The 143580-nt window shown below is 40.4% G+C and overlaps 1 protein-coding gene across 5 annotated transcripts; it reads left to right on the top strand.

The window, feature by feature from the left end:
• The first annotated feature begins 58022 nt into the window (after positions 1–58022).
• Positions 58023–118404, top strand: NTF3 (neurotrophin 3). Of its 5 annotated transcripts, none has more exons than XM_075210221.1 (2): positions 58023–58058; positions 116790–118404. In XM_075210221.1, the coding sequence occupies exon 2, from the start codon at positions 116811–116813 to the stop codon at positions 117588–117590; it is 780 nt and encodes a 259-aa protein (XP_075066322.1). In that variant the 5' UTR covers positions 58023–58058; positions 116790–116810; the 3' UTR covers positions 117591–118404. The 5 variants fall into 5 exon arrangements, with proteins under 5 accessions (XP_075066322.1, XP_075066323.1, XP_075066321.1 ...); XM_075210222.1 differs by having other exon boundaries at positions 58032–58053; XM_075210220.1 differs by lacking the exon at positions 58023–58058 and adding an exon at positions 60821–61561.
• The last annotated feature ends 25176 nt before the right edge of the window (positions 118405–143580 follow it).

Consider the following 143580-nt stretch of genomic DNA (forward strand, 5'->3'; position numbering starts at 1 on the left):
GCAGATTACCCCCCCCCCCCCATAGGCAAACCAAGGGGGAGTTTCCTAGTGTCTTTGAACCCGCCTGGGGCACTGTATAATTGAGGTGGCTGAACCCTGCCCCCGCTCTGCTCGAAAAGAGAGAGCTGCGTGCACCTAACAGTAGTGCATGTAGAATTGCCCATGTATATTATGGGGATAGGAAGAGTTGGAGAGCAGCCAAGCACTCTCAAAAATTATAGCTACGCCCCCATGCATGCTGGTCACGCCCACTGGCGGTGTGGTCTGGAAACCCCCCTCTACAAATCCTGCGTTTGCCCCTGCCCCCACCTTGTCCGAACTCAGGACATTCCGCAAACCGCGTTCACAGCGTAGGGATACATATACAGCTCAATAAAAGGACTTTCATTGATATCTATGTGTCACGGCGGTTACCTGTGTCAGCGCCGATCCTCCGCTTCGTACTGCCGCACTTCCGGGTAGGTCCCGGCGGCAGGTCAGCTGATCTGGGCGGGGAATTCAAACCTCTACTTCAGGCCCGCTCTGACACACTGTAGGTGTCAGAGCAATGTGTTACCTGGATCTGGCTGCACTTCCTGTGCTTTGGCTTCCCTGGTGTTCTCCCTTGTTACTTCTGATCTCTGTGTACCGAACCGGCTATTCTCCAGACCATTCTACTGCCTAATCCCTGGTACTGCATAACGGACAGATCTCTGTGTACCGAACCGGCTATTCTCCAGACCATTCTACTGCCTAATCCCTGGTACTGCATAACGGACAGATCTCTGTGTACCGAACCGGCTATTCTCCAGACCATTCTACTGCCTAATCCCTGGTACTGCATAACGGACAGATCTCTGTGTACCGAACCGGCTATTCTGGACTACGCTTCTGCTCCTGAGGCTGTACTGCGGACTGACTCCTGCATTCCACCAGTCTCTACTCCAGACTACTACCTTCTGAATATACGGTTAGTGATTTCAGTTATCTTTTCCTCTGTGGATCTGACCGTGCCTTTACAAGTCCATCTCATAGAACTCTTTCCTTACGTCAGTAGGCTAACCTGGGGGCCGCGACCTGCGGTTCTCCGGCAGCAAAACCCACCCTGCCTTGCGGCGGTTCTTGGAGAAGACGGGAGGGCCGTTAGACTCCGCGCCCTAGGAAGGCCGGCGTAAATACTGACTAAGGTAATTCTGAAACCTAACAGTTTGCTCTGAACTAATATATCTATCTGATTGACGGATCCAGGAACCCCTCAACCAGGGAGTTATTGGAACACTTAGCTACCCGGGTAGAGGAACAGGACAAGAATCAGGCACAGTTACTTCAGTTTCTTCAGAGCATGTCTGCTCACCTGTACACACTTCAGGGTGCGGTCTCAGCTCAGGCAATCCAGGCAGCGTTACCTGATCCGCTACCTATTACCCCTCAACCTGCTCCTGCCCAGGGGGGTGGTGCCGCTCCTCTCCCGGTGAATTCCCAACTTCGCATTCCTAATCCTCCGAAATTCGATGGGGATCCCAAGGCCTGCCGTGGATTTTTAAATCAGTGTGATATCCAGTTCGAACTCCAGCCAGGGAACTTCCCTACAGAAAAAGTAGCGTATATTATTTCTTTACTTACCGGTCAAGCTCTCGCCTGGGCATCTCCCCTGTGGGAACACAATGATCCTTCACTACATAACTGCTCCACCTTCCTGGAGGCCTTCAGACATGTCTTCGATGAACCAGGAAGAGTTTCCAGCGCTGCTTCTGGCATCCTTCGTCTGCGCCAAGGCTCTATGACCATAGGCCAGTATGCTCTCCAATTTCGTACTATGGCGGCTGAGTTACGTTGGAATAATGAGGCTTTGGTAGCAACCTTCTGGCAGGGTTTGACTGACCGTAATAAAGACGAATTGGCAGGTCGTGAACTCCCAACTTCTCTGGATGCCTTGGTCTCTTTATGTAACCAAATTGACATTAGATTCCGTGAGCGCTCTCAGGAGAAAGAAAGTTCCCGTCGTTCTCCTTTTCGTCTGGTCCCACGTTTTCAGAGTCCGGTGATGCCTGAGGAAGAGCCCATGCAATTGGGAAGAGCTAGGCTTTCTCAAGAAGAGAGGGAGAGGTGATTCAAAAATCGTTTATGTCTTTATTGCGGAGAACCTGGTCATTTGTTAAACAATTGTCTTAAACGTCCGGGAAACGACCGAACCTAACTGACGGTGGAGAGGCCAAGTTAGGTGTACGTATTCCCTCTCCTGTTGATTCTAGTTTTTCTATTCAGGTTCTGTTACAATCCTTTGACAAACAGCTTTCTCTTCCAGCACTCATTGATTCCGGAGCAGCGGGGAATTTTATAAGAGTGGACATAGTGGAGAAATTGTCTTTACCTACCCTTCCCTTGGATCCCCCGATTGCTATCACAGCCATTGATGGAAACCACATTAGTGGAGGATCACTCAAGAAACGTACCATCAAACTCTCTCTTTGCATAGGAGCCTTGCATACTGAATCCATTTCCTTGTTGGTCATTCCAGAGGCCATTAATCCTCTCATTCTTGGTCTTCCGTGGCTCCAACTTCACTCCCCTACATTAGATTGGCATAAGCCAGAAGTTCTTGCCTGGGGTCCGGCCTGTCATTCTCGCTGCCTTCCCAGAATCAATAAGTTCACCAATAATGAAGCAAAATCACCACTTACGTCCACTGGTATTCCTCTCCAATACCGTTCATTCTCGGATGTGTTTTGTGAAAAGGAGGCCTCCAAGTTACCTCCCCATAAACCTTGGGATTGTTCTCTTGAGCTCTTACCCGACAAAATACCACCCAGAGGACGTGTTTTTTCGCTATCACTACCAGAATCCAACTCCATGTCTAAATACATAGAAGAGAGCCTAGAAAGAAGCTTTATTCGGAAATCATCCTCCCCTGCAGGGGCCGGCTTTTTCTTTGTTAAAAAGAAAGACGGGGGTTTACGTCCATGTATAGATTATCGTGGGCTAAATGCCATTACTGTGAAAAACAAATACCCATTACCATTAATTTCTGAGTTATTTGATAGAATAAAAGGCGCAGTTATTTTTTCCAAATTAGACTTGAAGGGTGCCTACAATTTGATCCGTATTAAGCAAGGGGATGAATGGAAAACTGCGTTCAATACCCATGATGGACACTTTGAATATTTAGTCATGCCCTTTGGCTTATGTAATGCCCCTGCAGTATTTCAAAACTTCATCAACGAAATTTTTCAAGATTTTCTCTACCAGTTCGTAGTGATTTACCTGGATGATATCCTGATATTCTCTCCTGACATCGTGTTGCATCGCCATCATGTTTCCTTGGTACTTGAACGCCTTCGTGTACATCAACTGTTTTGTAATTTGGATAAATGTATTTTTGAAAAAAGTCATATTCCCTTTCTTGGACACGTGATCTCTGGATCTGGGCTATACATGGATTCCGAGAAAGTAAAGGCAGTTTCCGAATGGCCTCAGCCGATAGGTTTTAAAGCAATCCAACGTTTCATAGGCTTTGCCAATTATTATCGGCATTTCATCAAAGGCTTTTCTTCAGTGATCGCACCCATTACTGCACTAACTAAGAAAGCTATCAATACTAAACTTTGGCCTCATGAGGCAGAAAATGCCTTCTCTTCCCTAAAGAAAGCATTTACGACAGCTCCTATCCTTCATCAACCGGATCCTACCTTTCCTTTCTTTCTTGAGGTCGATGCATCTTCTGTGGGAGTGGGGGCTATCTTGTCACAGAAGGACTCCGGTGGAAGATTATCTCCTTGTGGTTTCTTTTCCCGTAAACTTTCTGTGGCCGAGAAGAATTATGGCATCGGAGATAGGGAACTCCTGGCCATCAAATTAGCCTTTGAAGCATGGAGACATCATTTGGAAGGTGCTAGGTTTCCTATCACGATTTTTACAGATCACAAGAACCTTCTATATTTACAAACAGCTTCTTGTTTAAACCCCCGACAAGCCAGATGGTCCCTGTTTTTCTCCCGGTTTGATATGATCATCACCTTTAGACCAGGAGCTAAGAACAAGAAAGCGGATGCTCTTTCGCGATCCTTTGATGCCACGGATGCTATACAGGATACTCCCAGACCCATCCTGGGTCCGAAATGTATACTGGCCACCACCCCTGCTCATCTAGTGATTCCTCCCGGGAAGACCTTTGTTTCTCCTCGTCTTCGATCCAGACTCCTCAAATGGGCTCACGCCTCTCGGTTCTCTGGTCATGCTGGGATCAAGAAGACTCTGGATTTTGTCTCCCGTAATTACTGGTGGCCATCTATTCACTCTGATGTTCGGGAGTTCGTTATGGCTTGTTCCACCTGTGCTCAAAACAAGGTGCCTCGGCAAGCCTCCTATGGGTTGTTACAGCCTTTACCCATTCCGGATCGTCCATGGAGTCCATGGACTTTATCACTGATTTACCCCCTTCAAGAGGCTTTTCCGTGGTTTGGGTAGTCACAGACCGTTTCTCTCGGGCTGCTTATTTCGTACCTCTAAAAGGCCTTCCATCTGCTCCGCTATTGGCACAACTTTTTATAAAGGAAATATTCCGTCTCCATGGTTGCCCAGAGGTCATCGTTTCAGACCGTGGAACACAATTTGTTGCAAGATTTTGGAGAGCCTTTTCTCGTGTTTGTGGAATCAAACTGAATTTTTCCTCTGCATACCACCCCCAAAGCAATGGTCTCACGGAGAGGACTAATCAAGAGCTCGAAAAATTCCTCAGATGCTTCATTTCAGCTAAACATGATGACTGGGTTGATTTGTTACCTTGGGCAGAATTTGCTCACAATAATAATTCTCATGACTCTACATTGGTTTCCCCCTTTTTTGCTCTCCAAGGCTTTCATCCTAAAGTTCCTCCTTTTAATGATTTGCCTACATCCGGAATTCTTGCTGTAGATTCCATGTGGTCAGACTTCTCGTCCAGGTGGGGCATAATCAAACGTAATCTACTTCACGCCACTGCCACCAGCAAAAAGGCGTTTGATAAGAAAAGAAGACCTTCCCCATTACTTTCTCCTGGCGATAAGGTATGGCTATCTACGTGGAACCTTCGTCTGTTGGTTCCTTCTAGGAAATTCGCTCCCCGTTTCATTGGACCCTTCAAGATCTTGGAAGTTATTAATCCAGTAGCCTTCAGATTAAAGTTGCCTCCTACTTTAAGGATTCCCAACGTGTTTCAGATTTCCCTCCTCAAGCCACTTGTCATTAATAAATTCTCCTCTTCCAAGAGACCTCCTGCCGCTGTCTCTACGCAAGATCATGAATTCGAGGTCAAGGAAATTCTAAATTCTCGCATTTCCATAGGTTCTCTACAATTCCTGGTTGATTGGAAAGGTTACGGACCAGAGGAGCGTTCATGGATTCCGGCACGTGATCTGCATGCTCCAGTACTGTTAAGGAGGTTCCATGCCAAATTCCCTCAGAAACCTTATAGGCTGTCCGGTGGCCATCCTTAATGGGGGGGGTACTGTCACGGCGGTTACCTGTGTCAGCGCCGATCCTCCGCTTCGTACTGCCGCACTTCCGGGTAGGTCCCGACGGCAGGTCAGCTGATCTGGGCGGGGAATTCAAACCTCTACTTCAGGCCCGCTCTGACACACTGTATGTGTCAGAGCAACGTGTTACCTGGATCTGGCTGCACTTCCTGTGCTTTGGCTTCCCTGGTGTTCTCCCTTGTTACTTCTGATCTCTGTGTACCGAACCGGCTATTCTCCAGACCATTCTACTGCCTAATCCCTGGTACTGCATAACGGACAGATCTCTGTGTACCGAACCGGCTATTCTCCAGACCATTCTACTGCCTAATCCCTGGTACTGCATAACGGACAGATCTCTGTGTACCGAACCGGCTATTCTCCAGACCATTCTACTGCCTAATCCCTGGTACTGCATAGCGGACAGATCTCTGTGTACCGAACCGGCTATTCTCCAGACCATTCTACTGCCTAATCCCTGGTACTGCATAACGGACAGATCTCTGTGTACCGAACCGGCTATTCTCCAGACCATTCTACTGCCTAATCCCTGGTACTGCATAACGGACAGATCTCTGTGTACCGAACCGGCTATTCTGGACTACGCTTCTGCTCCGGAGGCTGTACTGCGGACTGACTCCTGCATTCCACCAGTCTCTACTCCAGACTACTACCTTCTGAATATACGGTTAGTGATTTCAGTTATCTTTTCCTCTGTGGATCTGACCGTGCCTTTACAAGTCCATCTCATAGAACTCTTTCCTTACGTCAGTAGGCTAACCTGGGGGCCGCGACCTGCGGTTCTCCGGCAGCAAAACCCACCCTGCCTTGCGGCGGTTCTTGGAGAAGACCGGGAGGGCCGTTAGACTCCGCGCCCTAGGAAGGCCGGCGTAAATACTGACTAAGGTAATTCTGAAACCTAACACTATGGCAGAGGGATGACTTCTAAGTGCACAGCGTGATTGACTTGAGTGGCTTCTGGCTTCTCAAAGGGACCTCCATTTTGGCTTCTTGGGGAAACTATAAAAAAAAAGTTCGAATTTTCCCTTTAAGTAAATATATGTTCATGGTCTATGTGGAGTGTGATGACAGAGATATAGAAAGTTACACTAAATGCTGCAGCTCCCGGAGGATAACACTGGGATACCTGTTGTCAGTCATTTTTCCCACATAAAACTGGTGCCATACACCCAGCTGCTCCTTGACGAGTTTGTCCTGTTCCTTTGAAATACGATCACAGTCAATGAAAGAGTAATAGAGTGGTCCTCAAGGATTATCCCTAAATCAGTGACAGCATTCCATTATGTTACAGAGCGAGCTTGTCACATGACCCCTTGCTCAGAATCAGAGAAAAGACCGATATTTATAGGCTTTGCTGTAAACTTATCAGAGGTACATTCTTGTCTTCTATGTAGAATCCGAGCACTGTACAAGTTGGCTATTATAGCTGAATGGAAGCAAAGCTACAGTACATACTGGTAATATATTTATTAGCTATCAAGTGCAACCTCAGTGGGTAAGTTTATGGTTTTCCAGTAAGGAATGGTCCTTACTGAGCCAATTTTCAGGAATCCGATTCACAAATGTTTTATTAATGGTTCAAACAAAAAGTTGATCAAAAGCAAAATTTTAATAAATAATCACTATTCATCTACATCGAAAATAACCTCTATTCATATACACAACAAATAACCACCATTCATTTACACAGCAAATAACCATCATTCATCTACACAGCAAATAACCACCATTCATCTTCACAGCAAATAACCATCATTCATCTTCACAGCAAATAACCATCATTCATCTACACAGCAAATAACCACCATTCATCTACACAGCAAATAACCATCATTCATCTACACAGCAAATAACCACCATTCATTTACACAGCAAATAATCATCATTCATCTACACAGCAAATAACCACCATTCATTTACACAGCAAATAACCACCATTCATCTACACATCAAATAACCATCATTCATCTACACAGCAAATAGCCACCATTCACCTACACAGCAAATAACCATCATTCATCTACACAGCAAATAGCCACCATTCATCTAGACAGCAAATAACCATCATTCATCTACACAGCAAATAACAATCATTCACCTACACAGCAAATAACCATCATTCATCTACACAGCAAATAACCATCATTCATCTACACAACAAATAACCACCATTTATCTACACAGCAAATAACAACCATCCATCTATACAGTAAATAACCACTATTCATCTACATTAAAAATAACCACCATCATCTACACAGCAAATAACCATCATTCATCTTCACAGCAAATAAACATCATTCATCTTCACAGCAAATAACCACCATTCATCTACACAGCAAATAACCACCATTCATCTACACAGCAAATAACCCCCATTCATCTACACAGCAAATAACCACCATTCATCTACACATCAAATAACCATCATTCATCTACACAACAAATAACCATCATTCATCTACACAACAAATAACCACCATTCATCTACACAGCAAATAACCCCCATTCATCTACACAGCAAATAACCACCATTCATCTACACATCAAATAACCATCATTCACCTACACAACAAATAACCACCATTCATCTAAACAGCAAATAACCCCCATTCACCTACACAACAAATAGCCACCATTCATCTACACATCAAATAACCATCATTCATCTACACAGCAAATAACCCCCATTCATCTACACAGCAAATAACCACCATTCACCTACACAACAAATAGCCACCATTCATCTACACAGCAAATAACCACCATTCATCTACACAACAAATTCGTCTACACAGCAAATAACCATCATTCATATACACATCAAATAACCACCTTTCATCTACACAGCAAATAACCACCATCAGGGGCGAACGCAGGATTTAGAAGGGGGGGATTCCGCCTCCCGAAAAAAAAAAAATATTGTGATTGGGAGCTGCTGCACATGCGCAGCAGCTCCATTTCGGCGAGTCTGAATTCTACAGCAGCCACGGCGCTGTCAAGCAACATCCGCGGCAGTGCTGTATTATACTACAATACACCACTGCCGCGGACGCTTCTTTGACAGCGCTGCGGCTGCTGTACAGTACCGTTGGTTCCCGGAGGGGAGGGGTTTCTGGAGAACCAAAAACCCCCTCTGCGTGCGCCACTGACCATTCATCTTCACAGCAAATATCCACCATTCATCGACACAGCAAATAACCATCATTCATCGACACAGCAAATAACCACCATTCATCGACACAGCAAATAACCACCATTCATCGACACAGCAAATAACCATCATTCATCGACACAGCAAATAGCCACCATTCATCGACACAGCAAATAACCCCCATTCATCGACACAGCAAATAACCCCCCCTGCGTGCGCCACTGACCATTCATCTTCACAGCAAATATCCACCATTCATCGACACAGCAAATATTCACCATTCATCGACACAGCAAATAACCATCATTCATCGACACAGCAAATAGCCACCATTCATCGACACAGCAAATAACCCCCATTCATCTACACGCCGCGGGGGGGTGGAGGGCTCGACGATCAAAAGCATTGGTGATCAATGGTTAGCAACACACAGCCAATCGCCAGGCTGCCTGTTGCTGTGCAGCAGACAGGAAGCAGGACGTCTTCACTTCCTATCTGCTGATCTGAGGAGAGGAGCGACGCTGGCACAACTACAGGTAAGTGAAGGTGGGAACTGCCCTGAATATCTATAGGGAGGGAGGGAGGGGAACTGCCCTGCATATCTATAGGGAGGGGGGGGGACTGCCCTGCATATCTATAGGGAGGGAGGGAGGGGAACTGCCCTGCATATCTATAGGGAGGGGGGGAACTGCCCTGCATATCTATAGGGAGGGGGGGAACTGCCCTGCATATCTATAGGGAGGGGGGGGAACTGCCCTGCATATCTATAGGGAGGGGGGGGGAACTGCCCTGCATATCTATAGGGAGGGGGGGGAACTGCCCTGCATATCTATAGGGAGGGGGGGAACTGCCCTGCATATCTATAGGGAGGGGGGGGGGAACTGCCCTGCATATCTATAGGGGGGGGGGGAACTGCCCTGCATATCTATAGGGGGGGGAACTGCCCTGCATATCTATAGGGAGGGGGGGGGAACTGCCCTGCATATCTATAGGGAGGGGGGGAACTGCCCTGCATATCTATAGGAAGGGGGGGGACTGCCCTGCATATCTATAGGGGGGGGGAACTGCCCTGCATATCTATAGGGAAGGGGGGGAATTGCCCTGCATATCTATAGGGAGGGAGGGGAACTGCCCTGCATATCTATAGGGAGGGGGGGAAACTTATTTAAAAAATAGAGCAGCTTTGGGGGGCAGAATCTCATGATTGTGTGGTGGTCACATGGGTGGTCTCAGCAATCACTAGAATACTAAATATTAGTGAGATGGGGCTGGTAGAGGTTTGTATTTGATTGACAACAAATATTCAGATATTGCTTATATATGCCTGTCCAATGGGTACTTTTAGCTGGCCATAATGGAGTGTTTTGTTTTAACTAAAGGGCCTAATCATTCAGGGTTTGCATTATAATACATTTTTGCATTTTCAAAACAGGACGCCAACTTTCCAGAAGCCAGCGAGAGGATAACAAAGTTGCAAAAGAGAAGAGCAAGAACAGGTAAGAGACAATGGCACAATCTGTCTAAATTTGAATGCTTGAGAATACACCTGAACATTCATATTCAGGAGTGTTCCTATACACCTATATATTCGGAGGAGGGGGGGGCGCTGCGGCCGTATTAGCCTAGGGCGGCCAGAACCCTTAATCAGGCCCTGCTAATACAATACGTTTGGGTGACCATTCAGTTAAGGTTTGCAGCTATATTTTTTAGTTCTGCTTGTTTCACATTAGATGCACTGAAGTCTGTAACATCCATTACTGCAGTTGTTTGAGCACCTCTAGTTTAACTTGAAGACAAGTTCAGAATATAATTGCGAAATGTTCCCTTGCTTCTTCCTGTCAGTCCAGGTGTCAGCTCATTGGCCTGCTGCCTTACATTTCCCCACAAGATACGGACACAGACTCCATACATTAAGACATCCCCATCAGGAACATATTTTAAACATGTTGACGTAGGTAAATTCTTGTTGGCTTCAGTCAATTCTCTGGTGATGCTTTTTATAGACAGAGAATTTGCATCTTAAGCTATCCCCTGTGTATATCAACACATCAAGTTTGAACTACAAAGCTTCTGCATAAGCTGGGTGATGTCTTCTAAATACTCAGGACAAAAATAAGAATAGGGATGGAATGTTGATGAATCCAACCTGGACCTCAGCCAGACGTCTCTCTTTCTTTCACTATCTGACACCCCCTTGAACACTCCACCATTTTTATTGGCATGCTAACGTTCAACAAGAGCTCTGCATTATTCAGAAGTAAAATAATAAAAGAAAAGAAAACCCATCTGATCTTCTATTCTTCGTAGTCTCCATCCACGTTTATAGTTTGTGTTTATTTTAAACTTTGATGATTGACAGCATGCGAGATACAAAAGAAAACACAAAGGGGAGACTGTAAAGCTGTACAAACAAGCCAGCCCGTTGTATTATAAGGAAAATACATGTCCCTAGAGCTCTGTTCATGCTAAATCAGCAAGGCTTTATTGTGGAGAATTGGAAGTCAACAAATATCTATATTTGAGTTCTGGCGCAGTCATTTAAGTCTCTAGTTGCATATCGTTTTCAAACTGCTCACCCCACATTTTTTATATCCCCTCAAATTAATAGGATGATCTGTAAATAACTGTTTCATTTTCCATTGCGTTCTATTGGTCAAATAAGCATATATTAAGGTTGACTATCTACATATGTGCTGGAATACTGACGTGTAATAAATGAGTTTTAAAGATAGCAATCTGGGCTCTCACATCTACCATATAACTTACCAGGCTCTTTATTATTATTATTATTATTATTATTATTATTATTATTATTATTATTGTAGATTTGTAAGGCGCCACAGTGCTCCGCAGCGCCGTACAGTAGGGAAGACAGGACATACATAAAATACAGACATACAAGGTAGATAAAATATTTGCAGACATGAAAACAAATGGTATGGAGGACCCTGCTCATTAGAAGGGGAAGAGGGCACAGCTGAAACAAGAGGAGCGAGTGTGGCTTAGAATGGAGATTGGGATAGTTGTGAGGGTGTATTAGTGTGAGTAGTGTTATCGGGAATAAGGTAAGCTTTAAAAATTAGATGGGTTTTCAAAGAGTGTCTAAATCTTTGAAGGCTGCAGGAAAGCCTGATTGGGCGTGGTAGGGAATTCCATAAGTGGGGAGCAGCACGGGAGAAGTCTTGTAGGCGCCAGTGGGAGGTGGTTATCAGAGACGAGACAAGGAGCATTTTGATATGAGATTTGAGATGTATGGAGGGGTAGTGTTGCTAAGGGCTTTGTAGGTAAGGGTGAGTAATTTGAATTTCATTCTGGAGTACACAGGGAGCCAGTCTAGGGATCTGCTAAGTGGTGCAGCAGATGTGGTGCAGTGAGAGTGGAAGATCAGTCTTGCAGCAGCATTTAGGATGGATTGAAGTGTGGATATATGGATGTCAAGAATGTCAGATAGCAGGAGGTTGTAGTAGTCAAGATGGGAGATGATGAGAGAAAGGATAAGAGTTTTGGTAGCGTGTTGAGTAAGAGAAGGGCATATTCTGGCAATGAGCCTCTTCTTTTTATTTCATTAGGGCCAGAGTGCTGTAAAAAATATTCAGTCTGCATGTCCGTGTGTCTACAGTTTTAATGTGGGAGTGGTTAAAGAAACCTGTAGCCAATCAGATAATCAGAATGCTAACAGTAGTCTTGAGCAGGGATGGACTGCCCTATCAGGGAACAGAGCATGTCCCGATAGGTGAACACTAAAGCAGCGTTTTCCTGAGCTGCAGTGTTCCAGCACCCTGCGTATTCAAATATGTTTATATATCTGCCACAGGGAAATATTTTATTATAGAAATCTGCAAGAAGTTTATGCAGTCTTGGCAGCCCGAGTGCGCTTCTTCTTCACCACATCTTTCAGTTTCTGTCTCCTCAAGATAGCACTAGCACGACGCAGTGCCGCCTTACAGAGGTCCCTCCTGTAATTATTCTTGCGGATAATGTTGTTGATGGTTATTTTTTCATATGATGTAGCAGTGGGTCTATAAGAAGCCTCCTGCCAGCTTCCTATTGGTTCATGGCTTTACACCACCCTACTGCAGTGTGCACAGCTCTCCCCGCCCTATCCACCTGGCCAATAATCTGCCCCTGACAGAGTATTATAGTAGATAGGAGGTGTTGATCTTGTTGAGGCAGTGACCTGTCCACTTATGTGATGTGAGAAGAGAGTTGCATGTGATATGGACAGTGTCATAATGAACATAGGCAAACCGAGGGGGGGGGGGGGGTTCCTAGTGCTTGGAAACCCCCCTCCAATCCTGGGGCACTCTATAATTGAGGAAGCTGCACCCTGCCCCCACTTCACACGGCTCTGCTCGAAGAGAGAGAGCTGCATGCACTTAACAGTAGTGTACGCAGCATTGTCCATGTATATTATGGGGATAGGGAGAGTTGGAGAGCAGCCAAGCACTGTCTAATATTATAGCCACGCCCCCCATGTATGCTGGTCACGCCCACTGGCGGCGTGGTGTGGAAACCCCCCTCTGCAAATCCTGTGTTTGCCCATGATGAAGGGAAGCTGGAAGATACAGATTGAGAGTTAGACAGCTCAGAATAGTGAAACACCTTTCATACTGATGTGGAAAGTGTTTTGCAGTGCTAAAATTGTTATGAAACCCACTAGGATATATATAGTACTCAAATTAAGAAAAAAATATACAGTTATATAAAATCCATGTGAGATTACTGTTTTTTCCTGTAGCACACAAATACTTGATAGCTTATTTGTACACTGAAATTTAAAGTTGATATTTGTGTGCTACATGAAAAAACAGTTAGTATTTAACTTATGTGCAAAACAGAATACTAGTTTGCACCCCTTGCATGGTAACATGGTTTTGTTCAGGAGACTGAAATAAGAAGTTTCTCAAGTTAAGATCCTTAATGAATCAGGCCCTAAGTGACAGCTGTTTGCAGCTGTTCATTTTATTGGGGAGTTTCCACGTGGGTTCTAGTCACAAATAGCCAATCAGAGCTGCTTTCTCACACTCTCACCAATCAGAGTGAAGCCACTCCGCAATGAGCAAATCAGCATTGTGCATATATTTTTGTTGTCTCTTCCCTGTGGATTAAAAGCCTAAAGAAAAAAGTGGATCCCTGTGGATTTACGTGAATAATAAATTGGTAAATGAGGGATTGGGGGAGTTTTGTCAAAAAGTATTTTTTTTTGTCTTTTACAAAAAAAATTATGTGGCCCTAGATGCCAAATAATAAAGTTATTCCTAATAAACCAACATATCTAAAAATACAAAAAAAAAATGTAGGAGTCACTTGAGGTGCAAAGTTTGGCAGCCAAAAGGTTAAAGTATAGTGGGAGACTTGAAATCTTTAAAACACATTCTTCTCTCATGCTCAACACGAGCTCCAATCAACATTGGCAGATGAGTTGTTAAATATTATCTATACAGTATGCGATGCCTGTTATCTCCTATGTTCTCATCCACAGCTCCAACTTCAAAGATATTGGTTCTCCTTCCAGGCCGAAGAGTGAATCATTCTGTGCGTTCTCACAATGTAAAACTTCTTTTATAGCTAAAAACGCAGTGTAGTGTGTCCAAAATCCAACTTAAATTGGTTGCTCCATTTAATAATACCAACATAACTCATATCTGTTGACAAGACACACCCTATACTGCAAAATAAGTTTTACCCAAGTGTTCCATAGCTTTGCCGCTGTGGTTTGTGATATAGAAGATAATGATGCTGTACAAATATATTGCCTTGTGTCTGTTCAATGTTTAGCATTTCATTTGCTTTTGTCATGCACTGAATGGATTGGCAGAGAGATCAATTTTCACGCTCATCATATTCTGTTTTGTAATGCCACATTGAGGCTGATTCTTCAAAGGCAATTACTGACAGAATACAACCGCGACTAAACTGAAAGCAGCCCTACCGTAGCATTTCATTTGAAATTGTATGGCTCTGTTTAGATCGATTCTGTCCACAGATGTTTAAATCTTTAAACTATCAGTAAACCATTTTTTTTTTTTGCTAGCATTCATAAAACATATTTAAAGGGAAAATGATCATTTCATTACATGATATGTTAATTAAAATCATATTGGGTAAAAACTAACCATAACATGTCTCTTGATTAAAAGGTTAAGGGCTAGATTTACTAAGCTGCGGGTTTGAAAAAGTGGGGATGTTGCCTATAGCAACCAATCAGATTCTAGCTTTCATGTATTTAGTACCTTCTACAAAATGATAGCTAAAATCTGATTGGTTGCTATAGGCAACATCCCCACTTTTTCAAACCCGCAGCTTAGTAAATCTAGCCCTAAGTGTCTTTGTATAATCTACTACGGTCTTGTCGTAGGCAATAATGAAGATATTTTTTGGCTGACAAAATAACATGCTTCCTTAATGTTGTTAAGTAATTGACATCTTTTATCAGAACATCTTCCTCTTATAAAATACCATAAATTTAGACTGTTAGTGACATAAACATGAGGGTGAAAGTAGAAGGGGAATAATTTATGGTAACTCCTTGGCTTACATAAGTGTGCAGGTAGGTGATGATTTTAATATGGATCTGGCCTTTCCATATCTTTATGGAGAGAGAATGTTTGTGGAAAGCCCTTCTGTCAACGAGTAAAATAGTTGAGGTCTAGTTTTTAACCTCTGACATCCTCCTCAGCCAATGAGATTATGGTGATGGGAAAAAGTAGAGAGAGGTGCAAGAAAATGGAGACCCCAAACTTTAATTAGATGGAGGACTAGTGAATTAAAAACATCCCAGCACCAGCCCTGTCGAGTGTCGCACTATCACTGTGGAACGCAGGTCAGGCTATTTGATCTGGGCTTGTGATCGAACACAAATACACACTGATTGACACCTTAGAAAAAATTTAATTTCAGATGGACTTAAAAATAAACAGATATTACAATGGGATGATGGTTAACAAAATCGCAAATAGCACTTTTCTATGGCGCACTGTATTGCAATGTAAAATGTGTTATAAAAGATTAATAACGTCAATTTAATTATATTTGTGAAATATAAACTCATGTTCAGGGGACGGTTATGAAAACTGTTGCAGAGGCAAAAAAAAAATAATGATGTCGCCATAGCAACCAATAAGATTCAAAAAAGTTTCCAGTAGAGAAACTAATACACAATGGCCTATTGGATTACTAGTGGGTACAAGACCTTTTTGCAGTTACTTGTGCATAACATTTCATAAATATTTTATTTTTATGTTTACAGAGTAATTTAAAGTAATATAAGGTATTGTGGAAGCTACAGTGGTAATGTTATAAAAGGTAGAGGAGTGCCATAAAATAAAAAGTAGTTGCAACATTTTAACTATTTTCCATTTGATACACTTTTTAATTTCACTCTAAAGAAATTCTTGTCAAACATTCAGAACAAAATATACATCCCTTGTGATGAGGGACTGCTCCTGATTAGCTGCTCGTCTATTAAGAAGGCAGGTTTTCTGGACAGCAACTAAACTTAATTTCGCAACGAGAGCTCCTTGGGAGTAGTCCATTCCTTCTCATTGGGGTTTATTTTCTCCCTATGGATTACGTTGTATAAAGAAAAGAAGATGATGGTCGGTAAGTATTTTTTTCTTACACTGCACTACAGAAAAAAAGATTTAAAAAAACACAATGGAAAAAATTAATTATACCTTATTAAATCCAAAAAGTCACATTTTTATTATATACTAAACAAGGGGCACAATTATTTATTATATACTACAAAAGGGGGCACAATTATTTATTGCATGCTACAAAGGGGGCACTGTTATTTATTACATAGTCCAAAGGGGGCACAATTATTTATTATATACTTCAAAGGGGGCACAGTTACTTATTTTATACTGCAATTATTTATTATATACTACAAAAAGGGCACAATTACTTATTATATACTACTAAAGGGGCACAATTATTTATTATATACTACTAAAGAGGCACACTTATTAATTGCATACTCCAAATGGGGCAGAATTATTTATTTTATGCTACAAAATGGGCAGAATTATTTATTATATACTATTAAAGGGGCAGAATTATTTCTTATATACTCCAAAGGGGCACAGTTACTTATTTTATACTAAAAAAAAGGGCACAATTATTTATTTGCATAGTCCAAAGGGGGCAAAATGATTTATTAGATGCTACATAAGGGGAACAATTTTTTACTATATACTACAAAGTGGGCACAATTATTTAACATATACTACTAAAGGGGTACAATTAGTTATTATTTAATGGGTTTTGAAACCACTGCACATCGTTGCACTTTGCTGATGACTTGACTTTTAACCCTCCAAACTGCCAGTGGTTTGGGAGGCAAAGTCAACATCAATGTGCATCAGTTTCATAATAAAAAAAAATATGAAGCAGTAAATGCTGCCTTTGGAATTTACAGAAATATTTCACTCATCTGTAATTATATTATTATTATTATTATTATTATTATTATTATTATTATTATATTATATATTAAATATAATATATATATATATTATTATATATATTATATATATTATTATTATTCATAGAAGCTTTCTGTTTACCCTTAAATGAACATAGGTTCACTCTATATAATGACCTTATATCACACTGAAAGGTTTTCAATGTATTCAGATCTTTTAATTTTTTGATCATCAAAGGTATTGTAAGTTATCCTGATACTGTGTATTTAGCAGTCACAAATACATTTGAATGATTAACTTTTTACCTTTCTTTCAATTACTTACTTAGCTTTTGGAAAAATGATTGCAGCTTTATAAACATGGCTGTTTTCCCCCCCAAAACAGGCACCATTGTCCATGTCTTCTATGGATGAGGCTAACAGAAAAAACTATCAAAGATGGAATGTTGGGGACTGGTAAATTTGTGACTATAAGTAACAAATGGGTGTAAATAGAGATTAAATGAGTGGATCTAGACGCATGTGACTCCCACGCATAATTAATTCTCCACTTATAGCTTATTTATACACCAACGTTCTAGCTTGTTTTATTAAACCTCTATTCTGGCCAGGCCTAATAAAACAGAACACTTATTTATCAAAGATAAAAGTACACGTTACGATAATTCATCACATCAGATCTCATGGAAGCCATTTGACAGTCTGGGGTGAAGTTAGTCTCCATGAAGCCAACAGCCCTGTTAGGATGTCAGAAAATCTGTTTTATATGGAAAAAAAAAGGAAAAAGTGATTTGCTTTTGCGATGGCAGGAAGTGTTGGTTTGATTAGTCAGAGATGGATGACTTGGCTGGAGTTTAGAACTTCTCAGCATTACATCGGTGTTGAGATAAAGTATTGTGTGATTTAAGTGTTTGGGGAGAATATTGGCAATGTGTTTGTTCTAGATCCATGTTATGTATTATCCTTGTAAACTGTCCTCAATGGGAAGAACATATTTGACATTGATTGGGGTCACTTTGGGTTCATGGTATAGTTGTCATGTGTAAGTAGGTGCACTGGCATTCAGTAAAGCGTTTGTCATTCAATAAAATAATGATAAATACGACACCCTACTGACGCTACTAAAATTCACATGACGTGAACATGGCCAGTTTATTTTAGTTTATGACCCCATTATTTGCAATGTTCAGTACAGTTTTTCCTCCAGATATTACATTTTAGAATGACATTAACGTTGTGTAAGTAAACATATTTTGTCTGTCAGTAATTTTTTCTAACATTAGATTTATTTATGAACCCCAAAAATCCATGCCACGCCACCAGAGAGTATGCAAAGGTCATGGATATCATAACAGTACTAGGCTGCTCTCCAACTCTTCCCATTGCCTTCAAATACACAGACAATGGAAGCCAACTGTGCCGGTAGGACAGTTACAATGTCATGTGACTGTCCCGCTCAGTCAGGACTTTGTTCCGACTGCAAGCATAGGTGGGATGTGTGTCACACACTGTGCTGCTTATTAAGGGCGAGCTGCTTGCATCTAACTGCAGTGCATGTTGCTTGCCAGTGAAAGTGGTACATACATTGCAACTATCGTTGCAGTCAGGACGAAGTCCTAGCTGAGTGGATCAGTCGCGCAAAATCAGAACTGTCCCACCAGAATCAGGACACTTACCAGAGGGTGCTGCTCTCCCCTACCTGTTCTTGCGGCGTTCACTACCTGCGGCTGCTGATTTCTTAAGCTCAGTTGCTGCTTGTCTAGAACCTGGAAAAAAAAGGGATAGGTGCACAAAATATGTAAAGTCTAGTAGTCAGTGAACCAATAAGGCCTACCTCCCCCAACCAGCCCCCCACAATCAATAGCACCCATGCTTAATAATTAGGCTATCCTACATGAAACCAGTCAAGACACTAAATTATTTTCCCCAATTAGCCCTAATATTAAAATAATAGCATTCAGAATTAATAGAAAGACCTACCCAACCCCTTCCTCGCCATGCCCTGATATTAAATTAATGATACTCACATTTAATAAATACATCTATTTCCCCCCAAACAGTCCCACTATTAAATAATTACTATTCCCATTGAATAATTAAACATATTTCCCCCAAATTGCCCCAATATTAAATAATTGGTATTCACAATTAATAAAGTCCTCCTTCTTCCTAAACTAAAAGCCCCAAATTAAATTAAATATTCCCAAACCACCCTAACATTAATTAAACAATGCCATCACACCACCTTAAATTAATACTTGCTACTATGATCCCACTATTAAAATAAATTGTCCCACTACCAATATTTTAATATTTCCCACCCACTATCAAATGATTACCACTCACTCTCACCATTAAATTAACAGCAACCAACCACCCTATTACAGTAAAAGCCCACAGCTACCTTCTACCATCCAGCTCTGTAGGATTCCGAGGCAGACGCTTCTGTCTGCCTCACTAATTTCCTGCACACGTGGCACTGCCCATGCCAGGAAAGGGGGAGACGTATAGTGAAACAGGGAGGGGCAGAATGGATGGGAGGAACCATCCTTCAATTACTCCTGGACAGATGGGGGGGTTCTGGGCAACTGGAAACCTTCATAATTGCGCGACTCACCTTGCACATTGGAAGATACACACTTTTCCCGATCCTTGGAAATGCACCCAGAAAATCAGTTTGCACCTAGTGTTGGGGATCCACCTGACAATATTAGGTAGGTGTAAAAACATAACCTCAAATGCAACCTGCTAACACTTTAGGATGACCTCCTTCATTCATTTAAACTTTATTCTCCAAAAATGCTACTAGGCTTAGCCTCATTTATGTCTTACTTTAATCATGAGAGACAGGGGACATTGTGACTGTCTTTATTACATCATGTTTGATTTATTAGATGTTGTTATTACATTGGTCGAAGTATAAATGTGCTTTCCATATAAAGTGTGCCTGGGAGGTTCACAAGGTATTCCAATGATGTCAGATTTGGTGGAAAAATCAATTAATTTTGTGTAGGCTGTAAACCCTCCCACAAAGCAATCAACCCCCCTCTAAATATTTCTTCTCTACTCCTTTGTCCAGGGCCGGTGCTAGCCTCCATGGCGCCCTAGGCATTTATACAAAATCAGCGCCCCAGCCCCCCCCCCCCCGCAACAATTGGCGCCCTCCTCCCTCCTCACCCCGTCTTTCCTTACCTCACCACCGCCGCCTCTCTGCTCCATCTCCTCCCCTCCACTCACTGACACTAGTGAGTGGAGGGGAGGAGACGGAGCAGAGAGGCGGCGGTGGTGAGCAATAGCCTCTTACCCCCTCCCCGTGCATCTGAATGCTGTGCGGCGACCGTGACAGGTATGGTCAGCGGTCGCCGCACAGTTTTAAAGTAATTTTCATTCTGGAGGGCGCCCTCCAGGCGCACTCCGGAGCCCGGCGCCCTAGGCAAGTGCCTAACCTTGCCTAATGGGAGCGCCGGGCAAGCCTTTGTCTCTTTTAAATATTCTTGGGCCTGATTCATTAAGGATCTTAACTTGAGAAACTTCTTATTTCAGTCTCCTGGACAAAATAGTTTTCTTTTTTGCACATAAGTTAAATACTGAGTGTTTTTTCATGTAGCACACAAATACTTGATAGCCTTATTTGTACACTGAAATGTAAAGTTGATATTTGTGTGCTACATGAAAAAACAGGCAGTATTTAACTTATGTGCAAAACAGAACACTCATTTGCACCCCTTGCATTGTAACATGGTTTTTGTCCAGAAGATTGAAATAAGAAGTTTCTCAAGTTAAGATCCTTAATGAATCAGGCCCCTTGTCCCACCAAGTAAAACCTCATTACTGAATATGAACAAGATGTAATTGTGACTGTTGCTTTGTCTACTGTCTTTATTGTATTGTCTGGTAAATGTGATATAAAAGATGAACCACAAAATACATATAGTATAAAACAGCCTGGCATTATTTTCACAAGTAGTGTTTGGGTTCCTCTGTGCTGTGCTCTTTCTGAATATGGCTGGGTCGTTCAAGTGTATTATTATTTTTATTTTATTTTTGTCTATTTTAGAATATCAAGATCCTGTTCTTATTTTATTGTGTTGTTTGTGTAATGTCTATAAATAGTCAATAAAGTTTGTTAAAAAAAAATGTAAAAACAAAAGAAACGTCCCTCTGATACATTACATTCTGATGCATCTTGTTGTTAAAATTACCAGTTTTTTTGGGCAGGACTAATTTTTTTAGGACACCCTTATAACCTTTGTCGTTACTGTAACTGGATTTCGATTAATGAGTATATATTCTGAAAATGATATATATTTAGTGAATGTGGATATAACCTATACTGTAACACAGAATGCAGCGTTCCAAATTGTGTTTTTTTTTACTAGTTTAGAAGCATTCAAGGGTTAATGTCCCTTCCCGAGTTGCCTTCTTGCACCAGTAGAGCTTGCCAAATTACCTCAGCAATATTATTTGCAAAAAAAAAAAAAACGAACAAGAGGAGATGGATCACAACCTCTTCCTCCTTTTAGATAAAAAATTCAGATGACACATTTTTCGGATCAATACTGTATAAATTAAAACATCTGTGAAACATCCAGCACGGTTTGTGAGATCACTACTGGCACATCTCGTGTTTTGTTTCCATAGTTGCTGCTATACATTAATATCAGATCTGTGAGCTGCAAGTAACATATATATGTATAAATCAGGAGTTACAAAAAGGGGGAAATAAAGGAAAAATATTCTAGCTGCTCCCATCAAATGCATCGGTTTGAGAGTGCTAAAGATGAACAATCGGAACAAGTAATTATATTTTGCAATTTAAAATGATGCCCTTCACATTTAAAAGTTTGCAAAATTTAAAAGAATAGCCTGAAAAAAATAATTGATTTAGGTTTTTAAGGTGTTTTTGATGTTTAATGTGTCAGCGCCTTTCTGTTATCATTCATCTCCTGTCAGTTCATGTCTTCAATTCAACAATCGTGTCTTCAAAATATTCCCAGCACCAAAGAGGTTTCCAGGAGATCAGCGTGCCGACCTTGTGGGGGGGCAGTGACCTATCCACTCAGGGTAGACGCGACCATTAGACGAACCTAGGAAGTTGACTTGGGCGTCAATGTTAAGGGGACATCTAAAACACTGTATAAAATACATAATGTCGCTCATCCAGTGTTTTTAATGTAGCTGCGGTGCCCACACATGGAGTACCAGCCACTGGCATGAGGAAGAAACATCCGTCAGTTCCTTACATGTTAAGTAGCTGGTTAATGAACCTTCATGTCAGTGTTACACTGGGAGTGTGGTCCCTGGCTATGATGCCACAGTAAAGCACCACACTCCAGTCTGAATAACCGAGGACTCCGCTTCCACATCTGTAAGGTATGAACCAGTGGTGGAGAGGGTGGAACTTCTCAGGGGGGGGGGGTGGGGGTGTTACTGCTTCGAGTGGTGAGAGGGGGCCACCTAGGTTGTATGTCAGTCCTTTGTCCACTTGAGTGATTATATTAGTGAGGACAGGGCTGCATGTGGCAGGAGCAGTGTCATGATGTGACAATGGGAATGGAGGTAATCAGGAAACCACACAGAGCCCTCCTCAATGCAGTTATGTGAAGCTCCAATCAATATGCCTTGGGAAGACTGTAATGTCAAACATGCATTTATATGAAAAGTAGATCAGATATCAACTTGTTTTATTGTAGTCAGTAAAGATGAATAAAACAATTTATTTCAGTATACTGTGTATTTTCAGAAATCAGCTTGCAATTCCCTCCTTAATGGTCTTTCCCGAATCAGACTCTCACACTTACAATCTATTTTGCACACAGAGGCTAGATGGATTTTCCATGCAAATTGTTCTTTCTCTGCTGAGCCATTCTGTCAGTCACTACATTGGTTGCCTGTTTTTTACTGAACCCAATGTAAAATAGATCTACTAACCTACAAGGCCATCAACAGAACTGCACCGGCATACATCTCCTCACTAGTCTCAAAATATCTCCCAACTCGACATCTCCGTTCTGCCCAAGACTTGCGTCTCTCTTCCACTCTCATCACATCCTCCCATTCCCGGTTATAGAATTTTTTTTTGGGCTGCACCCACTTTGGGAAATTCCCTCACTCGCACAATAAGACTTACCTCTGGTCAACAAACCTTCAAGCATTCTCTGAAAGCCCACCTCTTCAGGCAAGCTTATAATATTCCTCAACCACCCTCTTAACCTCACTAGGTTACCCTACTACTACTCTTTACATAATTCACACAAGACAACAACCCTCTAACCCCCTGACCAACATTGCTTTGTGACTGGATCTCATAGTATACGAATCACTTTTTACCTTTGCACTCTGGCTGATCCGAAAATAGACTTAACATCATGTATCTATCTTCTGTTGTCCCATAGAGTGTAAGTTTGCTACCTCTGAAAAGCCCGTATGTATTATCGGAAATAAAGATTCTCTGATGCGATCCTTGTGGTTCCAAAGCACAAAGGTATTATTTACAAAATAGATTACAGGACAAAGTATTGCATGCATACACCTGCGCACTTGGCACCAACACAAGCTTCTATCAGAACGCTCAGGTTTCCATAGCCTGAGGTGAACAATTTATACACTGTACAGTCATTAAAAAAAAGCAGTGGCATCACAAAAATACACAGTTACAGTATTAAGGTCCACATTCATAGGTTGATGGGTCATGACCTCCCAAGAACTTGACGCCCTATTGGTTGATTCCTCCGGTCATTGTACCTGGAGGTGGCTAGGTGTCCTTCTTCAGGCTCACACCTCTAGATCTTTATAAACTGGTTCTTTTATGACATCTCTGGAGTTGCTAGATGTTATATGAAAAGTAATATTAATTATAACTAGCGTTCGCAATGTGCAAATGCTAAATACTACCAGAAATGTTCTTAGAATGAGACAAAACTCGATGTAATTAATATATTGGAATCATTAATTAGCTTCTTCCCCGCATTATATTTTACATCAATTGAAATATGTAGACTAAACTTATTTGCATGCTGTTATTTGCTAAGATTATTGTTCGGTTGCGTATTAATAACATTGCAACCGATATTAGTGTACAGACATTATCGATTGCCACCTTCATCCAATTATTTAACCTCAATATCACTCTGTCTGTCTGTATCACCCATATTGTTTGATTACTGTGTTTGAACCTAACTGTAAAGCGCTACAGAATCTGCTGGCGCTATATAAATAAATGTTGATGATGATGATTGATGAATTATGGAAGTTCTCTCAACAAAAAATATTTGTTATCGGTTTGAAATATCCTTTATTAACTACAAATTCTATTTAAAATATTTTTAAATATGTATGCTGTAATGTGTTTTTTTACACTCAAAGAAGTTTTATTTCCTCTTTGAACCACAAATAAAAGGTGCAGGATACTTGCTGCTTGCTCTTTGTATTAAATTATATATCAAAATATTTTTACTTATGTTTTGGCAATTTTGAAAGCAGAGGAAACACCTTCATATAATATCATATATATATATATATATATAGTACATGTTATAATACAACGGCTTTGTTGTTCATCATTACAGCGACTTGACTAGTCTAAAATCCATCATACCGCCCCGTAATTCACCTTAATGATTTCTGACAATGTCACGATTGGAAATGAACCAGAAAATAGGTGTAGTTTAACCTGTCCTGTCCGTACATTAACATTATGGGCAGCATTTTGGTTTAGGGGTTAGCGCCTCTGCCTCACAGCACTGGGGTCATGAGTTCAATTCCTGTGTGGAGTTTGTATGCTCAGTTTCCTCCCACACTCCAAAAACATAAAGGTTGGTTAATTGGCTGCTATTAAATTGACCTTAGTCTCTCTCTCAGTGTGTGAATTTAGACTGTAAGATCCAATGGCCCAGGGACTGATGTGAGTGAGTCCTCTGTACAGCACTGCGGAATTAGTGGAACTATATAAATAGATTATTATAGCGACTGGCCTTTACAGTCAGGCTATGGTTGGCTGGCTATGGTGAATCAGTGCTGCAATGCATAGCCCCTGAAGAGAAAACTTCCTTTGTTTCTAGGCCATATGCCTACATCATACTTCAAAGAAAGTTCATAAATGTATTATTCCTATACTGGCCAATTAATTATTGGGGTAACTCACCGGATTTCCCTAATCTGGTCAAAGTAACTATAGGAAGAGTTATGTCATTTTTGTTTTGCTTTCCTTAGTCTGTATATTGCTTTTGAAATTAAATGTTATTGACTTTATTATCCTACTAAATGAAAGCTTGAACTTTCCTAAAAAACCCTACCTTGTCCCAAAAAATGAACACAGTATCAAATTATCTGTATATAAGTAATACATTACATGAAGATGCTCCTGTATTTATTTATAGTTTTTTTTTATACAAAATAGAATTAATCTTTAAACAATAATCTTTAAACATTCACCTTAGTATGAAATTACCATTATTTTCTCTTTTTGTCTCTGCAAACAATAGAATTTATTTACTTAAGCTCCAAAATAACCCCCTCTTTTGTTAGTTTAAATGTTTTAATGTTTGCAATGCTTAATGTATCCTAGTTGTCATAACTGTACCGTGTGCATTTATTTTTTCTTAAGAAGATGACAGATATGTGGCAAAAACATCCAGACAATGACTATATATGTATTATCCTATATAAAAAAAAACCCCTTCATAATTATTGTTTACCTTATGGAGGGTGCAACCCGTCTTTGATGGAAACAAAACAGAGGTAACTAAACATTAACAGATGCCTTTTTATCTACTGTACAACCAATCACACGAGAGCTTTGCTGATGTGTAAATATTACTGTGATTCTTCTTTTGTAGTTGAAGTTGGCTCACATTCAATACTTCTATATTTTTCAGTACCAGAAACCATTTAAGAGATTAGTCCTAACTACTGAGTTACTGTGTATGTGGAAGACGTGGACCGCATTGTACCACTACACTCATGGCCAAAAGTTTTGAGAATGACACAACATTAGTTTGCTGCTTCAGTGTTTTTAGACCTTTTTGTCAGATGTTGCTATGGTATACTGAAGTAAAGTTACAAGCATTTCATAAGTGTCAAAGCCTTTTATTGACAATTACATTAAGTTTATGCAAAGAGTCAATATTTGCAGTGTTGACCCTTCATTTTGAAGACCTCTGCAATTCACCCTGGCATGTTGTCAATCAACTTCTGGGCCACACACTGACTGAGGCCGCCCATTCTTGCCTAATCAATGCTTGGAGTTTGTCAGAATTTGTAGGTTTTTGTTTGTCCACCCGCCTCTTGAGGATTGACTACAAGTTCTCAATGGGATTAAGGTTTGGGGAGTTTCCTGGCCACGGACCCAAAATTTTGATGTTTTGATCCCCGAGCCTCTTAGTTATCAATTTTGCCTTATGGCAAGGTGCTCCATCATGCTGGAAAGGCATTGTCTGTCACCAAACTTTTCTTGGATGGTTGGGAAAAGTTGCTTTTGTGGATGTTTTGGTACCATTCTTTATTCATGGCTCTGTTCTTAGGCAAAATTGTGAGTGAGCCCACACCCTTGGCTGAGAAGCAACCCCACACATGAATGGTCTCAGGATGCTTTAATGTTGGCATGACACAGGACTGATGGTAATGCTCACCTTTCCTTCAGCCACAGTTTCTTTACCCAGTCCTCAGCAGTCCAAATTCTGTACAGTTTACAGAATATCAGTCTGTCCCTGATGTTTTTCTGGAGAGAAGTGGCTTCTTTGTTGGCACCAGGCTATCCTTCAAAAGTCTTCACCTCACTGTGCACGCAGATGCACTCACACCTGCCTGCTGCCATTCCTGAGCAAGCTCTGCACTGGTGGTGCATTCATTCCGCAGCTGAATCAACTTTAGGAGATGGCCCTGGCGCTTGCTGGACGTTCTTGGGCGCCCTGAAGCCTTCTTCACAACTATTGAACGTCTCTCCTTGAAGTTCTTGATGATCTGATAAATGGCTGATTTAGGTGCAATCTAACTAGCAGCAATATCCTTGCCTTTGATGACTGCACGTGTTTCCTTGCAGATAACCATGGTTAACAGAGGAAGATCAATGATTTCAAGCACCACCCTCCTTTTAAAGCTTTCAGTCTGTTATTCTAACTCAATCAGCATTACAGAGTGATCTCCAGCCTTGTTCTCGTCAACACTCTAACCTGTGTTAACGAGAGAATCACTGACTTGATGTCAGCTGGTCTTTTTGTGGCAGGGCTGAAATGCAGTGGAGTTTTTGGAATAAAGTAAATTGTCATGGCAAAGAGGGACTTTAAATTAATTGCAATACATCTGATCACTCTTCATGACATTCTGAAGTTTATGCAAATTGCCATCATAAAAACTGAGGCAGCAGACTTTGTGAAAAATAATATTTGTGTCATTCTCCAAACTTTTGGCCATGACTGTACAAACAACAGATCTATTAATTATCATGCCAATCACACGATACACAACTGTTAGGTCCGATATCGTATTAGTGTGTACTCTCCCACATCATGTTTCATCGTACCAAAGCACATCGTATCGTTTCATTTGATTTTATAAACTGACTAAAAATCACTATCAACAATGGAATGATGTTGGGAAAATTCTGAAGTATGCATGCACTCACGAACAGCAGTGTAGGCAGATCTCCATAGAGTGTGCAGAGTCCCAATCTTTTCAGTCGATGGTTATGACTGATAAAGACCATAGATGTGAAGGTAAATTGTGTAAGTGTGTACACATGAATCAGCATGCCCATTGGGACTAAAATAGTTGGTAAACCCGTTATAGATATCTCACGGTGAGACATTTTCTGTAGTGTGTACCCAGCCTTACCCTTAAAACAAAACGGCTCATATGGCCCTCCAGTGGGGTGCAGGTCGCTTGAAGGTGCCAGCAGAATATAGGTTAGTCATCTCGCACCCGCAGCCCTAAATCTTGCCTCACATGCTGCAATTTGGTTCTTTGGCACTAATGTCGAAAGTACCAAGTCCGTGAAAAGGCCACATATGTAAAAACAAAACTGTCACAGATACAGATACAGGTATTTGTTCGTCAACTGTCTATAATGCAATGCGGAAAACATTTAATGTCTGCAAATGTCTACATGTACTGGGTGATTTAGTTCTACATTGGCCTCTGCCAACTACACTCAGAGCCATCCAACGCTTTTTAGGGTTTGCTAACTATTATCGACGTTTTTTTCAGGGATTTTCTTCCATTGTCTCTCCTATAGTTGCTCTTACTCGTAAGAGTCCTAATACCAAGCAATGGCCTCCTGAGGCTCTCCAAGCATTTCAGTTCCTCAAGAAGGCTTTCTTTACTGCTCCTATTCTTCAACAACCTGATGTGACTCTCCCATTCTTCCTCGAAGTTGATGCCTCTAATGCTGGACTAAGGGCCATTCTGTCTCAGAGGTCGGTACAAAAGAAATTTCATCCTTGTGCTTTTTATTCTCGAAGTCTATTGCCTGCAGAGAAAAATTATACTATCGGGGATAAGGAGCTATTGGCCATTAAATAGCCTTAGAGGAATGGAGATACTTGCTGGAGGGTGCTCGTCATCCGTTAACTATATTTACTGACCACAAAAATCTTCTCTATCTTCAGTCAGCTCAATGTATGAACCCCCGACAAGCAAGATGGTCACTCTTTTTCTATCGCTTTGATTTAATTATCACCTTCAAATCAGCTTCCAAGAATAAAAAAGCGGATGCATTATCTCGGGCGGTTGCCACTTCCTCTGACCTTGAAGATTATTTGGATCGTCCTATACTTGATCCTAAATGTGTGAGTCTAGCTGCTTCTTCTACCAATGTTCTACCTTTTGGGAAAACCTTTGTGCCACCACTTCTTCGAAAAAAGATCCTTTCATGGTATCATTCCTCTCGTTTTGCCGGCTATTCGGGAGTACGGAAAACATTAGAGATTCTCTCTCAAAGTTATTGGTGGCCCTCCATTAGAAGAGATGTCAAGGAATTTGTGGCCGCTTGTGATGTTTGTTCCCAATTCAAGTCTTCCCGTAGAGCACCGGCGGGGTTACTTCGACCACTACCCATGCCTTCTAAACCATGGACCCATATAAGTATGGATTTCGTCACTGACCTTCCTCTCAGCAAGAAATGTAATACCATTTGGGTGATCGTTGATAGGTTCTCTAAGATGGCTCATTTTGTCCCTTTGATAGGCTTACCTTCTTCCTCTACACTGGCTGATCATTTTGTCAAGGAAATATTTCGAATTCATGGATGTCCGTCTGAAATTGTTTCGGATAGGGGAGTACAGTTTGTCTCCAGATTTTGGCGAGCCCTTTGTAAGACCTTGGGTATCCGATTGTCATTATCGTCCTCATACGATCCTCAATCAAATGGACAGACCGAGAGAGTCAACCAGGATCTAGAGACTTTCGTAAGAATTTTTTTTTCAGCCAATTAGGACAATTGGGTAGACTTACTCCCATGGGCTGAATTTGCCCATAATAACATGTATCATGAATCATCTTCCAAAACACCATTCTTTGTGGTATACGGTCACCATCCGTCTCTCCCAGAATTTCCTTCCCTCCCTCCCACCCAAGTTCCTGCTGTTAATGTATTATGTCGAAAATTTAATTTCATTTGGGGTCAGGTTAAATCCTCTTTGAAGAAGGCATCCTCGAGATATAAATTCTTTGCTGAAAAAAAGAGGCAAGCAATCCCGGCACTTAAAGTTGGAGATCGTGTATGGCTTTCTACCAAGAATATTCGCCTGAAGGTTCCTTCTATGAAGTTTGCTCCACGTTTTATTGGTCCATATAAAATCACTCAGGTGATAAATCCTGTCTGTTTCAAACTGTTATTGCCTAAGAACCTTCGTATCTCCAACTCTTTCAACGCTTCATTACTCAAGCCTCTCATCATCAACCGATTTTCAGTTCCTTCTTCAACACCTCGTCCAGTCCAAATTTAACAGGAGGAGGAGTTTGAGATTACTCATATACTTGATTCTAAAATTTCTAGAGGAGTCCTTCGTTTTTTGGTTCATTGGAAAGGCTTTGGTCCAGAGGAGCGCTCTTGGATCCGTGCGGATGATCTCAATGCTCCAGCACTTCTGAAAAAGTTTTATACTAAATATCCGGGCAAACCCGGTTCCAAGTGTTCTGTGCCCACCTTTAAAAGGGGCGGTACTGTCACTCACCGGACTGTTAGTTGCTCTCGTTCAAGACATGGGTCTCTCTCTGTCTTGCCGGCGCCTGTCTTGCGCCGCAGCCGCCCACCATCTTGACCAGAGGTCTGCGCATGTTAAAACCTTGTTCCTCTCTTCATTGGATAATTAATCACTCCTCACTATTTAAGACACTTGTTGCCTTATTACCTTTGCCTGTTCTTGGTCCTCATTCTGCTGAGTTACCAAGGAGTTTCTTGTTCCTGTTTATGGTACTGTTTGCTGTGGACGCTACCTGCACCTGGACAAGTCTCTACTCCACGCCAGTGGTAATACCTGCCAGCCACAGACCGCTCCATGCTACCTTGTATCTTACCTGCACCTGGACAAGTCTCTACTCCACGCCAGTGGTAATACCTGCCAGCCACAGACCGCTCCATGCTACCTTGTATTCTACCTGCTCCTGAACATGTCTTCACTTCACGTCAGTGGTAATACCTGCCAGCCACAGACCGCTCCATTCTACCTCGTATCTTACAAGCACCTGGACAAGTCTCTACTCCACGCCAGTGGTAATACCTGCCAGCCGCAGACCGCTCCATGCTACCTTGTATTCTACCTGCTCCTGCACAAGTCTCTACTCCACGTCAGTGGTAATACCTGCCAGCCGCAGACCGCTCCATGCTACCTTGTATTCTACCTGCCCCTGGACAAGTCTTCACTTCATGCCAGTGGTAATACCGGCCAGTCGCAGCCTACTCTATCTACATTGTATATTATCTATTTTCGGGACTAAGTTCTATTGTACCTCTGTAGTGATAGCTGCGAGTCGCTGACTCTTCTACTACACTGTATTATTGGCTGCTTGTATAGACTTTTCTTCAGTTGTCAAGCATCTGCCTGTTTCAAGTTACCTGCGTGCTAGGCACTTTGGAACTCTCTCCTCCTATTATTACAGCTCATCATACTGCCGGGTTACCATTGTTTCTACTGCTTAGAGACTATATATATATATATATATATCGTTGACATTCCTTCTTCCATTCAGCTTAAGCAGATCCATGTACTTATTGTGTGTAGCTGTATCCGCATATTCACCATACTCCCCAGAAGGCCGCGACCTGCACAGTGGAAGCCGCTAAAACCCATACTTCCTTGCGGGAGTTCCTGGAGAAGACCAGCCACTGTGTTAGACTCCGAACCTCTGGTGAGTAAAGTTACATCTGGTGAATTCTGGGTCAAAACTCCTAGTGCCCGTGACAGTGGCCATAACATTGGGGGCGTGGCTTGCATCATTGGGGGCGTACCTAACGTGAAGAGAGCTGGGCCCTCTTCCTACAGAAAAATACACCCCTAAATAATTACCGAGCAGTCCCGTTTTTTAAGTAGTTGGGTCAAAACAACTTAATAAGTATTTAAGTCAGTGCAGAAATACTTACTTAAGTTGTTTGCAAAAATAATACGCATAGATCCAAGTATGTGCTCTTGTCACTTTTGTCCATCTATCATCACACTGTGCCCTTTCATTGTCACTTTTGCCCCTTCACAATATCACATGTGCCCCTTCACCATCACCTCTGTGCCCCTTCACCATCACCACCTCTGTGCCCATCACCTTCACCTCTGTGCCCATCACCATTACCACCTCTGTGTCCATCACCACCTCTGTGTCCCTTCACAATCACCAACTCTGTGCCCCTTCACCATCACCACCTCTGTGTCCCTTCACCATCACCAACTCTGTGCCCATTACCTTCACCATCACCTCTGTGCCCATCACTATTACCACCTCTGTGACCATCACCACCTCTGTGCCTTTTCACCATCACCATCTCTGTGCCTCTTGACCATCACCAAATCTGTGCCCCTTCACCATCACCACCTCTGTGCTCCTTCACCATCACCACCTCTGTGCCCCTTCACCATCACCGCCTCTGTGCCCCTTCACCATCACCCCCTCTGTGCGCAGCACCATCACCACCTCTGTGCCTCGGTTGTTTTACTTACCTTTTTATCTTTCGTATTCCTCTTTTCTGTTCTTCTTGTCTTCCTGTCTTCTTTCTTCTCCGGCGCGCTGCTCCTCGGTTAGTCCCCACTGTGGCCGGAAACAGTTAAAAAAAAAAAAAAGTCACGTGATCGTGCGGCGGCTCCCGGCAGTCTCTCCTCCTCTCTCTATCACTGAGACACTGAGAGGAGGAGAGACTGCCGGGACCCGTTGAGCAGTCAGCTAATTTTTTTTTGTTTTCTTAAATGCATTTTCAACCGGTTCTTGTGTACTATGCCGGCGGCCAGAGGGGGATGGCAGGCGGAGGGGAGCGCCCCTCTGCCTTGCCTACCCCGCTCACCGTCGGCTCTGGCAGGGCCCTCTGGGTACCGCTGGGCCCTAGGCAGTTGCCTAGGTTACCTAGCGGTAAATCCAGCCCTGTACAGAGGTTGACCCGACAGTCTGCCAACAACAGTTCAGCAGGATCCGCGCATCACTTCACTGTGCTGTTTTTAACCATTAGATGGTCATATAACATACAGGTTGACCTTGCCCTCCCTTCATAAAACTTACAGACACATGGAAAATGAGACACAATTAGGACCTGTCCACGAAAAAGAGGGACAATATAAGACCTAACCATGTGTCTTCAGTTAGGACTCTAATATTTTTGGTATGAAAATCTGAAAATATCAGTGAGGTTTCTCTAAGTGTTTCTGAATGCTGGTCCATCTGGTGACACTCCTGCCAAACTGAATTTTTTTACAGTTCTTTACCTCCAGGATAATTGTACAGGTACCAAACTTACCAAATGCAACCTCTGAATAAAGCAGTTAAAGAGCATCTTCTGGGACCTAGGGATATATTGTGCAAATGTCTTAATTGGGCTTTGCCCCATCTATTAGTGGGGTAACCGTAGGCGGGGTAATTACCTAGCCTGCTGTAAGCTTTGCCATATCCTGCTGGCGAGAACCTATTTATCATGTATTGCTGTGATATCAGTTCTGCTTATACCAGCTTAGACGACATTTGCACACAAAAATAGACTGAAATGGACTCTGCCCCCTAAACAATTGTCACCATTTTGGCCAAGGTGACGCGATATTTGCGTCATTAAGCACCACCCCATCACTTATCTATTGCGGGTGTGAGAACCGTGAGGTTGCCCTGCTCTCCCGGGGGCCTGGGAGGTCTCCCAGAAATGAGGGAGTCTCCTGGACATTCCGGGAGAGTAGACAACTATGCGTTAAAGAAAAGCAGCTAATGAATCTCTAGAGACTGAAGTGTCTTTTACATTTCTGTCTCCATTACTGAAGTCATGTTGTCTTACCTGTCAGTCTTTGATTAAATCTTGGTCTCCATGAAAATGGCCACCTCCATAGGCATCAATACATGGACATAGGACACAATTTCTGAACTGTGTCATCATGCCACAGATGGCGAAGCCAACCACGTCTTATACTGGCTCAGCATCAGGGAGAATGCCAGACTCTTCAGGGAGTGAGGGAGATCACCCCTATTTCAGGGAGTCTCCCTGACATTCAGGGAGAGTTGGCAAGTATGAAGTACACTTGTTTTCAGCTGTATCTTTACCCCCGTAACAGGGCAGGTGTAAATGCCAGACGATAACTATGAACAACACGGCACTCGTATGTGTGCCAATAGCGATCAAAGAACAACTATATGCAATTAAGATATACTATCTAAAACGCATTGTATGTACTATACATTGAAGTCATCTTTAGTTATGTAAATAATGTAAAATAACAATCAAATAAATAAGTAAATGTGAATAATTATTTTTAAATGATTATATTGTTAACAGTTGTTATTTTAACTTTTGATAAAATCAAAGTTTTATGCTATCTGATGTGAACTATCATTGAACTTACGCATGTGCGTATACTAAGGGGTAAATGTATGAAGCTCTGGGTTCTTCAACACCCGCGAGTTCGGCGTCTTCAGCGCTTAAATTTAAAGCGGCGCTGCCTTTGAAGAACCCAGAGCTTCATACATTTACCTCTAAGTCTGTTATGTGTGTCTACATATGACAAGTACTGTTAGACAGAACATATTTCAACCTATATACAAATCGTAACCTATCTTGACATATGCTTGGATTTGAGTACGGGTGGAACTACGCACAAGTTGCATGTCTCTTTTTAAATACAGAACTTATGTCCAAGTTGCGTTCGGACATGATTCAGGACTCATGTGTCTAAATGAAAAAGAGAGTGTGCCGTACAGTCCTGTGGTGGCTTTTAGCGGTTTTCTCCAACTTAGAAAAGGACAAAGGTAAACCGACTGCTGGAGTCACTACCAATTCTATTACCAGGACCAAGACAATGCTACTGTGCCATGGCATTTGATGGCTTGCAATGTGCCGTATTATCCAACATTACGGTTTGGATGTTTAGCTAACGCCAGTGGTACATCTACCTCCACTGCTGGGAATGCGTCCATTATTTTTTCAGGAGGTCAGGGGGGGTAGGGGGGGGGGGGGCTGGCAATGCCAGTCCACTCTCCTGAGGTCCCAGCTATGTTCTTCTGACCATGTGTGGGGGTCGCCACATTGACCATAAGGCCACCCGGGAGTGTGGTCTACTCTTCCAGGAGTCCAAGAGAATTCCATGAAATTCCGAGATCTCCCAAACATTCCACAAATTTTCTTTTGGGTGCCAGATTAAGTCTGTTACAGGAACATACAGCCCCCCTGGTAATATGAGTGCATCAAGAGTATATATAATAGTAAAATACAAATTTAGCATTTTCTAGTAGAATAAAAGGGGAATTAAACACTTGCGAACCAAACATATATAATTACAATTATCACTTCCAAGGACATAATTAGATGTCTCTTACATTAAATATATCTGTTTTATTATTTTGCTTGCATTTCCATTTGCCACTAAAACCTACACAAGCAAAGTGTCCAGATATAGCATATTTAAGAATAATTATATTTATGCAGGATTTGCATCACATTATTCCTAAAATTCACCATTGAGCGTGTTTTTGCAGGTAGATTATTTACACACTGAATATAAATAGAACGGAAGGAAAGGTGTGCCTGGAACGCTGATATGTGTTGCATTATTAATGTGGATGGATTTAATTATTGGCCGGAAGGGTGAAGTTTTGTTGGGCAGCAAATGGAAGAGCTGGGAACATTCCCAATAATCTCACGTTACCACTGGCCAAGCAACGTTCATCTTTTCCTGTCTGCGGCTCATTCACCAAAATACCTAACAAAAGCATAACACACTAAATATAGGACAATGGCAGACTAGCATGTTATTTCATAGTTAATGGTTAAAGGGACATGGAACGTGTAAAGGACGTTATGGGTGCTAACATCCAGCGATTAGAGTGCGTCAACCTGTTAAACACTCTCCGATGCTGGAGGTCCAAAATATAATATAAGCAAATTAATCTGTACATGCACTTTCTGACAAGCGCTCAAAATAAAGCAATACTTTGGGAGCGCTCATTAAGAACATAGTATACTAGGCAGGTAACGATCTGTGAATGGCTAATTGGTTAGTTTTGGAGTGTGTGTTTATTGTTGTACGTATGTAGGAATATGTGATATACAGCAGTATTTACCATGTATATTTACCAAAAAGGGTCAGTTCAGATGAATGTAGATCTGCTCTACTAATCATGCATAGGACCCGGCAGAATGTGCATGGATTTAGTTCCGCTGTTAATACAAATAATTAAAAAAGTAATTGAAAACTTTATTTAACATATATATATATATATATATATAGATAAAAAATTTGTGTGAGGTGACATGAAAGAACTTAGTTAATAGCCTGTTTCTCGGAGCTTCACCAGTGGGGAGCACCACAGGAAGCCTGTAAGAGGTCTATTTCTTCCAGGACAATAAAACATAGTGGTAGATAAATTGGCAACAGACAAAGCGAATGGGTCTGTGTGAGCAGGACTGGCGGACACGGTAAGCGTGGTAGGAGGGTGAAGGAGACAGTTGTATTAGTCCCCTAATTCCTCAGGACTGTCTATGATAGAAAAGTCCCTTAAGACGACTCCTGGATAGCTACTTATGAAATGTATGTCAGGAAATAGGCCATAAAGTGCTTGGGGCACATTTTCTCTGAGTTTATCTTTCAGGGCAGGTTACATGGTCAACACAAAGGAACACACCCTGAAGAAGTACAAAAAGATGTCCTCATGCACGTGGCATTATAGGCAATGTCTGTGTCTGCACAGAAATGAAAGTATGAAAGTCCTGAGATGCAGGCTCCTTAGGATACCCATCCACACCATGTCTTTATTCCTGCTGGAAACCACATTTTGCCAAACTGTCCTTAGTATGGCAGAAGGGAGAACTTGGCAAGAGACCATTATGTCTTTGGCCACAATGAGCCTGAGTTTCTTGAAGGCAGATTCTCTCCAGCTGTTGTCTCCTGCCATGTGAGCAGGTTGGATGGTCTGAGTCAATTGTGTAGAATCATGCCCTCATTGAGCTTACCTGAGTTCCGAGATACATGCTCTGAAACAGAGAGGTGGAGGCTGTTGATTACCCAATAGCGAGAGAGAAGTCATGAGGAGATGAATTGCGGCGTGAGGTCAGAGCTGAAACTGGTTACTCAGACCTGCAAGTGTGAAAATGTGGATGCTCGATCAAAGAGGCACCAAGAGATTAATCCCTGAGCTGCATTTACCTGTCCTCTAAATGCTGCTGTGGCAGAGACCAAGGAGAGTCATAGACTAGAGATTCATAAACTTCAAGCCTGAGGCTAAATACAATGAAGCAAGGTATGAAAGGCCCCCTGAGAGAGACTTAGCTTCTGAGTGGGATGAACAGGTAATTAATGTAGTTGTGAGTCCTCAGACAACCTGTACTGCAGTGGTACATGATTCAGCTACATAGTAGAACTTAACATGCTGCAACAAAGTACTATGCATAGGCAAACTGAGGTTTTTTATTTCTAGTGCCTGGAAACCCCCCTCCCATCTTGGGTACTGTATGCTTGAGGTGGCTGGACCCTGTCCTGGGACCAGCCACTTTGCAGCTTGTGTGCAGATCCTTTCTGTCTGTACTGATCACAGCCATCTCTCCTCAACAAGTATTGAAAGCAGCAAGAACAGGTAGGAGAGAGCAGGACAGTCTGTCAACTGTTCTGACACACTCAGTCAGGACTTTGTCCTGATTGTAGGGACAGTGGGAGGTATGTCCAGCTTCACACGGCTCTGCTCGAAAAGGAAGAGCTGTGTGCCCCTAACAGTAGTGCAGGCAGCATCGCCCGTGTATACGATGGGAATAGGAAGAGTTGGAGAGCAGCCAAGCACTGTCTAAAATTATAACCACGTCCTGAAGCATGCTGGCCACGCCCACTGGCGGTGTAGCATGGAAACCCCTCTCTACAAATCCTGTGTTTGCCCCTGCTATGTGTTAGAGAAGAACAAGGCAAAAGACTGTATTTGCATAAAACATCCTCATTGATGTTCAATCTTAAAATAACCAGGCGGCCATTCATTTCATCCCTTGTATCTGTACACCACTACACTTGCTGCATCTATAATACATCTGCCTCACTGCTGTTAAGCCTGCATGTGCAGGGAAGCAACAGAAATTCAATATTATGAATGTGTGTCAATACAATAATATCCCCAAAGTAAAATTTTGCTAACAGCATTTGATTAGAAGATTCGGAGCTCCTAAGGTAACTCTGTTCCTATCGGAAGTTTACCAAGCTGTAAGTGGAAAATAGATTTGACTAAAGCTGGAATGTTTAATACCCAATGTGGAATTGAGTAGAATCTGCCAACTGCGCAACATTTAGGTAACGATGCAAAATATATTAAGAAATAAAAGGAAAGGTTTGGGAACAAACAGACTATGCCAACAAAAGCAATCTCTAAGCTTAATAACAAATCTAATATAAATGATGGATAGTAGTATTTTACGTAGACATTCAAATGGTGAACTGTGCGGGGATATTTAATCTACATCTTGAATTAACATTTGGGGTTTTTTCAAAGATAAACTATTGAGATTTTTTTCCTGCCAACGGAATTATAGCTAAAACCCGTATAAATACTACAGAAGATATTTCGGGCAGTCATCTGAGAACATTTAACAATGCTAAAAAAGCCGAGATAAACTCTTTTATGGGGACTGAAGGAAATGCCATCTAGATGGTGGTCCCTGTGAGAACCACATATGGTAAAACGAATTCACAGGAATCTTAATTATCAATAAAACATTTTGATCATCTGTCAAATTTGGAGAAATACATATTATTATTTTAAGAATCTGTGAATCAACACATAGATAGATAGATAGATAGATAGATAGATAGATAGATAGATAGATGATACTGGCAAGACAAGACCGACCAAGGAATGTGTGACATGTGAGCGTTAAAGGGTTGATAAAAACAAAACTACCTGGTCTGTCTAAAAAATGCTAAAATCCCCAAAATATATATCTCACTCACACTCACTATTAACAAATCCCTGCCACCACTAAGATTTAGTTCATGAACTGACACCCTTAGGAAGACTTCTGTTACTCCCTGACTGATACAAAAAGGCAAAACAAACCAAAACAAATCATTTACTGTAAACCAAAACATTCCCTGCATAAAAGTAGCATCAAAACCAAGCGTACAAGACACTTAAGTTCTTTAAAAACACAAAGACAGAATGTTATTTAATGAGATTTATTATAACAGAATCTCACAATGCTTATTGAGTAAAGTAGGTATAACAAATTAGCATACAGAAAAAATAATGAAAAAGGCTCTTAAAATAAAACAGAAAATAAAACACAGATACAGAAGAACAATACTCACAGACTCTTTCATGCAATTTGAGGCCTGAGGGAAGTTTAGAAGGTTTGGAAATTTTCTCAGTAGAAGACTACTGCTCGAAAAGTAACATTTTGCAATATTTTTGGCTGCTTTTTTAACAATTTTTTCCTACTTGACCCAAAACAACTCTCCCCCTTCGTGTGACACTACTTTAAGAGATATTTCGGTATATTAATCCATTTGACTACTGACCTTTTTTCACGCAATTCTATTAATGTATCCCAAAAATTGCCTTAATTCCACTAACCATGATTTTCTGCACATATACATAAGAAACAGGATTATGGTATATGGATTCTGAGATGCATACCCCCAAATAGGTTCCTTAGTTGGCATGTATATATTATTGACACGTTATTTGTACTACTTTCAGAGATTACAAATGTATGCATCCATTATAGGAAGTAATGCATTGATCATTTATGTTTCTTATAAGAATTATATACTGAACTTGGATTCCACCAATGTGGCTCTTTCTGACCTAAGGAATATAGACAATTTTTTTTGAGTCCTTTGAACTCTTAATTGTGAAATAAAAAAATTCTTGATTGCTCTTCTGTCATAACAGGGTATCTCTGAGTAAATAATCAAAGTACGGTGGTGGATCAACTGTATAACTAACACACAAGAAGCAGATTCTAGATATCTTAATTTTCCAAGGGACTTATCTCTAACTAGCCATGGCCTTAATTGATCTCTGTCTCTCTGGCCCCTGTCTCGGCCCAGTCTCTTTCATGAAGGCTCACCTCTCTAAGCATTCAACGTCTTCTTCTCCTGTCTCAGCAGACTCTCTAACGCCTTAGTTATCATTAATGAAAAATGAGTAAACATTCCAGAGATGTCACTCTGACCAGGACACTTTATATAGCTTCAATAACATACTCTTCATAGTTAGACATCCTCTTCTTCTACGTCCTGAGTTTATTTCACCTTCAATAAACGTAAAAGGTTTGTGATCTGACCTTCTGTGTTCTTAAAAGGACATTTTTTTTTTTGCCAAAAACAGTAGGCCCTGCAAAAGGATCCTAACTTCCCATGTTAAGAAGAAAAGTATTTGCAAAGTTAAGGAGTTTATACAATAATAATTTGTGAGCAGCACGGTCGCTTAGTGGTTAGCACTTCTGCCTTACAGCACTGGGGTCATGAGTTCAATTTCCAACCATGGCCTTATCTGCGAGGAGTTTGTATGTTCTCCCCGTGTTTGTGTGGGTTTCCTCCGGATGCTCCGGTTTCTTCCTATACTCCAAAAACATACTAGTAGGTTAATTGGCTACGAACAAATTGACCCTAGTGTGTGTGTGTGTGTTAGGGAATTAAGACTGTAAGCCCCAATGTGGCAGGGACTGAAGTTCTCTGTACAGCGCTGCGGAATTAGTGGCGCTATATAAATAAATGATGATGATGATGACAGTTATAGACAGTGTTCCGTTGAAGCCTGTGATTATCAAACAGAACAAAATGAAAGTAAATTGCAGTTATAAATGGACTATAACTACTCAAGTGTTTCTATAATGATAGGGCAGAGTTTACCATGGAAATATACGCTTTCCCGTTGCCTAAGGGAGGTTCTCCCTTGGCATTTATACGTACACCTGTCTCACCTTGCAGCTGTCACCTGGAAACAAAATCTCTTGCATCAGAAGGACAGAAATACAATGGAAAACAATTACCGTCCATTAAAGAAAAAGTGCCAAAGGGGAGGGAAAAAATAGAATTAAGACGTAGGTTGTTGTTATGACGAAAACTTTGGGATTTCCTTCGGTCGCGGCCTCAAACACATTCAGATTTCAAGGTGACTGATCTGCAGAAGATATCCCAGCGAGATGTAATCAATACAGTAATATAAAACATTAGAGTGGAATATTGAATCTGACGACCGGTATAGTCTATAATCTCCAATGCAGAATCTGACATCATAAGGGATGACATAGTGAGATCACTACTTTGGACAAATGTGATATGAGAAAGGTAATGAAAACCATTTATAATGTTACATATATTATTTTGTTTTTAATTTCCTACAATTTTAATATACATACAATGTATTGCCAGTTTTGAATCCATAGAAATGTATTTGGTTTATTCTTTAAGGAAAAGGGCCTTGAAAAAAATGAACCTTTCATTGATTTAATAAAGTATTTCGCAATCGTTAAATTTTTTTTTTTTAATGTAGGCCGAGCTTCCATTTTGCATACTGTTATTTTTCATATTTATTGCAAAACAATGTATATATGTATATATATATATATATATATATATATATATATATATATACATATATTTATATAAAATTCAGGGAGGGATGGTCCGCACACCCTAATTTCCAAAAATGATTACAGGTACTGCTGTGTAGTAAGAAGCTGAGATGCAGGTGCGCACTTTAAACACTACATGCCTGTGTCATTAAGGAGTGCATGGCAAAAAAGGGGTACATTTAATCCTGGATAAACCATGTTCAATGCAAGGGGTGAAAATTTGTTTATTATTTTGCATGTAAGGAAAATACTGGCTGCTTATTTCTTGTAAACTGAAATTTAAAGTTGATCTAGGACATGCCCTACCCCAACTATAAATCTGTCCCCACATTATAAATTTACCTCCCCCTCCAATGCAACATGGTTTTGCCAAGGAGCAAACTTACTCCTTTTTTTTTGCTTCGGTCTCCTTAATGACTCAGGCCCTAAGGCCATATTTATGCATAATTAAAGATAGATACATGATAAACTCTGCAGTAGTATAAACTCTATAATAGACTGTAGATGCCCATCTACCACATCAAGGTGATCCCTGTCATCTCAGTATCTACGCTAACTATATACACATTTATATATGTGTGTATATATATATATATATATATATATATATATTTATTTATCTAATTAAAATTATTGACAACATTATTCCTAGTATGTTTAAGGGAATTTAGACTGTAAGCTCTAATGCAACTGATGTGAATGACAAGTATGCTCTGCAGCGTGGTGTATAATTGGTAGCACTATATGATTAAACTATACTAATAACGACTAGGAAACACCTGTTAGTCCATTGATGGGCAACCAGTGACAGTTCCTTCTGGCTTTAACTTGTTGGTCCTATTCTCTGCTATATTCTCCATTTGGCCCAAAGCTCTTATTCCTTACTTTCTTCCCCACCAAGATTCACCCTATCTTATTTGATAAATAATAATAATTATTATTTTTATTAGTATTATTATTATCATCATCATCATCATCAAACACTTCAAGTTGATCATTTTTATTGTTTTCTTGCATTACCATACCTGCCATTAGCATTTTATTTTAACAAAAAATTAAAAAGAGCTACTGCTTTGAGGTACTAAGTAATACAGCTCCACGTCATCTGAAGAGAGCTGCTGTCAGATGCAAAGAAACAGCACACAGCAGTTCATAAAATAAATGATAATGATGATGATGTTGAAGGGGGTTGCAGTGAGGCACACAGATACAGTTCATATAGTGAAGGGAGTTGATGTGAGGTGTACAGCTAATAAAGAGAAGAGAACTGCTGTCAGTCACACAGTGACAGCTAACATTGTGAAGGGAGCTGCAGTGAGGCATGCAGAAACAGCTCATATAGTAAAGGGAGCTGCTGTGAGGCACACAGATACAGTTGATATAGTGAAGAGAGCTGCAGAAAGTCACACAGAGACAGATAATAGTGTGAAGGGAGCTGCTGTGAAGCACACAGCAGTTCATATAGTGAAGGGAGCTGCAGTGAGGTGTACAGCTACTAATCAGAAGAGAGCTGCAGTGAGGCACACAGAGACAGATAATAGTGTGAAAGGAGCTGCTATAAGGCACACAGCAGTTCATATAGTGAAGGGAGCTGCTGTGAGATGTACAGCTAATAATGAGAAGAGAACTGCAGTGAGGCACACAGTGACAGCTAATATAGTGAAGGGAGCTGCAGTGAGGCACAAAGAGACATCTAATAAACGGAAGAGAACAGTAACAAGGCACAACCTGGCATCTAATAATGTGAAGGGAGCTGCTGTGAGGTACAGAGAGACAGCAGGTATTGTAAGAAGCTGTTTACTGGGCATGTGAGGGCATCTCGTGATGAAATGAATAAGTGACTGCTATTGTAGTACCAAACTTTGAGCTGGCCGGCTGCCAAAAACAAGCAGCTTGTAGAAGTACATACAATATCATCTGTTTAACCTTTAATAAACATTATAACAACAGTTTCGTTTAGGACAAATAGCTAAGCAACTGCACATCATTTATCTTCATAAGCTTCTGGTATCTTTTCAGCAAAATAGCAAACATATGCTACAAAAGATGTAGTCCAATGTGAATAGAAGACTTATGTTATAATATCAAAGGGCATTTGTACATGAGGTAAACAATAAACATGCGCGAAAGCTGTTTAGAATCATAAATAAAAGAGTCTCGTGGTAACAATGAATTCAAACTGCATTACGAAAATTCTACCGTCTGTGTAAGCAGCGAGAGACAGAGAGGGATTAGCAATCCGAAAATTAAAACTTGCATTATTTACCCACAGAGACCACAGAACTAATCCAAACTGTGAGTAAGGAACAGTGTTGACACACTGAAGTGTTTATGAAAGGGATACTGTCAGCTACTGTTTTTTCTTTATAAATTATACTTGTTACATTAGTTGGGGTTTCCTGTCTAAATACACCCTTTAACATGCCCGTATTGTTTGCTATCTTCTATGAGAGTGTGAGCATGCTCAGTGTGCTCCAGAGAAGCAGTGTCATCAAACTGCTGGAAGTCTGCCAGCTTTCAGCTCATTGGCTCTGAATGATCACATGATTACTGTCACTGGTGTAAAGGTTATTTACCAACTACTATATATGCGGACGCACATAACTTTTTCAAAGCTAAAAAGCAACTTATCTTCCACCTAGCTCATACATAGGTGTGCCTCCACCTTCTGCTTTTGAGAACAGCCCCTATAATATCACCCCTCCCCTTCTTTTGTGGGATTCCAGGTGTAGATGAAAAAACATGGATGGTGGAACAAACACAGTCACTTCAAAGTCCATCCTAATATCATTAAACAAATTCATAAGCAATTTTATATATATTTTATATTTATACATATATATATATATGTAAAGAAAAGATGGAGGAGGAGGCGCACAATAGTGTAGTACAATAATATAAATGGAATCATACCTGAATCAAAAGTGGGACTTTAGCACCAGTGAAAAAGGAAACCAGAGACCATAATGCAACACCCAAGTGAGCCAAATGGGAATAAAACAGGGGTATAATAGATGATAGGCCCCTCAGCATAAATTATGGGTCACCCAATCCAAATCTGTATAGGTGTATGCGTACCAGAAATAAAAACTTTTCCGCTTATCTGTAGTATTATTCCATACAGCAACACGATCAGGTCACATTCTCTTCATTACCAGACCATATGGCAGAGATCCTCAGAATGACAAAATTGAACAGAGGACCAACGATGTAGTATCTCAAAAATATAATTTATTAAAAAAAAAAGTAGCCACTTACATGTCTAGTAGCAGATATACAGCCTCTACAGACAGGACCACCTTTCAACAAGTTCAGGAGCAACAACACAGCAAATAGTCTCAACGCGTTTCGTCTGCAATAGCAGACTTCATCAGGAGAAGTTATAATTAGCCCTCTTATCGGCGTCTGTATAAATAGTGCGCGCGCCATTTTACTATCACAATACAATATGTGTTTCCCTCCATTTGTTTCCTATTATTGACTCGTCTTGGAGTATAAGTTCTCCTTTTCTGTGGGACATATGTCCAGGGTTCAGATGTTTTAACATTCATATTAGGCTCAAAATTGTTTCTATATGTTTTTGAAGGAGTCTTTTTCCAACTCTTAATTTTATCCTTGTTATAATCATTTCTGTCTCTGGCGTATTTTCTCTCTTTAACCTTAGCTACGTCCAGTTCTACTCTATTTAATTTCTTACTTAAAACCTGCTCATTAATAACAAAATCTTGAGAATCTTTAAAAGCACTCATTTTAGTTTCTTTCTCTTGTATCTCATTTTCAACTAAGTGGGCCATTTTTCTTTTTTCCTGTACAATAATCTGCATCAATTTCTTAGAGCACTCATGAAGTGCCATATCCTACTCTTTGATAAATTTGGGATCTCTAGAAGTGAAAGTAGGGGATTTATTAATTCGTAGGCCTCTAGGGACCCTATCCACCTTAATATATTGCTCTAGGCTTTTGATGTCCCACCATAGTTTAGTCTCTTTTATAAGGACTTTTTCCAGATCCCAAAAAAGGTTATCCAATTCATTATTGGGTTCCACTATGGTGTTATTATCATCAAATATTTTTGTGCAAAATTCATCTCTCTGGTTACCTCTATTGCCCACTTTCCACATTATACTGGTAGCCACAGCTGCCTTATATCTTAACACACCCAACAAACACAATTACTATCACAATACAAGATATAAATATGGTGCTTATAGCATAAATCAGTATGCAAATTATAGTCCAACATAAAAGTCTATATTCTTCTCAAAATTACACTCCCCATGTACAGGTGGCCGCCAATCCTCCTTACGCCAAGCGGTGTAGCATGGAAATACCTGTAAAGAAAAGATGGAGGAGGAGGCGCACAATAGTGTAGTACAATAATATAAATGGAATCATACATGAATCCAAAGTGGGACTTTAGCACCAGTGAAAAAGGAAACCAGAGACCATAATGCAACACCCAAGTGAGCCAAATGGGAATAAAACAGGGGTATAATAGATGATAGGCCCCTCAGCATAAATTATGGGTCACCCAATCCAAATCTGTATAGGTGTATGCGTACCAGAAATAAAAACTTTTCCGCTTATCTGTAGTATTATTCCATACAGCAACACGATCAGGTCACATTCTCTTCATTACCAGACCATATGGCAGAGATCCTCAGAATGACAAAATTGAACAGAGGACCAACGATGTAGTATGTCACTCACCGGACTGTGAGTGCCACTTCCCGTGTATTCAGGAACCGTGGCCGTCCGCCATCCTGAGGGTCTGCGCATGTGCAGCCCTTTCAAACCTTCAGTACCTGTTGCTTTTAATTGATTGGATGATCAGGCAACCCTCCCTATTTAAACCACCTGTGATCATTACCTGGTTGCCTGATCTTGGAGTCTCATTCCCCATGAGCCTCTGAAGGTGTTCCTGTGTTCCTCGTGTATTCAGCTCCTGCTGATTCCTGTTCACTTCAACTCTCCTGTGTTCATCGTGTCTGCACTCAGCTGATTCCTATCCGCTGCCTCCGTTACTTCTACAGAGTTCCTGCTCACCTCAACTCTCCTGTGTTCATCGTGTCTGCACTCAGCTGATTCCTATCCGCTGCCTCCGTTACTTCTACAGAGTTCCTGCTCACTTCAACTCTCCTGTGTTCATCGTGTCTACACTCAGCTGATTCCTATCCGCTGCCTCCGTTACTACTACAGAGTTCCTGATCGTCTCAACTCTCCTGGGTTTATCGTGTCAGCGCTCCGCTGCCTTCACCTCTACTACTGGATACCAGACAGCCTCAACTCTCCCGTGTTCTTCATGTTTCCAGTTCCACTTACTACTGCTTCCTGAGTATTGCTTCGTTCATTCTGGATTACCTGCCGTGCGCTGCACCAACCTGATTACCGCTTCCACCCTCCAGTGGTCTCTCTTCCTGCCGGCCTTCAGCCGTTCAGGTATCCCTGCACGTCTCTCTGACAGCCTGCTCTCCTGAACCGCGGTATGCATACTTTCCATTGACTTTGCTTGTGTATTGCATATCCATCTGGACTGAGTTGTGTTCTCCTCCGGAGCATCCTATCCACTGAAGCTATTGTTACCATTGACTTTGTTTCCTATTGCCTGGATAGTTATTGTGACTTTGTATACTTAAGCAGTGCTTGTCAGTTATCGTTGTATTGTGGATATCATCGTGGGATCAAGTTCTGTGTGCCCCGTGTCTACTCTGCTTTTCATTCATCTCCTCGTGCCCCTCCTCACATATATATAGCAGTGGTACAACTTGCTGACGCAGACCACTGACTCCTGTTCCCTGTGACACCAGTTTCAAGTATCCTCTCACATAAGCAGTGGTACAACTTGCTATACGCAGACCACTGACTTCCCTGTCACCTACTTTCACCTGGATTCCATTCCTGCACCTAGACAGCGGTACAACTTGCTATACGCAGACCGCTGACTCTCACTACCTCCTCGCTACTCCTGGACATTCCACCTCACTATAGCAGTGGTACAACTTGCTATACGCAGACCACTGACTTTCCTCACTTTCCCTTGTCCATCTGGTTCCTCGTGTACATTCATCTACTCATTACCAGTTGCTGCTAGTCATAGACTTTCCTCGAGCATTCTCTCACCATCTGCTGTTTCTCCTGTTCCGTTGTCACCCTGCTACCAGAGAACCATATTACCAACTATATTACTGTGGTAAATCCATCATCTGGTGATATCCTGGGCAAAGACTCCTAGTGCCCGTGACATAGTATCTCAAAAATACAATTTATTAAAAAAAAAAGTAGCCACTTACATGTCTAGTAGCAAATATACAGCCTCTACAGACAGGACCACCTTTCAACAAGTTCAGGAGCAACAACACAGCAAATAGTCTCAACCCGTTTCGTCTGCAATAGCAGACTTCATCAGGAGAAGTTATAATTAGCCCTCTTATCGGCGTCTGTATAAATAGTGCGCCGCGCCATTTTGCGCATGCGCACTCCAAACCGGAAATCAACCTACTGCGCATGCGCATCGGCAGCTGTCCATCATATATATATATATATATATATATATATATATATATATATTAGAGATGTCCACTGACCCCCGTGTTTTGGTTTTGGTATTGGATCCTTTGGTATTGGATTAACTTCGTGTTTTGGTTTTGGCAAAACCGCCCTCGCGTATTTTGGTTTTGGATCCCGATTTTTCTAAAATCCCTAATTTTTTTGTTGCTAAAATCACATTATTTGCCCCTATTTTTATCCCTACATTGTTATTAACCTCAATAACATTATATTCCAATCATTTCCAGTCAATTTTTGTCAAGTGACAAGAACACTGGTACTCCTCCTGTTTCTGTATGAGCAATGGAGCTGAGCAATGGCACTGGAGACAGGAGAGTGACAAGAACACTGGTACTCCTCCTGTTTCTGTATGAGCAATGGAGCTGAGCAATGGCACTGGAGACTGGAGAGTGACAAGAACACTGCTACCCCTGTTTCTATGTGAGCAATGGCACTGAGCAATGTCACTGGAGACCGAAGAGTGACAAGAACACTGCTACCCCTCCTGTCTCTATGTGAGCAATGGCGCTGGATCTCCTAGGGAGGGAGGTACTTATGGAATCCAAAACCCGCGAGATCCGACATCGCAATGATGATGTTTTGCCTCGAATCAGATCCGAGGACTCGCGAAAGTAACGAGCCGGCTTGCGAGTCTACTCGGATCCCCTAAGTTCGAATGGGCTCGGTTCTCAGAAAACCGAGCCTGAGCATCTCTAATTTATATATATATATATATATATATATATATATATATATATATATATATATATATATATATATATATATATATATATAATCATATTTACATGTATTAGATATTTTATATTTAAAAAAATTGAAGATCTCTCCTGTGCTGCTCCCCACTTATGGAATTCCCTACCACGCTCGATCAGACTTTCCCGCAGCCTTTGAATCTTTAGATGCTCTTTGAAAACCCATCTCTTTTTAATAGATAATACTATTCACACTAGTGCACCCTCACAACTGTCCCAATCTCCACTTTGAAACACATTTACTCCTCTTGTTTCAGCTGTGCCCTCTCCCACTTAGAATGTAAGCTCTCTAATGAGCAGGGTCCTCCATACCCTTTGTTTTCATGTCTGCGTTTATTTTGTCTGCCTTGTATGTCTTGTTTTATGTATGTCTTGTTATCCCTACTGTACGGCGCTGCGGAGCACTGTGGCACCTTACAAATCTACAATAATAATAATAATTCCGTCTATTTAATTTTTCACTTTTTTTTATCATTTGTGTCTTAAATAAATCATGGCAGTAAAGACACATTGTGACGGTCTTTATTGCATGCATTACTATTGCTATTGTTATTTTATGTTAATTATGTGGGTATTCATGTGCCTCTAACGACATAAAATGCACCTGGATGGTGCAAGATAGGTGCACACTGAAAGTATAGGGGGACTCCCAATTATTGTCACCTTGAGGGCACCTGTAAAAAGTAATAAAGTCTCTGTGGCCACTGAATAAACCAGCAATGACATCTTCACCTCATCACCATTTAAATCTCATTGAATTATCTGCTTATGCAAATTTAAATCTCGTCCTAGCAATAAGGTGTAACAGATGGCGGACGAATGTGCCCCTGCAACATTCGCCACAATAGGTTACACCCATCAGGAGTTCTGAAATTGCTCAGCGCCAGCTGACACTGACATCTAACCTCACCTATCTATTGCAGACTTCCGGGAGATCCCAGAGGGGGGTGTGTTGGGAGGACGGAATGGCATGACAAATTGTGTCATTTTGGCCTCACCCCTGCAACAAAATCAACAATTTGTCGCAGGGGCAGGGCCTAAATGACGCAATTTGCTGTGAATAGGCCTCATTTAGGCTCCCTACAGGCAAGTTACGGGAGGATTACCTGCTCCCTGGAAGTCCGGGAGACCTACCTGGAATTCTGGAGTGGGCCAGTATGATCTATGTACCTCCTAAATAAACACATGCATTCTCACAGAAATAGGCACACGACAAAAAAACATTTGCACCATAAACCTACCTCTTTTTCACTTTAATAAACAGCTCTTTATATGTTTTGATAAGTGTATATTGCTATTAAACTACTATTCAGGCTGCATTACTATGGTGGAAGCTCCAACCATTCGCTGTATTTAGAAGGTCCCAACACTAGCAGGGGTCATCCAATGAGGCACTGTTAATGAAAGCTGGCTGCTTATTGGAGATGTTAGCATTCATCCAATCAGCATCCAGTTTTCATTTAGAACCACTAAATTGTATGTCTCCTCTGAGAGAATGCAGATAATGAGGTCTTTGTCCTTACTGCAGAGATGCCGGCACTATTTTATTTTAACGGTAACACCACTGCACTTGACAGTGACAGTCGGGGATCAATTGATTTGGGGCACCACTGTGGTATTACATTGTAGTTTACTGTAACGCCCCCTTGTGGCGCAGTTGTGTCTGACACCCAGAAGTGGGAGTAATTCCAAGAGATGCCGGAAGAGCAGGAGATGTATGGGTCGAGAGATTAATGATATATTATAGAGATGAGGGAAGTTGATTGGGGGGAACAATGTGTCGACACCGAGAGAGAGCTCCGAGTGAAGTTAAACCTGACCTAGGTGAGAGTTGGGTGACAAGAATGTGGGTGCACGCTATTAAAAGTGTTACAAAACATGAAGACTTTATCTTTCTGCCTCCCTTCTGTGCTTTCAGTAAGGTCTTTATATCACCGGGGAAAGGCCAGCCATCTATCTCAGTGTAGTTATTCGGATGTGATTCTGGACCTCAGAGAACATGTTCCGCTCAGCTTAAGCACAGGGATTCACTATTCCATCTTTATGTTTTTCTCAGCACTAATTATCCAAATGAGATTTGAATGTTTTCAGTGCTGTTACAATTAGGAACATTGTTATAATCACTTGAGGGTCCCCAGTACGAAAATAAACCTATGACGTTTATTTGATGCTGATACTTGCACGTCTAACACTATCTACTTCCTTTACATTATAATTTAACCCATTTGTTGCTCGTCCCTTCCTTAATTGTAAATAATTGTTTCCTGAATCATTCAAATAACAGCAATATACATTACATATCATTAACTTATTTTCCCCACGGATATTTGCCCACGTAGCCCTTCCAGTTGAGTTATGCTCCATTCAACAGACGTTGAGCAGAACAAAAGGAAGTTGAAACGGAACTTTAAAAGGGAACATTTGTCCTTGTGAGGATCAGTCACATGACTACATGAGAAAGTGCGGGTCAGGGGCTGGCTGGCCGACTTTAGCCCGGGGGGCAAGCACATAGCACTGGCCCATAAGTAGCGGCCCATCCTTAAAGGGTGGTCTTCGGCAGGGCCGCCTTCAGAAAAAATCGGGCCCAGTACGGGCCCCCGTGCCACCCGCCCCCCCCCCCCTCATGAGCGCTCCCCCCTACCTCATGAGCGCCCCCCCCATGAGCAACACATACTTTCATACTTACCTGGGGCCCGCCGCTGGTCTCCGCTATTCTGTCTTCAGCCTGGCTGTCATCGTGACAGCCAGGCACCACGATCCGATCGCAGGGGTGGAGGAATCATTCCCCCTGCGATCATGTGATCTGTCACAGGCTGAAGACAGAAGAGCGGAGACCAGCGGCGGGCCCCAGGTAAGTCTGTGCTGAGCTGTTGTACCGGGCCCCCTGGTGAGCCCGGGCCCGGTACAACAGTACCCCCCGTACCCCCCTGATGGCGGCCCTGGTCTTCGGTACAATATATATTTATCAATATAAAAAGAGGCGATTTTAGTGTTGCTTAACCCAGCGATACTTTATTATCATAAATGATAAATCTTAAATAATGAAAACAAAAAATGCAACACAATTAACCTCAGTTTATATTGCATTTTATTTTATATGTTACTTCTCCCTACAGCATTTGTTTTTTTTTTTACATACCTGGCTGATTATAATTGGGTATAAATCATATTATAGCAATAGATTATATAATGTTCTATTACAGTACTGAACAAAGGGGATAATTTATAATAATGCAAAAATCCCTTTTGCTTTAAAACCTGGTGTTTTTGCATTGGACAATATACTAATGGGGCTATTATTTGCTTTAGGGTTAACCTAAAACAAATAATATGAGCGGTGCTACTGGTAGGAGGAGTAGAGCATTAGGGGTCATTCTGACACCCTGGCCCAGAGCTGGATTAAGGCTCTGTGGGGCCCGGGGTACTTTAGGCAGGGGGGACCCCTATGATGTAACATGGTTATCATTTTAGACAACTACACAGGCAATACTGTGTGCACTACTGTTAGGTGCGGGCAGTTCTGCCTTCACAAGCAGTACACGGTGAACGGGACATGCCTCCCAACTGTCCTGTTGTCAGACCAAATCCTGACTAAGCGAGACAGTCACCCAAATTCGGGACTGCTCCAACAGATTCAGGACAGTTGGCAGACTCAGGGGCAAATGCAGGATTTGTAGAGGGGGGTTTCCACACCACGCCGCCAGTGGCCGTGACAAGCATGCATGGGGGCGTGGCTATAATTTTAGGCAGTGCTTGGCTGCTCTCTAACTCTTCCTATCCCCATAATATACATGGGCAATGCTGCATGCACTACTGTTAGGTGCACGCAGCTCTCCCTTTTCAAGCAGAGCTATGTGAAGGAGGGTACAGCATCCTCAATTATACAGTGCCCCAGGCTTGGAGGGTGGTTTCCAGGCACTAGGACCCCCCCCCCCCCCCTCTTGGTTTGCCTACGAGACTGTCCTGCTCTCTCCTACCTGTTCTCGTCAATTTCAATTTGTGGCTTCTGGTGTCTTTTGATCAGTTCCTTCTTGTCTGGATCCTGGAATGTTGAAGGTCCTATTTGGAAAAATAAATGGATGCATGAAGCATAGGGCAGACAGTATTTAAACCTGACTCTGACACCATTAGGGTTCCAGAGCATCAGGTCTTCCTGCCTCCAGCGTTCCATCGTGTATCCTGCATTGCTTCTAATAAATGGCCCGGCTTGCTATTTGACCCTTCTCCTGGATCGTGATTTTGCTTATTCACCTGGTTCTGATTTCGGCTATTCTGACCTCTCTATCTGGATCTCCCTTTCGTACCGCACTTCCAGTTTGGCCTGACCCGGATTGTTTGGCTATTCTCACCTCCACTAAATTGGTCACTGTTCTGGAGAACCACGACCTGCTGGCCTCTTGCAGCCAAGCCCAAACCTGCTTGTGGGGCTCCTAGGTGAACATCAAGGGTGCGTTAGACTCTGTGCCGCCTTGTTCAGTAGCGTCAATACCAGTTAATACCAGTTAGTGGCACCATCCTTTTCGCGTTCCTGACAGGCGAACATTAGCATCCTGGAGATGTTGCCTCTAGCAACCAATCAGATTCTAGCTTTCATTTATTTAGTGCATTATACAAAATGACAACTAGCGTCTGACTGGTTACTATAGGCAACAGCTCCACTTTTTCAAAACCGCAGTTTAGTAAATATACCCCATGTTTATCACTTTCATATGTCCTTTTAGAACATTTACTACTTTGATTTAAAATCGAATTATTTTTGGTACAAGAATGAAATCATAGTTCTGCCTGCATCAGATTGTTAAAGAGGAAGTAGACTCACAAGTGGTCAATTTTTGTGGCATAAACATACATATTTCTCTGCTGCACGGGGGTAGCACAACGCATCCTTATCCGTATTTGTTTGTATCTTAGTCTTGCGGCCCCGTACACCAGGAAAGGCGAAAGGGGGGAGGAAAAGCGTAAGTTGAGTACAGTAAGAGCATGTACATGTAATTGTCGCACTTCTAGACGTATTTCGTAGGATGCGTAGCTTTTGCAGGTACTGGGGGATGATTTAAAGATATGTGATGATAAGGATGACACCAAACTCACCATCTAAAGGCTTTTGATGGTCAGTTCATATATTCACTCCTCCAGCTGACGCTTCATTCATTAGCGATGCGACCAGTGGTCTAAGTGAAAATTTAGTAGTGGCGGTATGGAAAACGAAAGTGAATGGAAGTTGTTAGTCTTAAAATGAAGGCAGTAGGAGAAGTGACGGTATGGCATAACACCGTATACCAGTCCACTTGAGCACTGAATTTGCCTATCTTATATCAAGTCATATTCGATTATTTATTTGCCATTTCCATAATATCAGAAAAAAACACAGTATATGGCTGTATACCTTCTCACATTATAATCGCACTGAACTGATAGGCTGCAGTCTCATGATATTGGTGCAACCAACAAAATGGCTGCCTCCACTGCTTACGACGTGAACACTGTAATATGTAATATGTCACATAGATTTTGTCATAGCTCTTATTTAAATGATTGAGACAGACATCACGGGCCTGAGTCACTAAGGAAAGTAAGGCAAAAAAAAAGTAGTAACTGTTCTTCGGAACAAACCATGTTACAATGCAAGAGGTGCAAATTAGTTTATTATTTTGCACATAACTTAAATACTGGCTGTTTTTTCATGTAACACACAAATACTCGATAGCTTTATTTTTACACTGAAATTTAAAGTTGTTCTAGGACATGCCCTATCTGTCCCCACATTTTAAATTTACCTCCCCCTCCAATGCAACATGGTTTTGTCCAGATAGAAACTCGCTTTTTATGCTTTGGCCCCCACATGTGCTGAAAAAGCAAAATTATGACTCCTGGGACTATTTAATTAATGAAGAAAATAGGGACTATAGGCAATAACTACATTTGACAAGACAATAGTATGGTAACCTACATTAAAATTGATTATATTTCAGTCACAATCCAACAAAACTGCTAATCAACTGTGTATTGATAGTTTTCATTCCTGTAATAAAAATTATCATGATGAATACATTTTTTTTTTTTATGCCAAGTGCTCCAAGCAGACGTCTGGGAATGTGAGAATTGTTTTTTGTTCCTCTCATACGATGTAGTTTGTTCCTGGGGCGTTTTTGCATTTTCCTCAAAGGGAAAATACCAATACACTTTTCCTCACAGAACTGCAATCAATTTTAACATCATGCTATTCTGGTAATCTAGGTCATTTCAAAATATAAATATTCCCGCTATAAAATTATTATAATTTAAATGTCCTATAGAAAGCAATTTTGTTCATGCAGTACTATTTACATTAGTTTTGTTGATTTGTAAAAAAAAAGAAAGAAAGGTACTTGTTAATTATACAGGCACTCCCGCTTCTTCACTTCCACTTTTATCCCGCTGTCTGGCTTAAGTCAAGTTCCTTCATGTGGTAGATTTGAACAGCATGGCCGTAACTGAACAAGTATTTTGGTGGTAGTTTTACAGCTGTTGAATCAGCTTCCTAAAATTGTCAAGAAAAATTGTCAAGAGGTCCTTATCTGTGTTTCCCTCAGGAATGTAGGACTACCTAGTTGCTGCCTCTCAGGAAGCTTGGGGATTCCAACCGCTTAAAATACTCAGTGTTAATACCTTTATCATTACACTTATACCTTAAGTTAGACTTGATAACATACTTAACTAAAAATAACCACACGGACACAAAATATAATTTTGGCAAAAGGTCGCAGTTTATTTAGTGGGAAATTTTATTTAAGACTCTGAAGGCGACGAGAGCGAAGCAGTCAGCTAACAACCAATACAGCGTAAGGTGAATCTCAATACCGCTATCCCAAGACTTTACGAATCCCAAGTCTTTACGATTGGCTGGTACTAAACTTTGCGTCATCGCGACTGCCCCCTTCTGGACTCACATTGCCAAGCACGACAAGGGACCCTCCACCCCAGAGGACCAAGAGTCGGGTTACTGCAAAAGGGGCAGTGACGTGCAGCCAATTCAACGGTAGCACCTTCGATAAGTCGCTGACTGCATTGCTCTCCTACCTACTGCTCCTTGTCTTGAGACAAGAAAATTAAATTGTAACATAACCAAACCTATGCAAGACGGGAGGGAGGTATCTGAAATCCAGGAACCAAGAGGGCCAGCCCACTATGCCAAATTAATTTATCACCTCCTGTAAACCACTCCCCGCAAAGTGATTGGCTGGCTGCACAGAAATGTTTAACCCCTAATGGTCAGTGCTCATGAAGTATAACACAATATTTTAATTGCCCTCAAAATTAGAAAAAGTGAAATAGAAAAAATAGTATGTTCCATCTGGTATGAATCGTAGGGTGTTCTTTTGGGACCTGAAAAAATTGTAAATATTGGTTGTGATTATTATTATTATATATGTGCAGGTTGTATTTGTGATCATCTGAAGAGTGTCCAAAGATTTGTGTTTTTGTCTCACTGCAGAGAAGTATATAGTAAAGTATGATCCAGTTTTTCTCTTATCAAAAACTGTCCAATCTCCTACCTCAGTGATGAGAACTGGAAGGAAGATCTGAGAGTGGATGTTTCTTTCTTGGGTGCAGTGAAGAAAGCATCTTGGGTCATTGTTGGCAACATGTAGGAGCGAGATAATATAAGGGCTATGCGTGTTAGCAATATGCTATATATATGCTTAAAATATTGCGCAGTAGCAACTTATTGTTCAGCTGCTGTGTGTAGGCGTCTCCTGTGTGTCATTTCTATGGTGGTCCAATGCTAGGGGAGGTGATGTCTGAACATCGGAGAATTCCCCCTTCTTTCTCCAGAGGGTAAATGTATCCAGTTCAAAGTTTCCAGTGGGTTTGAAAAGTGGAGATGTTGCCTTGCCTATAGCAACCAATCAGATTCTAGCTTTCATTTTGTAGAATGCACTAAATAAATGATATCTAGATTCTGATTGGTTGCTACATCTCCCCTTTTCAAACCCGCTGGAAACCCGCAGCTGGATACATTTACCCCCAGATGTTTTGGGACGTCTTGCGTTTCCTGCTCCGCAACGCTCTGTATGTTGGTGCTGAAGTCGCTGGAGGACCAATTCTGTGTGAATTACGTGGCCTCATGGTGTATTATATGATACATCCGCGTCATTCACTGACACACTACTGGTCCAACAGGATTCCTGTAGGACCAATAGTGTTAGTGAATGAGGAGGCCGCACAGGCAGCGCGCAGCTGCATGAGACTCCAACACTTCAACTGCCAGGAGTGCATTATACCAGCCCAAACCGTTCAGCGGTGGTCCGGCCTGGAGGGGACATGCCCCAACTATATAAGCTGTTGGATAGCTGTCACATAAACACATAGCAGTTAGAATGTATATAGCCAACATAAGAAGAGCATCTGTGTGTCCAGATCAGACGTTCAGCTTGGAAACATTTTAGGAATTCAAAACACATTATTAGTCTGCAATCAAAACACTGTAGGGAAGAATCCCTTTTATTAGCCTTTGAGGCACAAAGTTTCCACACAAATTCTAACACCGCTTTGCAGCACCTCTGAGAACGGTTTTACACTTTTAGAGAATGATTCACTTTAGTTGAAACCGGATTTTTATTTTTGGTATTTTTTCGTTGTTAATTATTGAGGGTAAAAATGTGCTCCTGCCTCATCCAGTCCTTTGTTCCTCATACCTCAGTGATCTCACTAGTTCCATAGTCTGAATATTGGTTCAGCCGGCAAAATGTCTGGGCCTGCTAAGTGTAGGCGATGGGTTAACTTTAATGTTTACTAATAACAAGTAAGCATGGTACCATTTTCCATTGTATTTTACCCACTAGGGCATAGCGTCCGGCTGCATACCTTTAGGCTGGACAGATACAATTTGAGGAGGCTGACACGCTGTCCTGAGAGTTGGCACATTTGCTCGGCTGTGAGAACTTTGGAGATATGCCTCCACTCACCAATGTGAGTCACACACTCCTGCCACTGGTGCGAGATGCAAATCAGAAGTGTTTTGGAGAGATGAGAGGAGTTGTGGGCGACCTAGTATGTACGCCACCGAGGTGATGTAGCAAGCTCCTACATGGTGTGACCATTGCCTCCTCCTGCCCTGATTTGCAGCAGGCCACTGTAGGGGCAGGCTGGGCAGGGGGGGCATCTGGCCCCCTAGGCCGGTCCCATAGCGGGCTACCTTGCACTGGGCCACCTGCATTTTGTGTCCTTTAAAAAAATATTTCTAACAGGCTGCTGAGTCGAGTCTTTGCCCTTGGGCTAAAATTTGCCAGCCCTCAACTGGAGCCATGATCTGCAGGGTTTGGAACTCAAATTGCATTGTATACTGATTTTATTCTCTGTATAAAGTAATTATGCCTCCAAACACTAGATGGCGCTGTGGTATTTACTACAGCACAGCTACATTAGATAGTCTCTATGATCTCCGTGTTGACTGTCGGTGAGAGGTGAGGTTAGTGTTAGTGCTAAGGTGTACTTTTATATATGTTAAAGATATTTATAGTATTATAGTATATGCATATATATATATATATATATATATATATATATATATATAAAAATATCAATAGGGGGTAGTAGGAAGCCAGAATTTTAAACTAAGGACATGTTCTTTTATATCCTACTGCGTATTAGCCTGGTGTGGATGGCAAGGGGAAGCTACAAGCGTATTAGCCTGGGCCTGAACCATTAATCAGGGCCTGTGGCATGCATGTCAGATGTAAAAGCCCAGACATAAAGTACAGATAGTTGGTACCCTCATAAAAGTTAGTAAAAGTAACTTTGGGAACAATCATGTAAAGTGTATTTTGATGTTAATTTTCTGATTTATTTTTTTTACCTGACAGATTTAAAATATAAAAATGTTTATTTTCACATGCCACCAAAATAAAATAATTGTTTCATCCATTCACAGGGAAAATGGTAAAATGAGGTCTAGTCACGTAAACCTAAATTACCTCTTGTCATGAGGCTGTTAAACACTGGGACCTCTTCACAGCATTATAGGCCCCCAAGCAAAGCAGTGCACAACCACTCACAGGAATAAAATGTAAATTATCGATAAAATTAAGATTATATTAAGAGTACCTCCAACAAAATCAGTGTTTAAACATTAAAAAAAACATGCTGTACAGCAGAGATTAATCCACATAAATGTTTGGACAATATAACATGAGGCTTGAGGTTGAAAAACAAGAAATTCAACATAAAAATGGTACTTGGTTGGTGAATCATACAGAGGGAGATGGGTTGGGTACGCTTTAACGGTGCGGAAAATTCCGACACTGAGGAGCCCTGCACTTAAAATCCGAAATGGGTGGAAAAATTATTTAAATATTCGCAGACTTACCTCCATACCGACGCTGTAGATCTCCGATCGCAGCAGGATGCTGACCGCAAGTGATTCCGACTAGTCAGGAGTCCGTCACTAGACTTTGACGTCATTGCGACCTCTATCACTTTTAATTTAAAGCGGCAATGTCAGGACCCCGCAGGTTAAGTGTTTAAACACTTAACCTGACACTGCCGCTTTAAATTAAAAGAGGTCGCAATGACGTCAAAGTCTAGTGACGGAAACCTGACCAGTCGGTGTCGGAATGATGGTAATCGTGAAACCAATTACCGCCGACGGAGATATATATTCGCAAAAGCACGATTGCATGTACATATAACAGCTGATACTTATGTGATTAGTCCACCTAAACGTTATAATGAAGAAGGTTTGAAGCTTCTGAACAAATCATTCTTTCATACTCCTTTAAGGGAGATCCCTGAAAAGGGGTGTGGTGGGTAGACAGAATGGGGCGGGGCATGGTGAATCACGTCATTCTGGTCCCACCGCAAAATCAACATTTTGTCACAGGGCTGGGAACAAAATGACGTGATTCGCCATGAGTCTCGCCATTAAGGATGCAGGAGACTTGCCTGCTCTCCTGGGAGACATACCCGAAATTCGGGAGTCTCCCGGACATTCCGAGAGAGTAGACAAGCAAAGATTAAATCTCCCGTAATAATATGCTGAAAAGTTGGCGAGTCGAGTGGGGCCCCTATGCTCGTGGCACCCACGGGCAGCTGCCCAGCGTGCCCATGCGTTAAGAAAACTCTGGTTAAACAGCCATATTGTAAATAGTGTTACTCATCTTTTTAACCACTTAACTGTCTTCAGCTCTATACATTATACTAATGATATAAGGGTAAAATGTTTTAGTTATATGCCTCATATGAATATTGCTACTATATAAATGACAATATGGACACTACATTAAAGTGAACGGCTGAGTTTGGGAATAGTTGCCCAAGTATCCAAAATCATGCTGGAGAGCACACAGTCCCATTGTCCATTCTCTGAGTTACTCCTTTTGGCCACAAAGTGGCGCTGTTGCAAAAGACAAAGGATTACATTTCAGTTTCAGCGTTACAGTCTTATACTTAGGTGTACATTTTTGCTGAACCACCACGTGTTAATGATATTAAGGACAAAGAGGCAAAATACACACAGCCCGATTAATATATTGCTAAATAGCAAAAATAACGCATGCAAGCTTATGCAATTCTTCCTGATCAATGAAGGCTCGGGTATATGTCAGTACACCTGCCCTGGCTTCCTTATTTAAAGGCATGGTTAATGCGAGGTACCTAAAAATATAAGGCAGTTAATTCCCCAGGAAGGGCCTAGCACAATCGGATCTGGATTATAACACGTATTAGCTGCCTTCCTTTTGACAGCGAATCGGTCTTGTTTCCAAGTGCATAGACTGACACTGCAGCTGTAGAGCCTTTACCGTCTGTATAACAAGCTCTTTTAAAATAAAGCATTCACCCCTCTTATTGGCATCCAGACTGCACCAAACGGATGCAAAAAAAATAAAAAATAGAATCAGTGCCCTTTCAAAATAAATATAATAAAAACCAGAATATATTTCAAAGAGCCAGTGTGATTAAGATAAAATACACTTGCAGTGTGATCAAAGATAGCGATGTTGAAAAACTTGAAATACGTTTGGTGTTGAAATGTTTCAGCCATTCTAAAAAATGTTCTGTTTTAGAGCATTTTTTGGCAAGTTTAAGCTGTCAGCTATCAGATTACAAGGCGTGTTGTTTGCTTGCAAATGTATACAGTACACACATATTTCCCCCAACTCACACACACACACACACACGCACACACTTGTACTCATGATCCCAAACCTCCCCTCCCTCCCCTTAACAATCCTTATGCAATAGAAAGTCAGCTTGGGTCCACGTCTCTCTCTCTCCAGAAAGCTGTAATAGCTATGAGCTGTGCACACTGCTTACTGTAGCCAGCTTTTCATAAGGATTGCTGGGATGAAAGAGGCTCATAGTATCTCTAAATTATCTTCCTCTCTTTTAACCCTTGTGATTGACTTTTATGCCACACTGTCCCAACATTCTGCAGCCCTCTCTCCAGACCCTGCATTGGATGGCTTAACCTGTCACTCACTTCCCAAGTGGGGGTGGTGTGTTCCTATGAGAAAACATATTTTGTGATTCGCCCGCCACCTCTGTTACAGCAGTGCGGTTTGACTTTGGCTTGTTATGAACTCCTCTGAACGGTTGTTAGGACTCATGTTGAGGAGTCAATCTCAAGAAGCTGGAAAAACTTTGCCATTTTTTCTTTCAACTTTTGAGGACTCAGAAAAATGCTCAGACCATTGACACTATTACTAGCTACAGAGACACCGTTTTTGAAACACTTTTCCACTGAGGAACGGTTGGCCGATATCACTTTTCAATCTGATTGCGAGCTTTCAAGTGTGACAAGTGCCACAGCCGGGGATGACCAGACAAGGGCAATTTGTATAGATCAGAGTTTTTTCAAGCTGTTTTGTCTCTTCCATCTGATTGGAAAAATTCTTCAGATTCAAAGTGAAATTTACCCTACTGAGAATCCTAGACCCAGAAGAGGGTGTAGGGTTTCCTGAAAAGAGGACACAGGTAGGGTCAAAATGCCAAAAGATATTTGAAGATGCAAAAGGGGAAACTGGAGATGGATATATTCGGGAACAAAAGGAGTTTTGGGAGAGTGGAATAGAAGAAACTACTCCTAATTTCAATGTAACCCAATGCTTTCAGTCTCTAAAAGGTATTTGAAGGTCCACTTAGCATTTGCAAGAATATACATGACATCTTAATGCTACTCAACCGATATACTAACACATGTATATTTTGACACCTACACACATTGATGTTTTTTGAGATAAGGATTATAATGAAATATAGGTAATCCTTGTATTATTCTTGAGTATGTCAGCCATGGAGGTGTCATATAATATCACAATTATGACACATATGGATGCGGTCATCACTACTGTGCTATTTGCTGATTGATGGTTGTAAAAAGATCCTAGAAAAATTATTTGTAGCAAGAATTTGCCATTTACCATGTAGCACCTATGTACGTCTCCATGCACCGTCTTATAGGCATGTGGTATAAAACTTGCCAATGCAATTATCTTTTTTAAAAAAAAAAAAAATTAAGTTGTTGATTTGCACAGAGGAAATTGTATAAATTTATAAAAAAAAGTGAATATAAAAATATTTTAATAACAGAATAACTTACTTATAAACATGACACCAAAAGGGTAAATTGAAGTCTAAATGAAATGCAAACTGTAAAAATTTTATTTTCAAGAACATTTTTCTAACTTTAAAATATAAATAATGAATTTTTTTCTGAATAATAAATTTACTAGATATTTATTTCTACAAAAAGAGAGCATTTGCTATCCAAGTGCATTCAAAACTGCCCAGGATAAAAAAAAAAGAGCTACATTTAAATATTGAAAAAAAAATAATTTAGTTTAAAAAAATATATGTATATTTAGGAAAATCCATTTGCTTAAATAAAGGTACAAATTTTGTATTTTTTTTTTTTTTTTTGGTGTGTGAAACTAGAGCAGCACTAACTGAGATTCTGTACAGCGTAGCTCAGACACTTGGCAGAGAAAGGGTTACTCTGCAGAGCACCAAGCCATCTGGCTGGGCTGGTTAGGTATAATCGAGCAGATTATGTTCACAAGACTCAGAGTTTTAAGATTCCTCACCCATAGAGCAACTCGGAATGGTTTGTAGAACACCCGCAAAAAAAAAAAAAAAGCCAACAACTTTTTGAAACTCTGAATGAATATACTTCCAGCAAACTACAGCTTCATGTCGATGTTTCTTAATAGATTGACACGGATGCCATGGTTAATCCAACCGTCACGGTAAGACAATTTACCTGCAGAGCAAGGTAGGGAGCAGGCGAGAACAGTGGGAGAGGAGGTATAGTTATATGCATTTAATAAAATGATTGCATTTCAGTCTCTAGACTATATTAGCAAAAAAAATTTACTCTGAGAGCAATTGGAAAAAATACTCTGTCGATTATAGCATGTTGAATATTCTGCAGGTCTATTTTGCAAGTGGATATACAGTGTGTGGGATATATTCTCAGCTAAGAATTAAGCAATTAAAAAAACCCAACATAGGCATGTTTAAGAGAGAGCGAAAAAAAATTAATTTTAATTTACAGGAAGAATGCAGAACCAGTTCCAACAAACCCCATTCACCCACGTTGCAGCCCTTGACAAAAGCAGTCAAAATGTATCTTGATGCTTTTGTGTGCAGGCATTGCCTTTTGGCTGGCAGCTTAGTTAAACATTCGCCACCATCGATTGTGTATTATTTTTATTTTTTTATATATACAACACAACGTTCCCCATGTGCTGGATACTGTAAGTGCAGCGATAAAGCTATTTACTATTCCAGTAATCTCTAGGGTATGCTAATTCTGAACATACCATTTCCACATGCATACAAAGTTACTTAATAGAGTGTGGACTCCAAAAATAGCCTCCTGTTTTTTGAGACATGTCAAACTGTTTTATTACTTTATTTATTTTACTTAACTATATTAAAAAAAAAACCACATTTTTTTTTAGCATATATCTGAAGTCAACCCTTATGTGTTTTGCAGGTACAATATAGAGAGAAGAATTAATAATTAAATGAGAAAATTGAATTCACCAGGGTGGAAAGTGTCACTTGAGGTTACGATGTAGACAGCGGTTAAGGTTGCCGTTTCACACAGATACATTGTTTTATAGTTTGTGTTGCTCAAGAGCCAGGTCCCTGTTAGGTTCTCATGTTTAGAATCAGTTTACACTTGACCGGTTGTGTAACCAATGTCATCAGTACTTAGTGATAGATGTAACACTCTGGTTTGCAATGCACTATGGTAGGTTTGCAGAAATTTTGAAAGTGTGAAAATCTTTGGCATGCAAAATAATAAACATGACTGATGGCCAAGTCATTCCTGCATGCATGGGCATAATAAATGATCATGACTAAACGCTAAGGGAAAGCTACGGGTATTAAAACGATGAATGATCTCAGCTAATTACCTTGCTAGCGTGAAAAATCATTACGTTAAGTGTAAGTGGAGTATTTATGTAGGTTTTTGCAGTCATTAAGTTGGACGTTTAAGTTCTATAGAAACACTTCACTTGGGATTTATTTTTCTCACCCATACTTAATTTTAAGGCCATTAATAAGCATAGTATTTGAATGGTATTTGGTAATTCTCCACTAATGAGATTGTGCTGGTTATTTCTGAATAGCCAATGCCAAAATAGCGATGAACAAATCGACGTCACCTGTTTATTTATTTCTTTTTGGACTAGTGATAATTATTGGTTGTCGGATGCCTTAAGATCTTCACGTTTTAACCTTCTTCTTTATACAGTCAAGAATATTTCGTTCTTTTAGTGGATAGGTATAATCCACTGACCATTTGAATCTGAAGTGATGTATTGATCTGAGATTTTACTTTGCATGGGTCTTTCTTAGTAAAAAAACAAAACATTTAATTATTAAAGGCAGATTATCTCAATCTATACTGTAGTTTGAAAGGAAACCAAATGGATTAAATGGCAACTGTGTGTTTGGTATTTGTAAAAAATATATTTCATGTATATTTTATATGAGTTGTATAAGTTCTGATGGAAACTGTAGTTTACTTGAACTTGATATGGAAAGATCTTACCATGAAAGTTCTTAGAAGCTTCAATACTGAACATTTGATGTAAAGTAATTTAGTAAGTTGTTTTGCTACTGTCATCGTTCACCTATATTTTGATTTGTTTATACAGAATCTGTGTGTGTGTGGTGGAAGTCGGAGTGTATCTTTGGTAGAAACATTTCTGCAAAGTTAATGATTTATTTTCTAATGCACCGTTTCAAAGCCACCAATCAGCTCTGCCACAAAATTATCTTCCGGATGAATTATGTCATTAGCTGGTCTCTAAACACAGGCTTTACTGCCAAAATGGATGTGACCTATAGGAATAGATCCTGCAAAGACCATTTTATTCAAGACAAAACTTTTAGGAAACAGTGTAGGAAGATATGATGATTTCGAATGAAGTGGGGTAGTTCTTCCTATAGTACAAGCAGATGATCAAACATATTTTGTGGGTTGGTGCATTTTAAATGTAAAGTTCTCTGCCTGGCCATGGTTCTTAAGCCATTCAAAGATGCATATATGTAAGATATGACCCATTGGTGTAAAGTAGGTAGTTGCTATTTTAATACCCAATAAACTTATATACTCACTGTAGACTTGTGTCGGTCAACATTGTAGGATTATGGCCAAAGTTTACTCATGGTTGAGAATGTGAATCAGACAGAGGACAGCAGGGGTGGGCTGGAGTGACAAGGAAGCAGTGGACCCCCCACGCCCCAACTGGTCCATAACTTGCAGCAATGCTTATATAAGTATTGTGCACCCATAAAGTGTACGTGCAGACTGCTGAATGTTGTACTTATAATATACAAGGGATTTTAATATATGTGACAGTGAGTTCTGACGTCATTGTATATAACTGGTGAGTTCTGATGTCATCGATTTAGTGTTCATTAGGAATATGTGTATATTATACAGTATAATTCACAACCTACTGTCAGTTATTATAGACATTAGTAGTCACCTCAGATTTATTTGATCTGTATATTAGCTCTCAGCCTATAGCAGTATACTTTTATATGGTCCCAAGTTCCTTGGTGACTTCCACTATCCTTATAATTTGCATTACTCCATATATGATGTGCCCTCACAAATGCTAGCATGTGGTGGATGGCTCTATATAGGATTTACATGAATCTGGAACCAATGGCACCTTTTAAACTCTACCATATTTGAAGTGGTAGCCTTAAAACATCTTAATGTTTAGTCCCCATGAAGCCTCACCTTGATTCCACATGATACATAAGTTGGTGGTTGTCACGTTAATGAAAAGAAAGAGTAACCCACAACCAAGGGAAATAATATTCTGCTTTGTCTCTACTTGCTGAAACCGAGGTCCCACAAAAACCTCTGTCAGTGTGATTGTAAGAAAGGGACATGTGAATGCCGTGGTAGGTATCATGTTTATTATTTACATTCACCTACAGATCTATGGCAGTCCTTGTATTCCCATTTTGTTAATTTTGCTGCTTAGGTATTGCTACAAGTTAATCATGTATATGGTCTCCCATTTTTCTTGACTGTTGATGTTGTTGGCATAATATACTTTAATTTTCTATAGCTACTTGCAAATTGCAAGGAAAAAGCCTTTGGTTCCCAGGTCCCAGGGTTGTAGTGGAATGTTGGTCATGTGCATCGTTAGGGTTCTGGAATTTTGAGCAAGAATCTAGTGATTTTGATATCTGATCTGATATTGGAGCTGTCTACACCTAGGTCCCTGGGGAATTCTAAACGAGATCTTGGGTTGATTTCGTGGGTCCAGTATTTCCTTGGTATGGGTTTCATTGAGGGAGATCTATAACAAAATCTTTCTCTTTTTCAGCTCACCAACTATACTGCTGGGATCACAATAATAGCAGAGAACCGCCAAAATATTGGGGTCACCTAGACTCCCTCTACTTTTGGGTGAATCTGTGACCTATATGACTATCACTTTACGCACCATTATGTGGCAAACTTGAGGATGAGAGATCCTCCTTAATTTTGGTTCTGCATTCACCAACTAACTGTGGATAGTTTCCGCTAGTAAATTGACAACCTTTCCTTTAGCCATAATTGATTCTTTCGATACATTACAGCCTTGGTCAGTCTTCATATTTCGCTCTTTCTTGATCTTGGTAATGGGTCTTTTTTTTGAAGGAGGAATATTTCAAAACATAAACACTTTGGTTCCTGAATGTCACTTATGAACTATTTAGATGTTCCTCATTCATGGTAACATTCACAGTACTCTGTTCTGTAAAAAGTCTATGGTTACGACCTTCTGTTGTTATGAGTAGATTAATTATCCCTATTACAGCATCACCATGGCTGCAAGTACAGTGCAATGGAAAATAGGAAGGGCCGTTTACTGTATGTCTGTTTGTGAGAACCCTAAAGAAGGACCCAGTTTAATTGGGCTGTTGGTGCTTATCTAAAAATTATCTCTGAGACCCTGCTTTTAAGTTTTAGAACACTAGCATTATCAGATAGTACTAGTTATAAATATACCTTTTTTTATACTATCATTTATTACTTCTTGGAGATAAGTCTGAGGTAGGAAGTCAAATTAACTGATGTGAATTTTAATGAGCCAAAATGTATTTACGACTCTGTTGTCTGCAAATAAATGCCTGGAAGGCATGGAAGTAAACCCAAGGCTGTATTTATGTTGTAAATGTTGGAGATAATCCAAAAGAAAGAATCTTGTTCATTAGCTGTACCCACAACTTGGTCACAAGGTGCAATTCTCAGGACAGTGCATGAATTTAGATGGGATGTTTAATGATCTTGCATTAGTTGTTATGATGACAGCTTGTTGCCATAGTAACATTACTTGTTCTATCATACAGCCAATTTGCAATACCCTTTGACACATTCTACAAAAGCATTGTCTTTTTTTTATATTCCTCCGAATTAGTCATATTGTTTGCCTTTGTTCCACTCTTGGGAGTGGTAGGATATAAGATGCATAGTATTTGGCTCCAACATTCACACCTCATCTAACACCATGTCATTTCATATTGTCATCACTTGTTTAGATTTGGGAAATAAAAAGGGCACTTGCATGGGGTCCTGCATGGGGCCACCTTGGGCCTTTGAAACATAACATCATTCCCATACCTCTCAATAATTCAGATAGCTAAGCCAGCACACTTGGGGATGCACTGGGACTAAAAGGCAGCTCCAGTGCATAAAGCTGCTCAATTGTACGTGTTGTAAGCCAAAAAAATAATGTTTTATTCCTCCACAGCCTAATGCTTGCAATTAAGTTGGTGTATTGATGGCCAACTATGTACCAAGTGTTCAGTTGTCCCAAGACTATTTTATTAAAATCAAAGCCAGGAGTCTAAGTAAATTTCTTTTAACATATGTTTAGGAGCCGTGACAAGGCCATTAATGCTGCCAAACACGCTAGTCATTTTGGTATATGCCATGTTTCCAGATTGCCAGTTTGGCACTTAGGACACTTAAGGATTTTATAAAACTCTTTTATCCCATTTGGAGCCACACACACATCCTTGGCAGACTTTCCTCTACAAATGAGTATAGAGCACAACTTAGTATACTGATCTAAAATATCACAAAATTCCAAAAAGACAAAAGCTGACGAATGCTATAATATTGAATTTGAAAACCAAACAGACATTTCTTGCATGCAGTTAATGAGTTCATCAATTCAAGTCTATCTCAGATCAAACAAGAAAGAGATACTAGTGGTTTTCAGTCCAAAAAAGGTCCATTAGCTGTACGGTGTTAGGGAAGATAGTGGGAGGTTCATTGATAGCATTGGTATAGGGCTAATACCACCGATTGGTTCAGGGATTTTTTTCCTCTAGAATTAAGATGCTTTATACACCTAGATTAAAAGGATTTATGGAGATAGGAAACTAGAACTGGTTTTCTACAAAAACAAAGCAAGCAACTTTAGACTTTTTATGACATAGTCCAGTTTATCGTAATGGGGGCCCTTAGGTTGAGGATTATGTAGAATACTGTGCTTAGACGTGGCCAGCATCAGCATTACAAGGGGTACACAGTGTTACTTGCAACAACAAAAAAACAGCTAGTGTGTAATAATATAACATTATGTCAATAAGACCACTCTCTGTCCATTTTATCTTCCAGGCATTTTTGTTTATGCCAATTACAATAGATATGCTCAATTTTAAGTGTAAGATAAAAGTTTATCTACATACCAGCTCTGCCGACTCAGCAAGGACAATGCAATTAAACATATCTGCCTGGGAAACAATGATTGAAGGTGAGGGGTCTCTATAAGCAATAAGTATGCTTCATATTTTATTGGTGGCAAATCAGGGATGAAATGCTGGAATATTCATTGCCAACGATAAAATTGTTTCCATTTTTCACATTGCATTTCTTACCTAATATCTGTGTTCTTGAAATCATGTTGCCTGTTCACGACAATAGAGGTTAAAGCTATTGGGTGTATTTATTATTATATGGCGATAAGGCCATATCGATACTCAGATGCTTCGGCGATACTGGCCAGGAGCTCTATAATTGATAGAACCAAATATTTCACTGTCCATTTTCAATATATAACCCCCAAGAATAACATTTTCACCTGGTTGTTGCTATAAATGACATGTGTTTCTCCACCTATTGAGCTTCTCTGCTCCCTCCGCATGCCTGGCCATATGCACCCAGTAAATAGCCCCCAACTTTGTCACATTGTGTGGTAGAAGAAGTAATAAGGATCCACTTGCACATGATTCTTCACTCATCCCTGCTTCTTACAGGGTCATTCACTAACTTAGAAGGTGGCATATGGTTTGTGCACACCCGTTTGTCCCTAACTTTCAAAGGGGCCCGCAAAACCCACAAATTCCTCAAAGCCTACCAGCCATCCACTTAACCGTCTCCATCCTTGCTCTCCTCACCTCCCACTTTCCTGTTCGCACTCCTCTTGTGCTTGATCCCCTCCACTGACTCCTCTCGTGCCTGCTGTCTGTTTTCCCTCCCTTTGCTATGTAAACTCTTACGAGCAGGGCCCTCTTCCCTTCTGTCTCATTACTATTTCTTCTCCTACGTCACTGTACTTGCTATGCTTGGAGCTATTGGAGTCTTGGTTTTACTCGTTTTGTTCTGTACCGTTGTACCCTGTATGGTCTACTGCTTGTATTTTGTACGGCGCTGCGGAAACCTTATGGCATCATATAAATAAAGGATAATAATATTAATAATGTTTTATTGTGGCTCAGAAACATATACACGTTTTCCATGGATAAGAGTTAAGTTCACGAAAGAATGGATTTAAAGTTATCATGTGCAATATAAATATTGATACTATTATTAATTTTAGGCTGTGTTCTTATGAATCATCATCATCACCATTTATTTATATAGCGCCACTGATTCCGCAGCGCTGTACAGAGCACTCATTCACATCAGTCACTGCCCCATTGGGGCTTACAGTCTAAATTCCCTAAGGCCATGGTCGGGAATTGAACTCATGACCACAGCGCTGTAAGGCAGAAGTGCTGACCACAAATACACCTGCTGCCCATATGAATAGCGGATTATGCCTAAAAATGAGTTACTATGCTGGGCGTATACAACAGGTGCCCTACATATTGTATTGTTTAATTTGCGTTTTTCCATCACTTTAAAAGGTATTGGGCGACATATCTCTCTCCATATGTTGTGATGCTACAATTCCCAGCATGCTGGAAATAGTAGTTCCAAAACACCTGGGGAACCGCAGGTGCCTTCTTGCCTCAGTGATATCACTGGGTCCTAGTGCATTGATAGGCTGTATTCTCATCTCAGCAGATACAATGTTTACCTACACTGGGGCTCATGCTGGGTTGGGCATATGCCCGTTTGTTTAGTGTAAAATACACCAATTTGTACTGCGCACTCCCACATTAACAGCGCACACCTACTTCCATATGCAGATCTTGTCGCTTCTGACACTAGCGACTCCTTACATTAGCAGAGACAGAGCCTGGGCAGAGAAAGGGCAGACATAGCAGTCCTAGTACAATAAGGGCGTATTCAGGTAATTTTGGCTCAGGCAAACCCGCGTGGAGATCCAGCCAACCACTCGCTAGTGCTTGACAGCAGGTGCACATACATACTGGTCGCGACGGTGGTCACCAGCTTTAACCGCTTCTGATTGGCTGATTGCAGATTCACCTCTGATGCTGATCTTCATTTATCGTGCATATATTATATTATTTTCTGAGCGTAATTTATAATTAATTTTTTCCTACTTGCATTCGTATACGGGAAGAAAGATTATACCTGGTGTATTTAAATCAAACCAAATGTCTTGATTTTATGATCTGGTTGGGTGTAAGACTAGGTACACACTACAGAAAAGTTCTCCCAATGTAATGTGTTAATGATTTTTACCAATGACTGAAAGTCCTGATCAGCAGCCGATTCATGCGTACACACTATACACGTTTTACACGATTTACCTTCAGATCTCTGCTCTTCATCTGTCATAACCATCTGCTGAAAAGGTTGTGAATCTGTAGAGTCTATGGAGATCTGCCTACACTACTGGTCGTGAGTGCGTAGACATTGCAGAATGTGCCCGACATCGTTCCATCGTTTATAGAGATTTTTACTCCATTTATAAAATCAAATGAAACGATACGATGTGCTTTGGTACGATAGAACCTGATCGGTGGAATGTACACACTAATGCGATATCGGGCCGAACGGTCATTTATCGTGTGACAAACCTGTAGTGTGTACCCAGCCCAAGTGTATCTGATGTTCGCCTGACATGAACCTGGCGCCTACGTACTGGTGCAGAGCTGGATAATTTTAGCATTAGTTTCTGTTATTGGCGGTGGACCGTCATGTGATACCAGCGAATTAAACATGAGTCCTACTGTTATTCTGTCAGCCCAGATGGGCAGTGATTATATAGTTTGACTTTATTGTTGTGAAAGTGAGCAACCTGTCAAGAAACACTTCACAGTTTACTAGTTAATGAGGCTATTCAAGTAAACATAGGCTGAAGCCACATGTTTCCGCTTCAATGTGTATAACCAAAACAAGCCTTTCAGAGTTATAGTCCTTGACATTCCGCTGCCTGTATTATAACTGTATTATAACAATTAAAGTTCTATTGCTTTCTCTTAGCCTATTCCATTAAAGACAATACTGTGATGCCATATGGTGCTTTGTGATGCCTAGCTGTGCCATTATATTATGCTCGGTGATATCACACAGGTCCTGTGATTTTCTATTACCATAATGTTATAGCAGCTGATAGTCGTACCGGTAACACAGTATGCTATTATGTTCTAAGAGGCACATAAAAATCTTTTTTTTTTCCATTTTGAAGTCAAGTTCGAAAAGTTTAGATGAGTCTTCGTTATAGTTTACAGTTCACAATTCACTTGAGTACAATTGATATCAACCACAGTAAAATCAAACCGTAAACCTCAAGTGTTTTGTCTGCGGTAACCCTTTGCCGTTCCTTTACAAACTGCTTCAACCAGACTTGCTTATTCTCCTCACTGTAAGACTGGACAGACTGGGAATGACCCTACCTGGAAACCTGGAGAACGTTCTGCATTAAGAATAAAATATTTTGCCATGTTTTTAAAGAGCTATTGGGGAGTATTGGAATTGCATAACATCTATAACAACGTCACAAGTTATAAAGCATTCTCACAGATGGGACATTTTGTAACATTGCTTAAAGGCACAGGCAAGCATTTATACATATACTAATAACAGATGTATGCATATAATAATAACAGATGTGTCTTTCAGAATGGCTTTTGCTTCATGGAGCTGACTTATCACTATCAGAGTAAAGATACGTAGTGGTGATACAATTCTGCACAATGTGCCGCTGAGCGCCTCCAGGAATGGTCACGAAAGTACCCCGCGGCGATGCAACGTTCGTAGATTTTTCTTTGCACTCCATTGAGGTGCATGGAAAAATGTGCGATGTTGGGCAACCGTCATAGCCGGAGATGTGCGCAGCCAGATATCGCAGTAATGTTCGACTGCACATTGTGCAGAATTGAATCAGCCCATAAAGGTACCACGATGCCTATGTTGTATCACAGTAGAGTCCCTTTCACGACCATCCCAGAGGTCCTCCGCGGCACATTGCACAGAATTAAATTGACCTCTTATAGTCACTTTTTTTTACCTTATGCTCCTCGAATGTTAAAGAGGTTTTTCAAATAAATAATAAATTAATGAATCTTATATTTTTATTCATACTTATCTGGTGATCCAGCAGAAACACTATTTGATGCTTATCTCCCTGATACAGCCGTCACAGTAGCAGTTTTAATTGGTTTGTCAACTTGTATCTCCATGGTAGTCTCCAGTCTCTAAAACACTGTAATAAGGTGTATTTGGTAGCAGGTTATAGTAAAACATAGCACTGGAATGTGCAATCACATATAGCAGGTTACAGGGTTATAGAGAGGCAGAAGGAGACGTGTCTACCTGTCAAATCTGTGATCATGCAGACTAGGAGCAGGGAATTAAACGGTGTACAACATTGGTGTCCCACACACCAGCGCTGAATCACTGGATAGATAAAGCAAAATGTACACTGGGAGATCATAAAGAGATGGATGATACTTCTTTATTTAACTGGAGAAAACCTTTAATTACTTTGCAGGTGGAATGGTTATTATCAATCTCCACAGTGATGAGTATGACCCATCTATGAGCAAAGAACATTAAAGGGATAATTGGGGCAGGACGGTGGCTCAGTGGTTAGCACTTCTGCCTCACAGCACTGGAGTCATGAGTTCAATTCCCGACCATGGCCTTATCTGTCTGGAGTTTGTATGTTCTCCTTGTGCTTGCGTGGGTTTCCTCCAGACTCTAAAAACATACTAGTAGGTTAATTGTCTGCTATCAAATTGACCCTAGTCTGTCTGTGTGTATATTAGGGAATTTAGACTGTAAGCCCCAATGGGGCAGGAACTGATGTGAGTGAGTTCTATGTACAGCGCTGCGGAATTAGTGGCGCTATATAAATAAATGATGATGCAAGAAAATAAAACAATCCAGGTTACCATTTCAGTTAATGCTGTAGCATAAAACCTGTATTTGTTTTGGTTTCTCTCCATTGATATAATAACAATACACATTCTCAAATAATATTATGTTTTGCTGCTGTTCTCATTATTATTATTATTTATTTACCGACAGACCTTCTTGCAGATAAGTCAGACTGGTTTTGGGACATACTTGCAATGTAAGTGCGAAACTAACTGAAAGAGGTTGGCAGAGATTTGCGCTCTCTTTGCGGTAAAAGAGGGAGAGTTTTCCTGAATATATATGAAAAGGAAAACTCAGAGGTGTATCGTAGCCATACTGATATGCTTAATAACAGTGTGTTTTTTAAAATGAGAGATAAGAAAGTCACTATACAGCTGTGTTTTGTGTTCTTCTGTCTATTTTTTAACAAGCTTAATGGGGGAGGGTCTAGGTCATGTTGGGTTTATTGTGGGTATTGGAATCTATGGGTGCAGTAACCAATATGAAGGTAGAGAGGAGTAGGGCTGAGAAGCATTAAGTATTGAATCAAACAGGGATGAAAACCTGTGAAATATAGTGTGATCTTTGTCATTCTCTTACCATATCCCTGTCCTAGAGTAAAAGATATTGTTATCTTTGCCTCTCTCTGACTCCACTAGACACACCATTCATATACTATATAATCAATAATGGGTAGATTGGCAATGTTTGGCCTTAGAATACTGGTAAGCAGCCTGCGATGCAGGAAGTCAATGTTGTAAGATTACAACAACATCCAATTGGCAAAGGATACACAGACAGCAACTTGTTCCTGCTGGACGTGACTGAGACTTCTGCTATGGGCCAATCAAGTATATATTCATACAGGCAAATAAGTGCTCTATACAGTGACAGTACAGTGCTGGTAGCACTAATAGCAGCACAGAAGTAAGTCTCCCCTCACCCTCAGTGCTTGCCTTCATGTCTACAAACGATGGGACAACTGCCAAATAGACCTGATATGCGTCTCCTGAGTCTAGAACTCTTACCGGCCTCTCCCTGTCTTCCTCTGTGCACCAAAATCCTCCGTCATCTCATTTTTTTCAGCATTTATTGCACCACTCTGTCCCTTAGTGCCTAGAATCTAAGTAGTTTATTGTATTGATAAGTGTCTACTGACCCCCACACAGTGATTCTTTGGACCTGTCTATTTTTTTTCAATAGTTCTATTCCTTGCATGAAAGTGGACACTTACTTATTCTTAAAAGTCAAATGATACATCCAGGTTTAATAGATTATTTGTAAATAGAAGCACCTGCCTCACTTTATTTTTGTTCAGTAGAAACACTCTCTCTAGCAGAGACATTAGCTCTTCAGTATGAGGGGGTAGCGTGGAGTCCTCCGTGCAGAGCCGGCTACCACTGCAGCGTCATAAGCCCATCAATGGGTTTAAAATAACCACAGTGACTTAACACTGACTGACGTCAGAAGGATGATAAATGCAGAAAAGGGAAGAAGTAGATCCTTCATTTGCAGTACAGTACACTCTAGTGGAGACTGTATGTGACGATCACAGGTAGACAGAGAAATCTATTTCCAAGGTATCCACAGTGCCAAGTTTAGTAAAGCAAAAACTCCACAAACATTATTGTGACATAACGGGAGAGGAGTTGGAGTTATGGGATGAAACCTTATAACCGTAATGTTGAGAAAGATGGTTCGTATCCCAATGTCAGCCCATTGTGACTAGAGATGAGCGGGCTCGGATTCCGCTAATCCGAGCCCACCCGAACAGTGCGGATCCGAACGGGATCCGAGCACTGTTCGGATATTTTTGGCGGGCAAAAAAATGAAACCGAGGCTCTGTCGTCCAAGTCTCGCGTCGAATCTCGCAAGGGGTGGGAGGGAGGGCCCAGAACAATTCCATCTTGTACCTCTTTTTTTGGCATTATGTGCTCAAGCTACCTCGGTGCAACCTTTTGGCCTAAAAACAATATTGTGAGGTGTTCAGAATAGACTGGAAATTAGTGGAAATGATTGTTATTGAATGTTATTGAGGTTAATAATAGCGTAGGAGTGAAAAAAAAAATCCACGAAACTGGTTTTAGCACTTTTTATGTTTTTTTCAAAATAAATCTGAATCCAAAACCTTAAATCCGAACCAAAACCTTTCGTCAGGTGTTTTGCGAAACAAATCCGAACCCAAAACCTCAAGCAAATCCGAATCCAAAACACAAAACACGAGACACCAAAAGTGGCCGGTGCACATCCCTAATTGTGAGTCCATTTGAGTCCCAATTACATTTTAAACTCGACTGGGCTGAGCAGCTGTGTCTAAGCAATACTGTGCATTGCGCTGTGTATGATTATTTATTAGTTATTTTTGACACAATAAACATAACATGGGGGTCAATTGCTAATCTAGTGCAAGTAGACAAGATCAATCACAGCTGATTGGTTGCTATGTGTAACGGTACATTCCACCTTTATTAGTAATATGTACATGTAATAAATATAATAAATAATGTACCATGTTGGAGAGTTGCTTTGACATTTTTTTTTAGATAAAGATTTGGCCACTTGGGAAACTGTGGCCACTAATAATAACCAATGAAAGTATAAAGAAAGAACTGCAGAATAAATGATTCTATATGGTTTGTTGAACATGTTTAGAAAGAAAACAAATTACAAAAATACACCCTGTCTATAAAATTGGTATGTTTTTTGCTTAAAGAGCTGCAATTTCAAATTAATATTGAGACAGTTCTGTGTATTATACATGAATTATCTTGCGTGATTATACTATGCTCAGTATGTCCACCGTGCTCGTTCACTCCTCTGCAGAAGGTGTCTCTGACTAAGCAGGCAGAGTTTGAGTGACAGCTTTGCAAACCTTCTGCACAGAAACACTTTGGGCTAAATGTATCAAGCTGTGGGTTTGAAAAAGTGGAGATGTTGCCTATAGCAACCAATCAGATTCTAGCTGTCATGTTGTAGAATGTACTAAATAAATGATAGCTAGAATCTGATTGGTTGCTATTGGCAACATCCCCACTTTTTCCAACCCGCAGCTTGATAAATGTACCCATTTGTGTAGATGGGTTGATTCATACACAAGGGCAGAGCCAGTCATGTCCCATTTATTAAAATTACATTTTAGCTTTTTGACTTGTATGGCATCCCATCAGGACACTGTCCAAAGGACATGGGAGGAGCTTCCGATGTCTGTAATGGAGTGAGGAGGTGATACTTTACTTTTGTATTTTACCTCCATGGTTCATGTCTAAACATTTTCAGTTTAGGAGTTTAGTGGTCCTTTAAATCCTACAGGAAACGTTTGCAAGTGACTGACAGCTCTGAGAACACTCTGGGAGAGGTGCTTGACAAACAGATAATTCCCTTTACCGCTGAAGGTTGTATAAGGTTAAACAACACTGCTCTCATGCAGTATTAACGTGACCCATTTTACTAGGACATTTCTTTAACTGGGCATATATTTGTGTGTTTGTGAACAGACCACATTTCACATTTTTACTATGGGTCAGTTTAACCATACTTGCCCACTCTCCCAGAATGTCTGGAAGACTCCCGGATTCCGGGTAGGTCTCCTGGATTCCCGGGAGAGCAGGCAAGTTTCCCGCATCCTGCCCATTTGGGTGTCAAAATGATGCACTTCACGGGGAATCGCGTCATTTTGGCCCCGCCCCGCGACAAAACTACGATTTAATAACAGGGCCAAAATAATGCAGGTTGCCCCGCTCCTCCCACCCTCCTTCCACACCCCCTCCCCAGGATCTCCCGGATGCCAGCTTCATAAAGATGGCGAGTATGAGTTTAACAGAGCGTTTGGGCAAAGCTATCATAAATATACTTTTCTTCTCACAGTCACTTTTTCAATGATTAGTGCAGCTCCGGAATGTTACCCAAGTTAGCCCAAGTACAGTCCTTTATACAAGCTTTGAGATTAGTTATACAGCCTAGAAACAGCGTTACAGATATATTTATTTTCTATGTTATGTTCACCTTCTTGTAACTGTTTCCTTACTAAGTGGATAGTCTGTGCTAGCTTGTAAAATATAGCTTATTGCAATACACTCTACTCCACCTGTAATCGCAGTCTGATCCTGGTTACACAGATTTATGAGTGCGGGGGGGGGGGTGGGGTAGGAGATGCGAGTTAGGTCTAGGAAATCCCAGATGACATCTTAGCTGTGACATCATAGAGTCCCTCTAAGAATGTGGATGCACAGGATTCTGCACCATTTACTGGTGTAACATGATTGTATGCCCGGGAACAGACAATAGCAATTTCACTTCTAGGTAAGGTGAGCCTTTACCTGTAAGTGAATGCTTGTTGAACTACAAGCCCCAGCATAACCATGGATGACAGTGCCTGCAGTGGAACAAGTAAAAAAAAAAATACAGAAGCACACAAAGATTTGCATATACTTTTAGCTAAATTAAGACACTTTATTAATCAAGGATCTTCATCTATGGCTTAATAATTGCTCCTTAGGGTGCCCTGCTGGAGAATGGCAGTGTCCTCAATTGACCAGGATGGGTTTAGAACCAGTCAGAACTGCTGTGTAGTGGTGACAATTACAGTATGCTTAAACCATGCCGATTGTCATTTATAAATTGACCCCTGTCCTTCGTTACTCTGTCTCTGGCATTCTCATCTTCATTAAGTTGTTGAGCTGTGCTCCTCACAGTGATTGCAGAAAGAGGCACTTTGTGCATGTATGAGATTCCGACCAAATAGCAGCAATTATTTCCTTTTTTTTTCTGGTTTTCAAAACGTTTGTAATAATAAGTTTTTAGATTAGAGACCAAATACGGGAATATTTAAGAATAGCCTAGCACAGACCCGGGCAATCTGTTTCTCTCTAGGTGTTGTGAAACTACAAGTCCCAGCCTATCCTATCAGCTATCGGCTGGCAAAGCATGCTGGGACTTGTAGTTTCAGAATACCTAGAGAGCCATTGGCTGTCAAGGCCTGAATTAGTCCAAAACGTTACACACTGTCAAAAGATTCATCCAACTGGTTATATATTATTCACAAAATATATATCCTATTGATGCCATATTAATCAGAAGCTATAAAATCGAGTAATATCCCATATTCTATGCAATGCATAAGCACTAGGTCATCAGTTATTAAATTGTCATTTACATTATATGGATTTTAAAAATAACATGAAAGGTGTTACTCTTGGGGTGAGATTATTGGAGAAGGTAAGTTTGCATGAGCAAGGTTTAATTTACTTATGTAGCTTAAAAGCTCTTTCACTTTATAGAGCGCCCCATAGACACACCTTGCAGTGACGTACAATGGGTCTAGGTGTGACCAGAAGAATAGGCACGTTACAAGAGTCCCAACACGCAGCATGAAATCTGTAACCATCTTTTGTTTCATTATTACCACTGGTGTAATAGAGCCAGCATCAGTTTTCAGTATACCACATAACTGTTTAGTTAACTCTTTTGTTGACTCTCTCTCTCTGGCATTCTATACAATTAACGTGCTTTAATCACATTGTCTGGTGCTAAAATGGACCTTTTAGCTTTGCTCGCTTTATTGTTCTCTTTCCCAACAGCATTCATGGCCGATGGAAGCGCTATGGGTGCCCTCAGCAGCCCCCCTCCCCTCAGGTATACTGTGGCTCTTGAAACCCTTACTGTTGGTGGAACAAGTGGTTGGGCGTTGCATCAGTGTTGTAAAGCCTCCGACTTCGGCTCCTCTGTATCGGGTGGGAGTGTGGCGTTGTGCTGTGACAAAATAGTAATAGTGGGCAGCACGGTGGCTCAGTGGTCAACAGTTCTGCCTCACAGCACTGGAGTCATGAGTTTGATTCCTGACCAAACTGTGTGGAGTTTGTATGTTCTCCCCGTGTTTGTGTGGGTTTTCTCTGGGTGCTCCAAAAACATACTAGTAGGTTAATTGGCTGCTATTAAATTGACCTTAGTCTTTGTAAGTATGTTAAGAAATTTAGACTGTAAGTTCTATTGGGACAGGGACTGATGTGAGTGAGTTCTTTGCACAGCGCTGCACAGTTAGTGGTGCTATATAAATAGCTGATGGTGGTGTTGATGATAATAATAGCACAACACCATACTCACAGCCTATCACTAAGGACCAGAAGTAATAAGCATGCGGGGGCACGATGAAGTTAATTTGATTGATTAGACACACCTCCCTGTATCAAATTGTCAGCCAAAGGGTTGTGTGTTTCATTTAAATTGCAAGGCGGCCAGAACTCAGTGCAGGGGCCGCCGGCAAAATTAAAAACACTAAATGACTGACATGATGTCACCCAGAGTTGTAAGCACCCCCTAAACCTTGGCAATCTATGGGCCCTCCAGGTTCATGGAATAACCACCAGTTACTGTGGTCCCATATCTGAGAGTTCTCTGGATTTGTAGTCGTCACTTCATTCTACTGATAGATAGTTTCCTATAGCCCTGTCTGCTGTGAATTGCCAAACGCCATTAGAGGTTATTAATAATTCTTCCAGATGACCATTGTCTGACTATTTTGTTGAGTGAAACATGGTTTGAAAGAGGTTGAACCCATTAGTAGGGGAATAACTAGTAGTCGCTGGGCCCCACAACAATTTCATTTTTTGGGGGAGGGGACTCAATGGAGTATCTAGTCATAACTCATTTGGCCCCTGAACTGAAAGCCCAAATGGTCTCCACTGTGGATGCCCTGGTCCTCGCAGATGCTCAGAAGAGCAGAGAAGGTTCCTCCAGAGCGGATGGACCACACATTGCCGAACTGGACCTCATCGTAGGCCCCAAAGCAGCCACATGGGGCTGCTGCCCATCAGAATTCTAAACAATAGCATGACCACTTTTTAGAACATGGAATACAATAAGTTTATGGTGGTAATTATATCAGTAGCTGTGTATCATCTGTGGAGAATGTTGAAGTTGCTATGGTTATTATTATTATTATTATTATTAATATTTATTTATAAGGCGCCACAAGGCATCCGCAGCGCCGTACAGAGACAAACAAAATCACAATACAATGGGAGACAGCACAGTACAGTAAACACAGCAACTCAGTACGCTCAATGCACAGCTAGAGAGGGCGGGGAAGGGGGAGGAGGGCGCGGAAGACAGGGAGACCCCCAGGGGGGAGGAGGGAGCGAGAGTGGACGTGGGGTGGAGGACCCTCGAGGAGGAGGGCTAAGTAGCTGGAGAGCAGAGTTAGAAGTGGTGGAAACAGGAGGAGAGATGGCCCTGCTCAGAGGAGCGTACAATCTAAGGGGAGGGGTGGACAGACAGAGAGACGCAGGGGAGAGAGTGAGAGTAGGGGGACAGAGGCAGAAGATAAGGTAGGAAGTTAAGTGGGAGACAGAAAGGCTTTAAGAAAAAGGTGGGTTTTTAGGGCCCGTTTGAAGCTGGACAGATTAGGGGAAGTTCTGATGGAGGGAGGGAGCTTGTTCCAGTGGAGGGGGGCAGCGCGGGCGAAGTCTTGGATACGCGCGTGGGAGGAGGTTATAAGGGGGGAAGAGAGGCGACGGTCAGAGGCAGAACGGAGAGGGCGAGATGGAGCATGAATAGAGAGGAGGGTGGAGATGTAGGGCGCAGTGGAGTTGGCGAGGGCCTTGTAGGTGAGTGTGAGGAGCTTAAAGAGGATTCTGAAGGGGAATGGGAGCCAGTGAAGGGCTAGGTAGAGGGGGGAGACAAAAGAGGAGCGGCGAGAGAGGAAAATAAGCCTAGCTGCAGCGTTAAGGACGGATCTAAGGGGATCGAGATGAGAGTGGGGGAGGCCAGTGAGGAGGAGGTTGCAGTAGTCCAGGCGGGAGATGATCAGAGAGTGGATAAGGCATTTGGTGGCATCTTGGGAGAGGAAGGGCCGGATGCGAGCGATGTTGCGCAGCTGGAAGCGGCAGGATTTAGCAAGAGAGAGGATGTGGGGGCCAAAGGAGAGAGAGGAGTCGAGGATGACACCAAGGCAGCGAAGTTGGGGGACAGGGGAGATAGAGGTGTTGTCGACAGTGATGGAGAGGTCAGAAGGGGATGGGGTATGAGAGGGAGGAAAAACTATGAGCTCAGTTATGGCAAGGTTAAGTTTGAGGAATCAAGAGGACATCCAGGAGGAGATGGCAGAGAGGCAGGCGGACACCCTAGAGAGAAGGGAGGGAGAGAGATCAGGAGAGGAGAGGTATAGTTGGGTGTCGTCAGCGTAAAGGTGGTAGCTGAAGCCGAAGGAGCTGATGAGTTCACCCAGGGAGGAGGTGTATAGAGAGAAGAGTAAGGGTCCCAGAACAGAGCCCTGAGGGACCCCGACTGGAAGGGTGGATGGGGGGGAGAGAGACCCAGAGGTGGTGACAGAGAAGGAACGGGGTAAGAGGTGAACCAGGACAGAACTGGGCCGGAGAGGCCGAAAGACTGGAGGGTGTAAAGGAGGAGGGGGTGGTCAACGGTGTCAAAGGCTGCAGAGAGGTCAAGCAGGATGAGAAGGGAGAAGTGGCCCCTGGCTTTTGCAGAGAGGAGGTCATTGGTGACTTTAGCCAGGGCAGTTTCAGTGGAGTGGAGGGGGCGGAAACCAGACTGGAGAGGATCAAGGAGGGAGTATTCAGAAAGGTAGGAGGTGAGACGGCTGCAGACGAGCCTCTCGAGAATTTTGGAGGCAAAAGGGAGAAGAGATATGGGGCGATAGTTCGAGAGAGAAGTGGGGTCGAGATTAGGTTTCTTAAGAATGGGGGATACGAGAGCATGTTTGAAGGAGGAGGGGAAGATGCCAGTGGAGAGGGAGAGATTAAAGAGGTGAGCGAGGTGGGAGCAGGTGGTGGGGGAAAGTGAGCGAAGAAGGTGGGAGGGGATGGGATCCAGGGGGCAGGTAGTGGGGGGGGAGGATAAAATGAGAGAGTGGACTTCCTCGCCGGTGGTGGGACGGAAGGAGTGGAGGGGAAGGTGGTTGGGGGGGAGGACAGAAGAGTGGGATGGGTGGAAGAAAGAGTGGAGGAGGAGATTTCAAGTCGGATGGCCTCGATTTTAGAGGAGAAGAAGGAGGCGAAATCAGAGGCAGTCAGGGAGGAGGGGGTGGGGGGAGGGGAGGGGGCCAGGAGAGTGCTGAAGGTGGCAAAGAGGCGGCGGGGGTTAGAGGACTGGGAAGAGATGAGGGATTTAAAGAAAGATTGTTTAGCGAGTGAGAGGGCAGAGCTGTAGGATGAAAGGATGAATTTAAAGTGGAGGAAGTCAGCCAGGGAGCGGGATTTTCTCCAGTGACGTTCGGCGGAACGGGAGCATTTTTGGATTAAGCGGGTAAATTTGGAGTGCCAGGGTTGACGTTTGGAGCAGCGGGGGTGGACGGAGTGGGCAGGGGCGACCGCGTCCAGAGCGGAGGTGAGGGTGTGATTGTAGAGGGAGACCGCCTGGTTGGGGCAGGCCTGGGAGGAAAGGGGAGAAAGGAGGGTATCGAGAGAGGAGGACAGAGAGGCAGGGTCAAGAGCATCGAGGTTGCGTATGGACAGAGTAGGTTTGGGCAGGGGGAGAGGAGCAGCAGAAGAGGAGAGAGAGAAGGAGAGGAGATGGTGGTCGGATAGAGGAAAGGGAGAGATGGAGAAGTCGGAGAGATTACATAGGTAGGAGAAGACAAGATCAAGGGAGTGACCAAGGCAGTGGGTAGAGGAGGAGGTCCATTGGGTGAGACCAAGGGAGGAAGAGAGGGTGAGCAGTTTGCTGGAAGCAGGGTAGGTGGGGTTGTCGATGGGGATATTAAAGTCACCGAGAATGATCGAGGGGAGATCGGAGGAGAGGTAGTGAGGAAGCCAGCTAGCAAAGTTGTCAAGGAAGAGGGAGGTGGGGCCAGGGGGGCGGTAGATGACAGTGACGCGGAGATGGATGGGGTAGAAGAGGCGGATGGAGTGAGCTTCAAAAGAGGAGAAGGAGAGGGAGGGTTCAGGGGGAATGACACGAAAAGTACAGGTGGAGGAGAGGAGGAGGCCAACTCCACCGCCAGGGCGGGCACCAGGCCTGGCGGAGTGGGTGAAGGAGAGGCCACCATAGGAGAGGGCAGTGGGGGAAGTAGTATCAGAATCGGAGAGCCAGGTTTCAGTAACGGCAAGAAGGTTAAAGGAGTTGGATAGAAAGAGGTCGTGGATAGCAGTCAGCTTGTTGCGGACGGATCTGGCATTCCAGAGGGCACAGAAGAAAGGGGGAGAGGAGAGGGGGGAAATGGGGATGAGGTTAGCAAGATGAGCAGCGTGCGGGGGATGGCGGGGAGGAACGGGAGAGGTAGGGCGGGGGGAGAGTATGGGTATGGAGTGAGAGCGGGGAGGCATAGTAGGGAGAGAGAGTAACAGAACAGTGAGATAGTGGGGACAGTGAAAAACAGGTAAGAACAAAGGCAGGAAGACAATGAAAAGGTGGAAGATAATAACGAATTAGGGCGTGGAGGGCATGGAACAACAGTACAGTGAGATAATAAGGACAATGAAGACAGGTAAGAATGATAGCAGAACAGTAAGATAATAAGGACAGCGGATAACAGGTAAGAATAAGCAGGGAGACAATAGCAAGATGGAGGACAATAACCAATTAGGGCGTGGAAGGCAAAGAATAATAGAAGGAGAGGTAATAAGGACAATGGAAATAGGCAAGAATAATAACAGGTAAAACTAGTTGCTGGTAAATATAAAATCAGGAAAAACAAGATAAAGGCATATAAATAGTAGAATATTAACAGGTAAAAAGTAGAAACTTGTAAATGTACAATCAGGAAAAACAAAATAATGGCATATAAAATAATGTTTTATATGCAGTTGATGCAGTTAAGCCAGGGATTCAGCAGGAGAAGGGTTAACTGACAAGCCGGGTCGGTACACAGTAGATCAGTTGCTGCAGATAAGTCAGGGATTCAGCAGGAGAAGGATTAATTGACAAGCCGGGTCGGTACACAGTAGATCAGTTGATGCAGATAAGCCAGGGATTCAGCAGGAGAAGGGTTAACTGACAAGCCGGGTCGGTACACAGTAGATCAGTTGATGCAGATAAGCCAGGGATTCAGCAGGAGAAGGGTTAATTGACAAGCCGGGTAGGTACACAGTAGATCAGTTGATGCAGATAAGCCAGGGATTCAGCAGGAGAAGGGTTAATTGACAAGCCGGGTCGGTACACAGTAGATCAGTTGGTGCAGATAAGCCAGGGATTCAGCAGAAGAAGGGTTAACTGACAAGCCGGGTCGGTACAAAGTAGATCAGTTGATGCAGATAAGCCAGGGATTCAGCAGGAGAAGGGTTAATTGACAAGCCGGGTCGGTACACAGTAGATCAGTTGGTGCAGATAAGCCAGGGATTCAGCAGGAGAAGGGTTAATTGACAAGCCGGGTCGGTACACAGTAGATCAGTTGGTGCAGATAAGCCAGGGATTCAGCAGGAGAAGGGTTAATTGACAAGCCGGGTCGGTACACAGTAGATCAGTTGGTGCAGATAAGCCAGGGACTCAGCAGGAGAAGGGTTAATTGACAAGCCGGGTCGGTACACAGTAGATCAGTTGATGCAGATAAGCCAGGGACTCAGCAGGAGAAGGGTTAATTGACAAGCCGGGTCGGTACACAGTAGATCAGTTGATGTAGATAAGCCAGGGATTCAGCAGGAGAAGGGTTAACTGAAAAGCCGGGTCGGTACACAGTAGATCAGTTGATGCAGATAAGCCAGGGATTCAGCAGGAGAAGGGTTAAATGACAAGCCGGGTCGGTACACAGTAGATCAGTTGATGCAGATAAGCCAGGGATTCAGCAGGAGAAGGGCCAACTGACAAGCCGGGTCGGTACACAGTAGGTCAGTTGATGCAGATAAGCCAGGGATAGATGGTATGGCCTTGTCTTTGGAGTGATGATGACACTCCTTTGTACCCCCACAATAATTTCCCACTGTCTTCACAAGTTTTTAGATGTTTTATAATTGTGGAAAGATAATTGTGTGGGAGGAAAGACACAGAGCTGATCTAACGTACAGCCTTCTTCGATGGTTACCAATTTATGTCAATTTTGTGCAGGCCACAGAGGGATCTAATCTGCTGCTGCAATTTGGGCACACACGTGGGTGGCCAAATTGGACCAATCCAGCTATTTTGTGCCTTACATGAGATTTTTCAGTATTGCTAAAAATAATCTTATAGAATTTAATAATTTTTTTCTTGGACGTGACACACATGTCGATATCGGGCAACTTGTGTATCTCCTAACTAAGATGGAAAAGAAGTGGGGAAATAAACACTAAAAGCAACTGTGAAATATATAGTTATTTTTGCAGAATACCGATCACCAAGAATAAAGATATATTGCAAGTGTATTTATAAAATGTATTTATGCCACTTGTGTTATAGATTAATTTGTTTTTAATTTTTGTCCAACTGTATTTCCTTTTCGGTGCACTCACTCCTTTAACTGCTATCTCAATTTGGCAGGAAACGCTCTGCTATTTAAGCTAGGGAACTGAATCTCTTACCCTCCTGTTTGGAATATCATATTGTTGACTTGGAAAGCCGCTAGGAAACATCACTAAAACTCATAGCAGACACGTTTTAACTAGGTGAAGATGAGATTGCAAGGAAAAGTGATGACATTTCCAAGTTGTCAACAGTCTCCAATGGGAGATTACTGTTCAGGAAAGATGATTCTCTGAATGCAAGAAAACTCTTGTGAGCTTTGTGGATAGGCAAGGTGCCTTGTATTCCAAGGCGAGGTTGGGTAACTGCAAAGAGTAATTAATATTGCTGGCTATTCTGACCCTTCTGTGTGAGGTGAGAATAAGTGTATAATGTACAGCTAGCATAATAATATAGCACTATACTTATAATGTTGTATGGGGCTTAGAGACAAAAGCAAATCAATGAAGATTCATTCTTTTTGTATATTGATTTGGAGTGCGACAGTGCACGCTCTTAAACCCTTATTTTTGTGTTAGCAATAAATAGATAATTGACCAGGGAAATGTGGAGTAATATATTGATTTGTATATTATTTTGGTGGCCTATTTACCAATGTGCGGAAATAAGGCTGGTCTTCTATAGAAAAACGCTTTAGACGCAATATCACCGAGACAGCTGGGCGGTGTGAGTGTGTGTCCTGTCAAGTGCGACTTAGACGCACCATGGGGCAAGCAGTGCAAAAATGAGATTAGGGCCTGATTCATGTTTGGACGTAAGTCCATTTGCCTTCCGTATCTTGCGTGAAATAGCTCCGCGCCAATTGACCGTACGCCAATGAGTGCAATTCATGTCTGAATGCAAATGACACGAACGGGGGAGGATTAAATTAGACCATGTACAGTAATGGCGTGTTGAGGGCGCTCTGTTGCAGATGTGGTCGATTTAAGTCCTGGGATTCTCTGTAGTGCGCCTAGTTTCAGCCGTATAGTGTGCACCAGCTACAGAGCAGGTGTAAGTGCCGACTGATAGTGGTGATTGACACATAATAGTCTTTGTGTTATAAACTAACACGTAGCTAGCAAAGAAAATGTGTATGCAAGGAAGATTGACTATATCAATGCATTGTATGTACAGCATTGAAAGCATCTTTATGTATTTAATGTAAAATGAAAAAAAAAATTTAAATACATATTTTTATTAATAATTATACTGTTAACAATTGTTCATTTATTTTATAACTTACATTTTAGTTTGCGACCTTTTAGTGAACAGACGTTTTAGCGTATACTGCAGTCGGTTGTGTGTATCTACGTACGGCAAGTAACATTTAGGCAGAGCGTACTTACACCCGGATTCAAATTAAAACGTATCTAGAGATACGTTTGGATTTCAATACGGTCGGAACTACGCATAAGTTCCGTGCTCCTTTTTTAAAATGCAGCTTGCGTGTAGGTTCTGCCCGAATAGGAATCAGACCCTTAATTTTGTGGAGCTGGACTGAGATAAAGGAGCGAAGAGGACACATTTTTATGGAAGTTCACTACTGTCTGGATGTTGCACTGTTGAAAAAAATGTGATTAATGAAAAGGGCGGTTGTAAAGTTGTAGGAGGTTCTTCTGCCTCTCCGTACACCCAGACACACGTCTAGTTTGCAGAGCTATCTCCCAAAAGCGGAGTGTATGCATGTACCTTTATACATGCTGAGTGGACCATCCAGGTCCAATAGAGCAAAACTAGCGTGTTTTGCCCTCCGCATCGGTTGGGTACTTTTGCCCGATTACCATAATTCCGACAGTGAGTATACCTACATAATAATTCCGATGCTTATATGTCCGATAAGAAATTGATATACACTGCCCTTAAAACAGACAGACAACATAGCCGACAGTGTTCACCTAAAATCCGAAGGATGGAGATCCCGATAGTACATCTTCATGTCACTTAAAATGGTGACCGCGGTATTGGCACTTTTAAACCCGTCCTTTAACCCTAAACCTAACCCTGACTCTAGCCCTAAGACTTACATTAGATTATACAGGCGGTGGGTAGGACCAGGCATTGCTGCTTTAAAGGCGCCAATATCACGTTCGCCATTTTAAGTGACGTCAAAATGCAGTATCAGGATTTGCAGTGTTCGGAATTTAGGTGAAGACTGTTGTCTATGTTGTGTGTCTGTTTTAAGGTCAGTCTATATTTATTTCTTATCAGACATGTAAGTATCTGCATTTTTATGTAGGTATACTCACTCTCGTCATTATGGTATTCGCGATTATGACTACCACAGCTCCGCATTGAGTACATGTCATAAATTAGGTCCACAGGCTTGTAGACTGCATGCTCCAGTGCTAATAATCAGGTAACGGCGGAATCCAGAACACTATTTAAAGAGATGGAGATGTGTCAAAAATTGAAAAGCCCTTTAATACACAAAGAATGGGAAATCCATTCAACTGTAATTGCCCATTGTTCTTTATAAGAAAATCTGAAATGGTCTTCTTTTTTTTTCTGCTTTTTTTAAAATAGTTTGCCATTACTAACAGTGCTGGATGATAATGTTGTACTTTGTAGCATTGACAAGTTGAATCATGATTTAAAAGAGGACATTCAGGCAGGTTCCCATGAGAAAGAGTCTAATCACAGTCCCTGACTCATAAAAGGTCAAATATGTTCAGTATGTCAATGGTTGCAATAGCAATCACTGCCGTTCTTATGCATATTCAAAACATATTTAAGTATTTGTCCATGTGAATGTACTCTAGATTAGATAAATGAGATAGGGGAACCAGGCTGTTCTATAACAATGTCATTCAGAGATTTGATATGAACAAGGGCAATCTCATATTCTGCTTAATGGCCCGAGCGATGGACCTCTGACTATGTCACAAAACCACAGCGCAATGTGTTTGGCATCATTAGACTCTGTGTTTTTGGAGAAAGTTCAGATCTAGAGAAGTTGAAAAAAAAAAAGATATCAAAAGTCGACTTGATGTACTTTAGGATTCTGTGGGAAAGCTTGTTTTCTGTTTCTAATATAATTTCCCATATAATTGAACCTTATTTGACACTGACATAAATATCCATGTTATGGTAAAACCATTGTGGAGAAGAAGGAAAAGAGTTTGCTCAGTGGAAGAATGATTGATTCGGTGGCAGAGCCTTTTGGTTGTAAAATAAAACCAATGGAAGCAAGAACATTTGTAGTTGGCCTCTCCTCCGCTCACCTCATCCCACTCCAGAATTCAAGACTTCTCCCTAGCTGCCCCCCCTGCACTGGAATGACCTCCCGCGCTCCATCCGTTTGTCCCTTAACTTGTGCTCCTTCAAACGGGCACTCAAAACTCACCTCTTCCTCAAAGCATACCAGCCTTCCACTTAACCCTCTCTCCATGCTCGCTCTCATCTCTTCACTCTTCTCTCCATGCTCTCTCATCTTCTCGCTCCCCTCTTCATGCTCGCTTTCATCTCCTCGCTCCTCTCTCAATGCTCACTCTCATCACCTTGCTCCTCTCTCAATGCTCGCTCTCATCTTCTCGCTTCTCTATCCATGATCGCTCTCATCTCCTCGCTCCTCTCTCAATGCTCGCTCTCATCACCTCGCTCCTCTCTCCATGCTCGCTCTCATCTCCTCTCTCCTCTCTCAATGCTCACTCTCATCACCTCGCTCCTCTATCCATGCTTGCTCTCATCTCCTCGCTCCTCTCTCAATGCCCACTCTCATCACCTCTCTCCTCTCTCCATGCTCGCTCTCATCTCCTCGCTCCTCTATCCATGCTCGCTCTCATCACATCACTCCCCTCTCCATGCTCGCTCTCATCTCTTCGCTCCTCTCTCCATGCTCGCTCTCATCTCCTCGCTCCTCTATCCATGCTCGCTCTCATCACCTCACTCCCCTCTCCATGCTCACTCTCATCTCCTCGCTCCTCTCTCCATGCTCGCTCTCATCTCCTCGCTCGATCTCATCACCTCGCTCCTCTCTCCATGCTCGCTCTCCTCTTCTCGCTCCTCTATCCATGCTCGCTCTCATCACCTCACTCCCCTCTCCATGCTCGCTCTCATCTCCTCGCTCCTCTCTCCATGCTCGCTCTCATCTCCTCGCTCCTCTATCCATGCTCGCTCTCATCACCTCACTCCCCTCTCCATGCTCGCTCTCATCTCCTCGCTCCTCTCTCAATGCTCACTCTCATCTCCTCGCTCCTCTCTCTATGCTCGCTCTCATCTCCTCGCTCCTCTCTCCATGCTCGCTCTCATCACCACACTCCCCTCTCCATGCTCGCTCTCATCTCCTCGCTCCTCTCTCAATGCTCACTCTCATCTCCTCGCTCCTCTCTCTATGCTCGCTCTCATCTCATCGCTCCTCTATCCATGCTCGCTCTCATCTCCTCGCTCCTCTATCCATGCTCGCTCTCATCTCCTCGCTCCTCTATCCATGCTCGCTCTCATCACCTTGCTCCTCTCTCCATGCTCGCTCTCATCACCTCACTCCCCTCTCCATGCTCGCTCTCATCTCCTCGCTCCTCTCTCCATGCTCGCTTTCATCTCCTCGCTCCTCTTTCAATGCTCGCTCTCATCACCTCGCTCCTCTCTCAATGCTCGCTCTCATCTGTTCGCTCCTCTCTCCATGCTCACTTTCATCTCCTCGCTCCTCTCTCCACACTCGCTCTCATCACCTCACTCCTGTCTCCATGCTCGCTCTCATCTCTTCGCTCATCTCTCCATGCTTGCACTCATCACCTCGCTCCTCTCTCCACACTCGCTTTCATCACCTCGCTCCTCTCTCCATGCTTGCTCTCATCTCTTTGCTCCTCTCTCAATGCTCACTTTCATTTCCTCGCTCCTCTCTCCATTCTCGCTCTCATCATCTCGCTCCTCTCTCGACGCTCGCTCTCATCCTGCGCTTGTTCCCCACTCCCTTTGTGCCAGCCGTCTATTTTCCCTCCCTTTTGAATGTAAGCTCCTATGAGCAGGGTCCTCCCCCTCCTGTCTCTCTACCTACTCTTCTGCTCCAACTTCACTGTAATTGCTTTGCCTGGAGCCTCTGAAGTCATAGTGTTACTCATTTAATGTTCTGTACTGTTTTCCCTGTATGGTCTATTGTTTGTATTGTGTACAGCACTGCGGAAACCTTGTGGTGCCTTGTAAATAAATGATAATAATAATAATAGTTATGCAGTGATATGGGAAACCAACTACTGGAGGGTGATGAAAATCCACCTTGGGCCTCTCTCCTAATGACTGCCCCCCCACCTCCAACCTTACCCCAGCATATGCTTTACCCTTACGGGCAAAGGTCCGTGCTGGCCTGCACAAAGCAAGCTCTTAGGTAGTTCGGTTGTGTACAAGTTATTATGCTGGATGTAAGTACTGGGGAAATAAGGGGGAGGATGCTTTTGATGTTGGGAGAAGTCATTGACAGACCCTTCCTAAAATAGTCTCATGACCAAGCAGCCACCCTTAGCAGAACACGCTAATTTATGCAAATATTTAAATTTTGTGCAGAGCTGACACAAGGCACAGGTAGAAGAGGTGATTTTTTTAGGACCATTTAGGTCCTAAGCAAAATTTACATCAGCTGATGTACAAATGTCATAGAACACATATAGAATATGTTGTACTCTGAATTAAAAAGTCATCCACTATTCTATTGGACATTAACATACTAAAGACTGGGTATGTATAAATGGGTGGGCCCTTTTATTATATTACATTGCTAAAGAAAGAGTACTTAGCTTAAATCCACCATGACCTATATATACATATAAAATAACTGAATTGTTTAGACTTAAACATGTCCTATGTGATTTCTTGTTTAAGTTCATATCTTCTAATTGGTAGCAGAATATTTAAATTGTGTTATTGACTTTACTGATCCTTTAGGTCTCAGACCCACTGGTATGAGACTGGTGTCAAGTTTGTGTATTGTGCTGACAATTTTAACCCTAGTGCAAGTGATATAAACAGGCCTGGAAAAAGGATGCCATTGTTTTTAATGACCCCGTACGAGGGGAGGGCTGGCAAATTTTAGCCCAGGGTGCAAGACTCGACTCAGCAGCCTATTAGGAACATTTTAAAGGACACAAAATGTAGGTGGCCCAGTGACCCAGCCCAAGGAAGCCCACTATGAGACCGGCCCGGGGAGCAGATGCCGCCCAGCCCAGGCTACCCGTGACCCGTACCCATTACTCGTGTTGGGGAAGTATGGAACAATGCAAATAACAACCATGCATTTGATAGTCGGCTTTACTGTGTGATTTTGAATACAAAACAGCAGTGGGTACAAGGCATTATGTTGAAAATAAAATGCAAAATATTCCGTTTCTCTGCAGCTCTAAGGGTTAAAAGTTTTGCAAAAAGCTGCAATATTGATGCAATAATATAAAATACTAACAGTAGTTGTAGCTGCCGGTCAAGTTCTTTGCAGCATATAGGGAAGGGAGGGGAATGTGACACCTATAACTTCTACTTTTCAAGTAGATAGGCTAGAAACTGATTTATTATTCTAAAGAAAGGCAGCAGAAAATAACAAACATTTTTAACTAAATGTATCCTTTATTATCTGTCCAGTTGATTTGCTGAGAGTATCCACATTTATATCGCTTGCATAAGAGGGATGTGCATGACTAAGGCGGTGCGTAAGCTTGATCAACATACAGCTAACAGGTCTGTGATGGCAGATTTAGAACTTGAAGCTGCTGTATTGGCAGTCACAGCTTTTTAGCATTTGTGTTTAAATCTATCCAGCATGTCCCTTGTGTCAATTGCCCAAATTCCTTATAGTATTGTCACAATGTTAGATTAAACATCTAGATTGTCCCTTAGATTGTACGCTCCTCTGAGCAGGGCCATCTCTCCTCCTGTTTCCACCACTTCTAACTCTGCTCTCCAGCTACTTAGCCCTCCTCCTCGAGGGTCCTCCACCCCACGTCCACTCTCGCTCCCTCCTCCCCCCTGGGGGTCTCCCTGTCTTCTGCGCCCTCCTTCCTGGGCCCCGTCATTTGCGGATCCTCCCTCCCAATTCTCTGCCCTCTCTAGCTGTGCATTGAGCTTACTGAGTTGCTGTGCTTACTGTTTACTGTACTGTGCTGTCTCCCATTGTATTGTAATTTGTTTGTCTCTGTACGGCGCTGCGGACGCCTTGTGGCACCTTATAAAAAAAATTTTTTAATAATAATAATAAAATGTTAATTCATACTAGAGATGCTCAGGCTCGGTTCCCCGAGAACCGAACACACCCGAACTTAGCAGATTTGAGTACCGAGCCGGATACCTTCGGGCGCCCTCGGAATTGAAAACGAGGCAAAAACGTCATTGGTACGTCGTCGGATCTCACGAGCTTTGGATTCTATAAGTACCGCCCTCCACAGCGATCCAGCGCCATTTCACAGAGGGAGCACAGTTCTTGGCAGACTCTAGTGCAGTTGGGCAGCGTCATAGGTAGAAAAGAAATAGGAGGGGTAGCTGTGTTCTTCAAAGTCTCCAGTGACATTCAGGAGAGTTCCATTGCTCCATTGCTAATTGTCATTGCTGAAATAGAAATAATAGGTCTGGTAGGCTTGGTCTTCTAAATCTGCAGTCACATTGTACTGTGTTATATAGGTAACATACAAACAGGAGAGCTCCATTGCTAATTGCACCACTTTTCTTTTCTGCCACTGCTGTGTGCCAATGTGTCCTAGATGTGCTAGGAACTGCCGTGTGTTTGTGTCATTGCTCTGTCGCTTACCATCCAGCCAGGTCACTGCAGTTTGTTTGAAAGTGTATGAAAATAATATTGTGACCTCTGAGGTGGTCAATATTGACTGCAAATTACTTGAAATTAGTGTTATTAAGGTTCATGTTATTGTTATTGAGCTATTCATACAAAAATCCTTTATTCGCTGATTCCCACTTTATACTCCATCACTCTCAATGTACCACACTGACCTAAAAGACATTACTATACTATACTATACCATACTTTAGCCGCATGATATTATTTTTATAAAGTAAACTAGGGCCCCACCGTTACCCGGAATGAAACTTGCTTGCAGTTCTGTAACATTCAATGCAGAAGTTATATGCTACTTGCCATTAAACAGCTTTGGTTCCATTCCAATAAACTGCGTCTAGAGTCACAGCTGTCTATTAACACCCAGAACATATGATTCCGCATTTCTCAAAATGGAACGTTTTAGTTGGAACATATAAGACAACGAACGTCTTGACTGCTATATGTGGAGCACTAATTAGTGTAAGGTGTTCTCCGAAACGGGAGCAAGAAGATGAATTATAACATTGTATTATCCTCTGAACTAGAGCGTAAGAGTTGGTATAAAAATATAAAGTTGTGGATGCCTTTAAAAGTCTTTCAAGTTTAGTGGTCAGTACAGTTTATTAATATGTTATACGTAACTCAGTAATGAATCCTAATCTGATTCAACGGCCTTGATTCACCCAGCAGTGAGAACATTCTCAATAAAGGAACATGCTTTTCTAATCCTTTGTTGACTTTAGGAAGTGATTTATCAAGCAGAGAGGTGTTTTATTAGACACTGATAAATCGGTCCTGTAACAAAAACACACAGAGAATTTTCTCAACAATGTTTCCTTTGGCGCTGGACAAACCAGGGGTTCACATTTTATTTGAAGGAGTCTTTAGGAAGAACCGTGATAAGCTATAACTTTTGCCGAAAGATATTGAAAATCACAGGCTGTTTGCCACTGTCATTCAATGTAATAAAGATTCAATCAAATAATGTGGACACGGGCATCAATGTTGAGCTCTTCATTTTACAATTTCCGCAATAGAGTAGAATCACTGGGAAGTCTTGCTGACTTGAGTCCTACGAGTAATTAAACCTGTTGGCCAGAAGCTGTCATCCCAGGGAGACGTGATCTGTTCCTCTACATTCGATTCCATGTGTTGCTAGCACAAGAATTCTAGGGCAGTCACTTACTCATTAACTTTCTTTGCAGGGACGATGTTAGCCAAGTTATAGAACACTTGGGAATGGTAAGTATGTTTGGTGTTTTGCAGTCACACACGTAGGACACAATTTATATTTTCACTCTGGTAAATCATTTGAATATCTCGGAGATTGTTTGAGAATGATTTTATAGGCATAAACTAAAACTTTTTGCAGACTTTAGGTGGAACGTATTAAAATTTAGTTTATTGTGTGCTTTGCAAACTGCCACAATTTGGATGCATAGGTTGACAAATGGGTGAAATGGGGACCAAGGTGTACCAAGAGAGAAAGAAGACTTTAGGTATTTATTGTGGGAAGACTTTTTTATTTTATTGGGGGCCACTTATGCTGGACACTATTGTGGCACTACAAGTGCGAGCATGCACTTGCACCCATGTTCAATCAGGAGCATGCAGTAACACTCATGGGGTGTCAGTGCAAGTGCCATGGTACGATGTTGCTCTACTAACATTTTAGTCTAGGTGAGAGGGCTCGATCATTTTTTCATCCACGCTCCCCCTTAGCAGGCTGGGCTGTTGAGTTACTTTAAGGGAGGGGACATATTTTTTTTTAATTCTATTTATTATTTACCTTTTCTGACAGGCTCAAGCAGCAAACCACATCTCTTATTTTTAACTTTCAGAGACAGATTTGCGGTTTTGCTTGAGAAATGTGACAGTTTATATCGCAACAAAATTTCCACACCGTGGTTTGAGACCTTGTGGTTTAGTTTCTTGCTGTTTGGTGCGTGGTTTTGCTTTTAGTAAATCAAACCGTTTACAAACTGCGGTTTGGTGAAAGCCCACTTTAGTAAATCTCCCTGTCGGTGTGTTTTGTGCGATTGCCTCACTAGCACTGAAATAGTCCATGTAGAGCCATTGCGTGGACATTTAGCTTAATGGAAACTGGAAAGATATTGGCATTTGGCCTAAATGTGAATAGACTCAGGCCTTAAAATAGAACCATGTAAAGTAATTGTAGAATTGTTGAAATACTTCACATGATTTCTGTTTGTAAGAGCAGCATGCCTCTAAGTAATTATGCTCAGACAAAAGGTTTTAAAGAGGATTCTATTATGCTTAGTTTTGATTAATTGAACGCCGTCTGCTATTATGGGGATTTCAGCCGCTTAAACATGCCAAATTAATTGGAAATGAATAATAAAGTTTTGCAGAATGGTCACATAACGTAGGACATTTATGAGAGTGTGACGCAGTGCAAAGTTACTTTTTTTCTGTTTAGCTCTTTAGCTATCTGATTTCGCAGCAAGGAGAGATACATTGTGCCAACTCATTGTACATAAAATTGTTCTATTGCAAGCGTGTAAAGATGTAAAATCAGGACAATGCACTGCCTACTTCCCCATTTTGACTTCCCCTCTCATTAAATTCTCTTTTCCTGATATCTTCCAACTGTCATTTAAAGGCTAAAGCTGGGTACACACTACACGGTTTTCGTCCAATAATTAGCTCAATCAGCCGACATACGACCGCTCGTTCAAAAGTCGGGTCAGTGTGTGCAGTGACACGATAGTCGAAAGTCTGCCCAAATGGACGATTGTCGCCTCCTTTGGTTGGTCGTACCATTTAATATTTTCATTCCAATCTCATTTCCGTTGTGTAGTGTGTATAAACTTCCGACTGATCCACAACAGTGAGTATGAAATTACAGTCATTGCTCACGACAACATGGCTGTAAAAAGTCGCTAAAGGGACGTCCGCTCTTCCCTTTATCTTCTAAAACAAGGCTAGTGTGTATGCAGTCCATGGACCGAGCGATTGGACCATCGATCGCATGTAAAATCGATCGGCATAAAAAGTTGGTGGAAAATTCTGTAGTGTGTACCCAGCTTAACTCCATCCCAATCGATAAAACTGTTTGCTGGGTACTGTGTGCTGGGTAGAGTTCAATGAGTTAAAATGAAAAAAAAAAAAGATACATACCTGCCATGCGCTGTGCACTGGATCCATCGGGTTCACCAATGTTTGTAATTGTCCTATTATTATTATCACCACCATTTATTTATATAGCGCCACTAATTCTGCAGCGCTGTACAGAGAACTCACTCATTTCAGTCCCTGCCCCATTAAGGCTTACATTTAGAGTTGTGTTCTTATTGAACTTGTGAAGGTAAGGGGACAGTGGGCTGTGTTTATTTGTGGTAATCACAATATAATTATTTTTTTTAAACCAGGGATAATTGACGTCTAAGTGTATAAAGGACATTTTGTTATAATGACAATTATCCAAAGTCTCCAGTTTAAAGGCGGATCCCAAATGGTGAAAAGTGAATTGTCTTAATCAGTTTAACACCTCCTTAGCTATGGGTGATTTGGCTGCCATGCTGTCAGTAACAGCCTGGAATATAATGTAGGGGGCAGCACACAGCACTCAAACTGAATGCACATCACTTCTGTATTATTAAGGATAATCCTGTGACACACTAGGGCAGGGCATCCTCTTAGTATGACATGAGGACCAAGGGGTATGTTTACTAAACTGCGGGTTTGAAAAAGTGGAGATGTTGCCTATAGCAACCAATCAGATTCTAGCTGTCATTTTGTAGAATGCACTAAATAAGTTATAACTAAAATCTGATTGGTTGCTATAGGCAACATCTCCACTTTTTCAAACCCGCAGTTTAGCAAATCTAGCCCCAAGTCTCCACCACCAGCCTGTCCTTATAGATCCAGGCAAACCGGATCTCACAGTAGCCGGCTTGCCAGTTACCCTTTAGATCCAGTTTACACTTTGATTTTTACTGCCTGATACAATTATCGCTCGGCTAACTACTGTCTAAAGAAGAAATGTTCTGAATCATTGGAAATATTATATGTTTACGTGAGTGCAGTGGGACTGTACATAACTAGTCTGTGCAATCATATTCTGCGGAGAGAGATCTGATGTTTGGATCTAATTAACCACAGTTACTGTGTGGATACATGTTGGTCTCTGAATATTCTTCATTCTTACCTGCACTTATTACTGACTATGGGCCTGATTTTGAGTTAGGAGCCAAGAAAAGAAAAAGAGCAACTTTGCACCTAGACAAACCATGTTACAATACAAGAGCTACAAATTGACTTATTTTTTTACACGCACGGAAAATACTGGCTGCTTTTTCAACTAGCACATAAATACATGATAGCTTTATTTTTACACTGAAATTAAAGTTGATCTAGGACATGCCCTACCCCTACCCCAACTATAAATCTGTTTCTACATATTAAATGCACCCCCCTTCCCCCTCTAATGCAACATGGTTTAGCCAGGGTGCAAAATTTGCTCCTTTTCTTTGCTTTGCTCCTAACACAAAATCAAGCCCTATATGCTTAATGACTTCTGATATTTGTCACAGGTCCCTGGTCCCTGAACATCTTTTGACCATTTCAGTGTCAATTAGCTCACAATTATAGACTTGTCTGATATGCAATCATCTTGAAATAATGAAAGTCTCTATGTTCTATATTTTTTATTTTTTTATTTATTTAATTTATTTTTAATTTATATGAAAGATCTTTTTTTGTGTGTATTTGATTGACTGAAGATCGTGTAAGTTTTAGGGGTAGATTTACTAAAGCTTCTAGAAAGGAAAAGTGGAGGTGTTGCCCATATCAACCAATCAGATTCTAGCTATCATTTTCTCGCATGTACTAGATAATTTATAGCAGGAATCTGATTGGATGATATGGGCAACACCTAGGGGTAAATTGATCAAGCTGTGGGTTTGAAAAGTGGAGATGTTGCCTATAGCAACCAATCAGATTATAGCTGTCATATTGTAGAATGTACTAAATAAATAACAGCTAGAATCTGATTGGTTGCTACACTTTTTCCTTTTTTAGAAGCTATAGTAAATCTACTCCGTATGTTGACATCACCGTTGGTGGATTTTATCTTTATCTGCTGTCTTGAGGCTTTGCAGTGTGTTATAACTTCAACAGCGCTCCCAATCTTGAATTAGTTTTTAATTTATTCCTGTTTATCCCACACTCTTCAAGCCATTATTTTTTATTATTATATATTTGTTGTAATTACAGAAAATAGGGCGGTGTCAATATTCCAATTTAAGTGAGTAATCTTTCCTTTTGTTCACTGCAATTCATGACGTGGGCAGCATGGTGGCTTAGTGGTTAGTGTTCTCCTTGTGTTTGCATGGGGTTTCCCCTCACTCCAAAAACATACTGGTAGGTTAATTGGCTGCTATTAAATTAACCTTAGTCTCTCTCGGTCTGTCTGTGTGTGTTTGGGAATTTAGACTGTAAGCTCCAATGGGGCAGGGACTGATGTGAATGAGTTCTCTGTACAGTGCTGAATGTGGCGCTATATAAATAAATAGATGATGATGACTTTTTTTTTCCTATTTCAAAATATTTTTTTTAAAAATGGGTAACAGATGCAAAATTAACTTTAGAGAAATGTTAATTGGTTTAATAACGTTTTAGGAAGCAGATAAAAATAGTTTTTGCAATATATTAAATTGACTTTCAGAGGAAATCCAAAGCTTGAAGTATTAATAAAACACATGTAAAAAATCAGAAGAGACTTTCATTGAGAGAAGTGACACATCATCACTCGAGAGTTGCACCAAATCTGTGGTTTGTGATCTGTTTCTGTGGCTGTTTTCTGCAGAGTTGTAGCCACTTCCTGGAAGCGTCATCCAATAGTGACATCATAAAAGCATGAGAGCTCTACATCTGAGCGGAGCAGTCTGACAATCGTCTTGCAGTGTTTTGTTACATAAGGCTGGTGTCAAACCAATATTTTAGAATGCCATGTTTTTCTGTATTGAAATATAGCAGAGTGACACATAATAAGCCTGATTCATTAAGGCACGCATAATTAACGTAAACCGGACATACGCACCTCCGTATTCAACTAGGAATGGACGTAAAGATAGGTCTGTTGTAGGATACAGGTCTTGGTCAGCTCTGGCAGGGCCGTAACTAGGGCTGTGCGACAGGGACGACCACCCAGGGCGCAATGCTGAAGGGGGCGCAATTTAGGAATATTTTAGGTTAATTTGGTTAAAATTGAGTGCTGGGGGGGCGGCATTTGTCTTTCTCGCCCCAGGCGCTAGGTTTCTAAGTTACGGCTCTGAGCTCTGGTCTAGCAGACAATAACTATAGTATACATCCAATACATATGTGGAATGTAAAGTCACAAAAGAACGCACAGAAAGAAGAATTAATGTCATCTGTTAATAATACAATAAGGACAAAGTATTTAAAACATTTATATTTTTTTCCACTTTTTTTTTCTTCAGTAAAATACATTTATTAGGATGCTATGAATGTCTACTGTACATAAAATACATTTACAGTTGCTCCTGATTGCAAACACATGTTCTAGCATTCAAACGTGACCGTCATCAGATCATCGGCCCTTACACCAGACCTGTAACTGGTGCAAGAGATACAACTGAAGAACATGTACCTTTGAAATGCCCAAACCTTGAATCGGATGCTGCTCTGTGCACTCGAGTTCGGCACGCCCTTACGGTACAATGAATTTGTGCATACGCCCAGTCCCTTCCCTGTTCCGCCCATGAAAGTGTAGGCTGTAGTAAGGGTCCTTTGCGCTCAAAGATAAATTGGACTTTGCTGCGTTCACTGGTGTATGGTTCAGTTCTGGATGTTTCTTAACTGGGCATGCTCAGAGCGATGTTACGCAAAGTACGGCAAGGTACGTCCTTAATGAATCAGGCCCTCTATGTCACAAGAGAATGCTTTAGCTCGGAAAACAGTGCATTCTGCTGTTTGTTGGGGGGTTTCACCTCCATGTGACTTTAACTTACTAACTTGTACTTTTTCATCTGCAACATTTACTAAAATCATTGCTTAATTTTTCTGACTGTGCTTTTCAGCAATGCATTTAGATAATTGTTATTTATTTTCAATGTCATGAGGTACAACACAGCTCTAGAAAAGCAACTTTTTGCTGTATTCACATGTTACAATGGAAGGGGTGCAAATAAGTGTTCTGTTTTACACATAAGTTAACTACTCCTGTTTTTTCATGTAACACACAAATATCAACTTTAAATTTCAGTGTACAAATAAGCTATCAAATATTTGTGTGTTACATGAAAAAACAGTCAGTATTTAACTTATGTGCAAAACAGAACACTTATTTGCACCCCTTCCATTGTAACATGGTTTTGTCCAGGAGACTGAAATGAGAATCCTCTTCATTTAAGAACCTTAATGAATCAGGCCCCAAGATATTAACATCACCTGATGGTAGAAAGTTGCTTTAGTTAACTGGTAGGAATGTTTTCATGCTGTTGGTTGTATAAATGAAGTTTCTGATTGGCTAATTACTGAGTTTCAGACAGGTTAAATGGAAGCAGACAAAGGCATTTACATTGACGCGAATCACAATTTTAATCATTTAACGCAATCCCATGAAAAGTGTTACTTTTATTAACATAAAACTCATGGCTTATGATGTAGTGAATCTTTGCAATATCCCCCTCTGTCTGCACTGTAATACCCCCCCTCCTCTTCCTCTACCATTACATGACATCCTAAGAGATGTGATCCTGTGACTTTGTAGCAAATTGACTCTGTCTGGCAGATAAACCTGTCTGCCCTCCAGAGAGACTTTGAAAAGGAGATAATTTTTCATAAAAGAACAGCTAAGAAAATTGGCAATCCAGTGCGTTCTTAAAAGGTACTTAACTTGATATTTAAAGAGTAAAAGATCTTCTACATGGGATTGCTGCTTTAATTTAGCCCCCAAGTCTGGATCATCAGAATTAGCATCAACAGAAAACATTTTTTTAAAGCAATAATTTAAAAAGTAGTAAAAACAACCTGAAGGATATATTTTTACATCTGTATTATGAAACTTTTTATTGTTTGTTTTTGTTATGGGCACTGCACCTCTTAATCAACCAGTTCTAAAATGTATGACCCTTCTGAGGCCCGTATTCTCAGCTGGCGCTATTTTTCTGAAACAAACTTGTCTCAGTACGAACCTTGATTCATGTATCCATCTTGCTGTGATATATACGCTTTGAGGTGCAGGTTGATATTCTGTCATTTCTATCATATCAAGCTAGTCGTCTTCTCTCTGTTTTATGATAGTTACAGTTTTTATGTACGTCCCTGACTCATGACTTGCACCCCTTTTATAAATGTTGTGACTCCGAATATATGCCCCATTTCACTATCATTGCCACCGGCGAATTTAATTAATTGGAGTTTATGGGCAACCCCCCTTTATCACCCTAAACTGCCTCTTAACCATGTCCTATCCACTTATTTTAATAATTTGATGGTCATTTCATTGGTGTAAATAAAAAACTGGGATGCTTAACTCAAACAACATAAAGCTGAACCTGTGTAGATTTACATACTATTCTGGACCCCATTTTTTATTGGGAAATTTATGTATATATTTTATTTCAGTGCAATAAGCTTTAAATGTATAAAAGTGTGAGACTATGTCATTTATTTGTGTTAATGAGTTGTACTGATATTCTAACAATAGGGATTTTTAGGAAAACTAGTGCACAGGAAAAGTGTGATGTTGCTCGTAGCAACCAATCAGGTGTTTGCTTTCACTTTGTAAACTGTACACCAATAATGACAACTAGAATCTGATTGGCTACCAAACTTCTCCCGATCTGAACTTGCAAATTAAAAGTAATCAAGGGTGGGGAAAATGCTAAAGTCTTAAGTGTAATTTAATTTTCAGAATGTGATAATGATCTGTCCGGAAAACTAGAATAAAATAATTTACTAAAATTAATTTGGATTTTGTTGAGCCACAATCTTGCTCCCCCATAAGATATTGGTGGATTCTTTATTAGCAATAGCTTATGTTTTGCATTGATGTGAGTGGATTTGTATTTTAGAATCATCATCCTTACCTTGCAAGGTTGGATTTAGCAAATTGGTACAGTAGACTGCACAAGGCGTAAATCAGGCGAGTTGTTCTTTTTTAGCAGCAAAAAATAATTAAGTGATGTTGTAAGACAATTTCTCAAAAGTAGGGAACATTACCATGTAGACATCTTTAAAATGAAAAAAAAAAAAAGGTTTATTATACCGACATATATAAATACAGGACGCAAAGGGTCTTCTGCTGACTTGAGTGCCATGTTTAGTTTTAATACCTATAATAACCAGCTTACTCAGTATGTCATTCAAATATTAACAAGGGAGTGAAACCGCTAACAGAAGTAAAACTGAACTTCTAAGTGTATTGCAGAATTCAGCAAGTTCACAAAGATGTTCACTTATCTACATATTTCTACAGCTGCAAAAGTGCTTAGTGTTAAGTGCTAGTTACAAGTATATACAAACATTACAATTGCCTCTCTATGGGGCCCAATTAACCTCCTCACCCTCCTGACTCTTTAGCTAATACACAAACTTTTTATAGAATCCAACAATGTAGTTTATCTGTGACAGCCCCTGTTTAAATGAGGTGTGTGTGGCTGATGAATAGGTAGGGTCCTCTCCGCAACTCCAGAGTTTCTGGTATAGGGCCCGAGGTTTATACTAAGATAAAATTTGACTGTTGTATTATATAATATTATAATTCTACCTCTTAATAGGAGCCTCATGTGGGTTATTGGGCACTTTTCGTTTTCTTCCGTGACCTGATCTATATCAGGTTCTTGGAAGGACAGATTATCACCTTATGCACACATACCTGTCAAACAGGGCTATCTGAATGCATAGTTCTGTATATTAATTCATTTTTGGCTTAAGTGAGTTGGTTTACTGTAATTACATAACCTATCAAACCGTTTTATACCCTTGCACACTTTTTTTTAATCATTCTGTCATATCTTTAAAACATCTTGGTGTTCTTATTGAGAAATGTGATTTTGCTAAACTGACGCCATCTTGTTGCCTTATAGCCATTTTGTTCTGTTATAGCTTAAAGACAAATTAGATGCACCTGTTTTGTAGGAGTAATTCATTATTTGCAAGGCTATGCTTATAACCTTGGACATAGCAGACAGGAGATAAGTCATCCCCCCCTGGGGAGTTTTCCTGTTGATAATGAGAGAATATACTAACATCTGTGTAAAGGGAACATGAGTGGTTTAAAACCTTTTGGGGCGTGGTTTTCTGTAATACGTTATTTTTGCTATATAGATAGGGACTTGTAACTAATAAAGCAGAGTTTATTGTACACTCAAACCATGCAGTGTATTTAATTCTCTCCCGCTGATGAGCTCATAACTGATAAACTGACACAGGTGAACAATCTGATTTAGATTCAACATTATCCTCGCCTTATCATCATCTAATAAGAACTGATGATGACCTTATATGATAAATGTTTTGACAATAGTGTGTTGGGCAATTACATATGTTATCCATTCTCTTTGATAATGTCAATGTAAACTTCCTAATATACTTCAGTAATGGTTATCTGATCTAGTTCATTTTGTGGTGGGAGCAAGAGTGACTTTACTCTCTGTTACAATATTGTCACCATCCTTATATGATATTCATTTGGATGACAGATTGTATTATATACAGCTCCACCCCAGTGGCGGATCCAGGGGGGGGGCGATCGGGGCGATTGCCCCCCCTAGCAGACACTTGCTGCCGACGGCTGCACAGTATGTGCAGGTCCGTCCAGCCGTGACAGGCAGGGACAGTGTGCTGCCCGGCCGCTCTGACTGTGTTTAAAACACAATCAGAGCAGCCGGGCAGCACACTGTCCCTGCCTGTCACGGCTGGACGGACCTGCACATAGTGTGCAGCCGTCGGCAGCCTAAGATGCTAGAAAGGGGCGGGGCCTATATCGCCCCCCCTAAATCGCCCCGGGTACAGCATTTTTCTAGATCCGCCCCTGCTCCACCCCCCATTGTTCATGATATGATTACTGCATTATTTGCATTTAAGTCAAATCTTATTGTTGGTTAATGATGATGAATCTTTTAAAAAGGTTTAAAACTGTATTCTTGCCCAGTCTGTTTCTGAAACCTTTTGGAATCCTAGATACTCTTATTCCCAAGTGTCTTGTACAGATATCCTCCATCACTACTCCTCTGCAAATATCTTTATGTATTGCAGTAATGTTTTTCCTTGCCTAGGATGTTCTCTGCGGAAAGCCGGAGTGTGTTTGTTCTCCGGCATAATTTCTCTGTCATCTTTATATGGTGACTATTTCAAAAAGTTTGGCTGACGTTCAAGTACACACTCTCATCAAACCTTATGACAAGGGCATTGAGGTTTGTGCATCTCTTTAAATGTCTTAACTTGCTTTATACCCTAGAGAAATCTTTGTATCCCAATTCTCTTCCATACACTCATTATCGTCTAATCAGTACTGATAATGACTCTTATGTGAAGACTGTTTTGATGAACATTCTGGTTATACATGATGACATTCCACTGCATCTCAATGATTGGCCCTTGACCTACCCTTATCTCTGCTGTTTTGGTTTTCATAATGGTTCTAGATGTTCCGACTAACGCATTTCTTATTATAAAGCAATCACTTTTCATCATTCGGTAACAATGAGTTTTTCTCACACCTCCCTTTCAGATTTTACTTGCAATATAAAATGTCTTCACGGCACACCCGGAATAGTGTAGGCATCAAGTTTTGTCCCAGCGCCCTCTATTAAACTAGATTCTTTAACCACTTTAGCACCTACTACTACTTAGTCAACAGGTGCTCACATATGCAAATCTCTAGACCCTGCTTTACCCTCTCTTAACTATCCCTTTCTTACTACTCCCTTCCTGTGTGTCTGACCTGTAGGCCTTTGGTAATTTTAATCAGTATCTTAAAGGAGGTCTTCCCAAACTCGTTAACATAAAAATGCTACTAAGATAATTACCCATAATGTAAAATGTCTTAATAGTCCACAGAAAAGAATGGCCTACACTTAATACCTTAATACTGTATGTACGCACAGATGTCATCTTTCATCAGGGAACCAATACTCGAAATCTCTATTACTCGATTTCTGCACCATAAATTCTTCATGCCCTTAAACGTATCTGGCCAAAATCAGACTAGAGGAGTCAGTAAACTTCTGAATAGGTCTGGTCAATTATAAGGGCAAAGAGGTTTATTCTCTCATTGTTTCAGACACAATCATCAAAAAGTTATTTTTCTTATTGATTTTTTCTTATCTCCCTAAACCAATAGCAAACTAAATATTTCTAAACCTTTCTAAGATATTAACAAGTGTCCATCAAAACCTGCTATGGCAGGTGGATGTAACCTACACCGGAACCCCTTGCGGGATAAATTATCTACTCAATATTGTTTTGATCCACCACTTTGGTCTCCTTGTTAAAGACTATACTTTCTAAACTCAAACACGCGACTTGTTAAAACGGATTAATGACATTTTTGTTAACAGCCCGTGAGGTTCTGGTTAATGCTATACTTCAAAATAATGTATCTACCTTTGCATATGATACAACTATAATGGTTGTTCCAAGAGACGCAACAGTCTGCAGTAATTACAGACTATTTAACCAGTGTATATGTAAGAATGATAACAAATTTCTAGGCATTAATAATAAATCAAGTCTTAGAATCCTTACCAGGCTTTCTGCCATCAAGAGGTACAACTGATAATGTCCGCATACTCCTTAATGTTATCTATTCCACCCATGGAGACAAAGCTCCCTTGGTGCTTTTAGCTTACATACAGAGTAAAGTTTTGTCTGTATCCATTGGAGATATATGGGTTGGATCCTCTGCAAAATGTGATGTTCTTCTCACTCTTCCTAGAGCCATTGTGACTTTGTAGAGTCTCCAACACTTGACTTTACTGGACTCAAACTATTGGCACAACTTGTCCTAGAAAATACAGATATAGATCTGCCTGAAGGGGATAAGGGTTATACCAATGCCATTTTTGGTGGATGATACTTTACTCTTAGTCATTTCAGACAGAAAAGTATCAAGATTTCATATAAACAATTCTCTTTCTGGAGCTTTAAATGTATCCTGTCCTAAGGATGTTGAGAAATGTTTGATGATCAACTTTCTCTCTTGAAGGAAGGAAGATGAACTACTGAGGGATTCATTTCACCCTACGCGTCAAATGAACTCTACAAAGCACATTTCCCAACTCTAATAAATATATGTGTAAATTGCCTAATAACCTGAACTAAATTTCCAATATCCTAGAATCAATACATTAAAAAGTCCTGCAATTATTTTACCATATATTCTGTGTTCCCTTTGTCCCTTAGCAATACCACTTATCTATAGATATACTTACCCTTCAAAAAGATGTGTTAAACTTTGGTCCTAGAGTATTACCACTAACATACTTATTTGTCCAAAACAAAATGCTGGCTCTCCCATGGCTTCGATGCTCCAATGTTACCTAGATGGTCTGGGCGATTCAAACCACTATTCAATGGTCTGGGATTACCATCTGACCGCCAACCAGCAGCATTTGAATAGTGTATCATACACACGCTTTATTTAAATACTCTTACGTCCTGACTTCAAAATTGTGCAACTTTCGCGCAATTTTAAAAGTATTAAACTAGGAGATTGACTCACAAAGTAAGTGTTTGAATTTCTCTGTAAAACTCTCCAGTCAAGGGAAAAATATCTTCTGCATACACCCAAACCTTACTAAGCATTAAATCTCTAATATTAAAATGTGAAACAGACTAAATAAAGAGAGTTCTTTCAAAGAATGGTGTTCGTCCTTGGATTGCTTTGCTTAGTAAGAGACCAAAAAGAATGCCTCAGACTATTTTAAAATTGATTTCTGAGGCTTACTAAACCTTCTCAAAGCGGAAAGTGGAGATGTTGCCCATAGCAACCATTCAGATTCTAGTTATCATTTATCTAGAACCGTCTACAAAATAATAGCTAGATTCTGATTGGTTGCTATGGGCAACACCTCCACTTTTACTATTTTCTATTGTAGAAATGGACCTTTTGACTCACATCTCCCCCCCCCCCACCCTCTACTGAACTGTGGAGCCAAACAGAGAAGCACATCCCTTTACCCACAATCCATGACCCTTTTTCTTTCTTTTATATTATTTTCTCTCCCTCCCTCTGCTATCACTCTTACTCTTCCATTTAATCTAAAATGTATGTTCACAATCTCTCATATGGAAAGTTCTTCATTCATTTTGCAGAATGGAATCTAACTTCGGTAAGGAAACTCATGATTATGTTAATGTGTGATTGATTGCATTTGTATACTACAGGATAAATAAAAATAATCAATAAAAATACATAGGAATAAGAGCACATGTAAAGCCTATAGTTTTCCAGTCTGTTTCACATCAACCTACTTACAAATGGGTCAGAGGTATCCTACGTTCTAACCTTCTCGCTAATCTTATAAATTAAATTGAAATTCTATCATGTTATATTGTTCCATTATTCCAAAATAAGGTTTCCATTTGGTTTAAGCTTTTTTCCAAATTGTGGAAACCAGAGACTGTGAATTCTCCATTAATCATCAATACATATGAAGTCTCACTTAGCGTAACAGCCTTAATTACATGTCCATTTGGTGCACCTGGTTACAGGAAATAGTGGTGGTAATCTCATTACTAGAAATGTAGAATGACCTGCGTAGAACAGTAACAATGTTATATACTAGCACTTGTTTTTCTTTTAAGACTGAAACAACAACCCTATGAAATGACGCCTCATATACTCAATAAATTAGATTGTACGCTCCTCTGAGCAGGGCCATCTCTCCTCCTGTTTCCACCACTTCTAACTCTGCTCTCCAGCTACTTTGCCCTCCTCCTCGAGGGCCCTCCTCCCCCCTCTGGGGGTCTCCCTGTCTTCCGCGCCTTCCTTTTGGGCCCCGTCATTTGCGGATACTCCCCCCGCCCTCACTAGCTGTGCATTGAGCTTACTGAGTTACTGTGCTTTATGTTTACTGTACTGTGCTGTCTCACCTTGTATTGTAATTCGTTTTTGTCCCTGTACAGCGCCACGGACACCTTGTGGCGCCCTATAAAAAAAAATTAATAATAATAATAATAAATGCCACTCCATATACTGCTATTGGGACCCAAAACACAGCTATGAAAACCTAATCCTATATTTCTGGTAGTACATGTGTGTTAGTCACAATGATAGAAAATAAAACATGTTAAGTTAAAGGCCATTTTGAAACTTTATATATTTAAAATCCTTTGTACAAGCTCCTACCTAGGTGTCTTTATTTCAAGAGACAAAAGCATGAGGTACTTTTTCTAAAGCTAGTGTATACTGGACTCCATTCACCACCTTTTACCAAAGTTCAAAGTACCAGAGTGAATAGCTGTTATCGCTGGAACTCTGGTGACAGCTGGTGATGTCCGGAAGATTCAAAAACCCTCTGTGACAAAAGAACATGGTGGTAACATTGATGATAGATCTGAGATGCTGTAACTTAAAGTCTAAATTTTGATTGTAAAAAATAGGCAGCGCCAACCAGTTTTCACCTGAGTCATCAATCCAAGAACCTTGATTTCTTGCCTCTATTGAGTACTGCTATTTTTGACTTAATTAGTCAGGCCCCACGTCTGATAGACTTGGCACATTATGGGGGTAATTCAATTAGCCGCAAAGTGTCTAACGGACGTTCCGGATACACTTTGCAGCGGAGATTTTAACAGAAATCTCTGCCCATTTTTCCTTGCACTGAGCGTAGATTTCTACCGTAATTGCCAGCGATGACCTCTTGCCACATTGTCATCATCATCATCATCTATTTATTTATATAGCGCCACTAATTCCGCAGCGATGTACAGAGAACTCACTCACATCAGTCCCTGCCCCTTTGGAGCTTACAATCTAAATCCCCTAACATACACACACAGAGACCGAGAGAGACTAAGGGCAATTTAATAGCAGCCAATTACCTACCAGTATGTTTTTGGAGTGTGGGAGGAAACTGGAGCACCCGGAGGAAACCCACGCAAACACGGGGAGAACATACAAACTCCACACAGATAAGACCATGGTCGGGAATTGAACTCATGACCCCAGTCGCCAATTGAATTCCCCGTATATGTTTGCACTTACCATGTTCTACTATTACATTTTGATTGTAAATTATAAAAAATGATAACTAAAAATCTGATTATTTGTTTTAATCATAGGAAGAAAGAAATGTAAAGGTTGTATTCTAATTAGATCATATTCAGTCTGACATTGTTGTAAAAATAGCAAAGCATCAGGTGAATGCAAAAATAGCGTCATTTATGTAAAAGATAATAAAAATCATTTCAAACATTCGACTCTTTATATATAATGCCTTAAATAACATACATTGGGTGTAGAGGACATCCAGCTTGTATGCAATATACTAAGAAAACTCAAAATATGGATTTTATTTGTCTTTTACGTCAGTAATGTTATTCTTTACTCGGCTGAAGTTTTAAATGATAAATTTCCATCAATTTGAGTTGTGAAATGTTTACTTGACTCCACGTGAAGCATCTGGGGTGTTTGCCTGATCCCTCTGTATGTTATACTGGTGGAGTAGAACACATTGTAACTACTCTGTTCGCCAATAAAATACATCTTATCCTTTTGGAATCATTGGCTGCAATTGTGACATTCTGTTGCGTATGGGGCAAAATGTGCACAGAAGTTTGACAATTTATGTGATAAAATATATAACTAAATATAATATAATTCTAAAGTGGATTTTAAAAGCGGCTAATTAACCAATGTAGTTCTTTTATTTATATGAAGCTGTGTGTGGTTATTTAGCTCTTTTGATCTTTTTAGATGCAAAAGTTTTGGAAAAAAAACACATTTCATAGTTGTGGACTTATAGTCGCAGTCACACAAGTTTATCTGTGATGATCAAACGTCAATGTAAACTTGTCCAAGAACACTCTGTGGCCCTAATTACTAAAGCCCTCAATTACATCTGAACTCCACAGACTGAAAGACTTTAGTTCATCTGAGGACAATGTAGGTCAGATAATTGTGTATTCTGATTTGAACCAGAGTGTTTTGCTAAATCTTCCTATCTACAAATGCTGGGTTACTATATTAAGATTTGGCTCCTTTGGGAAGCTGAACAGTTTCAAAACTCCAATGTCACATTTTATCTCAGTCATTGAAGTCGGGGTAAATGTTGACATCCATTAAGCCAGTTCATGTTCCTTTTCGTTTTATATATCTCCAAGGCCATTTAAATGGCAAATTAGATTGTAAACAATCTAAATCTTGCACAATTCGTGAATGAGGGCCATATACATTTTATGAATCTTGACATAACTAATAACAGATGGTATATTTAGAGACTTTTGTTGTTTCATACTTAAAGAGGAACACACAATTTAACAAGCTAATCAGTCAAGAAGGTTCCACTCCACAAAACTCTGTGGCTTTCAAATTAATTGGAATACGCCCTTGCTAAATTGGTGGTTCTTTCCCCATGTCAAGCCAGCCCCCGCCCGTCACTCCCAAATTCTAATTCTCCATTATACATAGCCACCAGGTTACATATGCTGCTCTCAGAGACTAGACCTTGCCACCCTGTGCCACGTGTAACACCAGGACACACCCTCTAATCTCCTACATCAATGTAGGAGCAATTGGGCAGCACAATGTTACAGCGCAGAGGACATGACTTTGATTTCGACCAAGGCCTTATCTGTGTGGAGTTAGCATGTTCTCCCCATGTTTGTGTGTTTCCTCCGTGTGCATCTGTTTCCTCCCACACTCCAAAAACACTCTAGTTGGTTAATTGACTTCTGACAAAATTGACTCTAGTCTTCCTGTGCGTTTGGGGTAGGGAAATTAACTTTTTGTAAGCTCCAGTGGGGGCAGAGACTGATGTGAATGATTACATATCCTACGTACCGCGCTGCGTATTATGATTGACGCTATATAAATAGATAATAATAAATAATAATTGCTTCTCAACAACTGCATAGAGTGATCTATCTTCTAATAGGATTCTGGTCTTGTCACTCAGGCTGTTGTCAAAGGGTTATTTACTAAAACAATGCAAAAGTGCAAATTTGCAAATAACAATTAGATATTTTCTTTCATTCTCAAACTTGCACTAGATCCCTAGCTGATTGGTTGTTGAGGTTTAACACATTTGATTCATAAATAACCCTCAGTAACATGACAGCTGCATAAAACATCCCCTCTAAGTTTTGACCACTGTAGATACATTACTCCAGTGATGGGCGACAGCCGGCCCTAGGGCCGCATGTGGCTCTCTGTGTCTTCACCTGCGGCCCCCAACTCCTCCCTGCTTTATTATCAAATGTGTTTGTCATAGCTTGTAACACTTGTTTAAAGTGCCTGCTGATATGTCATGTCAGGTAGGTGTCTCTTTCCTTGATTAAATGTATAGTTTTAACTTATTACCAAGACTAAAGGGGGTATTCAATTGTCCGCAAGTTTTTTTTTTTCCCCGCAGCGTAAAAAAAAAAAATCTCCTGCGTGTTTTTAACTGCAATAACGACCGTTTTTAGTTAGCGCAGCGTGAAAACTCGTGCAATTCAATTGAAAAAGAGGGAACGCTGCCCCCACGCATTAAACATTGTGCTTACGAGCTTTTAGGGTAGTTTTAACGCAGTCATGTATAACTCAAAAAAAAGGTTTTGCATACATTTTCATACACTAGATTGCTTTACACATTGATAATATCTACATTACAGTACTTTCTTTAACATATTTTTTAATTGAACTATTTTTTTACCATAAAATCATCTATACCATGTCAAAAGACATTTTACATTTATATTTGTAACAAAAACATACATAAATATAATTATTTAGTGATTTTAATTTTTTTTTTATATGTTTATTTTATTTCTTTATTTTTTCACAAGAAAATCTACTTTTACATGTTAGGCATGACTTTTTTTCACATTATTACATGATACTTTTCAGAGGTTTTTAATTTTTAACACATCCTAAAGAGGTGCGAGATAAAACAGCATATTTGCCTGTCTAACCCGCCGCGGTAAAAAACAATTGAATAGGTTTTAACGCGGCTGCCTCTCGCACACCCTATACTTTCAAAAGACCTTCTACTGGAGCGCGAGAGGACCGTTTTATGGAATAAAAATGAGCGTTAAAAATGGAATTGAATTGCGGGTAAAGTTAACCCACTCGAAAATAATAAAAAACAGCGTTGAAATGACTTAACGCGGTCCAAAAAAAATCGCTGACAATTGAATACCCCCCTAAAGGTAATGTGCGCTCCCTTTGAAGGGTAGAGGGCCGCACCACGCGGCCCGCAAAATGTATCCAATTGCCCATCATTGCGTTACTCACTCCACTAATTAGATGTGGCTTCTCAGCTGTACTTTTATTAATGCTGTTCATATATTATAAAGTTGCGCTATGATTATGACCATTTTCTATGTGTTCACTATTGTAGCTAAAATCAGCGGACAACATTTCCAGTGCTCTGGAAAGTATAAGAGAGTGGTAACTGAGCGTAAGTAATTGGAATAATTATTCCCATATTCACAAATCACTGACATTAGAGCAAAAACTTTGCAGCACTGATTTGCTAATTTCTAGAGGCATATACACAAGTTTTTTTGTTTCTTTGATATTTCTTGTATTTATTTTGAAGCGAGCTTTGCTCCAAATGGTTTGCATATAAGCATATATGGTTTACTAGTATATTTAGACCGTTGTGTCTTTCTCAAAGCCCTTTCAGACAGTGAGGCTTTGTCAACTTTTTGCTTGTACAGAAACTATATGGTTTAAATATAAGAAGGCACAAGTGGACCAATGTTGCTGTAGTGGGTAGCAATCTATTTAAATCAGAGACCAGCAATGTATGACTGTGTGCTTTGAAGGTTAACCTGAAATTATAATTCCTGGTTAATTGACTGTTATGTTACAGTGTCTTAATGGTTTTGTTACTCTGTCTTGCTCAGAAGTCACATCTGTTTTTGAGAGGATTATTGTACGACATAATGCTGATATATTCTTCTTTCCTCCTGTTACTCCTGTGTCACATTGATGTTTATAAACACACCGTTCTTCCAGCCAGAAGAAGTAGTGACATATGACATATTGTTAAGCTGATCATCATCATCATCATTTATTTATATAGCGCCAACATATTCCGTAGCGCTTTACAATTGGGGACAAACATAGTAAACTAATAAACAAACTGGGTAAAACAGACAAAGAGATGAGAAGGCCCTGCTCGCAAGCTTACTATCTATTGGACAATGGGAGTTAGACACATGAGGTTAAGTCTTCATTTGCAGTCGGCCCAGCCAGACTGCAAAAGTGACTCATAAGCTAAATGATCCTGTCACACAACAATGTTGGTCAAGGGGTAGTTGTATAACAGGTGGTAATAGGGTAATGTAGTGAGGTTAAGAGGGTGGTTGAGGAATATTATAAGCTTGTCTGAAGAGGTGGGTTTTCAGAGAACGCTTGAAAGCTTGTAGACTAGAGGAGAGTCTTATTGTGCGAGGGAGAGAATTCCATAGAGCGGGTGCAGCCCGGAAAAAGTCCTGTAATCGGGAATGGGAGGATGTAATGAGTGTGGATGAGAGACGCAGATCTTGTGCAGAGCGGAGTTGCCGATTTGGGAGAGTTGCTGATGGAGCAGACTTTCTTGTACATTCAATTACAGTGCAACACACTAACCATTGCAATATTGAGTTAGCTTATAGGAAAGCCATGGTGATCAATGTGTATTCAATATAGCAATAAAGTCTTCTCCATGCATTTAGAGCTGCAGTTCCTCCATTCAGGAATTATATTGCAGTGCTTTTTAAACATGAACCTGTTTGTTCCAATTCATAATGACATTGGCTAATTTTCTTTTGAGTACCATGTCTTTCAACCAAATAGATATAATGAAGAGAGAATAAATTGCTGTAAAATCTCGAAGCAATCACACAAGTCAGTTCTGCTACTTTGAAGATCTGTGATCATTTCCAGGATAGTCTTTAAAAGGAAGAGGAATGGAAATGAAGGTCTTGATGTGTCTTAGATAGGATAGTCCTTCTCTGTACTCCATAGTCTATAACTTTATTTCTCCATTTTTTCTGCCACTTCCGTCTCTTTTATGCTATTGAGTTAATTATGGACATGGTTTATTTAATTCCACAATAAAATTAACTTCTGAAGAATATATGTTATGTAGTGGTTTCTCTTAGGTATTTTTTCTAAGCACTCCACTTAAACCAGGGGGAAATTATCCTGTCTCAATTGAACAGAAAATGATTATAAAAACATCTATTTTATTTTATTTTTTTAGAAAATACAGAAAAGGTATTTAACAATTAAAAAAAGGACAAGGATTTTTTTTAAATCCTAATTACTTTTTTTTATAGAATATGGAGTAACATTTAATATCATTTACATCAAAGACATTTTTAGAACTCTTTTGGATTAAAAAAATACCCCCCTTCCTTTGAAAGACTACCATGTTTTGTATACTTAGGAATCATAGAGGGGAAATACTGAGTTTAAGTAATGGTGTTTTTTCTGCCCAGGTATGAATTTCTGTTATGAAATAGAGCCAAACGTCTTTATAAATAATTAACTATAAAACCTGATTATTAATGGTGTTTTAAACATTTTTGTGAACTCCTCCCAGTTTGTCAACCCTGCAGGACCCCCCCTAAAAATCATGCATGGTTCAGCCCTGTTAGAATTAATGCAGCCGCATAAACATCTACCAAATTAAACTCAGTTGGTGTCATTTACATTTAAAATGATTACCAAGAGGTAAAGACATTAAAAGAAAGACTATTGAGCATTAGATAGGTGAGAACGATGATGGGGAAGCTGTATGAGAACTAACTAAGCCTTGAGGCAGTTATAACACGATACTTGTGGAAAAACAACTTTAATTATAACCCTAAAACTTTAACTATTGTTTCATAGTAATAATATCTTTTCGTTTTCACTACATTTGTAAGGCTTTATGTCATTTCATATGTTTTGGTAACAATCACAATCCTACTATTTTAAAACAGTTTAGCACTCTATTTTATTGTATATAGCCATTTAATGGCCAGCCACCAAATACTCCGACTGTCAAGGTTCGAATGTCGGGTCACCAAACTCATAGATAAAGATTGCTGTTATGGCAGATGACTGCTTTTGCAAGTGTTTCCATCATTGGACTTGAGCTATCAATGACTGTCCAAAGGTCCTAGAAAGAGCAGGAACTAAATCTTGTCCCTCTCAATGCCAGAACAGAGTTGACTTTGTAACGCACTCATGAAAGTTGTATGGATTTGATGCAGAATGAAGGTTTTCCTAATTCCCCCAATGGCTCTAGTACTCTAATGTGTGTCTTCCCACCCATAGCCATGGATCTAATAATCGCATCCCAAGGATTTGTTGCATCTAACAACAGTCCAAGAATACTATCAAATAAAAAATAAAATGTATACCTTTGATTCCTGGAAAGATTGCAGCAGTACTAGTAAATTAGTTTGGAGTAAATGTCTATGGTTTCAATAAGTGCATGAAAGACTCTAAAAGATGAATCATTGAAAAGTGTGTTTTGTCCTATCTTTGTATGTAATGGCTATAAGATAATTTATTCTAGCACGCAACCAAAAGAATTCCTTACTACAAATATGTTTCAGTTTGGGTAGACTAAAGAATAAAATGATAAAACCTTTTCCTCTGTGTCATAGGAGATAGGAGACAGTTAATAGGTTTCCTCTCTCTCAACAGCTTGTTTGGAAAACTCAGGAGAGCATGATCAATATTTGACTGCTCACTGGGAGGAACAGCAGAACAGGAAATGTAAGGGAAATTGAGACAAAGTATTATTTAGACATTGGGCATCGTAATATAGGCTGCAGACATATCATGACAAACTTCTATAACTTATATTAACTTTTATATATTGACTAAGTATTAAATTAGGCTCTAATTCTGTGTTTTATTTCATTTTCTCCTTTAGATCTTACAGGTGAATAAGGTGATGTCCATCCTGTTCTGTGTGATGTTTCTTCCTTATCTTTGTGGCATCCACGCTACCACCATGGATAAAAGGAATTTACCAGAAAGTTCAGTGAATTCCCTATTTGTTAAGCTCATGCAAGCAGACCTTCTAAAAAATAAAATGCCCAAGCAAGTGGTCAACACCAAGAATGACCAGCAAAGTACGCTACCAAAAGCAGAAATCCTTGTCGACTTGGATATGGTCGACAATGGGAAGTCTGACTTCCAGCCAGTCATCTCAATAGAAGCAGAGCTGTTTAAGCAGCAAAGGCAAAAACGCTATAACTCCCCGCGTGTCCTCTTGAGCGATAGTCTACCCCTGGAACCTCCACCCTTGTATCTAATGGATGACTTTGTGGGGCACTCTACTTCATCGAACAGAACGTCAAGGAGGAAAAGATTTGCGGACCACAAAAGTCACAGAGGAGAGTATTCTGTTTGTGACAGTGAAAGTTTATGGGTCACAGACAAGACGAACGCCATTGACATTCGGGGGCACCAAGTAACTGTGTTGGGCGAGATTAAAACTGGCGTTTCGCCCGTCAAGCAATATTTTTATGAAACCAGGTGTAAAGACGCGAGACCCGTCAAAAACGGTTGCCGAGGCATCGACGACAAACACTGGAATTCCGAATGTAGAACATCCAAAACTTTTGTTCGTGCATTGACTTCAGAAAACAGTAAACTGGTGGGCTGGCGGTGGATCAGAATAGACACGTCTTGCGTGTGCGCATTATCGAGGAAAATAGGAAGAACATAGCTTTGTCTTGTCACTATATAAATTATTATTTTAAATTATATAATATGCATGTAGCATATAAAATGTTTATATTGTTTATATATTATAAGATGTTCTTATTTATTAAATTTCAGCAGACTTATATAAGCTTTATCTCCTCTCCAAAAATGGATCTCAGAAGACATCTGTGCCTTCTTTTGGGCATTTCAAAATCCAAAAAAAGTATGCATCCGATTTTACTGCGAGCAGTATATATGACCCTATTAAACCAAATTTATGTGTCAGTATTCCTCCTACAGTATTTTCATGCCAGTGACTGTTTTTCAGTAGACTTTTCAAATCCGACTATATCAGAGATGTATAAATTGTATGCACAGTATATTCAACTACAATATATTTTACCTCGATAATTAAAAAATAATAATATTTAAAAAAAAAAAAACTTACATGTTCCATTTCAAAAAAATGTTAAAATAAGACCCAGGTGATGTTATACATTACTTATTTTCTTTTTTCTTTTGTATATATAAGACTTGTTTTGTCTTGTTTTTTTTTCTTTTTGTTTCAGACATTTCTAAAGCCCTACATATTAGATATTCATTTCAATCAAATTTGCTAAACCGTGGGTCATGTGTTACTGCCAACCTCATTTAAACTACCTTGGGAGGAAAAAAAACAACAATTAATAGTACGTTTTTTTAGATTTTTCTTAGCCAAAAAGAAAAGGCAGCGTTGCCGCTATACCTAACAGCATGTCCTTAATCATTTACTTTTCCCGGGTAGGTAGATCTGAAAATTGCTTATAGATTGTACTGCTAATAAAAGATACAACGTACCTTCATCATCATCGCCATTTATTTATATAGCGCCACTAATTCTGCAGCGCTGTACAGAGAACTCGTTTATATCAGTCCCATTGGAGCTTACAGTATAAATTTCCTAACACACAGACATAGAGAGAGACTAGGGTCAATTTGATAGCAGCCAACTAACCTACTAGTATGTTTTTGGAGTGTGGAAGGAAACCGGAGCACCCGGAGGAAACCCACACAAACACAGGGAGAACATACAAACTTCACACAGATAAGGCCATGGTCGGGAATTGAACTCATGACCCCAGTGCTGTGAGACAGAAGTGCTAACCACTGAGCCACCGTACCTTGAACCAGACTAATAATTTTATCTAGTGGCAAAATTATGTCAACTATGTCAAGCACGAGAGTTCACTTGGATATAACTGCACAATTTTATGTGCAATAATTAATGTGTAAAAATAATCTACTCCAGCTTACAACACTCTCCAGTACTTACAGGCTCTATACTACCCAGACCTGTATTTACATTTTGTGTTCCCTCTCGGTTGCTTTTTACTTCGCACCGTGTTCTCTCGTTACCATAGATCTCCGAGACAGCAATCTCTAGAATGACCCATCTACGTAAAACGCATCTATTTTTATGTGTAGGAACACTCCTAATAATCCACTCCTTTTAAAATTAAAGATAGTATATCAAATAAAAAACTCAATTCAAATCTTAGATTGAGTACAACTTCCCAGGTATTAAAGGGATGCCCACCGCCCTTTGCAATTTAGCTGTGTTAGGACCCCAGCACTTTGCAGCATTTACAGAAATTTTTAACCATAAAATAATTTTGGATACCAGGAGGCCTCAGTGATGTGAAACGCGTGTGGTCCATAAAACCATCATCCTTTGCATGTTTTGGGGGCCAAAACAGTAAAAAAAAAAAAAAGTTATGAGACCCTATTTGTACTATTTTTATTAATCTGAATGCATCATTGTCTGAATTGTAGAAAAATAATTATTACCAGTTATACATCTCCAGTGGACCATGTCTGTCTTAGGACTATCAGGGAACATATGAAACGTAGATACCGAGGGAGCATGCTTAATGGTAACAACAGAATGTTAGAACAACGCGTCTATTTGCACCAATACAGCACATATTACCCAGGCTCCATCTGTTCCTGCGTAAGTGGTTGGAGCTGCGTGACACATAAACATCCTACGCCAAATATTTAATTGAAGGTCTCCCCCGTTATACTTCTAAGATAGCGACAATCCATCCTGTCAGGTTTTCTTGAAGGAGATAATTTATAAGTTTTACTACAGTTTGGCTATTGTGCAAAATGACCAAAGTTATGCAACAATATTATGTTTTCCACTCATGTTTCTGACAGATGTTTTGTGCAGTTCAAAGCTGAAACAAAATTTGATACGTCCTCCAAGTAGCCTTATTCAATATGTTTTGTATTATTTTCTGTATGAAATAAATGTGTCTTTTGATATGGAAAAAAAATCTTATTTAATCTCAATGGTTTAACTGAAATCTCTTGAACAACTCAAACAGTCAACTACTGGTAATCACTATCTATCTATCTATCTATCTATCTATCTATCTCCTATCTGTCTACATTCTACCTATCTATCTATCTATCTATCTACATCCTATCTATCTATCTGTCTACATCCTATCTATCTATCTATCTATCTATCTATCTATCTATCTATCTATCTATCTATCTATCTCCTATCTGTCTACATTCTATCTATCTATCTATCTATCTATCTATCTATCTGTTTACATCCTATCTATCTGTCTACATCCTATCTATCTATCTATCTGTCTACATCCTATCTATCTATCTGTCTACATCCTATCTATCTATCTATCTATCTATCTATCTATCTATCTATCTCCTATCTGTCTACATTCTATCTATCTATCTGTCTACGTCCTATCTATCTATCTATCTGTCTACATCCTATCTATCTATCTATCTATCTCCTATCTCTATCTATCTCCTATCTGTCTACATCCTATCTATCTATCTATCACTTATATGTATATCGATCTATCTATCTGTCTGTCTGTCTGTCTATCTAGCTATCTCATATCTATCCAACTATCTATCATCTATCTATTTCATATCTATCTATCTGTCTGCCTATATCATATCAATCTATCAATCTATCTATCCAACTATCTATTTCATATATGTCTATCTATCTATTTATCTATCCCTCTATCTCTGTCTATCTATCTATCTATCTATCTATCTATCTATCTATCTCATATCTATCTATCTGTCTGCCTATATCATATCAATCTATCTATCTATCTATCTATCTATCTCATATCTATCTATCTGTCTGCCTATATCATATCAATCTATCTATCTATTTATATATCCAACTATCTATTTCATATATGTCTATCTATCTATCTATCTATCTATCTATCCCTCTATCTATCTATCTATCTAGCTATCTCATATCTATCCAACTATCTATCATCTATCTATCTCATATCTATCTATCTGTCTGCCTAACTCATATCTATCTATCTATCTATCTCTACTATACCATACAAGCATGGTGTTAGTATTTATTGCAAGAACATTGATGTGCTGTAACAAACAGTATTTAAACATGTATCAGACAAGGTAACTTCAGGTACCTTCAGAAAAATACAATAGTTTGTGTGACATTTTCAATTGATTGCTAAAACAATAATGAAGCTACTCCCCAATTCCCTAGCCAGGTGCATGGCATGGTCCCTCCCACCTGATGCATTTTGTATTAGATGCTAAGCTCAATCCCAACAAGGACATTGATTGAAAATGTTCTTTAATTTGCTATCCCATCCTAAGGCTACGTCCACACTGGTGTTTGCCATTGGTCTTTTATATTGTGCGTCTAATTTAAGCTAAAACCATGTGGAAATGTGTACTGTAATCGCTTCTTAACCAACCTCATTTGTTTACAGCGGGCTCCCATTGAGATGAATGTACAAAACAAGAAGCGTTATAAATGCGTCGCAGCACAAAGTAAACACTTGTAAACACAATTCTGTCCAGTGTCAATTGGTGGAATCTTTTATTTATTTTTGCAGCCATTTACATGCACTTAGATTGTATAAGCAACTCATAGGAGATGCAGAACATTAATGCCAGTGTGTAAATAACCTAAATACTATGCCCATCCATTCCTGGCTTATTTAATAACGGAGAAAGAAAACTAAAAGTGCCATTTCTAGAGGTGAGCAAAACATTTCAGGACATTTAAGACTTTTGTTTTAGGAGAATTGCTAAAAAGAACGGTTACAAAGTAAAGACCTTACTTACTATTTAAATGATAATTTGTATTACTTGTTTTAATGAGTGTCCCTTGTAGTTGTCCTTTAAAGGGTGATGTATATCTACTGTAGTGAGGCTGGTTTAACTTCTTTACCGTTGGTTTATTTTTATTTTTATTGAAAGGCTTATGATAAGATATAGATAGAGAGCCTGATTAATGTAGGCATGCAATACAAACTTATTGTGCTTTCCTTTAAAAAACGAATGCAGGTTATATCAGGAATACGCATGTTCATATTCAAAAAGAAGCATATACAAACAGGGCCGTCTTTCCCATTGGGTACAATGGGCAGGTGCCCGGGGGCCCTGCAGCCCAGGGGGGCCCGTCAGAGGCAGCGCAAGAAAAGAAAAAAAAGAAAATACTTACCTTGCGGTCAGCTGGCGATCTGGCTCCCTCCATATATGCAGGGCCCATATATATAATCACTTTTATATATATATATATATATATATATATATATATGTATATATATATATATATATGTATATATATATATATATATATATATATATAGGGGCCCTGGTGCACTGCTTTGCCTGGGGGCCCAAAATGTTGTTAAGAGGGCCCTGTATACAAAGATTCATCTGGTGATGACTACGAGTCTAGGTCCGCTCTGCTCTAACAGACAATACACTGCAGGATAGGTGGAATACATATGTGGAATATAAAGTCCCAAAAGGATGCATAAAAGAAAAGCTATTCAATTAAGGTCACCTGTTATTAATATAGTCATTAATGATAAAAAAAAAATGTAAAAAAATGTTTTTTCTTCATAAAATACATTTATCAGGATGTTATTAATCTCTATTGAACATGAAATGCATTTTTACAGTTTGCTCCTGCTGGCAAACACATGTTGTAGCATGCAGACACAGCCGTCATCACTGTCAATCGGCACTCACACCAGACCTGTAGCTGGAGCAAGTGATACGACAGAAAAACACATACCTGAGAGATGCCCAAACCAAAACAACTGGTATTAATATCATATTTGTTCAACCCATAGTCTGGGAACATTTTGAGCATCATGTAAGTAGTGTATCATTTATTACTGTATAACTGCGGAAAATAAATATTCCTTGTGAGGGATTAACAGCAGCAAATACAGGTAACCTAGGAAACTGGAACAAATAGAAGCATTATCAATAAGTTTCAAAAGAAGAAGCATTTTATTTTCAAACAGTAAAACACCCTGGATTCTAGAGTTGGCAATCCATGTATAATAAAGATTGTTTTATTATTTATACACTCACTTATAGTGTGACTTTTGTATATAAACAAAATAGTATTTACTCTAAAAAAAAAATCTCTTCTACGGGACGGTCACCTATGCTGCAATGTGATTAGCCGAATGGTCTCACAATGCATGTCCTGTGGACCAGAAACGCGTTGGGTTGATCACTTTGCTGGCACCTGACCACAATGTATGGATCCTAAATTAAGTTGGTCTTTCAGCCCAATAATCAGATAACCAGGTTTGTACAAAAATCTGCCTGTCCAGGTGTGTTGATAGTTTGGCCATAGATTTTGTAAACAATATGGCAAAGTGGTTTGGTAAACAATGTGCATATCTATGTATTACTTTAGAGAATAAATTATATTATTATATTCATACATTGTATTGTGGTTGCTGATCAATATAACTTAAGTGATTCCAATTTTAGAACTCTTAGCTAATTCTAAACTATACATGGCAGAGTACATTTAGTCTAAGGCATATGTCCAGTATATCACTTATGACACTGCAAACATCTGTTGGCCACCTACACAGCATGGTCACAAGACTCATAGTTCTATCACTTGGGACACTTACTAGAGAATGAAAAGTGCTTGCAACAAAAACATTACTAGACATTATTTCTTTTTTTCAATTGACTCTGCATCTGAAGCTATTTTGAAGAGGATCATTATTTATTAAGGATCTACCTAGAAGAGATATCCAGTTGCATAATTTTTTTGAACTATATGCAGCAATAAACAATAAAATAATTTTTTACAATGTGGCAAAATGTTCTCCTTACTGTCTTTTTTTAACTAAAATATAATCTAATGGCATAATTTACATATAAAGAGGATTGGTGCAGTGTTGCTGTAAATTAGAAGTTTTTTTTAAAAAAAAAAATATGAATAATTTCATGGTAATTTAGTCCAATTTCACTTTTAACTGCATGAATTATTAATTAATATTTCTACAAAAATATCTTTCCATGGGTTTGAAAATCATTGCACTTATATTTAAAGGGTAACTACAGTCAAGAATGGTGACAAATTATACTACCTTATTAAAATCATTATGTTGGGTACCAGAATTTACTGGAATAAAAACTGATATTTCAAACAGGACTTCAAATAAGTGACTTTCAGCAGTTGAAAACTTAGACATGGCTGTTGCTGCCATTTCACAGACATATTATGAATATCTGACATTTCATAGCAACATCTCTAACCATGGAAAGTGTACAGTGTGTTTCCATGGTTACAGTTGTTGCTAAGGAGTGTCAGACATTCACAATATCACTGTCAAATAGCAGCATCTGGAAGTTCTGAGTCTTCAAGAGCTGATTTAGGGCAGAAGGATTTCAAGCAGTAGGAGTAATTCCAGTAAGTTGTGGTCCCAGCATAATGACTTTAATTAGGCAAAATCTTTTCTGAATGGCGTTACCCTTTATATATCATTGCAGATTTTAAACAGCAACATAATTGAAAGCAGTTGAAAGTTGTAAATTTCATTTTGATACGAATTGTAACTGTTATTTGGTAGCTTATATATAAAGTCAATTCTGATCACATATAGAGTTAAGTGAAATGATTTGGCCAAGTTTAGGCTCACAAAATTTTGGTGTGTCTTGGCCAGGAGATCATGCTGAAAAACATAATTGTATTAGCAACATTTTTTAAAAATCCATATGTAAGAAAACCGTAATTTAAAATTCTTTTTTCAATGACAACTTCTATTTTAAAAATCAGCTAGACCATAACGTGAACAAATTTATATTATTAGCAACTTTTTTATTTCCTAAAACAACACATTTAAACCATTTTAATTGACTTACATGAAACAGAAGGACTTGCCAATATTACAGATTGTTCCAGGAAACAAACGTCTTCACAGAATGTTGTGTAACTACTACATAAGATAACAATAGAGCTGCAAATTAAATGTACTAAACACAAAGTAGGAAAATATACACAGTAGTTGATAAATCTCTTTATCGTTTTCTAATTTTAAATGTTTTTATTGAACAGATTTAAGCTGCAATTACCATACAAAGGAAGTATAAAAAAAAGGGACAATACTCTGTGTGAATCAATGATATTGATGATATATTGGAGGGTAAAACAAACAATAGAACCATTGAAATAAGTCATTTACATGAATAGTAATTCACGTGGCAATACTACTATATTTAGTACACAATAACATATATATATATATATATATATATATATCACGTATTTCTAGTCCAGTGACGAAACTACCATTGGTCCCGCAGGTGCAGTGCAGGGGCCCATGGAGATAATAGGGCCCCTGCATGCTAGATGCAGAGGGTCAGGGGCCCCGGTTCCCTTTTCCCCGTCTCCCTGCACCGGGGCCCACAGTTGCTAGTTCCGCCTCTGTTCTAGTTCCTCAACATTTTAACATAGTAACAGCAAATATATAAATCAAATCATTTTAAGAGTCTTTTTTTAACTTTATTCAGGGGCGAGGGGTCCTCCAGGGAGATCAGGGGTAATATACAGGTAGAATTAGCCTGTGGAATCGGTTGGCTCTTGGTATCTAATAGCGGAGGGCTGGACTCGGCTCAGCAGCCTATTAAGGAAAATTTTAAAGGAAAAATATGCAGGTGGTCCTGCCCAAGGTAGCCCACGATGGGATTGGCTCAGTGGGCAGATGATCCCCTGCCCCCCAGCCCAGCCTGCCCCTTTTTATCTATCAACTAAGATTGTTTTCTAAAAGTAATCTAGCCAGTTGATTGGAAACATTTCTCTATCTGTATTTTTATAGTGCTGACCATAGTTTCAGTGAAGATTTCCCAAAATTCAAAGAAGGCGCGATCCCTGATTTGTTTTTGAACAGATGTTTCCAGCCAATCCATTTTAAAGAGAAAAAAACTATTTTTCCCTAAATAGGGGTAAAGGCGGTGGGGCGGCAGGGATCCAATTTTACAGGATGGATTTCTTAGCTGATATATTTAAAAGTAGCTATTTGCTTCCTTTGTAATTTGGTCTTCTGTAGAGGGGATGCCTCTTTCTAATTTTTAAAATACATTCTAAAAATAAATAAAATATATATTTCAAAGGCCTTTTAGCATATAATACATAAAAAGTATGTTTATGACCTAAAATATATTTATAAATATATAACACAGTTGTTAAACCGAATGATGATTTTTCTGTTTAGCCCCCTGTAGAATTAGAAGAGGTTAGATGTTTTTTGCTTCTCAATTTACATCAACAAATGAAGACCACTATATAGGTTAACTGTATCCCTAATTAATCAGAAATCAACGATATGTCCAAATTATTCCTTAGTTCAATAATAATATTATACTTGTTATTGATGTAAATAATTTATTGTTCATTTTCTCCATCAACAATCTATAAAGACACTCTAGGGGGTAAATGTATCAAGCTGAGAGTTTTCCAGCGGGTTTGAAAAACCAATCAGATTCTAGCTGTCATTTATTTAGTACATTCTACAAAATGACAGCTAGAATCTGATTGGTTGTTATAGGCAACATCTCCACTTTTCAAACCCGCTGGAAAACTCTCAGCTTGATACATTTACCCCCTCATGTAAGGTAATGGTGTCTTCATACTACTATAAACAGACAGAGATAAGTCCTGTGGAAGTAGAATACAAAATATCATGTAGAAAGGGAGCAATAGTTATCCCAAAGAGCTCAGTATATTTTGAACCATCTAATTACTCCTAGTTTGGTATAGATAATATTGCACTATACTTTTCGCTGCAAGCCAGAGGGCATCCAACGTTATTCATACAGCTCAAAAAAAGGTCAACTTGCAGCCATCAGAATATATACTAAAATCTGCTACTACACATTTTGTTATTTTGAGTAATCCAGCGGTTCTTATCAATGTGTTATGTTTGAAATGTCATCTATAATTTTCCAAGGGCACCGATGCGTGTGCAATTTCCACCACACGTTCACAAAAATGTCATAAATGAATCTTACATTAAACAATAGACTTTTGTTTTAACGTTAACATTTCTCATTTGCTGTAGTGTCTTAAAATAGTACGTGGGTTTGGGAGGGAGGATGGCATTCAGCAGCTCTTTGTTAAGAGAAAGGAGACAACATTGTGTCCGAGATGCCCTTTTTTTTCATACATTTATTCTCCTAGTTTTTCTGGTGGAATGCAAAACCTATCTCCTCCACCGCAGGAGACGTCAACAAGATATTCTCAAAATACACTAAATCAACCGTTTGTATTTATGGTGAAGTCTACAAATATCATTAAAACATTCTAAGCACAAATACTATTAAACAAAATGATACAATGTGTATAATAATGGTATGACTTATAACAACCAATCAGATTCTGTGATTTTGCTACTGTAGCTTAGAAAATTAAGACAATATTCGTTCGGGGTTGCTGCATGTTTATTCACAATACAGCAGGTTATAAAACAATACTTTACTTTGTATTCACTGCTGCAATAACTAATATGTGTTTCTGATTATCTGTGTTGATCTGTTATCATGGGAGCTACAGTTGAGAAAGACATATAATTCGATTTGTTTAAACATACCCATTGTTTTATTCAGCTATTTGTTTTTGTTTTGTTTTTTAAACATATTTATTTAATGTTACTTAACCGTGACAACACAGCAATTTGAACAGCCAATTTTGATGGCAGTTAGCGACTGACTGGAAAATGTCCAAGGCTCTTATTAACAAAATATAGCAGTAGGTCCAATGGATATGTGTGCGGGTGTTTATATTAATGCGGTTTAAATAGTCGCTTGTATTTATTTTGATGATGGCCTTATTTCTCGAGTGTCACTTAGGTTTAAGACGTTCTGACCTGTGTCAAAATTATTAAATTATTCTATTAGTAACTTTTTGAAGGGTATGTGCCAGTTAGAGTGATATGAAAAAACAAAACAAAAAACTATTTGATATTTTAGAGCATAGTTTCAAACTTCTTCCCCAAACAATGTCAATTTTTTTTTTTTTTTACAAGTCTCTGATGAAAAAAAATGAAACAAAACAACACAAAAAAAAAAAAAAAAAGCAAACAAACTACAAAGCGAATATCTTAGAAAGGCCATTGTTCTAATATGGATTGCAAACATTAATCCGAATGATACAAAACAGATGGCAGGCACAGGGCTTTGTTAGAATTGTTTATAGGAAGGCAATGTGGTATTATTGGCTTCCAACAATCTTTTGTCAGGCTCCAGACTCCTTTCTGTACTTGGTTTTATGTTACAAAAAGCATAAAAGCTATCATTAACCCTGTAGAAGCCATTTGCCTGCAACATGTGAGCTTAGTGTTTCACAGATATCATATCACTGCAGGAATTCAGTCTAGTACTTGTCTCATAACGTTATTAAACTATGTCCTGTTACTCTAGAACAGAGGTAGGCTATCCGTGGCTCGACAGCTGTTGTGGAACTACAAGTGCCAACATGACCTCTAGCTGGCAGGGCAAGCTGGATCTTGCAATTCTATGAAGCTGGAAAGCTACGGGCTAACTGGCTTTGCCATAGATAACGCATTTATTTATCTATAAACAAGTATTTATGAAAATTGGTGCTAAACTGTACTAGAAAAATAACTGAATCTGATTGGTTGTTCTGTGTTCCAGACTTCTGTTACAGTTTACTGTGCACATAAATGAACCATAATAGTCAATAAACAATAAACAGTAATACTCAATAAACAATAAACAGTAATACTCAATAAACAATAAACAGTAATAGAGAAATTATTTATTTTCTCATTAAGCCAGAGGAAACATTATCCAGAAAGTTACTAAAACCACAAAGAAATTAAATTAAATTATTGCTGATGCTCACTGATTATGTCATGCACACAGACATGATCCCAACTGCCTCCTCCTACTGTCACTGTGAGGAGCACTGCTTAAGAGTTTAATGAGGTGAATGTTTTAGATATTCAACTCCCATTGACAGAAGACCTTTTTATCTGAAAGTACCCATGCCCCAAGTATTCTGAATAGTGCAGGCAGACAAGCATTCACTTCCCTTTGCTTTGCTTCACGTCAATTTGAACATCGTCTGCAGCATTCACAAGCATTAATGCTCAGTACATTATAATGGAGTGATGTGGGAGCTGTCATTAAGTTCATAGTACATAATGCTGCAGGGAAGCTTTGAGAACACTCTTTGAGTTCCCTGATAAAAGAGAGGACAAAGTGCAAGATTTAGTCTTCAATTTAACAGGTATTGTTTATAGTGATTGCAGAACGTGATTGGACAGGTGATGCAGCCAATCAGATGCTCTATTCACAAACCTTCTTTCTACAGGTCCTTGAGCATTGAAAGTTTTCTTCACTGCACTGCTGGACATAAGGCAATAGTGGATACTCAATCACTCAATGGATTGCACTTACTTAACAAATAAAGTATTCATTTTGTTTGTATCAGAACTGCAAATAAGGGTTGATTATTGCTAATATTATTGAATTTATTTGCAAGTCTCCGCAGTTGTGGACCTTGCAGAAAACAGCATACATAAAACAGGTACATGTAAGGTGGATAAAATACACACAGATGTGAAAACATAAGGAAGGAAGTGCCCTGCTTCTAAGAGCTTGCACTCTAGTGGGAAAGGAGCTTTGTTAAGATAAGAGGAGTGAGTGCAGATTGGGACAGTTGTGGGGGTGAACCAGCAGTGTAGGATTGGCTCTAATAAAAAGGTATTTGAAAATCTTTATGCTGCAGCAGAGCCTTATCTGGAGTGATAGGGAATTCCATAAGTGGGTAGCAGATCAAGAGAAGTCTTGTAGGTAGAAGTGATTAGAGAGAATAGGGGAGGCACATATCAGAGGCAGATCTAAAACGGTATGAAGGAGAATATTTCAAGGTTTGTCATGTATGAAGAAGTTTTGTAGGTGACTGTAAGTAATATGAATGGAATTCTTGAGGTTTTAGGGGGTTAGTTTCCAGGTTTTAGGAATTTGTAGAGTGGTGCTTCAGATGTGTATCAGAGAGAAAGGAAGATCAGTCTATACACAACATTTAGGACAGATTGCAGCTGGAACAGTGGGATGTCAGGCAGGAGGTGGTTGCAGTTAGCAGGCGGTGAAGATAGAATGGATGAATTTTTGTTGCGTCTTGGGTATGAAATAGGCGTAATCTACTGCCCTACATATTCTTTAAGGTGGAGGCCACAGGATGGATATTGTAATGTTGTTGACGGTGAGGAAGATTGGATGGAAGGTGATGTTTCTGGGTGGAGGGAAGATAATAAACTATGTTTTGGACATGTTGAGTTTTTGGTAGCATTGGGACATTGTGGAAATGGAAGAACTCCAGTTACTTATACAAGATAGTCGAGAAGGGGAGAGGTTCCAAAATAGATTTGGGTGGCTTCAGCGTAGAGTTGGTACTTGAGTCTGAATGAACGAATTCTCCAAGAGAAGATATGCACAGAGGTCAAAGAACAGAGACTGGGAGGATGTTCCAGAGGTGGACACACTGAAAGACTGATTGGATAGGTAGAAAGTGAACCAGGCTAGACCAGGATCACAAAGGCAATATGCACTAAGTGTGGTCCAGGGCAACGAATATGGAGAAGTGAAAGACTAGATTGCAGGTCACTTTTTTAACAGTAGCCTCAATGGAATGTTGGGGATGGAAGCTCAATTTCAGAGAGCTGGGAAGGGATTAAAGGATGGAAAAGTGAGCACTTGCTGGTAGTGGGTTTGGATGAGATTTTGATCATCAGAGAGACAGTGTGTGGTTGTAGAAGCAGCCTTGTCTAAGGTGGAAGTCGTTATCTTTTGTAGAAAAGGCAGCACGGTCAGTGCAGGATAAAGTACAGTCGTGATGGGAGAAAAGACCATTTTAAGCGAAGCTGAGATTTGGAACTAATAAAAAGCATTTAGTTGTTGCTGTGTGTGTGTGTTTGGATTTATGATCATGAAGTGGAAAGGCCCAGTTGGGGAAGCTAGGAATCGAGCAGAAGTGAAGAAGACAAGGTTAAGTTAGTGTCTATCACAGTGGGTGATGATGAGTCCAATAGGAGAGACCAAAGTCAAATAAGTTTTGTGACGGAGGAGTTTGTTGGGTTGTGAATGGTAATGTTGCTTTTTCCTAGTATAACTGTAGGTAAGTCAATGGATAAGAAATATGTGGGCCAGGCTGCAAAGTAGATAAATGACAGCGATTTGAAGGTGAAGAGGGATAAAAGAGACAGACTGTTCGTACTTTAAAGGAAAAAAAGGAGAAGGAGGTTAGATAAACAAGACTCGGATATTTGTAAACTTGATATTAGTTGACTTTTAATTCCTGCAACTAAGGCACTTTCACACGGACATTTTATTGTAGTTTGGAGGCCAAAGCACAGCACTAAAGATAGTTAAAAAAAACAAGTATAAAATGAGGATAAATGTGTATGGGGGACTTGTTTCATAGCGCTGTATCACAGTGTGCAAGCTGGAAGGAGAAAAAACACATTTTGCGGACCGTTGTAAGGGTCAGAACATCGGTCATTCAGTCACAACCTTTATTTAGCACCAGTTTTTTGTCCAGATTGGATTTTGCATTAGACACACTATGCCTATGCCAAGGGGCCATCTGCATCTGAGAGGTGTCTCTTTGCTTTACATGTCATGTTTTTTGTCTTTCATTGGTAAATCAATGTAACTTAATTTTGAACAAAACTACGGACAGCAGTGTGTACGAAGACTAATGACTAGTGGATGGGAAAGGACATATGGTACCAAATGTGTGTGCTACAATCATTATCTAAGCCTATTTAGGGGGATATTTGCTGTCATTTTGCAGAATGCTCTAAAAATATGACAGCTAGAATCTGATTGGCTGCTATTGGCAACATCTCCGCTTTTTCAAACCCACAGTTTAGTAAATATACCCCTTAGTGTATAATAGTGTTTAATATATATATATATATATATATATACTTGTGTATATATATGCATGTGTATATATATAAATATATATATACATATATATATATATATATATATATATATATATATATACGCATATATATATATATATATATATATATATATATATATATATACACATATATATAGTGATAGTAATAATGTTATGTATATGTCTGTATTAGCTATACGTTTCTTAGGTCAATGTATAGACCAGTGAATCCCAGACTCTCCTCCTGGTTTTATGTGTCTGCTTTTCTCATCATCTTGTATTATTTTCTTGAGAATTGTGTCGTCCTGTAAATGCTGGAAATCTGATATTGTGGTAATATCAGAAACATACACCTGATTCATAACAATCTGGAACAAATTTTTCTCGGTTAGATGAAATAATTTTGTAAGAGAGCATAGAGAGATTGTATTTTTTTTTGCATGTTGACCCATTGTTGATGGAAGAGATTTCCAAAATATGTCATCATTTCATTGCGGTCCAGACAGCTATCCTTACATCGCTGCAGCTGAATGCATATGCATATATATATATATATATATATATATATATATATATATATGCATCCACGCAGGTTTTATGTCTTTCTGTTTTGACTCCTGTTCAGGCCTATATAAGCCTAGAGAATAAGCATCTCACATACAACACAGGAGAATTTTTTTGTACATTTGGTCTATATGCAGGAACCAGTCTTTTAAACCTGGTATTGTCCCTGGAAATTAGGGCCAGTTGGTAACTATGCTTAACAGGTCTGATTCAGAGTGAAACGTACGTACGTTTACGTAACATATATTTGCCCTTATTTCGCACTGCGCATGCTTAGGAAGTGAACGTACACATCGGCGTCTATTTATAGTACTTGAGGTTTCCGTGCCGCAAGCTGAGGTGGTAATCTGTGTAAAGGTAAAGAATGGGAGGGGGAGAAGACTTACCTACATGTGGTTTACCAACCGGGATTGCGAAGTTGTGCTGTTGTCTGTTGGTGTGTGAACGGTGTGGTTGGGAGTAAGGAAGTAAATAATGGGTGTATCAATTGTCCAGAAGGGACACTCTGCGCCCTTCGTTGCCGGGAAGATCCCACACAGCGTTTCTACCTAAAGTCTTTGCTGTGTCTCCCATGAGACAGAGAGTGCCGTAAGCGCCGGAGTGATCGGCAGGGTTATATTTAAGTACCGGGACAGTGAATATTGGATGATACCAAAGTAGAGGTTCCCACCAACATACTATGAGTGGGAAATTTAAAGTTACATAGATTTTTTAAAGCAGGACGTCTCTTTAACTACTGTCTGCTTCAATTGTAAAAACTTGTTTAAAAGACGTTAGTGCAGTAAGCCTCTAAAGTGGTAACGTACTTCGTCTCTAGGGTTTAATAAATATTCATAACTTGGCTTGCACTTACTTTACAATACTAAATGTGGACTGACACATGTTTTCCTCCCAGGAGACTTTGCAGCATATTTTGCCTTCCTGGCTGGCTATGTAAAATAAACATAAATGACAGATACACTGTTATTTACTATACTTAGTAACTGCATGGTTCAAGACATTATAGCAAAGTTCATGGTGGGGGGGACTGCTGAAAGTCTATCAATAACCTTTAATTTTCTATCAGCCAAGCAAGCATTATAGAGCGTAATATCCATCTACATTCTATATTGTGATATCATGTATACAATTATTCATTCATTTTTGCAGGTTATTCACAGATAGGTGTGGCTTGAAGGTTTCGTTAGAAGAATAAACAGATATTTGCTAAAATGTTGGTGCAATAAATTGAGTTGGGTCTTATATACGGGATATGACTGTTATTACCCAGCCATTCTTATTTTCTAAAATGAATAACACAGCAGTGAGATGGTTGTAGATCTCGGTTCATATCTGGTAATGTATCATATGGCAATATACAGGTCATAACTGGTTAGCTATGGGCAGAGGTGTAGCGTGGAGTAGGGGCAGCATGTCGGCTCAGTGGTTAGCACTTCTAACTCACAGCACTGGGGTCATGAGTTCAATTCCCGACCATGGCCTTATCTGTGTGGAGTTTGTATGTTCTCCTCGTGTTTGCGTGGGTTTCCTCCAGGTGCTCTGGTTTCCTCCCACACTCCAAAAACATACTAGTAGGTGAATTGGCTGCTATTAAATTGCCCTTAGTCTCTCTCGATCTGTGTGTGTATGTTAGGAGATTTAGATTGTAAGCTCCAATGGGGCAGGGACTGATGTGAGTGAGTTCTCTGTACAGCGCTGCGGAATTAGTTGCGCTATATAAATAAATAGATGATGATGATCTTCTAATATCTACATAAATATCCTCTCTCATTTAACATATTTTCTTATTCCATAATGTGTGACAGCTCGTTACCTTCAAGCTGATATCAACTTGGATCAAACGCACGCTAAAGTGCCTCCCCCCAAGTACCGATGTTCCCCTAAACTAGTGTTATCAAGATGGACAGGCAGTTTGGTGAATTTTATATCTGTTAAAAGTCAGAGATCCAGTTCAAAGATATAGTGAACTATGTATCATGAACAGGCCCCGTGTGGCAATCTGTTTTCACGGGAATAAAAATATCCCTAATCGCCAAAATTGCTCAAAAATATATCGCTGGGGCAGCTAACGATTAACTTACCTCTTTGCCAGGCCAGTAGTTGCCCGATTTGGGCTTCCTTTTTCACTAAATTGGAAAAATAAAATTCAAAAGTTTAAAAACAGATTCAGTTTATTTAAAAATCTTTACACATAAAAAAGACTTTATTCAAGGAATAAAGATTTTTTTTAAATGATTAAGTGATTTGATTTTGTTAAAAAAATTGTTATTGTGGTGGTACAAGTACTGTTGTAATACTTGTGCAATTCGCATGAGGAAGCCTTTGCTGGCGACAGCCGGTGAATCTTACAAATGGCAGGGTTATTGCGAAAGATACCAGGGCTATAGGGTAAAAATGATTATCATTAATAGATTGTGCTTACCTGCCATCCTCAGTGTCGTCCACATCGCTTCTGTACAGCAGCCAGCAGGACACCGGTAACTTCAGCAGAAGAGGAACGAAAGGGGTGAGAGGAGAATTGTGGAAGAAGAATGGAGAGGTGGGAGAAGGAGCAGGGTGAGAGTAAAAGTGGGTTGTGAGGGACACAGGGAAAAAAAAAGCCAAATAATGGAAGATGGGATGATAGATACGGTAAAAATGCTAAAGGTAGACAGACAGATACACAAAGGACAGACACCCACAATATGGAGGACAGGACAGACACCCACAATATGGAGGACAGGAGAGACACCCACAATTTGGAGGACAGGACAGAATCCACAATATGGAGGACAGGACAGGCATCTACAATGTGGAGGACAGGACAGGCATCGACAATGTGGAGGACAGGACAGATCCCTACAAAATGGAGGACAGGACAGACACCCACAAAATGGAGGACAGGACAGACACCCACAATGTGGAGTACAGGACAGACACCCACAATGTGGAGCACAGGACAGACACCCACAATGTGGAGGACAGGACAGACACCCACGATATGGAGGACAGGACAGACACCCACAATATGGAGGACAGGACAGACATCCACAATATGGAGGACAGGACAGACACCCACAATATGGAGACACACAAAGGGGGTCGGGCTGCGAAGAGACAGATGGGGAGACCGAGGCACACATACAGACAGACACACACATAGAGGACAGATGAACACACAGATAGAGGAGACACAAATGTACACACAAACAAATGGGGGCAAAGGAACACATGGGGGGAGATAGGTATAGATAAAAAAATGGAGACAGAGAGGCAAACTGACAGGGAGAGACAGAGACATGGAGGCGACAGACTTACACACATGTCAGGGGGTTGCAGGGTGAGGATTGCAAGCATTTAAATAATGCGAGAAGCAAAGGGAAGAGGTGCTCAGAAGCCAAGCATCAGGTGGAGAAGCAAGTGCCCTCTGCTCATGCTGAGGCTGTGCCCCCTATGTAAGCAGTGGCCACTGCTCTCTCCACAGGAATACAGGACATTTCTGGACCATTCCAACACTCTTTAATTGATAAAAAAAAAAGATGCAGTGGGCGCCGGTCACATTCAACCTGCTCTTGTCTACCCCACCTTTGCCGCCAGCCCCTGGAGCACCAGCTCCGCTCACATCATGCCCCTGCTTATGGCATTGCACACTTCATATCTGGTAATCCGCAACATCACAAATGTCTGTTTATCAGGATCACCCCAAAAATTTGTCATACAAGTACACACAGCCTGTTCCATTCTTCCTGGGTCTTGTCCCTACCTCTTCCTAAATCATACCTCTTCGGGGTTACTTTAAACCATTGTGAGACCAGGGCCAGGGCCGCCAAGAGGGGGTGGGAAACTAATTACCCGGACCCGGGCATGTCAGGGGCCTTTTTTCATTTATTTATTTATCTTTAAAACTACCTTTTTTTATTTATTTATGCGGTCGTTGGTGGGGGGAGCAGGGTAGTTAAAAAACCCAAAACATACTCACGTGATCGCGGCGCCGGCGTCCCTACTCTCTGCTGCTCTGTGCTCCATTCAGACTGTCTGAATGCCGGGTGTGATGTCATCATGTCACGCCCAGCATTCAGTCAGTCTGGAGCAATGGAGCACAGAGCAGCAGAGAAGACCAAGAAAGAAGAGAGAAGAAAAGGTAAGTGAAATGAGGAAAGCCGGGGGGGGGGAGGGGAGGTGCAGAGGGGTTAAAAAATGAGGGGGGGGGCACAGAGGGGTTAAAAACGCCGGGGCAGCATGGCACAGAGGGGTTAAAGAAAAGAGGGACAAGCAGCATGGCACAGGGGGTTAAAGAAAGTAAGAAGGAACACAGAGAGGCACAGGGGGTTAAAGAAAGGAGGGACAAAGGCAGCAGGGCACAGAGGGGTTAAAGAAAGGAGGGACAAAGGCAGCATGGCACAGAGGGGTTAAAGAAAAGAGGGACAAAAGCAGCATGGCACAGGGGGTTAAAGAAAAGAGGGACAAAAGCAGCATGGCACAGGGGGTTAAAGAAAGGAGGACAAAGGCAGCATGGCACAGGGGGTTAAAGAAAAGAGGGACAAAAGCAGCATGGCACAGGGGGTTAAAGAAAAGAGGGACAAAGGCAGCATGGCACAGGGGGGTTAAAGAAAAGAGGGACAAAAGCAGCATGGCACAGGGGGTTAAAGAAAGGAGGACAAAGGCAGCATGGCACAGGGGGTTAAAGAAAAGAGAGACAAAGGCAGCATGGCACAGGGGGATAAAGAAAGGAAGGAGAAATGCAGAGAGGCACAGGGAGTTAAAGAAAGGAGGGACAAAAAAGCAGCATGGCACAGGGGGTTACAGAAAAGAGGGACAAAAGCAGCATGGCACAGGGGGTTAAAGAAAAGAGGGACAAAAGCAGCATGGCACAGGGGGTTAAAGAAAAAAGGGACAAAGGCAGCATGGCACAGGGGGATGATGAAAGGAGGGGGCAAAGGCAGCATGGCACAGAGGGATGAAGAAAGGGGCAAAGGCAGCATGGAGGGTGCAATGCGATCATAAGGGGGCATAGCGTGGTGATGATAAAGGGGCACAGTAATGTGTGTGTGATGGCACAGAGCTTTTGGCATTGTAGTGTGTGTGAGGTTGATGGTGGCTAATTAATGGTTGCTATTTTGTTTGCGGGGTAATGGGAATACTATTTTAATGTTGGGGCTAGAGGAAGGTCTAATTATTAATCATGGATGCTATTGATTTAATGGTGGGGCTGGCTGTAATTTTCTAAATGTAGCCATTTTTTTTTCCAAATAGGTCCTCCAACATTCCAGGATCCAGACAAGCTGCAACTGAAGAAACCAGCAGCCACATGTGGTAAAAGTGAAAAGAACAGGTAGGACAGAGCAGCATAGTGTGTGAAATGTTGTGATTCTAGTAGGGACAATGCCAATGTTTGGTGAGTGTTTGGTGAGCCCAGTGGGCGCAGGCCAAGACTGAACTCTTTGTGTACATACTGCATTCTTCCTATACTACACAAGGGTGCTAGATGTCCTGAAAGTCAGGAGTGCTTGTACAAATGTCACAGTCCGGTGAATTCAGGACCTAGTGATTTTGATGTGCTAGCCACAGCCCAATGGCGCATAGATTGTGTGACCACACCCCTGATTATTTTTTTTGCTTACTCAACTATAAGGGGGACCCCATGAATTTGTTGTACCGGGGCCCTGAATTCCTCTTGGCAGCCCTGACCGGGGCAATATAACACCTTAATAGTCCCTCATTCCTGTTTGAAGTAATGAGGGGTAGTCTTGAATTGCATCCCACAAATAGTGCAGTATGCTTTCCCTTATGTTTTCACTGGTGTAAATTGCAGTCTGAGAGAACTGAGATAATTAAGATCTTAAACTATTCATTATGGTTAGGATTTAGGAGTAAAGGGCGCACGAGTAGGGGGCATGGCTACGTGACACAGGACAGTCCGGAAGTATGTCTTAAGTCTTAGAGTTAGAGAAATAAGGATTACATTCATTTTAAAGGGTAACTCCCTATTTAGTGGTCCCCTCCTTAATGAAATATGATCCTCGCATATAGCAAATGGGTGACGGTTCAAATGGTTGGCCCCTTTTTGCTTGTGGGTCCAGGCAAATGCCACTTTCACCCCGTTATGAAAATGACCATCATCATCATCATTTATTTATATAGCGCCACTAATTCCGCAGCGCTGTACAGAGAACTCACATCAGTCCCTGCCCCATTGGAGCTTACAGTCTAAATTCCCTAATATAGACACACACTCACACAGACAGGCAGAGACTTGGGTCAATTTTGATAGCAGCCAATTAACCTACCAGTATGTTTTTGGAGTGTGGGAGGAAACTGGAGCACCCAGAGGAAACCCACGCAAACACGGGGAGAAAATACAAACTCCACACAGATAAGGCCATGGTCGGGAATCAAACTAATGACTCCAGTGCTGTGATGAGGAGGTGCTAACCACTAGACCACTGTGCTGACCATCTCAAAATGAGCCATTAATTTCTGGCCACATATGAAATAGACCAATTGCCTGGCTGCACTGCATGTAACCCACATTGACGCTGGATTCCATAAGCTCTTATTATATAGACATGATGAATGAATCTGCAATATAGCCTTGCAGCGTTATTACAATCCTACCTGAGCCTCGGTTAATATAATCTTCCCTCCACCCAAGACACGTACCCCTCCAGCCTTTACCTTTTCCCAGCCCCAAATTCCATACAGTTTATAATTAATATAAAAAACAGCTGTAACATGATTAGACAGGATACCAAAAAAATGTCATTATTGAGTTTACAGTAACATAAGGCACCCAGGGTGTTGGCTTACCTTGTTATTCTTAAATACTGTCAGAAAGTGCTGTAAATATTGGAAAGGTAGACACTTACAGAGGAACACCATGACTATAAAACAGGGGGGATTAAAGATTTAAGTTTAAGCCTGTACTCTAGGCAAAAAAACACCTGGATGTCGCTTGTTTTGATTCCACCACGCAGACTTCAAGTGTAGACTTGTTCATTGACACTGGGGGAATACAGCACTCGCAGTAAAAAACTCTACTGCTCTGTTCTGTGATTCCTGTGAAACTTTCCAATCATAAGAAACTCCAACTTGTCAGGGGGGAGGGGAGGAGGCGAAGGTGGAATAGGGATAAGTACAGAATGGAATTTTCGGTCTCTGTTAAGAAGACATTGCATTCTTTTCTAAATTTATAGCGTAAATGACAAAATGAATATTTAGCACAAATAAGATGGCTGCATATTTTAATTTTTAAAAGTACCAGGAGGAGTTTATCCTAAGAAGACTTAACTACTAATTAAGTTTTTTTATCTTCAAGGAAAACCCTCACTTTCTTTTTAAATATTTTTAAAAGACACCCACTTTTCACATTTACTGCTACCTGAACATTTAAAATCCACATCTCCTTCTATCAGGATATTTTTTTAACTGTTTTTTCTACAATCCATGATCGCTGACAATTGTTCGATTGTGTCACAATCCAGCGCTCATATGACGTGTGTATGACAAAGGGTTAATCAAAAACTACCATCTGGCCCGATTAAAATGATTAAGACTTTCCCTACCTATGCCACACACTAACTTTGCCTTACCAATTATACCACCATCAAGGTTTTTTGTGAAGAGCTGACAGCCTTCGGCTCTCCCTTTAAATGAATCTATCACAATTTGCTTTCATCAGAGTTATCATAAACCAAATAATCTCCCCTGACCCAGAGTTATCATAAACTGAATGGTCTCCTCTAGTCAATTATGTAGCGTTTTAAAACCAAGCTAAGTCTGGCACGCAAAATTCGTATGAACAAAGAGACATGAGCTTATTAAGTGTCATTTAACATGGAAAATAAATACAAAATGCATAAGATGTAAAACAATTGACAAAATGACATACAAACATATAATGTAATGTTTTTTTCGTAACATAAAAAGAAATAAACACAGAAATTAAAAACTTACAAATAATCTATTTTCTGTTTTGCTGGGAGAAGCAGAAATAAAAGGACACTTCATTATATCAAATTGGCTCCCACAAAGTAACAACTTGGTTACAGTTACAGGACTTTTTAACCCTGCCGCATGTAGCCCACAGCACCCTGTGATGTCAGAACTAGAAGTCTGTGTAAGAACAAACTAGTTGTTTATGACTTCTGTTCAAAACACCTGTCAAGTCAGGTTTTCTTTACACTGGCCTAACTTCTTACCAGAATATCCTACAGAGATGATTATACCTCCACACAACAGGTCATAAGTTTTCCTTTATTTACAAACACACATGACTCCTGTATGTATGATATTTGATAAAATATGATATGACATTCTCCTGTGTCCTTGCCTCCCTCTTCACACTTAACTCAGTTGCCACACAGTCTGCTGGTCGCATATCATTGTTCTTATATATCACAGATGTTATTGTTGTAACCTTAAAGAGAGATTCAAAGGCCTCATAGTCTATGATCCATCATAAATTGGTACAGGACGTTTGTCTGTGTTGGGAGTTCTCTATCTATAGATATCCCCTGGGTAGAACAAAATTTTACAAACAATCAAATAGATACATTAATTAGGCCTCCCCTTTTTATGTTTTATCCCATCTGGACCACATCAAGCTATTAGCATGAATTAATTCACAAACACATATTTGCAGTTTTATATGACTAGAAATTACCTTGTGTATGACAGGGTGAAACACCAATAAACTGCTCTGCAAGCACCTTTATCATCCCCCTCTTCCTGTATTAGTGCAGGCCAGGCTTTTTGTTTAAAGGGACTCTAATCTGAAATATGTTCTGTGCTTAAATTTGTCTAACATAGGGGAGTGTGTATGTTAGTTTTATCTTTCTGTGCAGGCTATGAGCTACCTTAGTTAGTTGTATCCACCACCTTTTTGTCTTCTCTCTGTTATATTTTTAGACCTGACAATGCCATCCAATGATGTCATATATATCCTTTAACATCAGGCCATGCCTTCAAAACAATGTGAGAGAATTACCATACCTCAATTTGATTTATCATTGCCAACAGATTTCGGAGGGGTGGTAGGGTTGCAAGTTACCTTGCCATCTCCCCCTGCATTATATTACCCCACTTTGTGACTTTGCATGGCAGGGGGACGCAATCTTTTGATCACGCTCCGCCACCACCCACATCAATTGAGAACTGGATGGGATCTGGTAGGAAGGCCTGCTCTTTCAGGAGTCCTGGAGACTCCCTGAAAGTCTGCAAGCTGATTTACTAGCGTCAAGTCTTATATCAAAAGTATTTTTATACATTCATTTTTTGATATTTCTATTAGACAAATCTAAATCTAAATATAGGGATAGTCCTAGTTTAAAACAGGCATATAAATAATGATCAGTTTATTACAATGAAGGCAAAAAATATATCGAGCTGAATTAGCACAACAAATAAATAAAACTATTTGATAACAACAAAAAAAACTAGAAAGTATTGTGCTATGCTACAAGCATTTTATGCCTGTAAAGAAACTACTTGAAAACTGGGGTGCAAACAGGGAGTGATCACATTGTACAAACAAAAAGACATTGAACTCGCCATAGACATTATTAGTGCTATTCTAGCTACTTCAAACTGTACTCAGAATTGATTCGAATAATTCAAATAATTTACTCATGACATAAGCCTCTAATTTGGTATTTTCAATTTTGTTCCCTTTGTAAAAAAAACAAACCAGTACCACATCTGCTTTCCACCAATCATATTGCACTGACCTGCTTATGAGAGACGCCAAGTAAAAGTCTATCAATTACAGAACTAAGCTCCTTTAGCACATGTGGGTGGTGCAATCTGGGCCAGTTACTTAACCTTATTTAGGTGTACCCTCCTATATTAGATAGGTAACATTTATTAGTGCTTATAGCCTATTTCTATAAAACCTATTTCCTGGCATTCTTTTCTTCCTTTGTGAAAACAGAAGGAAAAAAAACATAATTAAAAGATCAGTTTTATTTTTTATATTTTGCAATAATTTCTGTCACTATGGCCCAATATTCTGTTTTAGTTTTCTTGCTCTTTATGTACTTGTTTTCGGATAAGGGGCTGAATGTATCAGGCTGAGAGTTTTCAGGCGGGTTTGAAAAACCAATCAGATTCTATCTATCATTTATTTTGTACATTCTGCAAAATGATAGCTAGAATCTGATTGGTTGCTATAGGCAACATCTCCGCTTTTCACACCCACCGGAAAACTCTCAGCTTGATACATTTACCCCAAGATTTGTAATCTTTAACAATCCTCTTTTTCAGCTTCAGTCTTTGCTGACCTGATTTCATGTTTTACATACTTTACTGTTACATTCCATTGTATTTATATAATATATGTTCAGTCCATTCAAGTTAAAAACATTGGATGACTTTTACTCCTAGGATTTGTTTTCACCACATGCAACAATATGTATTAAAAATATTTTTTTAACATTCCCCATTCAATCCCAATGCTTTTATTTATATGCTTTCTCAATCCACAAGGTTCAATGGTTTTGATGAATATATTTTATTTAAACTCACCTCAAATGTTTACATGTTGTGGTCACTTTTCCCTAAATACCCTTTCACTTGTACACTAACTATAATATCTGTTCAACTAGATAGTAACAAGTCCAGCAGAGCTTTCTCTTTAGCTGTTTCTTCTACAACTTGTGAGAGGTAGTTGTTTTTTTTTAGTTAGATAAAATAGTTTTCCTTTGCCAGAATCACTAGTTTCATTGTCCCGATTTATAACCGATTATTTACAACCACTCATGAGGATGACCATAATATTGTTGGCTGCACATTGATTTTGTAATAATAACTAGATTTCAATACAATCATTTATGCTAGGTGGCTTTTAAAAAAACACATCAGTCCTTTAGTGGTTTCTTGTTCTCTATGTATATCTACCAATAAGAACCCTACATTGTCATAAATTTCACATATATACTCCCATTGGACAGGACAAGCTTTTACATATGCACAAATTCCTCCCTCTTTTCAATCATTTCCTTCCTAAACATTTGTAACCCTTCCAAACTGCCCAGTCATTACTTCAAGTCTCCGTTATACAGACAATATCATAAAGGTTGATGGAAGACGAGTGACAGTTGACAGCTGCCTAGAACTCTGGAATTCCCCTTAGTTAATGTAAGGTATCTAAAAATATAAAGAAAGTATAAAACAAAACCTGTAGCACTACTTA

The sequence above is a fragment of the Mixophyes fleayi genome, chromosome 4, assembly GCF_038048845.1.
Source record: "Mixophyes fleayi isolate aMixFle1 chromosome 4, aMixFle1.hap1, whole genome shotgun sequence".
Lineage (NCBI taxonomy): Eukaryota > Metazoa > Chordata > Amphibia > Anura > Limnodynastidae > Mixophyes > Mixophyes fleayi.

Coding starts and splice junctions, on each gene's coding strand:
- NTF3 (XM_075210218.1), top strand. CDS start 62,812: ATGGTTAATCCAACCGTCACG. Junction 62,833..116,789: donor TGGTTAATCCAACCGTCACG/GTAAGACAATTT, acceptor TTTCTCCTTTAG/ATCTTACAGGTGAATAAGGT.